This window comes from Eumetopias jubatus, unplaced genomic scaffold (genome assembly GCF_037043125.1).
Source record: "Eumetopias jubatus isolate StellerSeaLion01/CBP00866 unplaced genomic scaffold, mEumJub1_p1.0 scaffold_9, whole genome shotgun sequence".
NCBI lineage: Eukaryota > Metazoa > Chordata > Mammalia > Carnivora > Otariidae > Eumetopias > Eumetopias jubatus.
Genome location: NW_028274815.1, coordinates 31593670 through 31737848, shown reverse-complemented (window position 1 = coordinate 31737848; position 144179 = coordinate 31593670). Strand labels below are relative to the sequence as shown.

Here is a 144179-nt window from a genome sequence, read left to right as displayed (position 1 = left end):
ACTCTGATGGCCAGCTGGGCTGCTCTTTCCACAGTAGCTTTGCAGTTCTTGGAGGAGACACTGTGAGCAATCTCCGCACAGTAAGATTTGTTGCACATCAGCAGCACTTCAAGCTCCTTGACGTTGTGGACTAGGAACTTCTGGAAGCCACTGGGCAACATGTGCTTTGTTTTCTTGTTGCTCCTGTGACCAGTGTTGGGGCATCAAGATCTGGCCCTCGAATCTTCTGTGCACTCTATTATCAATGCCTCTGGGTTTCCGCCAGTTGTGCTAAATTTTGACATATGGGTCTGACTGGTGCTGGATGAACTTCTTGGTCCTCTTTTTTAATGATCTTGGGCTTCACCAGAGGTCTGAGGGCAGCCATGATGCCCAGTAACAGATGGCAGTGCCGAGGAAGAGAGGGGTAAAATTAGCTTTATTGGGATATAAGTGACATACAATAAACTGCACATATTTAAGTATACATTTTGATGAGTTTTGAGATATATATATATTCATGAAACCCATCACCTCAGTTGAGACCTGAATGCCTCCATCACCCCCCAAAAGTTCCCTTTTGCCCTTTTGTATTCCATCTCTCTTCCTTACGCCCCCACATGCCCTGTCCTGGGCTACCACCGGTCTTTGGTGGCAAATAAGCATCTTTTCTAAAAATTAGATTTTCCCTAAAAGGCCGAGAATTTTCTAGCTCTGGGGCTATGGTCATGAAGGGAGGTCCCCAAAAGAAGTCCAAGACAGTTCTCAGCAGGTACAGACCCTGGGAATAACATGTAGCCTCCAAGGAATGTACTATTTGTTTAGATATGTAAATCCTAGGATGGCTTTTGAAGAGTTAACCACATTATTTTACATTTTATCTTGTATCTGATGATATCCTGTAGTTGGAATCTATTCACCCAAACTAATTGGCCAGTTCTACAATTACACGTTCAGGCCATCATCTGGGAAAGTAACAGTCCTTGCTTCTTATGCCAAATGGTGTCATTTGAGGAATTCCAAACAGCCTTCAGGACATAGTTTTTCTTTTCTGGCTCTGTCTTCTATGAGGGAATCACTTCCTTTCCCCCTAAACTTGTTTCTCGTGCCCCGGATACGGCATCCAACCCTGTTTCGTGTCCACGCGGTCCTCGAAAGAGCAGCAAGCCCAGCCCGCCCTTTCGGTGTCTTCTGTCAGCCTCTTAGGGGACCTCCTGCCTTTCTCACCCACATTACTCTGGATCTGTCGGCCCCTTCAGCCTCTTCACTGATTCTCCAGCTTCCAGTCTCTCCCTCTTTCATCCTCTATGTATCAATGGATCTTTATAAAAGGCAAATCCAATCAAATCATTCTTCTGCTTTAAATATTTAACTTTGTGACTTTATAATGTGTCTCCTCTCTACCTGTCCAGAGCCTCCCCACCCACCTCCCCCAACCCAGCCCACTTTTTTGGGGCTGCAACCAGGAAAGATTTTAATAGTGCTCCAGAGAGCAGAGGGGCATCCACATGTGCTCCCATTTCTATCCCCATTTCCCGAGACTCACTTTCCAATCATACCAACCTGGGAACCCCGGCATGTACCATCTGCTCTCCTACCCAAGCCTGTTATTTCCTCTTCTTGAAAGCCCCCTTCCTCCTATTCTGGAAGACTTTTCATGCTTTTTCTCCTCTGCAGCACTCTTACTACCCTGACCATTATGGATAGTGATTTTTTGATTGGTCACTAATTGTGAGGGCAGGGACCATCTGTGTCTTTCATTACAGAATGCCTGCATTTGGCACTTATGCTTGTGAATGGAACAAACCAACGCAACTTGTATTACCCTAAATCAACATCTAATAACCTTTAGGACTGTGCCACCGGTGAGGGGGATTTAACAAGTCCGACGTTGGTACCTGTTGTAAAGTATTTGTAGCCTGATACTTAAAATGCTGTTCACTTGCTATTTTTTTCTCTGCCAGCAACTCCCTCCTCCCAGGGCATGACGTGTCTCACTCCCTTTCCTTCCTTTAGGTCTCTGTATTTTGAATAGCAAGATCCTCCCTGAGGATAAAATAGTAATGACCCACCCCCAGCAATCCCTATTTTCCTCTATCTAGCTTCCCCCGCTTCATACCTATTACGATCTGACATACCATGTACTTACTTGTGTATTCATCTACTGTCTATTTGTTACCATCGGAATACAAGTTTTGTAAGGGTAAGAGTTTTTCCATTTTATTCCCTGCTGCATCCCCAGTATCCCACACAGTGCCTGCCCCTGCCACACAGTAGGTGCTTGTATATATGCGTTGAAAGAACGAATATACACAGAGAACAGCAAGTGTCTTTGGAGGACGGCGCTATGCATTTCAGTGTCAGTGTGCTAGAATGAAGGAAATGCTAGTCTGTATGCCGGAACAGTGGCAAGCTGGGGTCATCGGATGGTGTAGTGAGTTCCAAGAATGAAAACAACCTCTTTCAGCCTCAAGCAATATAAAAAATATATTTAAAAAAATATATTCTCACCCTGTGTCTGGAATACTAATAATATATGTGAAGAAACAAGATCAGAGCAAAGAAAAGTGAGTTCTAATAAATCAGAAAGAGAAAGAGAGAGAGAGAAAAAGTGAGAGGCTCAGCCACACCAACCTTTAGATGCTACCAGCAGATCTTTGGTGTTTGCTCTAAATTCTGTAAATCAGGGGCGCTGACCTATGGGAAAAGACAATGGCAAAGACAAGCTGAGAGCTGGGGTTTTATTTTAAGAAGCAACCCGGAGCGTTATGGGCGACTGCACTGAGATTCAGCTGTATCTCACGGGAGCTCTGAGCTGGCCATTTGTGGGCCTGGGTCTTGGCTTCCCCTCTCCTCGCCCACCGGGCCCAGGGCAAGCCACTCCCTCCTCTGGGCCTGGGCCCCCACCAGCGAGGGAATGAGGGAGCTGGAGAAAACCCATCTCCAAGGTCTCATCCACCTCTAAAGTTCTGCGATCCTGCCTCTTGACAGGGTTTTCAATTTGTCCTCATTAATGCAGAGATTCAATTAACCAGGATAGTAAATTCCCTGAGCAGTCTACTTAATTGGATTTTTACTAAAATAGCTCCAAATTTTGTTTACTGCATTAAAAAAAACAAAATATTTTTTGCATTATTTTATATCTGTGGGGAATGTAAAAGCATTTAACTGTAATAGCTAGAAGTTTGGCTAGAAGTTATTCTGTAAAGCAGAGTTTCTAAACATTTTTGACAGTGATCCGTGGGTAAAAAAAAAAACCCAAAAAACAAAACAAAACAAAAAAAACCCTGCTACATTTTACACACACACACACACACACACACACGGTAATAAAAACTTTGCAAAACAATGCTTCATCTTCCCATATGATGCAGTGTGATATTCTCTATTCCATTCAAAAATGTTAGTTGAGGGGCGTCTGGGTGGCTCAGTCATTAAGCGTCTGCCCTAACCGGCTCAGGTCATGATCCCAGGGTCCTGGGATCGAGCCCTGCATCGGGCTCCCTGCTCTGCAGGAAGCCTGCTTCTCCCTCTCCCACTCCGCTTGCTTGTGTTCCCTCTCTCGCTGTGTCTCTGTCAAATAAATAAATAAAATATTTAAAAAAAAAGAAAGAAATGTTAGTTGACATACTAATTGATTTCACGATCCCCATGAAAAGCTCAGACTCAAAGTTCTACAGGCCTCTACCTGCCTCTCAAAGAGTTGGGTGTCTGGGTAATAAAACATCCGGGATGTCCCAGGGTTGTCCTTTGAAAGCTGTCCCACACACTAACGCTGAGGAAGCTATAGCCACTTGACTGGTTTTACATTTTAATTCACACCATTTGAACTGTCTTTGGCATTTCCTGAGAGGTGATCCAAGGTGGGGGTTTGAAAAACCATTCATAGGGAAGATGGTACAACCGTAGGGGGAAATTGACATCTCCAGTTGCCCCTCTGCTGCAGCTCGGTTGAGATGCGGCAACATGCTTGCTACTGGAGAGACCTTGAAAAAGTTCTTGGGGGCAGCTTGCAATTCCAGCGTGTGGCGGACACTCGTGGAAGGGGATCTGGCTTGAGTTGAAAGGTCTGGCTCAGGAAGATGGTCTATAAGGATAAGGTGGCTCTAGCAGAAGGGGACTCTGTCAGCGTGCCTTTGGAGGAACGAGGAGGAACTGGAGAGTAAATCAAAGAGGAAGTTCTCTGGAGACCCCACACAGCTCTTTCTTTGAGAAAGACCCAGTGTTTGGGCCCTGGCCACACAGAGCTCACCAAGGGCAGATCACAACAGCACAGGCTAAATGAAACCTGTTGGCCCACTTATCTGTACCCCCCCGCCCCGAACCCCCTTACCTCTACCCTGGATGAGCCTGGGATCGCTACCTTGGCCATTATGGTCAGTGGGGGAAGTAGAGGAAGAGGCAGGTGCAGAAAGAACGCAGGGCAACCACAGAATCATTCCTACTGCTGGTCTGCAGTTTGGGGGTCAGGATCGATCTAGAGACCGGGGATGCTTTACACTGGACGTGATAGAGATGTTTGGGTTTAGATTTGACTGTGCTTTTTCAGTATCTGAAAATGATGCAATTAATTAATTGTGAAAGTGGCTGGGAAACGTGTAGACTGGCTTGAGCTGTCATTTGGGGCTGGGGGGAGGGGCCCCCGGAGAGGGGTTAAAAGGCCGTGGTGGGAAAGAATAAAGTTGTTTTCTCCTTGTGCCCTTAGGAGTCTGGCTCACGTAGTAAATCAGTTACCACAGGTATTTGTTATCTTTCCCTCCTAGTCAAATAGCCTGTAAGGCTCATGAGAGGGCCTCCTTGTCCCCAAGGATCCTGAAGTCCCTTAACCTTGTATGGCAAGCAGGCCGGGGCTGGATGACGTAGCGTCCTCTTAGCTACTCTCGCCTGCTTCGTATTCGTGAGACCAGCCTGTCCGCCGTGAAGGTAGCCACCATGCTAACTCGCTCACTGTAAGGGCACCTGTGGGAACAGAACGCTGAGAACCGGTTGGTGAAGACCAGATTCTAGCCCCAGCTCTGCAACTGACCAGGTGGCTTTAGAGAAGTCGCTTAGCCTCTCTGGACCCCCACTTTCTCTTCCCAGAGGTGAGAGGTCACATCAACTCCAGCTCTGAAATTCGATTTTTGATGTTTTCTGAGTTTCTTTCATTTTGTCTAGCTTAAATTTTGAGTACCTAGGGGATAAAAATCAAGACCAAGTCCCACAATATTTATACCTGATGTGTACCAGGTATTTTCACAGATGTCAGTGGGTGAAGCCTCAAGCAGGTATCATTACCCCCAATTAAGATGCAATTTAAGAGCAGACGGAAGGCCATGGAGTATAAGATGTTTGCTCACCGCCATTGATTTAATAAGAGACACAACTGTGGTTTGAATCCAGGCCTTCTGATTCCAAGGCTAGTGCTCTTTCTACTCTCAACTTTTGTTAACTTACAGATTATTTGACTTATTTAATAGTGCTCTCAGTCTGGGCTTGAAGCTGAGAGTGAGGAAATGAGTCTTACTCTTTTTCAACTCCTGCAAAACATGTCCTCTCGGATACACACTCGTCCCTTCTTTCGCTTAAGGGAGGAAGGGAAGGGAGAGAGAAGGAGAAATGAAGATAATGTGGGAGGCTCTCAAGTGGGAGTAGGTAACTAAAACTCCCAGGAGAAGTACAACTTTCTCTTCCAACCTCCATCTTCCAGCTTCAACATCATTCGTCCCCAGCTGAGATGACCAGTCCTGAGCCAAAAAATATCATTCGATGAAAGTGATTCATGCATCGGTGTTAATAGCTAGCACTCCTTGAGCTTGGTACTCTATACCAGGCCCTAGAGCCATGGCACTGCTTGGGGGCTGGGACATAGAGGAGCAGAAAGGAAGAAAGAAAAAAAACAGTAAAGTGGTACACTTTGCTCTCTGTCTCTCAGCACGAGGATTCCCTTCTGTGTGCCCCCTGGAGCACTCAGTCTGTGCCCCACTGTCCTCTTTTGAGTTTTAAGCTGCTCCGAGTGCAGGCAGGGAGCTAGCTATTGGAGGAAAAACTAATGACAAACTCACCAGTAGGTTTGTGGTGCCCTGGATCCCCATCTTCCCCCCCAGTTCACCTGCTACGGTTTACTTTTCGGAGTTCTCAAACACCTGCTCCAGAGTCGTACCAGCCTGAGTCAAGAGAGGGGGCTTTTGTACTCCCCAGCATTTATTGGCTAAGGGCCACAGAGTTGGGGGTTAAATGGCCAGCCACTTTCAGCTCTTCTGGCTGTGAGCAAAGGGGGTTTACACAGCCCAGCAGCAGCCCTGGCAAGAGAGAGAAAACATGGAAGGGAGGGCATGGAAGCCTTCAGAAGAGACGTGAGAGAACCTTGGAGGAGCACCAAGATTATCCACCGCAGGGGCATGCCCACGTTGGGCAGATCCCAGAACAGACTGTGACAAGGTGACCTAAGAACATGTGGGGTGCGTATCTATGGGTGAGGTGGAGGGAGGGGATGCCCTGATCTGTTCTATCCACTCCAGACACCACAACTGTGACTTAATTGTGCTCTGTGTCCACCTTCGGGTTGAACTAAGACAGATGAAATGCCCACAAAGGGCTTTCAATTTCTGTGGTAAAACAGTTTTAAAAGCCCCTCTGGCTTTTAAAGCATTATTTCTGGATCGAATGTTCCTCAGGAGACTCCTGCTATTTCTTACAGCCCTTTGCGTAGAGTTTCTCCATCTCCTTTTATCAGCAGATCCTCAACTGTCCCGGCTGCTATCACACATTCTTCCCAGACCCTCCACATATGTGTGGGTTATATTTGGATGTGGGAAAAGAGCCTTCCTGGTGCTGTCACATGGTACCCTGAATGATGTACCACAGAGGTTGCCCCTGGGAAAGAGGGCCTTGCGTGCCTGGTGTGAGATCAGCGTTGACACACATGTGGTCATGAGCCAAGCAAAACCACCGAGCTGATACCTGAGCGGTGGTGGGAAAGATGTGAATGACACTTTCGGCAGTATGGTAACCTCAGATCTCCCATTTGCTTGGCATTTTTTGTTTGGTTTGGTTTGGGTTTTGGTTTGGTGTTTGTACCAACACAAATCCAAAGGACTGATAACCATTCTTCAAACATATCCATGAAAACAAGCATTGCAGTCCAAAAATTAATCTCAATTCCAGCTTTGTGTCCCTTATGAGGGCTAAAGTATGGAGCATTTATTTTCTTTCCAGACCTGGAAACACAGTTCCGGCCAGCTTGGGCAAAAAGGGAAAAACCAAGAATGAGGCTGAATAACCGCATGGAAAGGGCAAGATGCAGCCAAGCCCAACATGGTGGAACCGGGGACTGAGTGCTACCAGCTCCTCTCTCCTATTCTTGTTCCTACTCATTTTCTCTGTACCTTGAATCAATCCCCTGTCATTGCAGACCTGCTTCCTCCTGAGCTGGTAAAGAGGGTGGCTGACAGCCCGTGGAATGGTGTCGTAGCTTTTGCACTGGAGAGGTAGTGTGACCTCCTTTATTGGCTCCAGGAGGAAAAATGCTGGAAAGGGCTTTGATTCTCCCAGCCTGCATGTCCATGCTTGCCCCTGCCTCCCCCCGACAAATCAACTGGGGAGAGGAGGTTCATGGAAGAACAAAGAAGCTCCTAAGGAAGATGTGCGGGTGGGGAAGGTAAAACCATTCATTCATTCATTCATTCATCCATTCAACAGATTTTTGTTGAACAAAATTTCAAGACTGAGTGAGGGGCCAGTCTGCACCGACTGGGGAGAGGTGACCCTAAGGTCAGGAGATGAAGGTGAAGAAAAAAGGTAAAGGGCACCTCGTGCTCAGCAAAGTCCCAGACGTAAGAAGAAATGAGGTGCTTGTCCCAGAACGTAGCTCAGCTGCTCCTTTGAAGTGCTGCCCTAGGAAAACTGCTGGTCCCACAACACTGTATTTAATAGTGTAGTTGCTTCATGATCTGATGCCAAGTTCCTTCACTCGTCGTAAAGCAGTGCTGGGTTTGGGCACCAGCAGGGAGTGGGGCTGCAGACGACACTCTGAGTCGCTGGGTCCTAGAAAATGCTCGCACGTATGCTATAGGAGACATGTATGAGAATGTTCACAATAGCTGTGTTTATAACTAAAAAGGTAACCCATATGTCTGTAAACAAGAGAATGGAGAAGTGATCGTGGTGTAATCAGACCATGGAATCCTATGTAGTACAGACTATGAATAAACTCCAGCTACATATCGAATTTCAAAAATACTGATCGTGGATCATAAAGAGCAAATAGAGAAGATTATAATTAGTATGGATTCATGAGATGAACTTCAAAACCAGGCACCATTAAGTAATATAATGGTTAGGGATCCCTTATAAATGGATTGAAACCAGGAAGAAAAGCAAGGGACAACTCAGGTGTCAGATCAGTGGCTTGCCCCAGGGGTGGAGAGCCAATTGGAAAGGGGTGCGGGAACAGAGGGAGCTTCCAGGTATCGGCCATATTTTATTCCTTAAGCTGGGTGGTAATGTGTGGGTGCTTGGCTTTGTTAATATTCTTTAAACTGTACATATAGGTCATGCACACTCTTGTAAGTATGATCTATTGCACAGTGAAAATATTAAAAAATATATTTTGTCAAAACCAAAACTCCTCCCACCCCCACACCGATAAAAGTTAGAGGTTAGTGTGGGTGAAGGGTATGAGCCTCAAAGGAACGAGAACTTTTCCAAATATGGTGCCTTGAAGATCTAGAAGGGCATCAGCGACAGAGGAAGAAGGTAAGCCACTCCCTGTCCACTTGCTGTGGGTACCAGCAGCTGGACTGAGGTGTGTCCCACTGTCCCAGGGACCTCCTGCTCCCACGGCCCCGGGGACCTCACCTTACCCACTTTATAACCCTTTCTTCCCGCACCACAATCCTCAGGATTTAGCCTGTTTTGCTTTCCTCTGTAAAGCCACCGCGGAGTACTCCGTTTCCTGTCACTTTCCCCAGCCTCCGGCTGAGTAGAATGCAACAATCCTAACTTTTCCCCTTTTTTTATTCCCACCCCCTCACCACCCCACTCCTGCCCCAAACAAGTGCACAGGTCCATTTGGAGTTAAAAGGGTGAACGCCTGTTGGATGGTGTAGAGATCTGTTCTAATACCACTTCCAAAGTTTGTTCACTCACCATCTAATTACCTTTTTAGGGAAGGTTTGTCATTTGCCGGCTGAAGTTTATTTTAAATTGTATCTGGTTTGCAAACACATTCTTGGTTGGCAGCTCTAGTTCAAAATGTTTGGGCTTACATTGCTCTGGGTAAAACACGTTGTCAAGTCTTTTTAAAACTGCTTCTGTTAGACGTTTTTTTCTGGCCCTGCACTTCGGCATCCAGTAACCTTAGAGACATAAAAGCTTTGAATTAGAAGGGACCCTGGACGTCCCCCATTTGACTTCCCACCCGATGAAAGAATTTTTCCTGAAACATGCCTGATCACCAGCCTCTGAGAGCTTGCTTTTTAAGGGCGTTGCTAGAGGGACAGAGAGTCCCATAGGTTACAAACTCCTTTTATTTTACAAATAAAACTTTGCATCAATTTTCACTTTGTCATCAAGAATCAGCAGTCAGGGGCGCCTGGGTGGCTCAGTTGTTAATCGGCTGCCTTCGGCTCAGGTGATGATCCCAGAGTCCTGGAATCGAGCCCCGCATCAGGCTCCCTCCTGGGGGGGGGGGCTGCTTCTCCCTCTCCCACTCCCCCTGCTTGTGTTCCCTCTCTCGCTGTGTCTCTCTCTGTCAAATAAATAAATAAAATCTTAAAAAAAAAAAGAATCAGCAGTCAGCATGAGCATTTTCCAAGTTTGCTAACTGAATTAAAATGAAGACAGACTCTTGCAAAACGGTTCCTGAGGTGCAGCAGGCCCTACACTGGTCACAGACACCTTTAATCTACTTCATATAATCGTATCCTGGATTAGGAGGGACAGAGGAACAAGAGAGGAATTGGATCTATCCACACGCTTGGAAATAGGGCAGAGAAGCCAGGGGGATTTGGCTAATCGCTTGAGAGTCCTGCAAGTGCACATTTCCCTCTGTCCCTTTGTCTCTCTTTCTTAAAGGTACAGAAACAAATGTAGACGTTGCCTTTCCTCAAAAAAGAAACTCAACACTAGCCCCCCCTGGGGTAGCAGGTCTGTGCTCTGTCAACCCCCCCCCACCCTCTGTCTTCCCCACCTCCCGAGTCTTTGCCTTTTCCCAAAGAAAAATGGCTGCCTTTTCCCATTAAGCTGGGCCCGCCCCAGTTTTTGAGCCCACCTCAGAGGCAGTGTGACGTGTGTTACTAGTTGCCTTTTCCACCTGTTTCCCCACCTTTCGTTCTGCTCGGCTAGAGCTTGAAACCAAGCCCTGACCCCAGCTGCCGTCACTGTTAAGTGCGTTTGGGCCCTGAGCCATGCTGGGACGTTGGTGGCGCAGGTCATTCAGGGTAAGGGAAGGAAGCCAGCCTGGAAAAGGCCAGAATTAACTGATGGAACAGCGAGGTTGTTCCATACCGGAAGCCCAATCTCACGCAAGCCGGTGAGAGTTTCTGGGCTAAAGAGGGGAGCCGAAGACACTCCTTAAAAATGCGGGGGGGTGGGGTGGGCAGGAAGCCCAAGCATGGGTGGGGAGGGGAGAGTTAAGGATGCTGACCCAGTCTGAACACCTAGCAGGCCAGATGCAGCGGGCGCGGGGAGCGCCCGCAAGGTTGAGAAATGCTGTGCGGGCCCTGGCTGGTGGAGCCTTTGTGGCAGGCCGTCCGCGGACCTGGGGAACTGGACCCTTCCCGGCAGGGTATCGCTGGCAGAGCCGGTGCGGGTGGGACTTGCTGGGCTGAGGAGTCAAGGACAGGGTTCAGCCCATGGGGCAGGGGCAGGCCGGAGTCCGGGAGGATGACAGTTAGAGAGGCCAGAGTGCCCCGCACAGGGAACCAGAGGCGGAAGCCTCCCTTGCAGCCTGTGCTCCTGCCTCGCGGTGCCTTCCCGGGCGCCCTGGGCCCCCGACTGGCTTGGCGCCGACGACGACCAGAGCTGCCCGGCCCGTGCGCACCGCACACCGGGCGAACCGAGGGAGGCTGCGGCCGGCTTCCCGAGCTCCTATGTCACGGAGTTGTAGGAGAAGGTGCAGGGGTGGGGGGCTGCCGGGAGCTGGATTAGGAAACACCATGTGTATACCACAGAGCTCATACAGCAGGTTGTAAAACCGAAGCACACCTGTATTCAGGCGTCAATACAGGTCCCGGCGCCGGGGGGGGGGGGGGGGGGGGGAGGGGTGTTGGCGTGGCGGAGGGGGAGGGGAAGGACGAGAGTTCGGGCATCGTCTCCCAGGCCAGGGCGACCGGCAGCAAGCAGGGACCTTAGGAGCCGTTTTCACAGGGTCTCAGGGACACAGAGGCCATAGCTGTGTGCTCTGGGTTTAAAGTTAACTCCCAGGGACACCGAGTGGAGGAGGGGCGTTGTCCTGCCCCTGCGCAGCACGGCATCTCTCTCGCGGGTGAGGATGGCAGAAAGCATAGCTGCATGTTGGTCCCTGCACCTTTGGTGTCACGGAAACAGCGCCTTTGGCAAGAATACAGGTGTATTCCCAGAGGGCAGCCTGAGAACACATGAGTCTCCCTCGAAGACTCCGGAACACCAGCGCGTCTTGGCTGGGGCTAGAGGGCCTGCATCACGTAGGTGGAGGCGGGAGCCACTGACCTTCCGGATGCACCTGTTCCTTCACCCGGTGGGTACCCGCAGCCCAGTGAGACCTAGAAACACTCAGATTTGGGAGCGGAGCTGACTCTACAAAATACTAGATAAAGCCACAGAGCATTTTAATTTTCACCTTAACAGCTTTGACAAATTCCTTCCCTCTTTTAGTTTCATAGAGCTTTTCACAGTCTGTAATCACCTTGTTTTTTTCCCTTTAGTCCAAGGGTCAGCACATTTTTTTCCCTTTTTTTTTGTAAAGAGTCAGACAGTAAATATTTGCAGATTTGTGGGTTGTCCCGTCTCTGTTACAACTGCTCAGTCTGCCATGGGAGCATGGAGGCAGCCTCTGGACACTATGTCAGCTCATGAATGGGACTGTGTTCCAATGAAATTTTATTTGTGGACACTGAAATTGGAATTTTATATAATTTTTTACAAGTTACAAAATATCCTCCTTTTAATTATTTCACTAATTCAAAAATGTAAAAAGTGTTTTTAACTTGCAGCGCCCAAAGTCAGACTGTGGCCATAACACCATTTAATCCCTATGACAGATGGGAGCTGGCTCATGATTGGGTCCCCACTGCCTAGCACAGGGTCTGACCTATAGTAGGTGCTCAATAAATATTTCTTGAGGGGTGAACTTCTCTACTTTACATACAAGGAAATCATGGCTCAGAGAGGTTGACTCAAGTGCGGGGCTAGCACTCAGACTCGTGTGGTGGTTGGCCGGTTGGTTGCAGAGCTGGATGGTTCCTCTACATCCTGTGCTCCTTCTACTAAGTCACAGCTTTAATCCTTGCCATATATATATATATATATATACACACACACACACACATATATATATAGCCACATGGAAGTTCACAGAGTTTGGAAACTTTCCTTGAACAGTAAACTAACGAACATGATAGATCCTATAGTATTGCTTCTCAACATGGTCAAGTTGTGAAAACTTGACTTCAATTCCTCAGCTGTTTTCTCTTTTTCTAAAGTCTGGGGACGACCATGCCCTGGCTAGTCTACCCGGAAGATGGCTGTGAAGAATAATGTTAGAGGCTTTGCACATATTAAAATGTCCCCAGGAGACCTGAGCCATAGATATGTTCTTCAGATTGGGCATTTTCTTAGAATCACCATGAGGTTTTTGGTGGTGGTGTTTTAAACAATGGCTCTGTGTGAGCAGGGGGCTACAAGCCCTAGAAAAGTCCAGTGGAAAAACTGGTTCTGTCTTCAAAGTCAGCCTAAGTCAGTCTTTATCTGCATCTTTATCTCTGTCAACTCCTACACTGTTTCAACTTAAGTCTCTGTCTTAATTACTACACTTTCTTTTTTCTCACTCCCATGACTGGCTCCCACGCTCCAACCTCGCTTGGCCTCAAGCCAGCCCTCCTCGAGCGGTGCGGTTAACCACAAACCACCCAGCATTCCACGCAGGTCACGACACATGCTCCTTCCCTTAGGACCTGTGCCCATGTTTCCTTCTCAGCCAGTGGTTTGGGTGGATTTGGGTGGCTTTGCTGGGGCCTTGGCCAGGGGCTGGGCGCCACTGTGGTGCCTCCTGTGGGTGCTGTCCTGATAAGCAGCAGCAGAAATGGAGATCAGAGTGAAAAGCTCTGACCCCCACGAATCCCTGGTTGCCAGAAGCTCGCCCAACCCAAGGGAGTGGTGTGTCAGGATGGGCAGTTGACAGAAGTCCCTGAGGACTCTCCTTCAGAGGCCTCGTATCTGAACGGTCTTGATTGCCCTCATATGAGGAAGCATAACTTTTGTCAATATAAGCTCCCCTCCCCCGTTTTTGTTTTTGTTTTTAATAAAAGCAATATACACTCAGGGTGGAAAGTTGGAAAATACTGATGAGCACAATGAAAATAAAATCCACCTATAATCACTCCAGTGATAACCACTATTAAATACAATAGAACAGATCCTTCAAGTCATCTGATATTCATAATTTTCTAAAGATATTGCATCATATCACGGTGCTGTTTTGTCACCTGATTTACATTCTGTCACCTGATAATACAAGATGAGCACATTTCCATGTCATTAAGTACCTTTTTACAATATGATTTTTTATTGTTATATTGCATTCCATGATAAATCTGGCACAGTATATTTAATAAACACTGTTCGACATTGAATTTTTTTCTGTTTTTTCATGCTGAAATGAACATCCTTAATTATAAATGCTTTTATGCATCTCTTGCTGCTTCCTTAGGATTTATTTCTATAAGTAGAATTTAATTAGGTCAAAGGCTGTGCACATTTTTAAAGGCCAGATTGCCTTCTAGAGATGATCCAATTTTTGTTTCTACCAGTGGTGCAAAAAAGTCTGTGTTCCCCCATGCCTGCCAACATATTTTGGATGTTTAATAACTTTTAATTTGATTGGCAGAAAACAGTATTTCATGATTGTTTTAATTTCTTAGACAACTGAATTCGTCATTGTGTTTTTTAGCTATTTGAACACAAGTAGGATTCCTCTTGGAAAGTGGAAATGTGCTCTGGTACCCAGCAGCAGGGATTATTTGAATAAAGTAACATTGAGTGGATGCACAGCATACAAATGAGAAGCAAAGGGAGAAAGAGGGAGAGGGTGGTGACCTTCTAGAAGAGTCTCTAGTTATTTAAAGAAAACTCTCTCTTACCATGTGGGTGAGGGTAGTGAGTTTAAGGTAGGGATGGTCCCACTTTTTTTTTTTTTTCAATCTCAAGTTTGTTTCTGAGTAGGTAATATACTCACATAGACAGAAATTCAAAAGATACAAAAGGGTGCACAGTGAGAACAACTTCCACCCGCGCCCTCAGCCAACAAGGTCCCCCCTCCCTGGAGGCAATCATATTAACAGTTTTTATGTATCTCACAACAGCCTTGGTCCCTGGACAAGCAGCAAAATAATCACCGGGAACTTGTTAGAAATGCAAATTCTCAGACCCCACCCCAAACTTACCGAAGAAGAAGGTTTGTGGGGTGGGGGGGAGGTCCAGAAATCTGTGTTTTAACAAACCCTCTTGGTGATTCTGGTGCATGCTGAAGTCTGTGAACTGCTGCTGAAGATATACTCTCTCTCTCTCTCTCTCTATATATATATATAGATGTATATTTGTATACATCAATTTCCTCCTCTTTTTTAACATGTGTTTTGCATTAATATTTTTGGAGATCACAGGCCCCTTTAAAATATTTGTAATGCCATATATAATGTTTAAAGTTTTGCAAATATTTTTAGGGAGTTCACAGCCCTCTTTGGGTGTTCATGGACTTCATATTAAGGATTTCTATCGAGTAGGGAAAGGTGGCAGATGAAATGGGGGATAAGACCTATCAGGAGATACGGTGCATTCTTTCAAGGGAGGGCCAAATTTGATGAAGGCTAGTAGCAAGAGAATGGAGTGAGGGGGCGCCTGGGTGGCTCAGTCATTAAGCGTCTGCCTTCGGCTCAGGTCATGATCCCAGCACCCTGGGATCGAGCCCTGCATCGGGCTCCCTGCTCCGCGGGAAGCCTGCCTCTTCCTCTCCCACTCCCCCTGCTTGTGTTCCCTCTCTCGCTGTGTCTCTGTCAAATAAGAAAAAAAAATCTTAAAAAAAAAAAGAGAATAGGGTGAGCAAAACAAGTTTAGAATGAAGGGATTTGGTTTTTTGAGGTGAAATTCACACAAATTCGACGAACTATTTTAAGGCACACAATTCAGTGTGCTTTATTTATTGCATCTACAATGTTGTGCAACTGCCGCCTCCCTCTAAGTGTGAGGGAAACTTTGCTCACTTGGACGTCAAGGTTCCTAGAGAAGAGGACTTGGTAGAGCCAAGGGTAGAGTATGAGGCCAGGCACCAGAGAAGTGGAACCCAGCAGGTGAGAGCAGGGCGGGTACCTCGCGGCAGGGGGTGCTAAGGTGGTCAGGGAATCAGAGGTGATGGAAGACCAAAGGAGAAGCACACGAGAGGTTGGAGAGGTGAGGCCTGAGAGGAATTGCTGCCGGAACTCGTGGATGGGTGGGGAGAAGGATCAGGTTAACTGAGAGTCGACCGTATAGGTGGGCACTGGAGCATTCAGGAACGTGCACACACACTGTGCCGAGTTGGAGCGGCTTTACTCCACCATTCCCAGTGGGGCAGTTAGTGTGGCGGCCGTCCTGTCCTTCCAGAATCAGTTACAAGCTGGAAGAAAGGGAGCAGAAAGGTACTATTCTCTTCCACGGCTCTCTATTATCCGGGAGCCCCGGAAGCTCCTTGACAGGTTACTCCTTACATCTCGTTGGCCAGAACTGGGTCACATGCTCACCTTTAGACCAATCACCCTTCACTCCGGAGGCCCCGCCCAGTGTCTCTTGGACAAAGCCCACCTTCTGTCAGCAAGGGAAGGAGGTGAATGGCTGTTGGATGGGGTAACCACCAGCGTCTGCTGCAGACCTCTGGGGACCCTCCTAGCTTTAGTCAGTGGGTTGAGGGGAGAAGGAAAGAAGAATAGGAATCTATCAAGTAACAGGGGAGATGGGACCAAAAGGAAACATACACGAGGACATAGATAATAAAGAATAGAAAAGCAGAGGCAACCGATACACGAAGGCAGTGAAGTGCAGCCGAGTCAGTGTGGTGTGGGAGTTTGAATATTTAATCTGAGTTTACCGAGCCGTGTGACCTTGGATGAGTCTCTGAACCTAAGTCCATCTTCTCATGTGAAAAGGGGGCTGTAAGATTTCACTCTTAGAAATTAATGTTGCAGTAAGCAACTAGTAACTAGTAAGTGCTAGTGAGAGGGCATTTGGCCAGGAGAACCAAGTATATCAACGAAGTAGACATTTGTCGTACTTTTTTGATCACTTCATCATTTGAGGAATGTGATCCCATCTTCTTCCTACAGGAGAAGATCAGATACGTGCTTTCCCAGGCTCCCTTGCTGCCAAGGAGCCAGCGTTGGAGGCAGGTTTCGCCAGTAGGACACCCTCCCTGCACCCTCTGAAGTTGATTATGTAAGGAGCAAGTGCTGTGTAAACCCATTTAAGTGAGAGTGGCAGCAGCCTGGTCCACTTTCTCAGGTAGTGTGGATGAGATGCCCAGTGCAGCATCTGTGCCCCTACTGGGGATGTTGATGGGGGGGGGGGGCAGGGTGAGCTGGAGTGTCTGAACACAGGAGTGGCAAAAATGGGGGTATCTCTGGGACCACTTTTATGGTGTGATTTAGGGTGTTGTTCTAGCTGCTTTAGGCTTGTTTCTCGAGCCCTCCCAGAGAGTCTGCGAACTGCCTAACATTCTTCGATAAATATCTTTTCTACTTAAATTAGCCAGTTTGGATTTCTGTTGTTTAACTAAGAACCATGACTTCTTGAGCCACCTCTCCCAGTGAAAGCAAGAAAGTGGGGTGCCAACCATTTTCCAGGGAGATCAAGCTTCAGGCCAAGACTGACTCCTTGACAGAATCAAGTCTAACTGAGAGAAAGAGGAGAGCAGGATCTGGCTTTTTTTTTTTTTTTTTTTTTTTTTACCAATTTGGACTTAAGATTAACAGAAGAAAACAGCACTTATTCTGAGACTTTTAATCAGAGTGACTCTTCCCACTAACACAGTGGCCGTTGAAACACCCTCTGGGAGAGACCAACATTCACTGGTAGGGTTGGCTTGGGGGCTGTAATCAACGCAAAGCACTTGGCCATCAGTAGGCCTCGATTCAAACAAATATGTTTATGGAGTGTCTGCTCTGTGCTACCCACTGTTCTAGGTACTGGGAATCCAGTGAACAAGGGAGACAAAAATCCTGCCTTCTGGGAGCTTACAACCTAGTGGGAGAGACAGTAAACACATAAATAAAAAATAATGTCAAAAGGTAATAAGCTCAGTGGAGAAAAATAAAGCAGGGACAGGGGCTAGGGGGTGCTGGGGGGAGGGGCTGGGAAAATTGTATATTTAATTAGCATGTCCAAGAAGGCTTCACTAAGAGGGGGGCCTGAAGGGAGTGAGAAACTTGGTAAGGGGATCAGTTATTACTACCAGGGGTGTTTCCCGTGGCTGTACTCTCCCACCCTCCCCTCCTCCCCTCTGAGAACACCTGTCAGAAACAAGCTTAATTGTGAGGACTGTGGGCCGAACATCTGAAGGGAAACTCCGGGCCGTGTGGGTGCCTCATGCTCTGGTGTGTGGAAGTTAGGAGCTTCCTAGGGTGCCCTGGGCTGCCAAGCTGAATGGGCTCAGCTGGGCAGGGCTCCCCGGAGGAAATGACTTCTGAAAATGGGACCGGCAACCACCCATCCTGCTCACTTGGCAGGCAAAACCTTGTTTATAGGCTTTGGGGCTCTACCGAAGGCAGCTCCCCTTCCTGACGAGAGAGGAAGTCCCATCTTTGTATCAGAGTCTTTCCTCCCCAAGCAGTAGATCTACACGTGGCACAGAGAAACTGTGCCCTGTCTTACTGCTCTAGTAAAACAAATATAAACAAACCAAACCCTACTACTCTGGATTCCCTAACTGGAATTCTGATTCCCTCAGAGTTCTTACAAGCCAGGCTGAACCTTTTGCCTCCTTTCTGACCAGACCAGACTCCTCTTTTTAATACAACCACCCTGGGCTATAATAACCTGCTCATTTTCATCCACCCTCCATCCACCCGCCCCCACCTTCCCCAAGCATTCATTATCACCGTGATTCCTAAGAGATTGGAAGGAAGAAGCACAGTAGATTTCCCTGGAATGCTGATAAAAGGAGATAAAGAGAACTGTTAGATTATTGGGTCTTACAGCTTTTTATTACTAAGGGACTCTGTGCCTTAGAAACTCTATATTGCAGGTTTTTGTTGTTATCAGGAATGATGCTTTTTACACACCGCTGTGCATGGGAACGCAATCTGACCTACAGTATAACAAATCCAAAGTACCAAGCAGCGATTTGTAACAAGATTTTAATGTATTTTCTCTCATTATCCGAGAGGAACCTTCCCCATGAGTGCTTGCTCTGCTCAGAGTCTGTGGCAGGGGCCAGAAAGAAGTCCAGGGAAAGAATACACCCCTGGCTATGTCTTTTACTACATTACTACTCCAGAGACTAATTTAATGTCTTTCCAGCCCAAGTTCTTAATTTCTTTGCCTTGCACATGATTATTGCTGGGGGACTATGAGGTTTTTGAGAGCCTTTTGAAAGGAAAAGATATTGAGATGCAAATCAGTGTGATGTATCTTTTTTGCTATGCAAAATTCCTATATGCAATCTAATCCAGTCATGCAAAGCAGCAAGATTTTGGATTTAATACCTTTAAAAGCAATTGGCAGCGGGTATGGGAAATCAGTAAATATTAAACCCATGTCTCTCCTATCTTAGACTCTATTTCCTGGGAACTGATACCCAGCAGAAGTCATATTCAACTAGTCAGTTGAAAAAGATATCCATGTATCCATGCACAAATATTTATTAACCATCTAAAAATGTAGACTCCGCTGACCACTGGGGCATAATCTGTGTCCTCAAAGAGCTTTGACATTTTGGTGGGAGCAGCAGGTAGACAATCAAGAGAGAGTGAAGGGCTAAATCGAGGAGGAAGAGGTGTGAGAATATTAACAAGCAAAATTGTTCCGTTCTCGATCGTCCTGGTCAACAGATAGAGGGATATTGTGCCCCTCCTACGCCAGACCAACAGTGCATTCGTGGGCCGTTTGTCAAGTAATGGTTCTGTGCCACCCATGGGCGACACTCTTTACATATGCTCTCTCATTCAATTGTCACATCGGTTATATGAGGTAAGTACTATTAACTTCATTCTACAGATGAGAAAACTGAGACTTGGAGAAATTAAGTAACTTGCCCAGGATCACATTGCTCGTAGTAGCAGAATTGATATTTACAACTGGGTCCGACACCAAGTTCTGAGGATTAGCACTTGCTGGCCTAATTCTTCATTACTGCAGACCCAGTCACAATCAAGAGCAGTGGATAAAGATCTGTAGTTCAAACACTACTGATGAATGGCTATTGTTGGTGTCTGGAACTGCCCTGAATAGGTGTCCGAAGCCAGGGCGTGAGGACCCGAGGACTAGAACCAAATTAAGGCACAGGAGTAAAATGCCTGTTTGTTACACTCACTCAGAATACAATGACCCTTCAGACTTTGAGGTTTGCTGCAGCGTTTTTGTGTTTCATGGGCGAAAGCGAAGGTGAGACGTTTTGTAGTCATTCCTCTAAGTCTTCAGACTCTGGCAGCACAAGAAAAATAGTAGGAAGAAGAGACCACACCTTCTGCAAGATGAGCTCATAAAAGATGAGCTCAGCTGCCTGCATCCATTCTCTTAAAGGCACAGCTGCAGGATGGCTGGAACTGCATTGGTTTGGAATCCCTCAGCAGTGGACCAAGCCCTTCAGTCTGGTTTTGGAACAGTGGTTATTCCTAACCCTCTCTGCGGGGAGAGGGCAGGTCATGAAGACTGCAGTTTCAGGCTTCGGACGGATGAATGAACCAAGATGGTGGCACTGCCAGTTACACGCAGAATGCATGGAGGCATTCCTCTTACACACCTGCTCTCCCAGGCTCAAAGATGTGTCCGTGCTAAGAAGAAATTGCAACACATTTTGGCTTAGTTGTCACTGGGGCCACACCTACAAGGCTGACTGCAGTGGAGGCAGCAAGTGAGGCCCAGAAAAATCTGATGATGTGTATTAATTTGAGAGCTTCCAGTTAATCCTGTCTCACAGGGTCAATGTCAGACTCCTTGGTCAGTCCTCTACTCTCGGCAGGGAACAGGACCTTCTGGCTTGCCATCTCCTCTCTCGAGTAGTCTTACTCTTCGTGCATTCCCAGGGCCTGCCCAAGCGCCTGGCACAAAATGGGACTTTAGTTAATGTCTGCCAGGTCACTCCAGAAGGAAGCACTAGGGGAAGGCTTCAAGGCCATTTGGAAAATGGCCTTTCTGTTGGATGGACCGAGAGAAGGGAAGAACTGCTGGATGGGACCTTAGATCCGTCCTCAGTCCTCCCGTGGTGGCAGGCTACAGGCCAGGCTTTATGTAGACTCAGAATGTTTTAGGGCTGGAGTCTGCCAGGACTTCATGTGGAGGCTGGGAAATTCTACAGCTAGCTCTGGAGAGACAGGGGTAAGAAAGTCCTTCCAAAATCAGAGTGGAAGAAGTACAGTCTGAAGGGATGGCTGATGTTTTTCGCAGGAAATTAAAATGGTATCTATGGAGGACCCAACCCAGTCATGCTGGAGGGTGAACTTAAGGTCTGGGACAGAAAGAAGCTGGCCTTAAAGAATACTATCAGGTCGGGCAGCCTGAAGGAAAACAAATGCTGGAGGCTTCCAAGCATTCTCCTCAAGAACATGTCTACCCATCCGAGCAACAGGTACTATAAGAGACACCCCGGATGTGGGCATCGCACTCTGCACTCAGAATACCTTCTTTTAAACCTACCCTTGGGATGATTTCACCGCATGCCTTCTTGGCAGTGGCTTTCAGGGGGTCAAGCCAGGCCTCCACCCCACAATCCCTCTGGGTCATTTAAAGCCCATGGTCTCCAGCGGCTTTCCCCCAGACCTCATTGCCAAGCAGATGGCAATCCTGAAGCTGGGCCCTCCAGTCTGAACCTGCCGGGGAGTGATGAAGGGCTGGGCCAGCCCCACCTGCCTGCCCTTGCCCAGCCTGTCTGTCTTCTCCTGCAGGATCTGCATCTTCTGGAGAACAGAAAGGAGCTTCCTGCAGAGCCAAAGCCTCAGGGGGACTTTTGCCATGGGGTCACGTGCTCCCAGGTTCCCAGGGGGGAATGTGGCTGGTTTGGAAGGGGTTCCTTGTCCAGGTATCAGCAGATCCCCCCGTAAATCTCCCACTGACACGTAGGTGTCCGGGAGGGGCTCTTCCCTTCCCTCCTCTTTCTCATGATTCTCCTTGCTTCCTCCTCTTTCCCCTGCTGCCCCAGGATACTTCACCTTAACCTGCGCATCACGGCTGCCACAGGGCAACAAGCATTTCAGAGAGAATGCCCCAGAGAGAAGTATTCCTCTTAGTTTCAGCAATGCTGCCCTCAAGCAGAGTTCTGATGGCTGTGCTGATTCAAGCTCTCTTTCTCAAGGTGCTGGCTCAGACTCAAAATCTGGACTTCCTTGCCTGGACGCATTACTCAAGGGCAGCTGGAACAACTCTCAAATATCCTAGTTCCTTCATGGCGGGGAGCAGGAGGACCCTGCTGAGGGCTACATGTTTTCCCTTCAAGTTGCTCCAGCACCTGAAACGCTTATGAATCTTCCAGTACTTTAAAAGGTAACCTGTGGGAGGATTAAGCGAGCAACTACTGGTGCATATGAGTGTATCAGTTCGTCAGATGTTCCTTCATTAACACCCAGCTAAGAGAGATTCCTGGAGGGAGAGGTGCTTCTGGAAGATACTAGTTACTTGAGGAGGCGGGGAGCGGGCCTCGCCCTAGGGAGAGTTGCCCAGATGACAGGATAGGCCTCACTTTTCCTGGGTAGGGCAGTCTTGTCTCTACCTTCCCCTCCCTGCCATGGCTAAAGGCTCCTCTGAGGGAATACCCTGGAAGCATTTCTCAAAGCGCAGCTCCCAGCCCTTGCAGTGGCCTTAGGAAGTCTTCCAAGTGGTCTGCAGACCAGTTCAAAATGCATGGCTGTACTCCCTCAGTACAGCCCTCCACCCTGGGTGTCACCCGATGCTGGAGAGTTAAACCTGAGGCGCCCTGTTCTTAGGGGGGATTCCAGCATCCCATCATCATCATCATCATCATCATCATCATCATCATCATCGCACGTTTCCCTAGATTCATGAGTTCGGGCTTGACACCCATTCTATTCAAGAAACTTTTATCAAATACCTTTTTTCTGTGTGCTGGGCTAGGATAGGAGACAGAATCAGAGGACAAGGCCCCTGTCTTTCAAACGAGCCTATTTACCCTAGGAGGGGAGACAGTAATTACTGACACTGCGAAGCAATTCTCTACATACTGACAGAGGAATACAAAAGTGCTATGGGGCACAACCCATGTCTGTAAATGCCAAAGACATCTTCCCAGAACAGGTGACTTGGGCAGAGTTGTGAAGGATGGTAGCTTACCACACAGACGAGAAGGAAGGCCTCTCAGGAGGCACGATGTGAAGACCTGTTTCTGAGAACACGTAGAATAAAGTTACTGAACTTTTTACTCTTTCCTTCCTTCCTTCATTCAAAACCCAGATTTTTGAAGGAAGCAGCATCAATTTGAGACCTAAAGGATATATCCTCTTTGGACATTTGGACGTGGAGGAGGGATAGGCATCCCAGGCTGAGGGGCCAGTGAGCTCAAAGGCAGAGGGGAGGGGGCCATTCAGTTCCCAGTATATGAAGAGGAATAGGGAGGAGTTGGGTTGGAATCGGTCCTCCTGGCTCCTTGGCCAATCAACCACCTCATCCTATCAATTCCATTTCTAAAAGCACTGACTCAGGGCAGAGGTTCGCATCGGGGCCTATCTGTCCTCTGGTCTCAGTGCTTGTTGCCACTCCCTAGACCCTCATCATCTCTCTGCCTTCCCTGTCCACTGGTCATCCTGCCTCTGGCACCTTTCCCTTCCCATTCACCATCCACAGCACCGTTTGGGTTCGTTTCCTAAAATGCAAGTTGTACTTTATTGTCCTTCTGCATGACCTAGCTCAGCGGTTCACCCTCATTTCAGGATAATCCCCAACCCTCAGAATGGCTTGTATCATGAGGCCCTTTGGGATCCAGCCCTGCCTGCCTCCCTAGCTCTTTATCTGCTGCTCCCACCTTGCACCCTGCTTTGCATACACCAAGCTATGAATGTGCCATGTCACTTCATGCCTTCAGGACTTTGTACCTGCTCTTCCCTCCCCCTGGAAAACCCTTCTGCCTCTTGTCCTCTCAGCAAACTCCTATCCATCCTCTACCGTGGACTCAAACACTGCCTCCCTTGACCTTCCCAGACAGAGTTAATCACTGCTATCACTTATTTCTATTTCTATTGTCACTCTTCTCAACTCTGCTGCTGGAAGAGCACCTTACAGTAGGCTCTTCTGCCAGATGCTGGGCAGCTTTAGGGCAAGAACCGAGTCTGCTGCATTTTCCCGGCTCGGGCCCCAAGCACAGGGCTGGGCTCAACCTGGAGCAAATCGCAACAGACGGCTGAGTCAAGTTACACCAGCGTGAAGGGGCCCTCTCTCTTGGGCATACTGCCCGTCACCTGGGAACTATAAAATGCCTACGTCCAGGCCCCACCCCATCCCACAACCAGGATTTCTGGGGGTAAGGTTGGTCATTTTTTTTTCTTTAAAGCTCCCCAGGTAATTCTCCCGTGGAGCCAAGCTTGAGATCTCCTGGTGAGGCCAAGAGGAGGAACCTGAGAATCAGGAGACCTGAAGCCAAAACCACCACTGAGTCATCCTGTGATCTTGGGCAAGTCAGTGATTTCTCTGGCCTCGTTTTCTTATCTGCAAATTGGGAGTTCAGAAGTGGCGGGCTCATTCCTAAGACCTATTCCACAGGACTGACCCTGTTTGAAACATCACTAGGCATTCCCGGGTTCGGGTGGGTAGTGGGCACCTGGCTTGGGTCTGCTCTTTTCCTGGCAGGTTGTTGAGGGGGAGAGCCACTGGTCGCTCAGGTTTTCCTGTTCTTCCCGCCGCCACATGTCCTTCTGCCCTCCCTTGCACACCGTCACCAGCCTCAGGAGGCAGCTAGGAGCAGTTGGGGCAGCGGGCGGGCTCCCTGCCCATTTCAGACTGCTGAGCTGGAGAGGGATCTCGGGAGCCACGGGCTGGGGCTGCTTTCAAGTCTCTGGAGATGATCTCTTTCAGGAACGAAGGTGCTATGCCCTTTGCATTTTCTTGTCAAAATCTCATGCTGCACTTTTGAGAGCACATGTAGGAATATATAATTAATGGTGAAAAATAAACATAAATGCTGTTTCCCTGGTACTTAGCTGAGTGCTCTGGAGGAGCGGGACTCTGGGCGGGGAAGTTCACTGCTGTGAAATTCGGGCTTCTCTGCTGGGAGATGTGGAGATTCTCCAACAGTTAGTCCCTGAGAATAGGAGCAGCCTCTTGTGGTCCCTGTGTACAGTTTCTACCATCAGCAATCCAGTGTGTCCTGGTCACAGATGAGACTCTGTCTTATGATAATGAGCAAAGACAGAGCCCACGATGCCTCCATTTTCTTAGAAATAAATCATGTCAGCCTGTCCCCGCAGTTGAAATGAATTTGATGTCTTGCAAAGAAAAGCAGCTCTAACTTGAGCAGACACAATCCATTTTCCAGCCATCTGTTGTGTCTCGGTTTCCATATAGGGATAACGGAAAGATAGGGTTTTCTTGAAAGCGTGGCACTTTGGGTGCAGAGGAAAACACACTGCCTTTCAAGGATATTAAACTGGATCTCTTGGGTTACATACCATGAAATCAGCCTTGGGTCCATTGTCCCCAAATGGCTAAGTTTTCCCATTTTGACTATTTTGTATTCTCCACGATGCTTAGGGAGAAGGAAAAAAACCACTTTTCCTTTCTCAGTTGTCTGCCACTTTTAAGGATGATCAATTCCTAACCCTGCTTGTGCATTAAAATCCTCTGGGGAGGGCGCCTGGGTGGCTCAGTTGGTTAAGCGACTGCCTTCGGCTCAGGTCATGATCCTGGAGTCCCGGGATCGAGTCCCACATCGGGCTCCCTGCTCGGCGGGGAGTCTGCTTCCCCCTCTGACCCTCTTCCCTCTCGTGCTCTCTATCTCTCATTCTCTCTCTCTCAAATAAATAAATAAAATCTTAAAAAAAAATCCTTTGGGGAGCTTTGGAAATGTACCAATGCCAGGACTGCCCCTGTCCTTCCAAGATTCGGATGTGATTGGTCTAGGGGTGAGCTCCAGGTTCCTAGAACTTTGAAAAGTTCCCCAGGTGACTCTAACGTGCAGTCAAGGTGAGAACCACTGGACTAAGTATCGTGGAGCTTGGCCTGCCTTTATTCTACGAAAATAATTCACAGAGGTTGAGTAAGCTCTTATGAACTCCCCCCCCAAATTCAATATTTATTTCACCGTGGAGGGTAGCCACGGTGTGTCATATGGTTCTTCCTTATACTTTGGAGTTGATCTCTCTTCATCCCTTCAGTCTTCTGTCCTATTTATTTGTTTATCTGTCCCAGACTTACTGTGCACCCCCTTTGTGTGACAGGGTCTTTGCTTGCATGTTTCTTCACTAGTCTCCTTTTTGGTACAGGCCCTGTCTTGTCTTGCCCAGGCAAAGCTTGTAGACTGTTGCGTGCCCCCCAAAATACCAGGGAAATATAAAAATGCAGATTCCTCGGTGTCTCCATTGAATTCAAATTTAGCTCTAGAGCACAGCTAAAATGATGCTTATTTGTTTTAAATAAGTTCTGAGACAGGCAGGGCATTTACTACCCCCAACAGAGGCTGCTCTGGTTTGTCTTCTGTAGGGCTGCTGGAGTGATCTTTCTAAAATATAATTCTATCTCACTCCCTAGCTTAAGATACCACCATGTTTTCCCAGGGGCTACAAAATGGAGCCATATTCCTCAGCTAACAGGAAAGGCCTGTCATGATCGGCTCTGCCCCACTTTTTGGGTTGTGCTCCTGCCTCTTCACTTCTCCAGGAACTCATGTTTCTGTTCTGCTGAATACTCACTGTTCCCTAAACACCCACCTCTGTGCCCGGAAACTTGTCTGTTCTAGTCCTTCACTTTTAAACCAGACCAACCCACCAAGTGGCTGCAGGAGCCTGGGTCTCTGCTCCCTCTCTGCTCTCCCTCTGTTCTATCAGCTTCTGACCCTCTGACTCTGTTGTCAGCTGACCTGGGCTTGGTCGGCGATGGCCTCCCGGCTCTCTATAGGTCTTGGCCCACACTCCTCTCTGGCTCTCCCCTCTCCTTGTTGAGCTTGACTGTGAAGGTTATGGCCAGTTTGTCTGGCCCAGGCCCTAGAGGGGCCCATTTTGGCTCCCGGTGAGCAGGGATTCAACACATCCGCTTTTCTCTTTCACTGGGAATTCCCTCTCCTCACTTCTTGGCCAGAAGAGCTTCTCAAGACTTCCGCTTCAAAGCCACATCCTCATAGATATCCTTTCTAGTGTTCCCAGAAAGAATGAGCTGCTTCTTTCTCTGGGCTCTCCTGGGACTCCGTGCACACTTGAAACTACCCTTATCGTGTTGTTGCCCATCTACGACTCCTTAAGGCCAGGAACTTATCTTAACAGACCTGCTGCTGAGCCAGGTGTTCAGTGAGTGTTGCTTCAATGTCTGTGCAACAAACAAAGGCTTTCTGACTTCTCCTCTGCCTCAGGTTCATGTCCTGGGTTCCATGTGCCGGTTACCCAGGAGCTGCTGACCACACACTGCACATCAGTAACAGCAAAGGGTAGAAATGTACACATCCTGGTCAGGCTGTGGGTCCCCCTTCCTGGGCTGGGTCATTCAGATCTCTTAGGTGAATTTATGGCCTTATTGCTCATGGTTACCTTATTAATTACTTTATATACTGCACACTTTGACATTCTTGCTCCACGTCACCTGACCTAAGAAATTAGTTCACCTTCTGAGAGTTGGACCCTGAGTGGTATTCCCAGATGATAATTACCATGAGTCCCACTGCAAACTTGTTAATAATTATAAGCAGGGAGAAGTTTAGCAGTGCTTCATATATGTATTGTTAAAATCCAATACATAGGGCGCCTGGGTGGCTCAGATGGTTAAGCGTCTGCCTTTGGCTCGGGTCATGATCCCAGGGTCCTGGGATCGAGTTCCGCATCGGGCTCCCTGCTCCTTGGGAGCCTGCTTCTCCCTCTGCTTCTCTCTCTCTCCCCCTCTGTCTCTCATGAATAAATAAATAAAATCTTTAAAAAAAAATAAAACTCAATACATAATCCTTACACATGAATAATGCAACCCTTATTCCCACAGTTAATTTCAGCTTTTTTTGTTTTATTACTCATCTCACTAGAGGCTGACCGATGAAAGCGTAGAAATCTGTGTTAGGACAGATTATATCTTATCTGAGGTTTGTTTTTTTGCTGGCTGTGCTGGAAAGAGCTCATTATAGGAGTTTTTCTGTGACCTGGTCCCACAGCATGGCCTCTATGGACGGTGCCGCACTATAGTCAGGCTCCAGTGAATTCTGTAACACCTGAAAGTCATGAGGGGTGTAAAATGTATGCCCCAGTCTCCACTTGAGATGCAATACAAACATGAGAAAAACACAGATGATGATTAGCATTTTCTGGTACCAATGACTTGATATTTAGGGGACAAGGACTAACTGTGGCTTAGAAATTGGGATATTCTCCATTTTCTGAAAGTAACCATAACAATTCCATACAGAAAGAATTTTAATGGTACCTTTTACTTTTATAGGCATTGTCTCATTTATTCTCTACAGCTAGGTTTTATAAACTCTGTTTGTAGGCAAGGAAAACAAATTTGAGCGTTTTGGCCAAACTCACAAGAAAGGGGGACTTTGTAAGTAGGTTTCCACCTTTAAAATCTGATATACACAATGCTGGGTTCTCTTTCTGGTGGAGTAGCTGAAGTAACAATTGAATTGTTGTGACCAAGGTCATAGGTTATATGCCCAACTGGTTGACTTAGTCACATGGAGGAAAGGACTATGTGTTTCATCATCCCTTCCAGTACACATAGTTTCAAAAATAAGTCATTGGCATTTCAGGCAATCAAACTTTATTGAATGTCTCATTCATGCCAAGCTCTGTGCTTGGTGCCAGAAATGCACTCTTGCCCTCAAGAAACTCAGAATTTAATAGCAAAGACAAACAAGTAAATACAGTGTGATAAGGACTTGAATAGAGCCAGGTGAAGCTTATCTAATACAGAATGGGGGGTGGGGTTGGCAAGAGTCTCCAGGAATATCCTGATCATACAAATCTTGGAAACTAGTTAGCTAGGCTAGTTGGAGGTAGCCAGGGGAAAGGTGTGGCAGGCAGAGGGGACAGCTTGTGCAGACATGCATTGTAGTGAAAGAGCATGGCATATCCGGGCAATAGGAAATGTTCTAGCATGGTGAGAGCTTGGCATAGACAAGTTGAGATGGGAGAGGTAGGCGGGGTCCAAACAGAGAGTGGGCTTGGGGGCCCATGATAAAGAGTTCAACTTTGTCTTGACTATTTTAATGAGCCATGAAGGATTTTAAATTCATATGGGGTGTATATTTCATAAAGTTCCCTTGGGAAATCATATGGAGGAGGAACAGTAAGGGAGCAAGCCTGGTTACAGAGCCCTGGATGCCCCAGGTGTAGGCAGCAGTGGGGAATGGGAAGACATTACAAAGGGACATCACTGAAGACCAAGTCTATCCAGCATCATGAAAAGCCTTCTGTGTTCCATGCTAGGGGCTCTTCATGCATTATCTCCAAGCATCGTCATACCAACACCAGGAGGTTGTTATCAACTATCTATCTTCATTTATAGATGGTGAAACTGAGGCTGCATGTCACATGGCTATCAATGTTGGAGCAGGCGTTTGAATTCAGCCCTTAATTAACTCCAGAAACTATGAGCTTAACTTCTCCATCATATTGCCTTTTGTTGAGGATCGGCCTCATTGAGAATACAGAACAAGGTCTTTGTCTAAGACACAGGATCTCTGCGGCCTGGGAAGCTCATTTTTTCCCCCCATTATACAGTGATAGAAAAGGGATCCTCTGTATTACAAGGCAATAATTGGTAAGGATTCCGCAAGTGGCTTATCTAAGACATACTGTAGCCTTTGTCCTTTGACATAGCTGGGATGCAACAGGAGAATTCTTGTTTTGCTAAACGGGTTTGGGGTTGGTAGGGCTCAGGAACAAGACAGGGTGATAACCCCTACTTAGTGTGATCAATTGTAGGAGTTCCCTTCTTTGGGGGCTGCCATGTCTTGCCATGCCATTCCGTGCCCTCACCTGCATCAGAGGGCGGCAGGGGAGGCAGCCACATTACAAAATGGATCAATGAGCTCCTTCTGAAGATTTAGGATGGCAGACTAGAAGGGAGGGGGTGGAAGGCCTCCTTCCAGTGGATGAAGCTGCAAAATGAAAGTCAGTGTAGGCAGCCACACATGAGGGCACAAACAGGTGCATGTGGTCTCCCTTAGCAAGAGCACATGTTTATACTGTGTCTGCAGCTGCTTTTCAGTGGATCTACCTTAGTGTGGCTTCTTAGTCTATGAAGCCTGACTGGTAAAATGGGTTGGCTACTTCTGGTTCTCTGTGTTATAGTTGGATATCTGAACAAGATGGGATTCTAGGAAAGGTCCAGTAAGTGCTCTTTCTGTAGTCACAGCTGACTCATCTTCCATTGTTGTCCAACCCTCCATGTGGGAAACTAGAATCTGCTCTGCGGAGGGGCTCACCTGTGCTCACCTGCTGGGGTGTGGTCGCAGGGGAGCTTCGAGGTTAGTGCATGCCCAGTGCTTACAGTCAAAAAGCAAGGAAAAAATTAGATCATGTTCTCCAGGGGCCCAAGAACAAGGCACAAAGCCTGAAGTGTCTTTGGCCTTTGGCCAGATACCAAAATTGAGCAAGAGGTCAGAGCCAGATAGAAAACAAAGGCAGGCAATCTAAGCAGGTGGCTAGCAATGAGACCAGTGTGCCCGACTCCCTTTTATGGGTCTCTGACTTGTGTGTGTAAGGCTATTTAGATTAAAACACTGGTTATGGACAGACAATTCTAACAACCACTCAAGGATTAGGTGACCTGATATACAGTGAACCATGGTCTTAGGGGAGGACCTGGTGTGTCTGCACAGAGGAGGCAGATTAAGCAGGATCCTTAGCCCCAGGAAACCCTCTCCTTCCCTTTCTTTGGCCTTGGAAGCCACCCAGCCATGAAATGGAACACAACAGAATAGTGTTCCATTCTATGTCAATTTGTCTTAAAGTGAGAGGGAATTTCATACAACATCTTTATTTACCCAAACATTTGGCTAGTGTGGGTGAAGATAACAAGCATTATCTGGGCTCTCTGCAGAGGCTCACCATGACATAAATAGACACAGTTGCCTAAAAGCATGATTTTTGTTCTAATAGCTGTCTGGCACTCACTAATCAAGCCAATTGAATAAATAATGCCTCTCTCTGACACTTTATCAAGCATGATGTCTGGTGTCTGTGTCTTCTCGCAGTCAAAGAGTTGTTTGTGTTTTGTTTTTTCTTGATCTGAGCAAATAAAGTACAGAAATGGTTGTTGAACCAACAAACCCAGGGGGTCTGTGCTGCTTTCTTGTGGGGAAGGAGGCAGCAGGTTGACTCAAATAGTGATGGGAATCACCTGGGGGTCTAGAGAAATGGGGTTGACCATCAAGGGAAGGTCAAAGTGAGCTAGTGGGAGGTGGGTGAGGCTCTCTCTCACTGAGCCCTCACTTCCTCTGTGGGAAGCAGACCCCTGAAATTCAAAGCCCAGCTCCTTTTGTTTTACCCTTGACTATCAAGATAGTTTTTTTAATAACTCGAATCAGAGAGAAGGAAGGCAAGGTTTTTGCAATGCCTGGAAATTGAAAGACACACTTTGTTTTATGGTTGGGAGCAGTGGAGAATGCAACAAAGACGATGGCCAATTCCTCTGACAGCCATAGAGACACAGTGGCTCTTCAATGATTCAACAGAAACCCACTCTCTTTCCTCCAAAAGCCAGATGTGGCACAGGTAGCAAGGAACATCGCTAGATCTCCTCAAAGTCTTTCCCCTAATTGGCAAGAGTGCCACCCGGCTCCTGGGCCCATCTCTCCACCCATCAGATGACACCATGAGCTTGATTAGAATTATTTGGGGATCCTCATCCACTACAAGACAAAGTCCACACTTTTAAGCTGGTGTATGCTTAGCTTACATCCTGATTTAGCCCTTACCTGCCTCTTAGCTTCAGGTCTCTGGTCCCAACCCTAGATGGTACCCAGATCACAGAAGGCTCTTGCCCCATACACCTGTGTGCATGCTGCCCCCTATCTGGATTGCTTCTCAGTCCAGTTGGCTGAAGTCCACTCATCCATCATGACCCAACTCAGAGGGCGGGGCTCTTGGGTGGTGAAGTCAGTTAAGCCTCTGACTCTTTGTTTCAGCTCAGGTTGTAATCTCTGGGTCGTGGGATCAAGCGCCGAGTCTGGCTCCGCACTCAGCATGGAGTCTGCTTGGGATTCTCTCTCCCTTCTCTCTCTGCCCCTCCCCCCACTCTCTTTCTCAAATAAATAGATAAATCTTAAAAAAAAAACAAAAAACAAAAAACCAACTCAGAGGGTGGCACTGAGAGGCTTTCCCTGATTTTCCTGATCCTTTGCCCAGGGAAACCACTCTCCTCTAGGTTTCACCTTGCCCATACACAGTCCTTTATTATCTCACGTGTCACTTGAGTGTCCCCAACTAATCTTCACACTTCACACTAGGTTGTATGTACAAATGAGGTCACATTAAGACTGAAAGTCAAATCCGACTGGCTGTTCATCTCCATCAGGATGGTGGCAGGCCCTCAAGTCCCCTTTCTGGGGGGCCCTCCCATCTAGTCTCTGTCAGTGGATCTTTGGGTGAGGTCTCAGGCATGGGACTTCGTCGCTCTGGGCCACTGCTCATTGGGCAGTGACTCCCTCTGCAGTTCTGGGGGATGCTGCATCTACCCTAGCCCCAGGAGATGCTGGTGTCTGGGTACCATGCCAGCCCAAAGGCTGGTCACAGACCTGTCCTGGATCCTACCCCACTGAAGGCTCTGGGAAAATAGAGAACCCTCTGCCTGGCATCTAGACACCTCTATTTTCCCAGAGCATAGCAGGCAGTGTTTTCATAAAACGCAACATGAATGGTGCCTCCCAGACTGGCCAATAAGCTAGCCATGAATATACCTACTTCCCAGGCTTCTTGGGATACAGGCTCTGGAGGGCAAGGCCAGGAAGGCTACAGAGTTCCTGCCTCTCCCCTGTTCAAGGGCCTCCTTCCAAGATCTCACTGAATATTTTAGCTTTTGCCTCTTCCCTACATGCTTGGCAATGGGATGAACCTACCCCTTACCCACAGACTGGGGTGCCCTCCAGGGCCTAGTAATTGAGTACATAGACAGTCCATGTGCAACTTCTGCTACACAATTTATGTGTCTGTCTCTGCTATTAGACTGGGTGCTCCCTGAGGGTAGCACCTGGGTCTTAAACATCTTGATACCCTTGGCACCCAGCCACTGTTGGTAATGGGCGAGCAAATGGTTGAGTGAAAAGAATGAGCTCTAGAAGGCATCAGTAGGTGATTTCTGAAAACTTGCTAGCTCTCTATGTCTTGTTCTTCCACCTCCCCATGACTCCCCTGAGACCTTTGCCATGACCCCCTCCAATCCATCCCACCACCTCCTCACCTGAACCAAAGCACAGCTTAGTCCCGTGCTTCTCACTGTTGGTTACACGTCAGAATCACCTGGGGAGACTGAGAACAATACTGATACCCAGACCCCACTCCAGACCAGTCAAATCCAGCATGCCGCTGGGGTCAAGAACATCCACTACCAGACTACCAGAAAGTTCCTTGGCAATGTTTTAAGAGGTGGTGGTATGTTCCAAAGCATCACGTGGTGTTCAGGGCACTCAGCATCCACAGTCCACGTGGACAGTCCAGAAGAGAGTCAAAAAAAAAAAAAAAGGCAGAAAGAGAATAAAAAACTCTGCTCTGGATAAGAGCCCTGTTGTAATACACTGGGCGGCTGTCCTGGGAAGCTCCTGTGAGGTACCAGATGGACTTCTGCCCTGGGACTTTGGACCTGAAATCCACGTTTGCCCAGTGTTCCGTGGGCCTTTCAATCACTGAGCTCTAGCGTGTGACTGGTGAACTCAGTCCCCAGTGGCTACTGCATAGCAGCATCTATGGGCACTTCGCCCTCAGTGAAGCCCAGGCCGGCCACCATCCTTGTCAGACCCTGGTGACCTCTGCTTTAATTGGCATTGGTGTTCCGCCGGGAGGCGGAGCTGAGGTTGCCCGCTGATGAGTACGGCCTTGCACCCACTTTCGGGGCAGCCGGGTCATTGCATAATCATTAGGGCAACGTGGCCAGCTCTGGGGCTGGGCCCACTGGCTTCTGAGCACGTGAAGCCACTTAATTGTGACTTTTCAGCTGCCACTGTGGCTGTGAGCCCCCTGGAGCTGTTTCTATTTGGAAATGCACTCGCTCACCCTGTTATCATGATTGTGTTTCCCTCAGCTTCCTTCTGTCAGGAGCCAGAGACTTCATTAGAAAAGCTTAACCTTTTTTTTTTTTTCCAAAACTTGTGGTCATTTTAATGGGAACTCCTGAATTGGTTCTTTCCAGGGAAGCAAGTCAAAAAACAGATACCTATTATTTCTCAGGATCATAGAATGCCACCTGTCACAGAGGTTCTCAAGCGGGGCCACACGTCTGAACCGCCTGGAGGTTTTAAAAGGCACTCGTGGCTGAGCCTGACTAGTTAGTACCTCCAGGGCGGGGCTCAGGCACCTGTGTTTTTAAAGCCCCCTTGTGATGCTCATATTCAGTCAGGGTTGAGAACCATTCGCTAATTAAAATTCCTTTATTTTTCATTTGAGAACATTAGGACTGAGGTGTTCTGAGCTGTTAGCCCTGTGTGCATGTCCAGTGTGTCCAGTGAGCCAGAGTTATAAACAGCCCTCGGGAAAGTTCTGCTTTTTTCTGCCAAGCAGATCTCTCTGGACCATTCGCCGGCTCTCCCATTTCTTTCTCCTCACTGGCTTTATATTTCTAAGTCAGAAGCCTCAGAAGTTCCAGAATCTCTTTTCTTTCGAAACCCCAGACTCCTCAGGTACAGGTTCCATAGGTGAGCTAGAGCAGAGGGTGCCTGGCCCAGGACTGCCCAGCAAGTGGCTGTGTCCCGGGTCCCATTTGCTGTCCCCACGTGGTGGCTGCTGAATGGGAGACCACACCAGCGGGCTGCCCCGGGAGGACTGTTCCTATTTATTTAGTCCTCTTGCAAAGCTGGAGGTTGGGACATTGAAAACTGTATCAGTTGTAACGAGGAAGGCTCGAAATGTGGGAGGTTTGTCGGCCCCGTTTACTCTGTAGGTGCTAAATCATCTTGGTGACACCACAGGGGGTGGAGTGGTGGATGGGGAGGCGGTAACTGGGCTGTGGCTGGGGTGAAGCAAAGCAAAGGGCCCCCAGGGACAAAACTGAGGGCCGTGTTCATTCTCAAGGTAGTGCAAGGGCCTCCTTCAATTGTGCGCCCTAAGCACCTGTCTTGCCTCACCCTAGACTTGGCTCTTGAGGCAGGAACAGGGAGGGCAGGGGAAGAGGAAAATTCTATCCTAGCTGAAGAGCTAAATCTAGAATCTATTGCACGTTAAATATAGTTGGAATGCTAATATGTCGGTCCTAGCCTGCCTTAGGCACTGAGTCCAGCTCAAAAGATCAGTGCTTTCCAAGTAGAGAAGGCCAGAGCTGGGAGGGCCCTGAGGGTGCCAGCACCGGCTCACCAGCCCCATGCAACCTCTGGGCCACAAGGGCCCCTGGAGAGGCAAAGAAAAGAGACACCTCAGAAGCAGCAAGTCTGAATATTTAATTTGTTACTTTCGTTCCTTTGACTTGAGAAATGACTTCAGAAATAAACCCGGATCTGGAGGCTTTGCACGCCTGCCAGAGCGCAGCGCACGCAGCGTGGCTTCAGGGCATGGGAAAGTCTCTCCTCTCAGGCACAGAAACGCTCGACCTCACGGTCCTCTCTGGTCCCAGAGTCCGTGGTTGGAGCCTTCTACCCTGTGTCCGATGTGAGCTGCAAACTCCTCAGGCAGTTAGCACACTGAGCCCTGTCTGACATTTCTGAGAGCTGGAATGCCTGTTCTACCCCTGTCTGCCGTGGAACAAGGACACATCCCTCCAGGCACGTCGGGGACCCCACCGGTTCTGAGATACATGCCGAGACCTCTCTGAGCTAGAGAGGATGCTCTTTTTACGGTCTGCATTTGATAACTAATTATCCCGTGACATTTCCTGTATCGTATTGAATGTATTAGTGCTCAACGTGGGATCCTGGAACAGACAAAAGGACATTCGTGGAGAAACTGGTGAAATCTGAATAAAGTCCATAGTTATCATGATAAGGTAGCAATGTCGATGTCTTAGTTTGGACAGAGGCACTCTGGCTAGGTAAGATGTTAACATTTGGGGAAGTTGGGCAAGGGTTGTACAGGAATTCTTTGTGCTAGCTCTGCAAATTCTCTATAGATCTAAAATTATTCTGAAATCCAAGAATTATTTTAAAAACTGCATTTGATGTTTTATCCTGTAGTACAGTAGAAAGGCTGAGGCTTTAGAATGAGAATCTTGACCCAACCACTCAGGAGCTGAGAGCTTTTGGCCAAGTAAATTACTTTGCATCTGTTTGGCCATGAAAGGGAGCTATTACCTATGTGTCAGGATGGGACTTGTCCACTAAAACTGGTCCTCCTTCTCTTGCACAGTTATAGAACCTGGCTGCCCACCTTTGCAGTTCATTATGGTCGGGTAGCTGTTCTGCCTGTAGCCAAATACCTGATCAGATTCTGGAAGCCAGTGATGGAGCTGACTAATGCTGGTCACGCAACCTGAACTAGGGGATCACACAGCAGTGGGGCTGCAGGGCCGTTTGAGTAAGAGGGGCAGTGGCTATGGCATTCCATAGTCAATCACCTGGGAGCTATAAAGAGGAAACCCAGATGCCTAAGCCACACCCCAGACCAGTAAAATCAGAAGCTCTGAGGGTAGGACCTGGGCATTCATATTTTTTCAAGCTCTCCAGGTGACCCCAACACACACCAGAATTGAGAACTAGTGAACTAAGATGGTCTCTAAAATTCTTTCCACTCTTGAGCTTCTGGATGGTGCACAAACCATGTTTTTGGACTTTAGAATGTGTTTCCATGTCGATCAATAATGGGTGTGTTTGGGATGCAGAACACTCTGAATGAAGTCTGGAAACTCACACCGAAGGGCTGACCTAAGAGGATTTGGGAAGTTGTTAAATTTCCTCATTCAGACCCCCTTCCAACACTGCTCTCCCCTCTTCTCAATGTCTAGAACCAGTATGACTTTTCCAATGGATAGAATTGTCTGAACCCTTGCTTTTCTGGGTCAGAAAAGTAAGCGGGCTTTGGGGAGGCTATAGAGAGAAAGGAGAATTTGTGGAGTCAAGAAAGAACTTTTACCAGGACAAATGTTTAGAAAAAGTACTCATATGAGTCGTATGTGTCCATACTAGCTAGAAAATACAGAAAAGAGCAAAGAATAACATTTAAATCATACCAATTTCAGAGATACAGACCATTAACATTTTGGTATATTTAATTCCCCTTTTTTATTTACATAAAAGTCGGGTAATGGTGACTATAAAATTTTGTATCCTACCTTGCCACTTAATGATTTGTGCTAAATATTATTGAAATCCTGATTCGAGTGGCTACATAATATTTTATCAAGTGGTTGTTTCTTATTTTATTTAACTGTTTTTTATAAGTACCATTAAATATTTTTCCTTTTTAAATTTCCTTTTACAAATTTATTTTTTTAAATGGATATCTTTGGCTCAAATGCTTGTAAGATCTCCTGTGGGATGTGTGTGTATGTGTGTGTGGTTGAAATTTCTTCAGAGAACTGAGGGCTGCTTTCCTTGCACAGCAAAAATCTGCTCGTGCGTATTGTTTGGGAAAGTCTTATTTGTTTTTTTAGAGAGGTCTGGAGGCCCTAACAAATACTTAACGGCTTCCTTCTATTCATCTCCTATATTTTGGTCCGAAGATTTCATAACTCCATCCCCACCCTAGCTGTTTCCTGGGGCATAAGGGAAAAAGAAAAAAATATTTTTTAAAGGGCAGGGATTATAGCCTGTTGGCATGTTCCCTAACAAAGCCCTGTGTACACTTAAGGCTCTGTATAAATAAATGACACAAATATAGATCTTGTGGGGGACAGCTCTTGCCTGCTGTTTTTCTGGGGCCCGATGAAACTATTTTGTTCAAGTGTTTATGAATTGAGGCTGGTTTGTGCTTGGAGTTAGGACCTCAAGTAGAGATATGGTTGAGTGTTTGAATTAGACCAAGTTGAGACAAGTAGATATTGATTTTCACACACGTCCTGGTTTTGGAATTTGAGGAAGAAGTGATGAAAGATGAAAGGGAGAGGAAGGAGAACAAAGGAAAGGAGGAGTTGAGGTTGCAAGGGCCCTAAAAACAAAAACAAAAACAAACCAGGGCTTGGTTTCCTGGGCATCCCATTCCCCAGGGATCCTGTTGAAGTGCAGGCTCTGACTCAGTAGATCTGGGGTGGGGCCTGGGCCTCTGCATTTCTTCTTTATGAAGGAATGTTCACCACAATATATGGGGTCCAGCAAGTCTGGAGGAAGCCGGATGTTTTCCCTAGAACGCAGTAACTGTGTCACTGTGGTAAATAGGAAGAGTCAGGCTTGCAGTCAGTGAAGGTCTTCAAAACCCTCTTTGGATGAGACTAATCCCAAAGGCTGCTTAACCTCCCTATAAATAAGAATTTTACGAGGCTTATTGCCCAAATGTTTGATTCTTCTGCCTGAAAACAATGATTTGGGTGTGAGTCACTGACCACACATCGTAATGCCTGACACCATCCCTCTAAACCCACTCAGGACCAGTAAACCGTGAGTAAGCGGACAGAGCTGAAACAGTCCTTTCCAGCCCTAACTATGCATTTAACTCACGAAAACTCAAAGCTGTTTTGGCAGTAACCTCATTAGACTGTTTCATGGTGTGTCCATTAAAAAAAAAAAGAAAAACAACAAACCACATTATTCAAAGTTTGGCTTATATACCATTCAATCAAATGGAACTTTGTATTAACTGGTATTTGCACAAAGTTATGGTGTAAGGGTAAATGATGTTTATAATGTGCCCAAAAGTGCACAAAAAAAAATGTTTATAAAGTGCCCAAAGCACTTACTGAAATGCCTTCTGAATCATCAAAGAAAGATGTGAGTTTTGCTTAATACTTTCTGGTGTTAAATATATTTGACGTTTATTCCTGGGGAATCGGTCAGGTATACCTAATGATACCTTATATTGGCAGGTCAATTCACAGTTTATCCAGTATTTTATTTTTTATTTATTTTTAAAAAAGATTTTATTTACTTGAGAGAGAGAGAGAGAGCACAAGCAGGAGGAGTGGCAGAGGGGGTGGGGGAGAAGCAGACTCCTTGCTGAGCAGGGAACCTGATGCGGGGCTCGATACCAGCACCCTGGGATCATGACCTGAGCCAAAGGCAGACGCTTAACCGACTGAGCCACCCAGGTGCCCTTATCCAATACTTTAAACAAGAAAACTTTAGAATCCACTTTCTGAAGCTGAAGGAATTAAGGTGAAGTGACTTGCCCAGAGTCAATAGAAGGCAGTAAGTGGAAAAGCCAAGACCCAGGATCCAGGTGTCCTGTTTTCTTTTATGATGGTTCTTTATTTGATTAATCAGAACACCCACTTCTCTTACAACCACTAATGAATAAAGTTAACTGAATGTTATCCTGGCTCTAAAGTGTGACCGTAAACTAAGGAGACAAATTTAGTTTTACCTGCATGTACACTTTGACAGAATTTGCAAATCCAAAATTCACATAGAAGTTGTTCTTTAAAGTAATTTATTTGGAGATGATATGCACATATGACTTCATTTTTCTTCTCACACTGTTTGTGAGTTGAACAAGAAAAAGAAAATGGCTTGTTATTTCAGAGTCATACTCAATTTCAATTCAATTTGATTCAACAATCATTGGTGAGGTAACTAGCATGTGTCATGCACCATGCTGGGCACTGGAGGTATGGAGGGTGATAAGACACGGTCACCTCCGTCTGCCTGTAGGGATTTACGTGCTCACAAAATCAGTGAGTCTAATAAAGTGGTACAGAGGCTACTGTCATGGCCCAAGGAGCGAATGGTCAGTGGGCGGAGGCAGGTTGCTGGGGGTGGGGGGGGCTGATTCTTAAGGATAAAGAGGAAATTCCCAGGCATAGAAAGGGCAGGAATTATTGCAGGGTGAGGAAAGCTGACCCATGGTCAAATAGTTGCTAGATCAACCCAGTTGCTAGGAATCTGGATGCCCGAAGTTGAATGTCTGGAGGTCATGTCAAGAGATAGGGCTGACTTTCTGCCCATGGACGCCGCAGAGTAAGCATTGTTAAAGTTTCCCCTCCCACCGCCGTCATGTCTAAGTCAGAGTCTCCCAAAAAGCCTGAACAGCTGTGGAAGCTCTTCATCGGAGGTTTGAGCTTTGAAACAACCGATGAGAATCTGAGGAGCCATTTTGAGCAATGGGGAACGCTTACGGACTGTGTGGTAATGAGAGATCCAAACACCAAGTGCCCCAGAGGCTTTGGGTTTGTCACATATGCCACTGTGGAGGAGGTGGATGCAGCCATGAACGCAAGGCCACACAAGGTGGATAGAAGAGTTGTGGAACCAAAGAGGGCTGTCTCAAGAGAAGATTCTCAAAGACCTGGTGCCCAAGATTTTTGTTGGTGGCATTAAAGAAGACACTGAAGAACATCATCTAAGAGATTATTTTGAACAGTATGGGAAAATTGATGTGATCGAGATCATGACTGACCGAGGCAGTGGCAAAAAGAGAGGTTTTTGCTTTTGTAACATTTGATGACTATGACTCTGTAGACAAGATTCTAATTCAAAAATACTGTACTGTGAATGGCCACAACTGTGAGGTAAGGAAAGCCCTATCTAAGCAAGAGATGGCTAGTGCTTCATCCAGCCAAAGAGGTTGATGTGGTTCTGGAAACTTTGGTGGTGGTCGTGGAGGTGGTTTTGGTGGGAATGACAACTTTGGTCGTGGAGGGAACTTCAGTGGTCGAGGTGGCTTTGGTGGCAGTCGAGGTGGTGGTGGCTATGGTGGCCATGGGGTTGGCTATAACGGACTTGGCAATGATGGAAGCAGCTTCGGAGGTGGCGGAAGCTATAATGGTTTTGGCAATTACAACAATCAATCCTCAAATTTTGGACCCATGAAAGGAGGAAATTTTGGAGGCAGAAGCTCTGGCCCCTATGGTGGTGGAGGCCAATACTTTGCCAAACCACGAAACCAAGGTGGCTATGGCGGTTCCAGCAGCAGCAGTAGCTATGGCAGTGGCAGAGGGTTGTTTAATTACTGCCAGGAAACAAAGCTTAGCAGGAGAGGAGAGCCAGAGAAGTGACAGGGAAGCTACAGGTTACAACAGCTTTGTGAACTCAGCCAAGCACAGTGGTGGTAGGGCCGAGCTGCTACAAAGAAGACATGTTTTAGACAATACTCATGTGTATGGGCAAAAAACTCGAGGACTGTATCTGTGACTAATTGTATAACAGGTTATTTTAGTTAATGTAAAGCATTCCAACAAAGGGTTTCAATGTAGATTTTTTTTTTTTTTTGCACCCATGCTCTTGATTGCTAAATGTAATAGTCTGATCATGACGCTGAATAAATGTGTCTTTAAAAAAAAAAAAAAAGAGATCGGGCTGAGCCAGGTCCTGTATGTCACCCTAATGGACAATGGTGATCGGAGTTCACCCTTTGACAAGGGGAAGCCAAAGAAAGATTTTAAGTAGAAGAGTAACCATGAGCACAATAGTTGGCAATTCTAGCTTTTGACCCTCACGAGGGTCCTTCCTCTTCTCTCATTCATTACCTTTGCCCTCTACTGAAATACACTTTCTGCTGTCTAGGTTAATAACCGGCCAGTTCCAGCAAAGGCCCTAGGAGCCACCTTACTCAGAGACCCCATATGCTCACACTGTGATTTTGGGTCCCAAATTGTATTTGCCTGCTTTGTTTACCAGACTTGACCTAAATGATCAACCACATTACCTGATAGTCAAGATCAAAGAAGTAGAGACTTCCCACTAAACAAAACAAAGTATGAATTCCTGTTCCACATGCTTAGATATTCCAAGTTTGAGGCTGTGCCCATCCTTGGTGCTGCAAGATTGGTGAATTTTAGAGGTGAGTAGATTGAGTAGTGACTAAGCAACAGGTGAACTAGCATCAAAACCACAAATGTCTTCAGTGTTTCTCTGCCCCTAGGGACTTACCCTTCTCCCACAGGCTCCTGGAGGAAGAGAAGCATCCAGACCCAACGGACACCTAAATGGCTCCCTCCTTGGCCATCCCAAGGCTACAGAAGCTTTATCAAAAGCTGCTCCAACCCCTCTCCCAAGTAGACAATTTCCTGTCTCTGCTTCCACCTCTGTCTTCCCATTTCGTCTCCCACCAACCCAAGCCCCTAAAGCCACTTCTCACCAACTGCCACTTGGTTTACAATCAGCCTGGTTTGGCACCAGGGGTCTCAAGATGAAGCCTCTAGGAGCACTAGCCTCTGCTCCAGGGACAACACTTTGGGGGACATGCCACTCTTACTCAGCTGCCTGTAGTCCATTCCTGCCTGGCCCAGCAGAAGAACAATAATCTCATGTCATATGTGCAAACTGTTAGATGAGTAACAAAAGCAACCTCATTCTGTTTGGCCTGTTAGCTTAACATCTTTTTCCCCTTGTTTGAGGATTACCCAGAACATCGGCAAAGTTTATACAATATAAAATCATCAGTGGTGTGTCCAGGACCTACAAAGTGTATTTATTCCACAGGCAATCAGGGTTCTACAAACTTCATCACTTCAATTACCTAAATTGTTTAAATAAAAAAAAAAATTTTTTTAAAGAGCAGCACACTGATTTTTTTCCTTTTTTTTTTTTTAAGATTTTATTTATTTATTTATTTGACAGAGAGAGTGACAGCAAGTGACGGAACACAAGCAGGGAGAGTGGGAGAGGGAGAAGCAGGCTTCCCTCTGAGCAAGAAGCCCAATGCGGGGCTTGATCCCAGGACCCTGACATCATGACCTGAGCCGAAGGCAGACGCTTAAAGACTGAGCCACCCAGGCGCCCCAGCACACTAATTTATAATTTAAAGAATACGCAAATATAACTCTTATCTCCCTGTGCTTCCTTCACTAATATTTTAATTATCTTTGATTCTTCCTTTGAAGGATGAAAATTTTAGAAGTACATGCTCCTTATTTCTTTTGAGCCTTTTATCTTGCTGAAATTTTTAGAGAAAGATATTAAAAACTGTCATTATTATGTACTGTGGGCTCCCAGTGGGGAGGAGGGAGACTGTTGCAGCTGATGTTGATTTAGGGGTAAAGGGGGAAATAGCTGGGATGGAGGGAATGACAGAAGACTCCTCCTCCCCCAGGAGTAGAACCCATGGTTCAAACCACTAAGCTTGGGGAGTGCTGCTGAGTGTGATCCAGACTGAGCTGGTCCATGGGGGATTCTATTTGAGTTGAGCAGGTAGAGTGGAGGGTAAGATTTCTGAGAATTTGGGTGCTCTGTGTATATCCAACATGTTTATCCAACATGTCCATCTGTCCTGGGGAAGAGACTGGAAGGAACAGGGCCCCAGCCAATTGGATCAGAGCTTAGGGATGGGCCCTAGTCCCAAAGGGAGCTGGAGAGGGAATTGCAATCAAAAGTCATGGCAGAGAACAGTCTGACAGATGGACCATATGTGGTTGCCTTTGATAGGAAGACTAGACTGCAGCTCCCACTTCTGTGGACACCCAAAGGCAGATTCATTCTTGCCAAGATCACTGGACACTGGACATGGAGCTCTTTCCAGCTCTCCCTCAATAGCAGGGAAGGCTGTGCATGCATTGCAAGCCTGGTCTTGCATCGGCTCAGAGACCAGGCTGGATGAGCCTACAGATCTTGGAACTCCTTTCTTCCTATTCCAGAAAGCTTTCTTTTCTCTCTGGCTTCTCACCTATCCACAGATATTATTGTCTTACATGTACAGTTGTCACTTTCCAGGTTACAAAGCAATTTCATACATAGTGTCTTAAACAGAATCTGATACCAGCCTGAAAGTAAGGAGGAATGAGTAAGGAGGAATTACTACAGATGAGGAAATGGAAGACGAGTAAGTTGGCCAAGGTCACAGAGTTAATCCTGTTATTTTGCTCCCCACTCAATATAGTACTGCCCACATTCTGAGACAAGTTCCAAGGATGTCTATAGGAAGCTGCTGGACCAGAAAAGCCAGGATTCTGATGAGTTCCATGTTGGGCACTGGGAGCCTTACCTGGGTGAGTTCCCTGGGCCCTTGCTTCTTGGGTCTGTGGTCCCCTAACTGGGCTTTTCCAACCTGTGATAGCTGTTTCTGGAATGTACCTGCCTAAGCTCATCAGGCCCACCTGCTCCTCTCTCTGTTGAATGATGCTCCTGGATTTGGACCTAGATCCTCACAATTTGTCTGCAAAGCCTATACCTGTCTCTCTTGTGTAATGAAGTGGTAGACTATTTATCTCTAGATCCTTTAGGGCTAAGGGCCTGGAGGAGCAAGCACTTGGGTAATAAATATTTCCTGCTTCACATTTTATTCCCTTTCGTGAGGAATTTCTCGTGTGTCCGTTTTGGTGATTTAAAGATTATGTCTCTTTTATAGATGGTGGTCTTGCTGTTATGATGATCTTTCTCCAAAAGTCTTTGCTCTTTGTAGGGTGTGGAAGTAAATGTCCATGCCACACACGCGAGTGCTAATGGGTGACAATTAATTCATTTAAAGTTGCAAACAAGTCAGAGATGAGACAGAAAGAGGCTCTAAATCTCTTTCCTCCCAAACTCTGTCTTTCCTTAAAATGACAGGCAACACTGGAGAGCCTGGATTCCTCTTCTGTTCAGTGGGGACAAAGGGCTAGTTATAAATCTCCTGAGTAAAAAAATGCCGAGAAAATGATCAAAAGAGACATGATGCTACCAGTCATTTGTTTCTCATCGTTTGGTCTCCTTCCTAACATCTAAAGCAAATGCTCAGAGAAGACACTAAAGGTGGGGCGGTCACAGTTTAGAGTTTTACCAAATGCTCAGCATCACCGCCTTTACCCTCCCACCACCAAGTTCCAAAGGTACTTAGAACTCTGGCTCTCTGGACTTAGCTAGAGGTCCAGGATGGGCCTCAGATAGGGATGCTAGTCATGAAATAAGTAAACAAATCTGTGCAGTAGGCCGAGCACTGGCTGCAGTGGGTCTCAGGGGCTTGTGGCTTTTTGGCTGTGTTTGAAAGTGGACCAGACAGGCTTTGACATGGGAAAAGATGATGCTCTCCTTATCACTTTATGTCTTAGGTTGGGTACCCTAGAAGCTGGGCCCCAGGTGAGGATTCAGATATATATAACTTGGTAGGGCAAGGCTCTAGGAGAAAGGGAATGAGGGAAGCAGAATGAGACGGAGGAAGGAGCTAAGCCAGGATGTCAGCCCAGCTACAGTCTAGCTTTGATCTGATCCCAAAGGAGCATGGATTATATCACAGAGCTGGTCTCACCTTGAGACAGGGCTGTAGCTGTTTGATCACATCAAGCAGACATTTGTCGACTGCCCTGAACAGAGGTGATGGTGTAATCTCCAGGACAAGGGGCTCCGATGCAGTGGAAGTCAATTCTCCAGAGACAGGGCCAGCTGTGAGCCGTTCACAGCTATCCAGGAGGGGCACCGGCGAAGTCCACCTAGTACACGGGTCTGAATGGTGATCATCAGGGGCCATTTGGCATAGCTGAGGCCAAAGAAATACCGGTCATATTTTGGCTTCCTGGTATTAGATTAAGTAGGTTATATTGGGAGACTGATCTAGGTTTGGTGAGTCCTGAAGCTTATTACAATTTAGAGAGTCTTCTCTAAGAAAAAGGACACAAAATGACTTCAAAATTAGGTTCACAGCCTGTGCAGGTGGTAGTAATGAAGGATAGTTGGAAGAAAGACAGGCAGGGACAAGGGGTCCCTGCCCTAAGAAGAAACCACCCCTAAAAGGATTTTACACCCACCCGGGAAGGACCCTCCACCCTTTCCCATGTGATAGGTAGATGACAAAAACCTAATTGGATGACAGGCACATGGAGGGTTAAATCGGATTAAAAGAGCCCGCCAACAAGCCCATAAACATCCCCCTGCCCCCAGACTTAGAAACTCCGTGGCAACCCTCTCAGGTCCCCTTCCTCTTCGGGAGCTTTGTACTATCGTTCAATAAACTTTGCTCTGCTGCCCCCCACTATTCATCTGGTCTACCTCTTCATTCTTCAAAGCGGTGTGACCAAGAACCACAGGCACCGAAAGAAAAGAAATCCTGCAACAGTAGGGCCTGAAACTAAAGCTTTGTTAGTCCCATCCATCTCTGAGTGTTTTGGCTCCTTTATGCGGAAGAGAAGGCAGAGGATCACAGTTGAAGTGAAATTGCCCAAGGACATCAATCAAGGAAGTGGCTGGAGCTGGAGCCCTCTCCTTTGGGCTCATAGTCCAGAGCCTGCTCTGTGATAACACCAGTCAAGCCCACAGCAGAGGGCTACGGGCAGGGTCAGGAGATAACAAATGAGAACATGCTTTGTAAGCTTTCCCTGAAGGGTCATGTGGCTATAAGGCATTATGATTCAATGGGCAATTGATCTGGGAGATGGGATGTTGTCAACTTGAATAATTTGTTCAAAGGATATATATTCTCTCCTGGGTTTTCCACACTGGCTTGCTAGGTTTGTACAATAGCAAATATCTCTGGCTTGATTCAAAGTTGCAAGCTCCCCAAATTGGCATGAGTAATAAATTGATAAATCTCCCAGGCTTGTGGCTACTTGCCTAAGCATGAAAACAGAACACAGAAGCTTTATCGTAGAAAACAAGAGAATTCCTCCTTATCACTGTACCAGAATGAATAGTTGATAAACACTCAACTGGTTCTTAAGAGACCAGGTTGAGGAGATAAGAGAAGTAAAGAGTGGTCTCCTGAATTTATGGTGCAGAGCAATAACAGAGTAGGTTCCTAAAAACGTTTTCTCTGTCCAAAAACTATTGCCAATGGTCACAGCTAACTCTAGATCCTGGATGTACCAGTTTCTGCCCAGTGAGTTTTTCTTCACCCAAGTTTCATCAGCAATGGGTCAGAAGGGCCCACCAATCCCCTGAAAATAACTGGGGGTCAATAAACTGGGATTATGTTGAGCCCAACCTAGCTCATTTGCATTATAAGGTCTATGGAGAATAAAGGCATGAGGGCTTGAGAGTTACCCCTCTTCTATTTATATCACTGGCCTGCCCACCTTGCACGAGTAGAAATTACTAGTAGCATGCTCTTTCTCCATCATCTCCTAACCTTTCTCAGTTTTCATACAGCAAGGTCATTTTGTGTTTCAACTCCTAGGGCACTGGTGCTGGGGGTGGGCCATGTGGGTATTCCCTCTCACCACTTTGTTTATAGAGCTACTCTCTGCTTGGCCTTGGAGAGGGTTCTTTAGGGCCATGAAGGGTGGGTAGGGGTGGAGGAATGGGTGTGGGTGGGGGCTGATGGGTAGGATGAAGCACAGAAGGTGAGGAAACTGGGTTGTCAAAATCCTGGGATTTTAGGATCTTGTGGCTTTGAGATGTAACTTTCATTGCTTCAGTACACTGAAGATAAACTCCTTGAAATAGAAGTGAGCCATGTGCTGAGGCTGGTATGCGAAGCCAGAGAGGGAACCACATCTTTGGAACTTCCCTAACTTTTTTGCATCCCAGAATTTTAGGTCAAGGGCTGCAAACAACCGTTACTTGGGTGTTACATTTAGTGAGGTATTGGACGATTTACTTAGAGAAGCAATAACCCAATAAAGCCAATTGTAAGGAACTCCTAAATTAGAATGTGTGTTGTTTAGACCTTTGTCTGTGGCATGTGACACTGCTTGCTACAGCCAAAAAGTAACAAAGAAGAAAATCAAATTGATTTCCGCTTTCCCTCAGAACAGGAAATGCACAAACATGGGATATGAGTTAGAAGGTCTGGACTTCTGTGCTAACTTTCTAACGTTGACCAAGATAATAAAATGGAAACCACTCTCATCAGTAAAATGGAAGGGACAATGGGAGTTACCATATCTGAAAAGAGAGGGTATGAGGGTTGTGATTAGAAATTTTTTGAAGTGTAAGAGAAAAAATAGTTTCTGTTGGAAATAATAGGACTTCAGGTGACACCATGGGCATGACCCTTCCATTGTCCCCACATTTCCATTTCTAACACCAATCCCACTGAAACAGGTCATGTGGCCACAATGCCCATCCCACGAGCCCTTCGCCTCTCAGCACTCTTTGGATAGTAGTGAAAGAAGTTGCAGCCAGTGTTTATTGAGCACGTGCAAGGAGCTTTATCAATATGTGTTAAGAGCTTTATCTCATTTATTTCTCACTATAAGCCTTTGTGGTATCATCATTTTTTAGATGTGGGAACTCAGGGATTAAGTCACTTGCCCAAGATTACACAGCTGACAGAAGTATAGTTCTTTCACTTTCTCTAAGTGTTCTTCTCATTCAGTCCAACTCAGATCACCCTTTTGCTGTTGCTGTTAATTTGGTCTTCTGGTCTTTTTCTGAGGTTTCCACCTTAGCTGCCTGTTAATTTCATTGGCATATCTACAAACTCAAATGGATCTAGTGAGGTAAATCCTATTAAGTTGCATACTCTATGAGAAGAAGGAATTGCCTGTCATGTTCATGGCTGTATCCTCTGACACATGGTAGGTGCTCTATCCATATTTGTCATTTGAATTATTTGTTATTAAAAAAGAATGGTATGTCCATAGGGATTTGCTTTCGGGCTGAGGTCAGGCTATTTGAAGCTCTGGGTCTGGGATGATGGTTCCTGGGAGGTATTCTCTGGGGTTTGAGGGTCTGGGCAGGCAGATCCTCCCAGGGCAGCCCCGGTAGAACTACAGATGTAGGATCCATCCAGAATATATGTCTGCGTTCTGAAGACTGTTTGCCAGAATGCACACAAATATCATAAGGTGGTATAAATGTTCAAGAGATGGATGTATGTCTGTGGTCTTAAGGCCAGAATGAAATTTCTCCTGAGAATCCTCATAAGGAGAGTCTTGCATGATGGTTATACCATGTTTTCAATGACATCCATGCAAGAGACACCATGGAGATATCCTATGGCTAAGCTCAGTAGAGGTGGATGGTAGTTTCCAGAAGTGCAATCAGAAGTCATCAGACCCAACCCTTGGATGCCACAGAAGAGGCAGCCCTCCCCCTGTTTTACTCATCTGATCTCCCTAGCTGATTCCATGTGGGGAGTTTGCCCTCTGGGAGCAGTTGGACACCCTGGGGAGACTTCACTCTTGGATTTTTCTAAAGGCAGCACTAGAAATTTAAACACACACTTTCATACACCCTGTGCCTTCTCTTTGACCCATTACTAATCCTGAAATGTGCTGGATCTAAAAGACCATTTCACTTGAAGGGAGCCAAAATAAGGAATAATAATACTTGCTTTCTAAATAAGACGATGGAAAAAATACAAAACAACCCAGCAACCCAGCCACCCAGTTTGCGGCTGGTGCTCTTTGTTTTGATGCAAATTTAAGACAAACCCTGCCCAGTAAAGAGAAAGGGGCAGGGCAGGACCTGGTCCCACAGAAAGGCAAGTTTGCATTCTCTCCCACGTGTTTGGCTAATGCCAGGGGTTTTGGAAAAGCCACTTATTCAAAATTAACACAAAGTTTTCCAGCCCTTGGGGAGTCTTACAATTTCCTTTGGAGCAGCAAAATAAATTTCAGACCTTATCATTTTGTCATTTAAAGTCCCTAAATCTAGAGCCAGTGTGATTAGGGACACTGGCAGAGTTGCAGGGAAAAAGCTCTCTCCCAAGACCTCGCCAGTGTTCCAGCGAGCTTGCCAGTTCTGCCTGTCTGTCCGGCTAGAGATTGTGTAATGCCAACACTCCTGGGAGCCTGGGGAAGCTGAAAGGGCCTGCCTGGTACTTTAACCTACCCCGGCAGGTCCCCCAAACAAAGAACTTCTTCATTGTCCCTCCATAGAACCAGCTTGGACCACATCCTGCTGGATTTAAAGATATAAATCACCCACGTACTGGCTCAGAGGTAGCTCTTTTCTCATTTGAGCAAGTCAGGACTTCTGAGCTGACTAGCGTTGTACATCCCCCATGACCGTAGCCCCCAAGGGTGTGGCCTCCGAGTACACAGCGTGGCAAACAGAGGTTCCACCGAAGGCAGAGCCGCTGGCTGGGGCAGGTGACGGACACCAGGATGGGATTACTGCTCGCTGAAGGAGGCGGTGGGGGAGTTAGCTCCGATTCCCCTCGGAGCAGCAGGATTACCGCTAAATTATAATCTCAGGGAGGTCCAGAAGTCCCTGGCTCAAAAAATTTATCTTTTAAATATGTCCACTGATAGGACCCTGTTTCTTGGTGAAAGCTGCTGGGCTTTAAGAGTGCCCTATTAAAATGTAATGACCTTATGGCGGGTTCTGCCTTAAACATGACCAGTTTTCTAGGAGAGACAATCAAGGGCAGGGAGGAAAAGGCTGGGGCAGGGATGGGGGGTGGGGCAGGGCAGAGCCCCGGGTGGGCAAGGCTTAGACTGGAAGAGAGGTAGAGGAGGTTGAGAGAGAAACGTTTCGTTTCCAGACTGCACTGCCTCCCATTGCCACCTGTAAGACAAAACAAGGCGTCGGGGTCCCTGTATCATCAGTGGGTTGAGGACAGAGCCAGGTTGGGAAGGAAAAGGGGAGAAAGAAGAAAGGAGGAGAAAGGGAGAAAGGAAGTGTGCTTGGGTGGCTCAGATGGTTAAGCATCTGCCTTTGGGTCACGATTCCAGGGTCCTGGGGTCGAGTCCCAAGGCTGGTTGCCCACTCAGTGGGGAGTCTACTTGTCCCTCTGTGCCCCCCCCCAGCTTGTGTGTGTGTGTGTGTGTGTGTGTGTGTGTGTGTGTGTGTGTGTTTAAAAAGAAAGTAGAAGCCTTGGGGGGGCGCGCCTAGCCTCCTCCAGTGTGGAGGGGTCATGCCCAGTTGTCCTCTCTAGCCATCGGCTGCTGACCCAAGGTCCATGGATGTGTCTGAAGGTGCAGGCAGTGGGGGAGAGCGGAAGGGGCGCTGGCCTGGATGGCAGGAGTTCTGGTCCCTGTCCTGCAGGACCTGGCTGGGTCACCTCTGGGGTTTCTTAAACACAACAGGAGGGGTTGGTAGAATGGAACAGTTCTTGAGTGGTGAGTTGGTGATGATGGGACAGCCCTGCGATTCTACCACCAGTAGGGAGCAACACCCTGCCCAGAAGATGTCTTGATGAACCCAAGGGAGCAGCTTACTGTAGAGGCCTTGGTCGCCCCAGTTCCCACCCAGGGGCCTCACTGTTGGCAGAAAGTTTATAGGAGAAGTGCTTGGAGACGCTGCTACTCTTAATTCTTTTCTATAACCTTGAGATAACAGCTCCTTTGAGTCTCAAGCAAGTCTCAAGTTATGTAACTCACTTTTAATAAAACTCTCCCTGACTGCTTTATATTCAGCCTTTTAGCTGCCCTGGTTTGAGGCTTTAATTGAATAGGTAGCCTTGTATTTATGCTAAGTGTTTTGTTTTTGTCTTTCAGATCTTGACAGGATAAGAACATTGGTTTGTTTAGTAAACACTGAGGCCACTCTACCACCACCCAGCTGCTTGGCGCATGGCCTGGGGCAGCCCTGGGAAAGCTTCACTCTGAGCACAGGGCTTCAGGGGAATGAGCCCCAACCAAGGCAGATCTGCCTCCTTCCCAAACCCATAGCCCCTCAGAGAACCGGACAGTTTTGTTCTTGTCTGTAGAGCCAATCCCAGGGACAAGCTGCAGTCATCGGCTACTCCTTAGAGTGGGTCCCTTCCTCCAGCTGTAGTCCTTTTAATGAGCTATTTACTAAGTTTTGTTTAGCGTAAGTGCCGTGCTCCACCTTGCCCTGGAGAGGGAGCTCTCCGCAGGAGCAGGGTGCCCACAGGTGCGCTTTGTATGGGGTAGGTGCGTAACCATGCAGCCAGCAACCACATACTAGGTTGTGTTTACTAGGCCCTGGGCATGCTGGGATAGATGTGTACATAAATTAAAAAAAAAAAAAAGCTTAGAGCTATGTTGGCAAAACTAGAAGTTTCCTCAAACCCTCATGTTCTCTCCTGCTAAGCATTTGGGAGGTTGCCACCCCCTGATTCACTACTTAATGTGCTAGATCCCTGGGATGGAGCAAGGGAATGCAGGAGATGAATAAGACCTGTTCTCAAGGAATCCACTAGGCCAGTTTGTCGGGGCGGGGGGGTGGTAAGAACAGATGTGGAAATGAGTAACTCTGATTACAGTGAGGTTGGGGTCTTCAGGGAGTGATGCATTCAGGGTCATGGGAGCAGTAATTGGAGGAGGAGGACAAGAGGGCTCCAATTTTATAGAGTATGAGTGCAGCAAGGGTTTGACAGGAGAAGGGGGGAAAAGCATTCAGGCACGAGGAACAGCATGTGTAAAAATATGGAGTCAAGAGAGGATTTGCTGGTTTCCAGAACAGGAACGAGTTGCTGCAACTTTATTACAGGTGTGGGGAAGGTAGGGGAGGCAGAAGAAGGAGAAGGCTTGGAGAAACCATGGGGGGTGAGGCTGGGAAGGTTAGCTATGGCCAGATTGTAGAAAGCCTGGCCCCAAGGCCTAGTAAGGCAAAGAGAAATAAGTAAGGCAGCCCATAGAAATGCTGGTCTCAGCTTCCTGTGCTGGTTGAGAAGGACCCTGAGTAGTCAAAGGAGGCATATTTACAAACCTCTGGGTCCTGACTTGTTGCTGAAGCTCTGATTCTAGAAATTTGCAATAGCATTTGGACACATTCAGGGGTTGGGGCCTGTCTGGGGAGACCTTTTAAAGAAAAAGAATACCAAATTGGATTACAAGAATGCTGGAGTGCCTCCCAGGGTCTTGGAAGAGTCTTGTACAAGTGGGGCACTGCAAAATTTACCCTTCACCAGCCTCAAAGTGAATCCATCTCTGGAACCTGAGTGGTGTTTATCTGAAATACTGCAAGTCAGAAATAAGGCAAGATTTTATGATTTCACAGCTAGTTCCCTGGGAGAAAAGTCTTTTGCTGCCAGGTCTTCCTCTGCTATACACGAGTCTTGGTCCTGTGCCCTCTTTTCTACCTGCACCCTTTCCCTAAGTGACCAGCTTCTAGCACAATCCATGATGTCTTCTGGGCTCGGGCCCCCAACTACCTTTCAGGCCACCTCTCCTCTCTTTCCCTGCTCTAGCCACAGGGGCTCTCTGTCTCTTCTCACACATGTGAAGCTCCCTCCCATCTCAGCACCCTTGCCTTGGCCCATCTGGGTCCCCTCTGCCCCCAGAGCCTCCTCTTCACTTTCGGGACACAGCTTCATTGGCCCCCTTTCAGGGAGGCTGTCCCTGGTCGTCCAACCTAATGAAACCTCCTAGTCACTCTCTATTGCACTGCTTTGCTTTCTTTTCTTCATAGCACTTTTTAACCAACCAAACTCACTTATTTACTTACTATTGGTTTCAGGTGTGCAACATAGTGATTCCACAATACATTACTATATGTGTACTATACATCACTCAATGCTCACCATGGTAAGTGTAGTCGCCATCTGTCACCGTACCACATTAGGACAATATTATTGACCGTCAAAGTCATCTTATTTTTCATTTGGCCTTTTACTATCTATAAAAATGTCTCCTTACCACATAAGCTGCTTGAGCGCTGGGGCCTCGTTTGTCTCGCTCACTGTGCTCTATCCTCAGCCCCTGGACATTTGACTTTAAAACAACAGAGTTTACTGACAGCACTCTTACACAATTATCATCCTTTGCATTTGGGTAGCACTTTCTAGTTTCCAACAAACTTTTACATACGTTGTCTCACTTTTACCTCAAAGCAACCTGATGACGTAAGTAGGAGAGGGATTGTTATCTCATCTTAAACACGAGGTAATTGAAATTTAGAGGGGTGGAATGACTTGTTAGAATTTTCCAGCTAATAAGTGACAGCCCCAGGTCCCCTTCCACCCAGACCAACTCTCTTTTCATTTTGGCTCATATTTTGCTAAGACTTGTTTCTTCTCCTGTTCCTCAGAGCAAGGGAATCCATCCACATAAGGATTGAGAAAGCACCTGTTCCCGTCCCTCTGAGAGCTTGGCTTCCACATAAAGATTTATGGCAGACAGTCTAAGCTTCACCTGTGGGCTGAGCAGAGAATGAGAATGATAATGATTTCCTTTGGACAATAACAACCCATTCCCTATGTGCAGCAGAATTTTGTTACCTATCATGAAAATTGAAAGGGACTTGAATTTTCATTTTGATTTAATGTCGAAAGCATCAACTACTGGGCAATTACACATATTTTACCCTTAAAGGCAAACCCATTAGCTGGTGATTGAAGAATGAAAGCCAAACTTGCTATTTTTAAAAAGAGAGGTATGACAAGTAATGTTTTTCTAAAATTGTCTAGAGAATCAGTAACAGAACAGGGAGTTCAGAAACTTGAAATTCCTGGTCCCAGTCAGACTGCTGGAAGTCAATTTCTAAAACTCTTCTGGGCTTCAATTCTCCATTAGTAGAGATCTTTAGAAAATGTTTATGCGTTTAAAATACTCGATGTGACCCTTGTATGGGTTTTTTTATTGACAAACTATGTAGAAATGTGTGCAAATCACAGAGCTCAGTGAATTTGCACAAAGTGAACACTCATGTGATCACCTCCCAGATCAAGAAATAAATCATGATCAGCCCCCCAGAGTCCTCCTTTTGCCTGGCTTCCAATAACCACCCTTCCTGAACAAAGGAAACCACTATCTTGAGTTCTACCACAATAGATTAGTTTTATCTGCTTTTGAACTTTATACAAATAGAATCCTATTGTATGTAGTTGTCCTTTTGTTTTGTTTTGTTTTGTTTTTTTTGGTCTGGCTTTTTCTGCTCCACATTGTGTTGGTAAGACTCATCCATATTGTTGGGTATAGTTATGGTTTGTTTATTCCCATGGCTCTTTAGTAGCTTATTGCCTGAGTATGCTACATATCTATTCTGCTACTGATGGCCATTTGGGTTGTTTCCAGTTTGGGGAATATTATGAATAGTGCAGCTATGACCATTTTTATATATGTCTTTTGGTGAAAATATATGTGGATTTCAGTTGGGTGTAAATCCAGGAGTAAAATTTCTGGATCATAGGATATACTATATTTACAGATATTGCCAAAGAATTTTCCAAAGTGGTTTTAGCAATTTCTTCTTCCATCATTGATGTATGACAGGCCCAGTCGCTTTACATTCTTTTCAACACTTGACATTATCTATCTCCTGGTTTTAGCTGTGCTGGAGTGCGACCAATGATGGATTTTAATTTATTAAATTATACCAAATTAAATTAGTTATAATTTAACAAATGTATTTGTGGAATGGTACCTAAGAAACCCGAGATTAGGTAAAGATTAGATCAATTTTGATGCTCAGTTATATTCTCATGTTGCTCTCTAATTCCTTCGTACGTATAGCTTCAGCCTACCCAACAAGATGGCAAGCTTCTTGAAGTCAAGGGCTTTGTCATAAACTTCTTTCACATTTGTTGTAGCCCTTAGCACAGTGCTGGGCACAGAGTAGTTCTGATTGAATTTGGCTGAACTGAATAATGGAGGCAAACCCACCAAAGTCTATGCAGTATCTCTCTGTTCCCAGTTCCTTGCCTAATTACTATTTTCAGGCACTTCCTAGGGTGATGAAAGGATCAGAGAGGAGTTCTAGAAAATGTCCAATTCCTTGATGTTCTACCAGAGCTTACATTCCAGGTGTTTTTAAAACTCTTTAGGTAGAATGAGCCCTTCTGTTTACAACAGGATTTTCCTGAGGCAGGTACCTTAGGCCACCAGAAAGTAGAACAGACAGAAGACTGTCTTACCCTGCGTTTTCAGGAGGAAGCATTGTTTGTGTCCTTCCGTGCTTGAAGGGGTGCTTTGGACTCAAAATGTCTGGTCTTATTACACTAGCCTAATTTCCCTGTAGCTGCAACCAGTTTGATAGAAATTTCTCCAAAGGCCACAGTAATCTCTATGATACTTAGTTCCCTGTTTTGCTGATTTTTTTTTATCTGTCCTAATTTTTAAGAACTATTTCTGTCATCTCATCAGCTAAAGAATCTGTACTCAATTGTCCATTTCAACATGCAGCCTTGTATCATGCTATGCACATTTTTGTTCATACTGAATGTTGGCTATTTCTGGACTGAGATCCTGAGACGTTAAGTTAGTACATTTTTACCGTTCTGATTTAGTTTGGAATTAGGCACTTACTGAAAATGATTGGTAGAACTATCCCTCCATTCCCATCCCTGGCCCTCCAGTTTTGGACTCTGACATTTAGCAAGGAAGATAGGTTGTAACGGATGTGGTCATTAAGTGGGGATTAAAGAAGGAAGAAAATAGACCTTGAGAAACATGTATAGAATGCTGACAAAACAAAGCCAGTTTTCAGAGTCCCTTTGGGCCACCTGCTATCAGATCTATCAAGGTAAGCACGTGTGTGTGTGTGTGTATGTGTGTGTGTGCACGCATACCTGTGTATGCGTCTGTGTGTCTGTGTGTAGGGGATGGTGGAAGAAATGAGAAATCCCTGAAAAGAATATTGTGGTAAGATCCCAAAAGCATATCAGTTAGTAATTGTATACAGTCACTAATGGGAACAGGCTTGTTCTACAAGCTGAAATCATGATCAGTAGGTAATCAGATCTAGTGCTCTGGGGCCTCCCCCGACACGGTGATTGCTGTAGACTAGACCAGAACACAATAGTATGTTTGATTCTTTCCTCTTTCTCTCCTATCAGGACTGGCCAGCTTCCCAAGATTTGTGGGGAGAGGCAGGAGGGCTGTGAGTTTCAGAATGTTTCTCCGTGGGGGATGGGCCTCATGGCTCAGCCCTTCTCAGAGATCATATGTCTCCTATTGTGTGTGTAATACATGTATGTCTCTTCCTTCATATATGCATTTGCTTTTCCATCTCAGATTGAACTGGCTATGACTTATCAAATTCAGGCACATTAGGCAAGTCCATGTGTAGTTTTGATTAGGTAGCCAGGGGCCATAAACTTGGGATGGATCAAACAGGCAGATGAATATGAAATGGGGTCTGTAGCAAGCTGGAGAATCTACTTCCCTTCCAAAGAGGGATCACAATTCAGCTTCAGACAATAGTCACCGTGTGACCCCATGGTCAGATCTGATTTTTTTGAGAAAAATCCAGAAATCCAGATTTTTAAAGATGTGATTTCTTGATTGTTAAATGTTTGTAATTAATTTAGAAATTTTAAAAACCACTTTATAGGCTAACTATGTGAGGATAAAATAGAACAAATCTGTAGGTCCTCATTTGGCTCCCAACCCTGGGCCTCCAGGTTAAAGTGACTTTCTGCAGAGAAAAATCCAACTTATTAAAGTTACTTTAACTTATGGGAGACTATGTTATAAGGATATGTGTGACAATAAGATAAACAGGATTTTCAACTATGCAGTAAGCCCTCATAGAAACCCAGGACCTCTATTAAACAACCCAGGTCAAGGGATGAACAGGAACAACATCTAACTGGTACTTACTGATTATTGGAAGGTCCTTTATCACCGTCAGTGGTACAACTTATGCTTCTCAATTGGTGTTATGTTTCAACATAAGCTGCCTATGACTCACATTAATTTTTTTGGTACTTGTAGAATTCTTGACTGGGTCTCAGGGCTTCCAGGCTTGCTCCTAGCCTGTTTGTGAAGGGCCTTCATTACTTCAGTTATGCCCAAATTTGGGGGTGGAGGGTGGAAGAGTCATTATCCTTGTGTCAAGCGGATTGTTGGAACAGGAGCAGCAGCTGGTAGGTCAGGGTATGTTTGGAAATCATGTTCCTCTCTAAGACAAACAATATGGCGGCCTCTCCATCAGCCATTCCTCCCTTCTTCCTGACTAACAATATCTCAATTTGTTCTGATATCAGGCAACTTATGTCCTTCAGGGAAAGCTGATTTCAACCCAAAGCAGGGTGGATCTTGATTACATCGAACCAATCACAGCAAGGCCATTTTCCTTGTCAAAGTTTAGTTTAGGAATTGGCATGAGTAGCAATTTTGAGCAGTGAGATTGCAAGAAAGTTTAAAGAAAGCTTAAAATTAAATTAAAATTTAAAAAACTAAATTAAAACGTAAAATTCCCTCTGAATAAAAGAGATTCAAGGCAAGAAATAGACGCTCTTTTGTTCACGCTGTTGCATCTCTATGGAGCACTTACAACTTTGGCAGCCAGTTTGCAACTGTAGAGGATAAATGTGAGGACAAGGGTCAAGGTTTTGGTTGGAGGAAGGAAGAGCAGAGGAAGGAAAAGTAGAAAGTTGGAAAACACATTGCAACCAGATGTCTTAATGATGTCATTGAACAGTGAGCTTATCAACCCTGAAATGATTTTACCTTTGAACTTACTGTTACATGAGATACTACATTCTCCTTTTTGTTTCTGATGTTCCTGGTTGGGGTTTCTGTTATTTTCAGCTTAAAGCATCCTAATGTATTATCTGTTATTATTCCACTTGGAGTAATGAAATAGCCTAGCTTTCCCTTAAAGATTAGATTGTGTCCTCAAAAAAAAGAGTTTACTAGAGGCTGCCTATGAGTTTATTGCCCTTTGGGACACCTGGGTGGCTCTGTCGGTTAAGCGTCTGCCTTTGGCTCAGTTCATGATCCCAGGGTCCTGGGATCAAGTCCCACATCGGGCTCTTTGCTCAGCAGGGAGCCTGCTTCTCCCTCTACCTACCGTTCCCCCTGCTTGTTCTCTCTCTGTCTCTCTGTCTCTGACAAATAAACACATTACTTAAAATCTTTAAAAAAAATAAAAAATAAAAAATAAATGTTGCCCTTTATGCTCCAGTCTATGTTGGAGGAACCTGCTAAAGACTTGCAGATGTGATCAGAGCTCTCACTGGCAGGAGAGAAGAGCTATCTTGGAAACCTCTGGTGGATTGGTAGCTTGTGCCCAATACCATATCCTAATACTGTATATACCCCAGGTATGCTACCTGGGGAGCCAGGCACAGTCTTAGATTTAAAATACTCATATTCATTGAACTACAAATGATCTAATTTTCAAAGGATCTATTGAGCCTAGAAAGTTGCCGTTGGGTTGTGATCACTATCTACAAGCCTAGTGTAGACCCCCTGAGACACAGTCTACTAGATCCCTGCCTCTGTCACTACAGAGCCCACACTCCTCTCAGGGTGTTTCCCCAGCAGCACTCCCAAGTCTCTCCTCTACAGAAATACTTGATGCTACTGTCCTTTATATTTCCCTCCCACCTTTGTTGTCTGTATGCTTCTCCCCTTCCCTGCCACCCAAGAGGGAATAGCTGGCCAGATTGCTTTAGCAGATGCTGGGGAAAATAGAATAGAAACCAAGGTCATCCTATTCTTCATTTTCTGGCTGTGGGATTTGGGAGCACCATCTTTTGGTGAGCAGATGCAGATTCCCCGGAATCACATGTGATCCTAATACATTCATTTATTCTCTTTTTTGGGGTTCCTGAATTTTTGTTGCTGAATTTCTCTTTCCTCCTTTCTGACCCACAAAGGGCACTTCTTTGCTTGTTAGCCTTTTCTTACCTTCCTAAATTGAACTTCCTCTTAGCTTCTTCTGCCCTTTCTCGACTGCTCACAACTAGCTCTTTTACCCCCAAATATCTCTTTTCCTTTTTTCTTTTTTTTGTCCCCCACCAGAGACCTGTTATTTTCCTTCCAGCCGTCCTGGAGCATCTATGTGTACACCTGGAATTTCAGCGGTTTCCTAGAGCTCTCCTGTCCTAATTTTGGGAAGCTGCCATGTCTTAATCTGTGCATAATGTTTAGCCTCAACCCCAGAATGGCCACTAGTGCCTCGGTTCTCACATAAGCATGATGAAAGATGTTAAAATTGCTCTGAAAATAGTTTTCCTTGTTAAGGTATTAGACTGAAAGATTTTGTGTCCTTCTATACAACTACAACATTTATGGTGAGACATAACCCGCTTATCTTGTCAAGAACAAGTCCCCTACCTACCCTCATGATGAACTTCCCCTAGTGTTTCTTCATTGCATTTGACAAATCCTGTCACTCACCATCATTCAGGAAAAGAAAACATGAATGTGGGGCACCTGGGTGGCTCAGTCGTTAAGCGTCTGCCTTTGGCTCAGGTCATGATCCCAGCATCCGGGAATCGAGCCCTACATTGGGCTCCCTGCTCTGCAGGAAGCTTGCTTCTCCCTCTCCCAGTCCCCCTGCTTGTGTTCCCTCTCTGGCTGTGTCCTCTCTGTGTCAAATAAATAAATAAATAAAGTCTTAAAAAAAAAAAGAAAACATGAATGTATGTGAGGACAGAGTTCCAATTTGGAATGTAGGGTGTTGCTGGTCTTGACCTTCAGATTTAAATATACCCATGACTAAAATATAAAAATGCTGTTTTCCAGATGGATATGCACATTTTTGGTTTTACATACTTAAAATAAGAACAGGAGGAAAATATTTAACCCATGCTGAAATTCCTAAGTATTTTTTAACAACTGTTATAGGGCAATTTTGTCTTCCTGAGTGAGGCCAAAATACAGCTAGTGAAGACAATATTTTTCCTTCAAGTCCCTTTTGGCTTTGCACCCATTTTTATCACCAATGTGCATTGTTTTGTGCTGGGTTGGTCAAATATCCACTGCCCTTGCAGGGAGGACAAGTAAGATTAGTGAGGAGTTGGGCCTGAGAAGTGAGTGGCAGAGCAGAGGCACAACATCTAGAAGGTGCTGCAGACCATTGGTTAGAGAGGAGAGACCAGAAACAGAGGAAATGACTTCATGAGACTTTGAGGCATTCCCAGCAAGAGGTGAGAGGAAGAAACTGCAACATCTTTGAGAATCTTCAGGTACGAGCAGAACTGCTTGGAACAAAGCATGGCAGGGCTGGTCGGAGGTTGATCTCACCACCTCTGTATGGGATCTTCTCAGCTGCGGTGCCCACTGGACCAGAGGCTCCAGGAGCATCAGCAGTCTGCATGCTTGGCACGGATCCTAGCTCTCTCCATGGGCACTGCCAGCACCAGCAAGGAGATGGCTTTGTCCTCAAAAACTCGGAGGAAAGTAGATGCTGATGGGAGGGGTGCTGGAGGAGATGGCGCAGCTGGGCAGAGAAGTACAATTGAGCATGAATACTTGCGCAAGAGGAAGCCAACCAACCAGCCTAGAAGTGATAGTAGTATGTTGCACCCCCTTCCGTTTTATGGAAATGTGGTGCATGATGGATAAATACATTTTCAAGCGATCCTGTCACAGACTCAGAATTGCAATCTGGAGCCCACAGTTCTCCAGTTTCTGGATTATCTGTAGCAAGTGTGATTACTTCTAAGGATGAATTTCCATGGATCAAAATATGTTGTGCTGGGAGTGAGCATACCTTTAAGATGCTCCAGAGGCTTCTGGGAGGGAGCAGAGAACATGGGCATGAGCATGGGTATGAGATCAGAGCATACTTGGTCTCTGCGAGGGTGGCCTAGTGTAGTAATGGCTGACGCGGCGCTTCTCCAGCAACAGGTGACTCTCCCCTGAAGCATTTGAGAAGCGAACCACACTACATATACTGGAGCAGCAATCACTTTATCTTCTGAGATCTGCCACTGATGTCACGCAGTGACAAGGAAGGGACTCATGGTGGGGGATAGTCAGGCCAACCCCAAGGAGCTTTTAGTATTATACACCTAGAGTCCTCAAGCTGCTACAGGTAAGCAGAACTCAGCAGTTCCAAGTGTGCACTCCCGAATTCTACCTGTGAGTTCAAAGCCCTGCTCCACTATCTTATAAACTGGGTAGCTTTGGGCAAATTAAAAGTTTAATTTCTCTTGGCTTCAGGCTTCTTAGTGTAAAATGGGTATAGTAGTAGTACCTCTGTTTTAGAGATATTGTGAAGCTTAACTGAAAAAAAGTGATATAAATATATTATTATGGCAACATGAATTACCAGACATATATAAGAACCTGATAGATATTGTTAATAAGTCTTGGTGGAGGATTCCAGGGATCTTCCCCTGTGATTTGAAAATCTGACTCTGGTATCTTAGGTTCCATTGTTTCTACTCCCTCCTAGAACAATAGCTAAAGGAACAGGGTGGCAGACAGAGTGGAAAGCTTACTCAGGTGGCCATCTGGCAAGGGCAGGGGGCCTGGGATACATGTCTGTGTCCTAGTGCTCTTGTGTGGGGTGTTGCTGGGCTCTGCTGTGAGTCCATTTGGCTAGTCTGGTCCCGGGGGCATCTTGCACTTGACTCTGCCATTGGAGTTGACCTGCCTGGACTTTGTTCTTGGTGCGTCCAGGACCCAGTGCTCTTTTTTGCTGATTCAGGTCACCTTGGTGTGACATACCTGTCTGAGTTGCACCTACAACCTTCATCTGATTCCTGGTTTAGGCTGAACACTGTACTCACAGGCATGCCCTCTGGTTCCCAACTCAGCTGCCTTCCCAGTCCTTCACGGAATATATGGCGACAACCAGGTCTCAGCCAAGGGAAGCTCAGAGGGATAACCAAGGCCCATAGCCACCTAACCCCCATGCACCACTATTTTTAATCTACAGCAGTATTTCTTAAAGAAGCAAGCCACTCTGCAGCTGTTCCCTCCCCAAGTTCCAAACAGGGGAGGGGCCAAAACCTCCGTGGCTTCCTGTAATCCCTTCAGTCTCTTAAACTTCAGTTTCCTGAATTCAGGCCCTAAAGGAGCAAACCGGAACATAGTACCCTTTGTCTCTCTGGTCCTTGTTCTTAGACTCAAAGGTGATATGTTAAAAAAAAAAAAAAAGCTCCAACAGTAGGAGAGTCGAAGGAAAATAATGTTTGGGAAGTATGGAAAAAATGTAGTCCAGGGGAAATCCTTCCAATCACTAGATGGGTACAATTGCAAAAAGAAGATTTTGACCCCATCAGTAATGATTAGAAATGGAATTTCTCTTGGGGCACCTGGCTAGCTTAGTCGGTTGGGCGTCTGACTCTTGGTTTCTGCTCAGGTCATGACCTCAGGGTTGTGAGCTGGAGCCCCGCATTGGGCTCCGCACTGGGCATGGAGCCTGCTTGAGATTCTCTCTCCCTCTGCCACTCCCCCACCAAAAAGAAAAAAAAGGAAAGAAACAGAAGTTCTCTCCCGTCAAGAATCTACTGCAGGGGCGCCTGGGTGGCTCAGTCGTTGGGCGTCTGCCTTCCCCTCAGGTCATGATTCCAGGTCCTGGGATTGAGGCCCGCATAGGGCTCCCTGCTCGGCGGGAAGCCTGCTTCTCCCTCTCCCACTCCCACTGCTTGTATTCCCTCTCTCGCTGTGTCTCTCTCTGTCAAATAAATAAATAAAATCTTAAAAAAAAAGAATCTACTGCAAAATGCAGCATATGCAATTATAAATGCTGCATGCATTTCAAGTCAGAGTATTTGAGATCAGTCACTGAAAAGATAACTTGATATGCCCTGAAATCTGACACTCCTGCCCAAAAGACCTGCTAGGGATCTCCCCAAATTTGACAGTAATCCTCAAAATTCACATGACATCAATAAGAAAATGTTAAAAGCTGACAGAGACCTTTAAAAACTCAATAAATAAGAACTTTATTAACTATGCTAGAAGAAAAACTAATTTGTCTTTCCATTTTCTTTTCAGAAAATGATATCCCCAGATTGGTATACTGTGAAGAGCCAATCGAAGACTGAACAGCCAAAACTTCAGAAAAATAGTTTTAGAAAGATATGTCATAGGGGCACCTGGGTGGCTCAGTCGTTAAGCGTCTGCCTTTGGCTCAGGTCATGATCCCAGCGTCCTGGGATCGAGCCCCGCAGGGGGCTCCCTGCTCTGCGGGAAGCCTGCTTCTCCCTCTCCCGCTCCCCCTGCTTGTGTTCCCTCTCTCGCTATGTCTCTCTGTGTCAAATAAATAAATAAAATCTTAAAAAAAAAAGAAAGGTATGTCATAAAGTGAATTAATAAAAACATTATTTTTCTGTATGTTTGTGGTATGTGTTAGCTTTATAAAATTTGTGATTTCTCATTCTAAATAAGTATTTACTTTTGCATCTAATTTTGGTTCAGAATTTTTTTTTTTCTGAAAGAGGTTCCCCAAATTTGTGGATGCTTTAGGCCCCACAAATCCTGGATCTGCTCCTGATGGGTGCTGCATTACCAACAGTCTAATTTACAATGACCACAGTGGATATTTGGGCACGCCTGTGGGAACATGTCCTGCAAGTGAGTGCCATTTAACATTCATATCACTGTTAAATAAAACAAGATGACAACAACAAAAAATTAAGATCCACTGTTCTACAGTAGAGGCAAACAAGTGACTTTACTGGAGTGATTACCACCATCCTGAATTCAGTGTTTATTGTTGCTACGTACTTGTTTATTGTTTTGGCACATAGATATTTTTGTGCGTTGGTATCATACCATACGTAGGCATTCTGGTTATCTATTGCTGTATAACAAATTGCCCCCAAACATAATGCCTTACAACAACAATCATTTCATTATGTTTTATGATAGCTCACCTTCTGGGAGGGTGATCAGGACAAGCTTGAAAGAATATTTGCTGGGCGGATCAGATGGTGGTGGCATTACCTGCTGACATCTCAGCTCGAGCAAAGAACGGTTATGGGAAATAGAAAGAGGGAGTTCACTTTCTGAGCACTTGTACTTGAAGACAGACCCTGAGAATATGAGGGAGGGGAGAAGTGGCGTGGGGCTTGGGGAGGTGTTTGAGGTAAGGTGCAGATCTAACTGTCAAAATATAACGATGAAACTACTCTAGAAGGATTAAATAGGTTACAACAAGGACAATCAATTCTAAGGGCATTGTCAAGGTGGAGTGTTCTGCCTGCCAACTAGCCAGTCAGATTTGGGAGCTTGGAATTAAGCTTGGGTGTGAGTTAGAAAAGATCTGGCTGCTTTCCAGTTACAAATAAAATATGTTGATTGTAATAGGTCGCTGTAGATATTGTCCTCATCTTAAAAGCAGCTAAAATATGCAATCCTTCTGAGATGCCTGGATTTCGCACTGACTTCAAAGGCATTCCTGAAATCTGGGAGTGATGGGGAGGATATTAGGTGTACCCGGACAGGCTCCTTAGAGACGATATCATTGTCTGCCCTGTTCTCAAAGGAACAGAAAGCACACAGTAGTGTTTCTTTCAAGCCACAAGCCCATTTTCTGTGTCGTGATGGCTACATCCACTTCCTTGTTACTATTTTTGAAAAAATGTGGTAGAATATGATAATCATTCCTAAAGAGTTCCGGACAGTGTTCTTTCCTTTTGTACGCTGATCTTCACTTAAAAACTGGGCTCTGTCTACTTTTCCAAGTAGTCTCAAGCAAGTCCAGTTCACAGATTTGGATTTTTGTTGCTCCTACTGCTGACTTACTTTAGTGACAGCAAGACACCTATGAATTCTATAAAAGTCAGTCACTCAAGTAGATGCTCTTGTTGCATTTAGGAGAGTGCTTGTCAGAATGCTCATGGGCACCCTTGTCCTGGACTTTGAGGGGTGTCTACCTCTACTCCAGCTACCTGAAACAGTCTCCTGGACATCCAGAAGCTGCTTCTAGCTACTTAGTGGTCTATAGAAATGGCTTATGATGACAGAGTTTTCAGTGCCTAGCCTTAAGACCAGTGTGTAATCTGGAGATACATGGTTAAGAACACAGGCTCTGGAAGCAAACAGAGCTGCATTTAAACCTTCAGCTCTTCAACTTACTCGTCATGTGGCTTTGAACAAATTATGTGACCTTTTAAAACCCGGGTTTCTTCTGTCAAAGGCTGATGATGCCAATAATACTTGTCTCATTGAGGTATTTTGTAGATTAAATGAAATTATGAATAGATATTATTATTAATTATATTTTTGCTTTTCAGTCTATTCCTGGATTCAAAGGAGCTACTTCAGTGGAGCAATAATCATGATGGCTATCACTTAGTACCATGTGCCAGCCACTGGGCTAAATACTTGATCTACATTATCCATAATCATCATGACGAACACGCTAGGAAGAGACCTTTATGTTACAGCAGAGGAAACTGAGGGTCAGAGAGGTGAATTAACTTCCTCAAGGTTACAACACCAAGCCGCAGAGCTGGGGTCTGAACTCCAAAGTTGGCGTTCTTTTTCACTAAGCCACACTGATGCTAACGTATTCCAGTTCAAGTCGTTCTCTCTCAGGTTCAATGTGGGTTGGAAGGGTCGTCATTTCCCTCTTGCTCTAGAGAAAAATAGACACCTACGATTAAGCAGCAAGCCCAGGGGGAAACTCATCTGTCCACAGTGTTCCATATAGAGCAACTGCTTTTCTAGATGCCAACAATTCTCAGGACGAGACAAACATGGTTGTGCTGGAGAAGCATGCACTCATGTCCAGGCCCCTGCAAGTACCAGCCTCAAGGAACCTTGATGTTTTGGGTTTGATCTCCCTTAGAGAATATAACGAAACCACTCTGGCTCATCAGCTTTGGATATAAGTAAGGTCTCCCTGCCATTCAGTAACCCAGAATCTCTATTCTTGTTCACATCTACTCTGGTTTCTCTCTTTTCCTGCAAAAAAAAACTCCTCTCTGGCCTCTCCCTCAGGATGTTTAATCTCAAAGAAAGCCCCCTGGGTGGCAAAGCAGTTTGCCAGCCACAGTCACCGTGCAACTTCTGGGATTAATCAGTGGCACTAACTACCACCGAGCCTGCAGAGTCCACCAAGGGATGCCAGCAATTGGGTCAAGCTCACTGGTTCCCAATGCTCCTGATGCTGCCAGACCCCACGCCAGTTCTCCAGCCTTGTTCTTCTTTTTGTCAACTGGGCCCTGAAGCACCTCTGCCGGTACGCAGAATTCTACGTGATCTCAGGGAAATGGTGCGTTCATCTTCTGTCAACGACTCTTGCACAAGAAAGCGCACATCTTCGCATGAAGGAGCAGGAGTTTGTAAGCATGGGGTAGCTTAAACTATACTTCTAGAAAACACAACACTGAAAATGCAACAAGGTCTCCAGTTTGCTCCTAACACAGACAACTTTTTTATTCTCAGAGAATAAATCATCTCATTTTAGCCTCAGCCATATCCAACACCTTTTCTAGTGTAGTCACTACTTTATATTTGTTAACCAGGTCCCCTACCCTAACCCTGCCCCATCCATCTGGTGTCCCCTAAACCAAGGGAAGAGTTTCCCATAGTGAATATCCAAATCTCTACTTCTTACTGGGAGGCCATTCTTTCCATTTTAGACCATTTCCATGAAGGTTAAAAAGATCGTAGGGTCCGTCCTCAGTCAGTTCGCATACTCTTGGTACCTTGTACTTTCCTTTCATGGAAAACTCAGCAAGAATCCCTGAGATAGGAGAGTGGAAGGTTTTCTCTAGGAATCACTGCCTTTTCTCTCCGAGAAGGCTTTTTTCTTTCTTTCTTTCTTTCTTTCTTTCTTTCTTTCTTTCTTTCTTTCTTTCTTTCTTTCTTTCTTTCTTTCTTTCTTTCTTTCTTTCTAAGGATTTGGCCCATCTTGTTTCAGGTATAGGAACCACAGACTGGAGGGAGTATGGAGGAAGGGGGCAACATGCACAGAACACCAAAAAGAGAGACGTCTGTTGAAAGAAAGGGAAGGAAAAGACATGGGAAACCAGACTGACAGATAGAATTGGATTCCTTAGAATTGAAGTGAGGGAAAACCATAAGGGCTCTATTACATTATATTTTGAATCTTCTGAAAGAATACCTACATTAACCAGTAGAGAGTGAAATGACTTCTCAGGTAAACTTACAGGTCAGTTAGTACTTCAGTAGCTTTTTGGTTGACTATATGAACTTCAGTTTAGCAAATGGTCTATGCTGTCCTGTGTATAAACTGTTTATTTCCATGTGTCTTGGCAATTTTTTAGTGAGTAAATGACAATGTTTAAATCTTTGTGGAATAATCCTTTTAGAGCTTTTTTCTTTTTCCTTTCTTTTCATCTTCTTTTTTAAATATTACATTCTTCAGGCCAATAATAAAATAGACAATGTCCTGACAAAGCGGACTTTCAAACTGCATGTCTCTCAGACATAAGGAGGATTCAGCTGACAAGTTGATAAAGATCCTGCCATTAATATGAAATGGGGGAAAGGTTTATCATTCTTTGGATTGCGGTGGCGGTTCAGGTCCTAGAACCGGAATTAGAACCTTTGGACAACCTCAGTTACTCAAAGAATATCGCCAAGAACACGGAAATGGTTATTCCCTTAGTTTTGTGTGACAATTGGAACAAACTCTTGATTCAGGTTAAATATTTGGATTGAGTCTGTGGCTTTTCTGTAAATCAGCTTTATTCTTCCTTTCTGACTTTTCAGGGAAGTCAAGCAACTTCTAGAGGTTCTGTGCGAAGAAAGGAAAAGGGAGCAAGTAATTATTTTTTTTTAAAGATTTATTTATTCATTCATTTGAAAGAGAGAGAATGAGAGAGAGAGAGAGAGGCCACATGAGAGAGGGGAGGGTCAGAGGGAGAAGCGGGCTCCAGACCTGATCCAGGGACTCCAGGATCATGACCTGAGCTGAAGGCAGTCGCTTAAGCAACTGAGCCACCCAGGTGCCCAGGAGCAAGTAATTATTAAGAGGGGTAGAGGAAATGGGGAAGAAAGTTCTTCAATTCCCCTAAAAGGATAGTGATGGCATATTCACAACTAAACATCTGAATGCACGATTTCATACAGAATAGGTGATTATGTATGAAAGCAGAATCAGCTGGGAAATCCAGACTGTGTGTTTGGAGAATATGCTGAGAGTTTTTCTTCTGTTCTAGAGATATAGAATAAACTGTGAAGAATATCACAAGGTATTTTAGCAGTATTCTATATAAAAGGAACAAACTCTATATCAGAAATGGACTTTGAGAAACTTCGGGTCATTAGTTATTCTGTTTAAAATTTTTCTATTATTGCTGACTTGTGCCAATATTTTCTAAAATTTCTTCCAGGAAGGAAGTCATAGATATTAGAATGTCCAACTTAAATCCTTCCTCCTGAAATTAAGGTCTCTTCTATCCTCCACCACAGAAATTTGTTAGAAGCCCAAATGAGCCACTTGCAAAGTAATTTTTAAAAATATTATGGGCAATTTTGTAGGACTACTAAAAATTTGTAAAATAGAGAATAGATATAATCCCCATATCATCCTACCAGTTTTTAACATACCTCCTTCCAGTTTTTTCTATGTCCACACATATCTTTACATAGTTGTAATCTAATTTTTTTTTCCAGCTTGACATAAAAATGTCCTCCTACTGTTGAGTTGTCAGTGGCGATTATTTTTAATAATTGCACAGTGATACACGAAGTGTAAGTTTCTTTAAAATTTTTAAAAAAGATTTTATTTATTTATTTGTCAGAAAGAGAGAGAGAGAGCACAAACAGGAAGAGCGGCAGGTGGAGGGAAAAGTAGTCTCCCTGCTGAGCAAGGAGCCCCATGCAGGGCTTGATCCCAGGATCTTGGGATCATGACCTGAGCTGAAGGCAGATGCTCAACCGACTGAGCCACCCAGGCGCCCCGTGAAGTGTAAGTTCTGATCAATGTTTGATCCAATCAAAGAGAGATGATGTTTTTTCTTTAAAAGGAACGATTTAAATTTTTATTTTACATATTTTACAATTATAAAACCCAAACAATCCATTTTGGTAATAATTTCAAAATTACAGAAAGGTTTCAAGAATAAGAATAAACATTGACCACCTGTATGTTCTATATCCAGACTCACTATTGTTGATATTTTGCCCCATCTGCTTTATTGTTGCTTTTTTCTTTTCTGCCTTCTTCTTCTCTAATAGTTTCTAAACCATTTAAGAGTAAGTTTTATACACACTGGCCCTTTACTCTAAGATACTCCTGTATGTATTTTGTATAAATACGAATATGCTTTTACAAATTTAATACTGATGTGATACTTCTATCTACCATCCACATTCCCATTTTGCCAATTGACTCAGTAGTGTCCTTTATAGCATTTCCCCCTCCAGTACAGGATCCAGTCTAGGATCAGATCAGTATCCGATCTAGTTAGTTGTCATGTCTCTTTAGCCTCCTTTAATCTAGAACAGTTTTACAGTCATTCTTTGTCTTTCGTGACACGGATGCTTTTGAAGAATATATCCCCTCTTTTGTTTGTTTGTTTTTTTAATACAATGTTTTTTTTGTTTTAGCTTTGTCTTAGGTTCCCTCATGGTGAGGCTCATTGCAGACTGGCATACTGCATAAGTGACAATATCACTTTTCTCTCCGGGCATCAGCTCTAAAGGCACATGATGTCCATCTGCTTCCTCTTTGGTGATGTTAATTTTTTTTTTTTTTTAAAGTAAGCTCTATACCCGATATGGGACTTGAACAACCCCGGGGATCAAGAGCCACATGCTCTACCAACTGAGCCAGTCAAGCACCCTTGGTGATGCTAATTTTAATCACCTACTCAAAGTGTTGTCTAATTTTGGTTTTTATTTTTCTCTTGCAATTAATAAGCAAATGTGAAGAGAAACTTTAAGACATGCAAATATTTGACTCCTCATCAAATCTTTGCCCCTAGATTTAGCATCCATTGATGATTCTTGTCTGACCCACTCTCTGCTATCATGGTTGCATTGCAAATTGGTGACTCTTCCACTCTAGCGCTGTCTCTACATTTACCAGTCGACCCGCAGCATTCTACTGTTAACAAGAGTCCTCCGTTCATCTATCTATTGCCCCCCATCATCTACCTATTTACCTATCTAATCTATCATTTGTTATAGACTCATAGATTCTTATTTTCTATAATTCATTGTTGTCCTTAATTGTTTTAGTGCTTAAATCGTTTCAAATCAGGCCAGTGGGAACCCCTTATGTGTCTTTTTGACATGCCCCGTCTTTTTTTTTTTTTTTTTTGAGTATTTCCCTTGTTCTGACACAAAAATGATGCTCATGGCTCATCTTGTACTCCTCCCCTGCTCCAGCTCTGAAACCAGTGGTTTCTCCATGCACTTCTGCTTCCTTTTAGTAGGGAATGGTATTAGAGGCCAAGACTGGGCACTAGGTATGATCGTTGCAACCTGGGTGTCTTTGCTTATAGGTCTTTTTCGTGGATAGGAAAAGGAAATATATGCATGTATATACATATATACATTGTACATATGCATAGGCATGCATATTTACACTTGCAAACACACATATATGTATGCATGTTTTATAAATCTTCAGTCCATATCAATAACTCTAATTTAGTGCATCCCATAGGATCCACCTTGCTTTTCCCCTTTCATTATTTGTATATCCATTCTTCCCCATTGAGAATCCTACCTCTCAACAATATCAACACATTTACTCATCTAAAATATATTTATATATTTACTCATATCTAATATAGGCATATGTATTATGTCAATATATTTATATAGATTGATCATATATAATATATATCAATATTATATATATCATATAAATATATATACATTTGCTGATCTATAATACATCTAAAATAGATTCAAAATTGCTTTGCCCATACCTCTACAAAAACAAGCCTACTAGAAAAGGTTCAGGATTTGTTTGCTGTTTTCACCCTATCCCAACCAAGACTGAGAAATATTTATAGTCCAATTCTATGTTTGTAAATTACTTGGATTAGTTGGCTCTTTTTTTCCTTCTTCAGTGGGGCTCTGCTATTCATTTTGATACTGTTATAATCATTTATTTGGTTTACTTTCAGTTTTAGTAACCCCTTCCTGTTCTTGCTGATTTAATTTTATGTTTTGATCATGTAGACCATGTTTTCAAAAGTCAACACTATGTAAAACAGAACACTCAGAAAAGTGTCACTCCATTCTGCATTCCTTCTTATGCCCTCCATCTCCCCCTCTTAGAGGGAACTAACTGTTGTTTTCTGTTTAACCTTTCTGAGTTTCTTTTTGGATAAGTAAGTGGATATATGCATGCTTTCTTATTTCTCCCTCTTACACAAAAGGTAGCATACTACATATACTATTCTGCAGTTTGCTTTTTCCACTTAAGAATATCTCTTGGGAATTATTCCATACCAGTTCATAGGGATCTTTCTCTTCTCTCTTTTCAGATACAAATTGCCCCATCATGAGTATTTATCATAGTTTATTTAACTGATCACCTATGCTTGGATATCTTGTTTCTGATATTTTGCAACCACAAATAATGCTGCAGTGAATAACCTGTGCAAATGTATTTTTTTGTATTACTGGAGTTGTACCTTCAGAGTTAATGCCCAGAAGTGTGATAGGCAGGTCAAAGTGCAAATGCAGATGAAGTTTGTTGGACAATGCCAAGTTCCTTTCCATAGGGGTTGTACCATTTTGCATTCTCAGTGAGAAAGCAATGTGTGAGTGCCCATGTCTTTGCCAGTACAGTGTCATCATAAACTTTTGAATTTTTGCCAAACTGATGCATGAGAAATGGTGTCTCAATGTTATTTTAATTTGCGTTTATTTTATTCTGAGTGAAACTGAATATTTTCTCATATGTTTAAGGTCCATTTTTATAACATATTTTTTTACGAATTGTCTGTGGACATCTTTTGCCCATTTATTAATAGGATTTAAACATGTTTAAAGTTGTTTATTTGGAAGAAATAGTTTTTAATACAATTTACACTAACTGAAGGCAGAATCCCAAAGTATCTGCTGTAGGGATAAGCTATGGCTTCTGCCCTCCAGGAATTCACAGTGTATAAACTGAACACTGTCACAGTGGATCCAAACATAAACTCTGGAACCAGAGTGCCTGCCTTCAAATGCCAGTCCTGCCACTTAGGCACGTTTTAAACCTCTTGGCGCTTTAGTTGTTCTAACTGTAAGATGAGAATATTAACAGCATTTACCTCTTAGGATTGTTTTAAGGATTAAATGACTTAACATATGTAAAGTACATTTCATAAATGTTAACTATTTAGCAATCAAGAAAAGGCTCTGAAATACACTGATTTGATCCCATAAGAATTTTGTTATATATAGTTAGTTATTAAAAATGAGACCTGGACGTTTAGAAACATTAGGTGCATCAGCGGTAGAACCAGGATTTTTTTAAAGTAATCTCCACACTCCACATGGGGCTTAAACTCAAGACCCCAAGGTCAAGAGTCACATACTCTACCACTGAGCCAGTTAGTTACCCCTGAGTAAGATAGATCTTTGAGCCCTTGAAGCTCACTTTCTTGTGCTGGAGGGGTCTGTGTGGGCTGTAGAAAGAAAAAACAAACAACTAAGTAAACCAGTTTTGTCTGTCATGTTCATTATTTGTTGTTCGGCACGCACGACAGTGTCAAAATTCATTTGTTAAATGAAAAAAAATGAGGAATGAGTGACAGAGTAGTGAAAAATGAAGCTCAATACATAGGTAGGACCCAAATCATGAAAGGCCTTGTCAACTATTCTGAAGAGTTTGGATTTTATCCTGAGCAGAGAGATCACATCAACAGATCTGCATTGAAGAAAACTTAAGCCAGTGGCTGGGTGGAGGACGCACAGGAGAAGGGCCCACAGCAAAGTTACCTCAGGGTAGTGGGAAATGATGGTGCTGAATCAAGAGGGAGGTTGAGGGGATGGAGAGGAGGTGACTTGGACAAAGATTTAGAAGTCAGAACCAACTTCACACAGACTTGTTTGGTGCAGAGGGGAGGAGAGAGGAGAGAGAAGTCTGAAGTGACACTGAGGTTTCACTGGGATTAAAACTGAAGAGGGGTAGCTGACTGGGGAAAATGAAGAAAGGACTTTCCAACACACACAGATTTGGGGCAACTGTGGGACAATGCTCAATCTCTTGACTACACTTTCATTTGGCTTCTCTACACTCCTTAAAGTCAGGAGCTGTGTGGACCTGTTCAGGGCACTGTAGTAGCAGCCTAGGAGATAGTGTCTAATAGTGGAAAGGAAAGCAGTTAGGTCAATAGACTAGGAAGGGTGTAGCCTTAGGTCCCTGGGGGTCCGTGATGGGGTGCACTGAGTACTAAGTTAACTGTTAACTCTAAGGTTATTCTTTGACTGCAAACATACTCATTTTTGCATCTTCTTTCATGCCCAAGATGATACCTTGCATAAAGCAGATTGCGGGCAACATTAAATAGATGCCACATAGGGAGATTATGAAAGGAAATCCATCATCAAGCCAGGCTCATGGCTGTAAGCTTAGGGGCACTGAACCAGGATGCAGGGAGTAGGAAGTAGGAAGTCCAGGAGGAGCTCCAAATCCCCTTCCATAAAGACAGAAAACAGATGAATAAATCGACAGCCCAATGAAAACCCAGATAGAATGGCACTGTGCAAGTTTCCAGGACACCAGTGCTTTTCTAGAGATTATGCAGGATGAAAGGCCGTGATTTTTAGACTTGTGAGAAGACCTGGACAATACAGCAATCTGGACACCTGGACACCTATCTCTACCAAGAAAAGGAGTTTTTAATGCTTTGGTGATATGGTAAAAAATCCAAAAGAAAAGAGACCGTGTTTCACAGAAGTTTCCACAGGCTGGTATTTATTTTTAAAAAGTGACCTGAACTTTCTACAGGATATCACTGGATTCTCACAAGAAGGTTCATCATAGTTAGTAAAGGACCTGCTACAATTCATTTTCTGATGACAGTGCTTTCTGGCTTGTCCCTGCAGGTACTAGGAGCAGGAAAGGGTGTGCACGGACAGGAAGATAGGCGGAGGGTCTCATAAGCAGATGGGATCTATTGCAAATAAACCACAGGATGGTCTCCGGAGGGGAAGCAACATTAGGGACTTGGACGAGGAAAGATCAAAAGGAAAAGCTTAGGAGGGGGGCAGACAGGGAGGAGGAAAATAGCTGTGGTGGAGAAGGTGGGGGATAAAAAAGAGAAAGGCGTGTGAAAGCAACCTCAAGTGCAGGGCACGAGTTAACGATGATGAAGAAGAGCAGTAAAAAGAATTGGGTTACTGAACTGGGAAGGAGGGACTTGGTTCTCTGGAGATCCCTTCTGCGTTTACACGGACCGGCTCAGCGCTAAGGGGGTGTGGTACTGAGCTCAGAGCGGTGCGGTGCGAGGCGATAGCGGTGGGGGCGCCGCCCAATCCCTTCCAGAAGTGGAAGGCCGGGAAAACCTAGCGACTGGCGGGCAGGCGGGCAGGCGGGCAGCCGGGCAGGGAGGCTGGCAGAGCGGAGGCGGAGCGAGGGCGCCGATGGGCGGGACGGGGGAGGGCGTGGGGAGGACAAGGAGGAGCTGGCTACTGGCGGCGCTAGGACCCACGGGCGCCCCGCCGGCTCCCGGGAGGTTGATAAAGCGGCGGCGGCGTTTGACGTCAGTGGGGAGTTAATTTTAAATCGGTACAAGATGGCGGAGGGGGACGAGGCAGCGCGGAGGCAGGAGCCGCAGCTGCGGCGCCCGCGGCGGACCAGCGACCCAAGCACCGGGGTTAACCACGTCTCGTCCACGACCTTCCTAGGTACGCGCCGGGGGAGCGGAGGCCGCAGGGCCCGGGTGGGGAGAGGGCGCGGGCCGCTTGTACCCGCGGGCACCGGCCGCGGGCGGCGGGGTCGTCGTCCGCTGCTGGTTCAGCTCTCCTCCTGCCGCCGCGTCTGACGGCCGCCGGGCCTAGCCCCCGCAGCGTGCCGAGCTTCCGCGGCGCGCGGCCTGAAAGGGCGGCCCTGGGGCCGCGGCTCCTGCTGCTGTCGGGTGAACGGGCGGCGAGCGCGTCCGCGCCCGGCCCCCTGCCCGCCCGCCCGCCGCGTGGCTGCCTCCGCGTGGCTGCCGCCGCGTCCGCCCCGACCTGAGGGGGCGGCCTTGAGTTGGGGCCGCAGACCTGGGGCGCGGGGAGGTCGGTGGCGCCGCAGCTGGGTGCAGGAGCGCTCCGGACGCGGCAGGGCGATCTGTCTCCTGGCGGGCACTGTGCTCTCTGTTCCTCTGTCAGAAAGGGAGGTAGGGGTGGCCAGAGCTTTATGGGCCCCCGCGGAGGAGGAGGACGCGGAGCGCGCGGGGGGAGCGGACACCTCGCTGCCAGGTCGGAAAGCTCTCCAGACACCCTTCCAGGAGGGAACCGCAGTCCGCAGGCCAGGGCTGTGCCCCGGGGCTCGCGTTCTGGGGCTCCTCGACCCCCGAACCCATTGGCGCGGGTTGCGCGTGGCTAGGATGCAAGTCCGGATTTAGTTGTTAAACTAGGGTTGTGAGCAGTTACTAGTCACTCACGGTATAGTAAGGCCCGATCAGACTGAAGTGTCTGCGGTGTGAAGTCACCTGATCCTTCGCTCCCCGGTTTTGTTGAATGTGAGCTGCTACTGTACGTGTACAAGGAGCGCCCCTGCCCCCTCCAAGACATGTTTGCTTTGGCAGCGGAGTGTTGTGTGTCCCTCTCATAACACCCCTATTTTTAGGAGTTCAGCATTTGATCTTTCGCTCTGGTGTGAATTGAACGCATGAAATCCTGATTGAGAATTTTGATGGTACTTAAAGGCATAAAGTTTTTCAAAGGCTTATAAATAGTAAAAGCTTACGGTTAGGTAAGTACGGCCATGGCATACATAAGAGTTTATAAACTACACTAAATGTGAACTTGTGTCCTTCAGATTCCTCTCTTTCCACAATCTGATAAAGGTTTTGTAAGATGAAATGTAAAACACTTTGATAAGGTGTTATCCGTGAAGACTAAGTTCAATAGAAGAGTTTACGTGAAATATATTTCATCATTCATAGTAACCTTTGGATGTGCTGAACATATGTCAGAGGTGATGACAAACTAGAGTTTTGATACGGGAGAAAGAATAGGAAATAAAGCTTATTTTATTGCTTGCCAACAAAAGCACTTGACAGAACTGTTTACATAGAACCCCCCCCCCCCCCACCCCAGAGGTTTTGCCTTAGATATCTTCTGGTTGGAATTCTCAAGTAATTAGTTTTGGAATGCCGATGGATTGATTTAGATCTTTGGGGCCCTACGGGTGTGTGTGTGTTGTGTGTTCGCTCTTGCACTTATTTATTTATATATATTTTAAGGTAGCTGTTTTAGATGTATTTTCAAGGTGATTTATGTACTTGCCTTACTAGGAGAAGCATAACTTTATGACTTAGTCATGGTTATGAACACCGTTTTTATTTTGTGGTACATTGAGATGTGATTCTTGAGTTGATATATAGGGCTCACCATTTATTAAACATTCTGCTACTCACAGGTTTTTGTGTGTTTTTAAACATTCTGCTACTCACAGGTTTTTGTGTTTTCCCCCCCACTCTTGGAGGTATCCCTTCCCTTGATAACCATACCTATCAGATGACTGCCTGAAACCTTTTCATTTGCTCTCTAGTCACTCAATACGACATTAAAATCCAAATAAAACTTCTTAAGATTTGTGTTTAAAGTCAGAGCCAACAGGCCGTGAATGAGTAGGGACTCGGCTATTTTTGACAGTGTATAAGGAACTCTTTGTCTCCCTCTGCTTTCTGGATAAGTAAACTTGAGTTGGGGTGAGTCAGGTGCCACGCTAGTAGTTTAGTCTAAGGAAGGTGCTTTGTGTCTCTTAAGAGAAATGCTTACGCTCTTTAGGAATGTAGGATCTTTGTAAAGCACTTACGTACTCTTGTATTTTAATGGCTTTGTAGGATGATTAAATCTCTTGGAAATTCTTTTTTTGGGGAACAAAGAGCTGTCTTTATCATACAGTAAAGAGGTATTTATTACAGGGAAAATAAACCGTGAGTTAAAATGAGATCCTGGCTTTAAGTTGGGTGCACCTATTTTGGGATCCAATTTTAGTTTGCCAGTGTGTTTTAACTTTAGGGTAAAGTTTTTAAATATTCACAGATGAGGGGCACCTGGGTGGCTCATTCGTTAAGCGTCTGCCTTCAGCTCAGGTCGTGATCCCAGGGTCCAGGGATCGAGCCCTGCATCGGGCTCCCTGCGCGCTGGGAAGCCTCCTTCTCCCTCTCCTACTCCCCCCGCCCCCCCTCGCTTGTGTTCCCTCTCTCTCTGTGTCTCTCTCTGTCAAATAAATAAAATCTTAAAAAATATATATATATTCACAGATGAAAGTAACTTTCTTGAAATTGTTAGACCTTTTCCAGAATTGTGCTTTTTCCATCTGTCTGATACTAAGCAGTTGTTAAAGAGTACCTGGAAGACTGTCACCTCGTTCCATGCTGTAGTTCAAGGCATATTTTTACAATTTCGAGACTCTCTAGCAAGATGCATTTTTTTTGTGGTTTCCATCACTTCTTTTATTGATACTCATTAGAGAATAAAATTGTATTGGTTTTCTTGATGCATGACAACACACTCTGTTGGTAGTGGTTGCACAAGGTTCATCATGAGCTATACTAAATACTGCAACCTCTGAATTGCTGATTTTTACACTGGTATTTCCTTTGTGGTGATGAGTGGCTCCTCTCTGAATACATAAAGTGGTCCGTTTAGTTCGTGGTTGCATTTTAAAAATTTGTTTATGCTCTATTGGAAGACCTATTTGACACACAATTGTAAGCAGAGCCTCTTGGCAGGCTCTCACGGTTAAGAGACAAATGTAAGGAATGGGATTGGAAGTTAAAACTTTTTTGTAATGGTGATTTACTGCTTTATAGAGGGAGGTTTTTTTTTCCTGGGGTGGCTGCAGGGAAATAACCTTTTTTTTTTTTAAAGTATAATGGTATTCTGATTGTATGACCATTTTAGTGTTTTAAAATCCAGGTGTGTTACTTTTTTGGGCATTATTTAACTTAAGGACGATAGATGTAGGTGAATATTGAGTCACTGAACTATCCCCCAGTGAATTCATTACTCATGTAAGTTTCTTTCTCTCCTTTACTGTTCCTGACTGATGTGGGAAACAGCGAAAGAAGAGAAATTAAATTTCCTTACTACCTACAGCTCGTTGACAAGTCCTTGAAACAGGCAGAGTGATATTCCTCTAGGGACTCAACTGCCTCAATGTTAATACTTTGCTAAGGGCAAAAGGCAATCTTAGCCTGACCCTCAGGATCCTGTAAGTCCACTTTAACATGTAAAAATTCCTTTAGAAATTTCCTTTATCTCTAAACCCCCAAGATACTTGTTGACAATCATCCCCCAAGCATATGGACCACCAATATACATCTGAAGGGTCTCATGACTCAGGTTTTATTAGACAGTAATAAATGATCTTTTCCTAACAATAGCTAGCCCCCTCAGGGTCCTGGAAACCTTGCTTCCAAAATTCCTTAGAGACTTAGGCTATCTCTAACCCCCTCCCAACTTGAACGTATGTAATGGGCTACTCCTCCTGACCCCAGTGCAGCTCTTTCTGCCCACGGGTCCTGACCCTGTGCTTTAATAAAATCACCTTTTTGCACCAAAGATGTCTCAAGAATTCTTTCTTGGCCATATGGCTTCAAACCCTAACATTCTTTCCTTCATCACTCACCACCCCTCCTATAGAAACAATGGTTGAGTGCTTTTTCTATAGCTTTAAAAATGAATAGCCAAAAAACCCCCACTATCCTGAAAATAATGATGGCAATAGCATAATCCTTGATATTTTATAAAGCGCTTTAAACATCTTGCTTTTTTTTTTTTTTTGCCCCCCTTAAAATCTGCCTTTAAGGGAATCCCATTGGAGGGAGTGATTTTAACTTGTCTACAGTCAAACTACTCAGAGGCACTCAGAGCTATGGACTTGGAGGAGAGTAGGAGCCTTTCTTCATTGAAAATTATCACATACACAATTAGAAATGTCTCGGTAAAACTGTTGAATGAATGATATCTGAAGTCATACTAATGAGAAATTGGGGCGGTTAATAAGTAAAGATAGAGCAAGTCACTAAGTGGAGTGGGAAATTTTAAAGTAAGGGAGAAGGTAGATGTAGAAAGAAGTAGAATTCATGAAGTAGTACAGTTTTGCTTGTTAAGGACATTAAGAAGTATGAAATAAGTGCAAAGCCAAGATAACTATTTTACAAATCATTTTTCAAGTTATTGGTAATCATATGGCCATGTGTTTAGGTGTACACATATTTGCTAAACTTAGGTAGATTTTTGTAAAATGTGTACTTAAGTAACCACCCTATCTACTGTGGGACAGATAGCTGTAGGTGGTTGGTTTTATGGGCAGGTGATATCTATTAGAAGCAACTGTTAAGTCATGAAAGACTAACGTATATGTACTTTGTTTTCCCAAGGAGATAGTATGCACTTTTGACTGATTTGGGGTTTAGTTTTCTGGCCAGTACAAGTAGGATCTGGGGATTCCTTGGTAATGTACCAGCTTAATGAAAATTATTCATACAAATTATATTTCTATGACGAGTCAAAATAACCAGTAACTAATAACTTGTGAGCTATGTAATTTATGAAGGATGCTTATCAAGGGTCTTTAGTACATTTCCTCTTTTTATTGCATAAGACTCTGATTGTGGGGGCAATGTTTTTTTTTTTAAGATTTATTTATTTATTTTGAGAGAGAATGAGAGAATACCTGAGAGGGGGGAGGGTTAGAGGGAGATGCTGAGCAGGGGCCCGATGCGGGACTCGATGCCGGGACTCCAGGATCAAGACCTGAGCCCAAGGCAGTCGCTTAACCAACTGAGCCACCCAGGCGCCAAGGGGCAATGTTTTTTTAATTATAGAGAAGTAAGATAATGCAGTGGAAAAGAATGAGGAAAGGAATCAAAAGCTGACTTAACTCTCTGAGCCTTGAAACCCCTCACACACAGCAGAGATAGTAATCCCATAATAGGACTGTTGTGGGAGACAAACAACAGTAGGAATGATAGGTCCAAATATTTTATAAATTGTAAAGCTGCCTGTGTAAGAGACTATAATGCTTATGTAAGAATGTGCCTATTTGGCTACTTATGCTATATATACATGTGTATATTTGCAATCACTTTCTTCTAATTTTTTTTTCCTGCAGTGTGGACAAAGGTTTAGTTTGGGCAAAGGTGGTAGGTAAATTTTTAACTTTACCTGTAAAATACTGATAATGTGTTCATGATTAGGGATATTCCAAGTATTAAATGTGAAAAAAGTGCTTAACCCAGTGGCAGACATTCTGTTGATGTAATATTGCTATAATGTGTAGTTATTTTGAACAAAAAGTTTTAAGTTTCAAAATACGTGACTTGAAAAACCTTTGTTCAGTTTTTATAAGATAAAAATATACATTCATACTTTTCACCTATCTTCATTTTAATAAACTTGCGCTTTAGAGAATCAATCATAGTAAAATAATCTTCTGAAATTGTTTATTTTCAATATAGGATTCAATATGAAGTAATTTCTTAAGGTCATGGCAGTTTTCAAGTAGAGTGCATTTACTTTTCAGATAGTAAATGTGCAGAATCTGACTGGGGTCTGTTTTGCTCAAAAATGCCTAAAGAATGATTGACTTGAAAGTACACAAATTGTGAATCCCATTAAAAGCTTTTTTCCCCCACAAATTGTGAATCCCATTAAAAATTATTTTCCCCCTACATGTAATCATTTAGAGTCATGAATAGTGATTAGGATATATTTTAACTTTTTGAATTCTATAAACTTACTATGATCTTCAGAATGGAATTAGAATGGAGGCTTGGATTTTAATACTAGCTCTGTAATAACATTTTTTCCTTCCTGGTAGGTAATATCTGCCTTAGCAAACTTAAAGCGTTTTTTTTTTTTTTTTTTATTAAATAGGTAATCTTTGAAGGCACTTTAGAAACCTTAAAGCCTTTCTATAACGAAACTTTTTTTTTAAAAAAGATTTTATTTATTTGACAGAGAGAGACACAGTCAGAGAGGGAACACAAGCAGGGGGAGTGGGAGAGGGAGAAGCAGGCCTCCCGCGGAGCAGGGACTCGATCCCAGGACTGGATCCCAGGACTCCGGGATCATGACCTGAGCCGAAGGCAGACACTTAACGACTGAGCCAGCCAGGCACCCTAACGAAACTCTTTTAAAAGGGGGATGGAATTGGCATGCTAAATGAGCTCATTTCATATTTGAATGAATGGGTTTATGAGATATTAAAACTTGGATTAAGTTTACTTTTATCAGAAAGGGGGGTTGAGGGCGCCTGGGTGGCTCAGTTGGTTAAGCGACTGCCTTCGGCTTAGGTCATGATCCTGGAGTCCCTGGATCGAGTCCCTGTATTGAGTCCCGCATCGGCCTCCCTGCTCGGCAGGGAGTCTGCTTCTCCCTCTGACCCTCCCCCCATCTCATGTGCTTTCTCTCTCTCTCTCATTCTCTCTCTCTCAAATAAATAAATAAAATCTTTCAAAAAAAAGGGGGGGTGAGTTGTTTTTGAAATAAATTGTAGAGAAACTGACGAATTACCCTTGTTCTTAGATTTTTTTGAAGGTAGTTATTAATCACATCTTCAGAAATGGCTCTTTTCATCAGCACTTTAATTTTTTCCCCCAAGATTTATTTATTTATTTATTTGACACAGAGAGAGATAGCGAGAGAGGGAACACAAGTAGGGGGAGCGGGAGAGGGAGAAGCAGGCTCCTGGCTGAGCAGGGAGCCTGATGCGGGGCTCCCAGGACGCTGGGACCATGACCTGAGCCCAAGGCAGACGCTTAATGACTGAGCCACCCAGGCGCCCCAGCACTTTAATTTTAAAATAGATACTACAATATGATCTGTGGAGTTTTTGTTTAGAGTTCAGAGGCTTTTTATTGCAGGAGAATGGCAGTGGCCTTGGGTATTGTTTAGCAAATTCTGAAGTGTAGGCTAGAAGTTCTCGGAAAGGTTGAACAATGTTATTGATGCCAAAAGTCTTAGAATTAGATATTAAGATAGAAATTTACTGCCTTTAAATTACATCTAAACATGGGCGCCTGGGTGGCTCAGTTGGTTAAGTGACTGCCTTCGGCTCAGGTCATGATCCTGGAGTCCCGGGATCGAGTCCCACATCAGGCTCCCTGCTCAGCAGGGAGTCTGCTTCTCCCTCTGACCCTCTTCCCTCTCGTGCTCTCTATCTCTCCTTCTCTCTCTCTCAAATAAATAAAGCCTTCTAAAAAAATAAATTACAACTAAACTTGTGATTGATTAGAGCTTGTGATCATGGCTCTTAATCTAATATAAGTCATGGGTAATTTATACCTTGTAAAAGTTTTAATTTTTCTTTTTTAAATTTCAAAAGCAGTAAATCTTTGTAGACACTTTGGAAAATACAAATAAAAAAGAAAGTAAAAATCATATCAACTAGTGGTAAGCACTGTTAGCGTTCTGGTATACATCTTTTAGTATATACCCTTTTTTAATGCATAATTTAATTTTTTCTAAATTGGGATCTTTCTGTAATTTTGTAACTTTCATTCATATTATATTTCCCTGTGTGATTAAATAATGTCTACAACATGATTTTTTAAAATGGCATTGTAGTACTAAACTAATCCTTCTAGATACGGGGTTATTTCTTGTGAATAATGCTGGCTAAACATCTTTGTAGATAAATCTTGACCTCTAGGATAAGGCCTTAAAAGTATATTTCTGGGTTGAACCACCTATACTTTTCAATATTGAAGACACATCTGCAAATCCATTCAGAAAGTTCTGATTTATTCTGTGTTCGTTTGGGTTAGGTTTGTACTTGTTTGCGAATACTTTTGTTCACAAGTCGGTGTTCTTTAAAAATGAATGCCAACACATAGGTAAAGGATCTTACTGTTGTATTTCTTTCATTATAGTTGATGTTTAAATTTTAATATGGTAACTGAATGTGAATTCTTTTTATTAATTGCATTTTCATATTCTTGGACCATCTCTGTTTTTCTTACTTTGTAAGAGTCCTTTTGTACATAAGGAATTCTTTTTCATATTTGCTTTTTAATTTTGTGGGATTTTGGGGGGACTATTGTGTTTTTGGGAAAAAACATTTAAAAATGTTGCGTATGAGTGTTTTTCTTAAATTGGTAACTTTTCAACTTATTGGTGCTAGTCTCTTCTGAATTTTTAGGTATGCTGCCATAGGGTTTTGTTTTGTTTTGTTTTGTTTTTAACTGTTTTGAATTCTTCCTGAAAAAGTTTTTATTCCTGACTCTTTAATGGCAGGGTATGGGTATCTGCTTTGGTGCCCCGTAGTGTGATAGAAGCTTCTAGCTTAGGTGCTTGGTTTGGATTGTCAACACCACCAAGCTTCAGCTTCCTTAACTAAGAAAAAAACCTACTTTGGAAGTTTAAGATTAAAAGGTAATGTCTTAAAAGCACTTGGCTTGTATTGAGTGTACAAAGTTACCACCCCTTCAGGGTAAAGAAGTTAGTTTTCTTTGCGAGTAAAGAGGTGGAGGAGGGCAGGCTGATAAAAGATCATTTTTAGACAAAGAACTAGCTTTTTTCCCTTGATGTTATCAGTTGACATATTGAGCACCTACCTTAGGAAAGGGCTTCTCAGTTGCTTGTAATGAGTACCTGTGTAGAAAAGTGTAGAACAGATCCCTGTTCTAAATTTTCATGTAGTTGGGAGATCAGATAGACCTTACGCATATTTGTCAGTAAAGTGTATCATTAAGTTTATAGTTTCAGAAGTAGGAATTACTGTGTGCTAGTGTTACTGAGGAAGACTTAATGGAGGAGGGTGGGCTTTGTCAGGCCTTGAAGAATGGTTGGGTCTTAGGAGGAGAGTGTAGGCTATACCACTTGTTTCAAGATAAAAAGGCAGTGTTTGGTAAGGTTTCTTCAAAATAGTTTAAGCACTTGTCTCTCCTTTCTAAGAATTTGTTTAAAAAGTATTTAAAAGCAATGAGATAGAGGTAACTGAAGGATCAAATGGTGGTAGAGCGTGTGTAATAAAAAGAGAATATGGGCAGTTTTTGTAGCCAAGTCAAGCAAAGAATTGATTTAAATAACTGGATGATTCCTGGAAAAACTGTCAGAATACCCGTAAATGTGACTTCTTAAAAACTATGGAGATGTGTTTCCCCACCCCTGTTTTTTGAGCATCTGCATTTATCTACCACAAGGAATCCTGATGTGTACTCTAAAAGTTGCCAAACTAGAGAAAGGATAAAAAGAGAGTATAGTGAGAACCTCTGACTTTTTTATCCCTTTTGTTTTTCACATTAGTCACATATATCTACTTGGAAGGATGTTTGTTTGTTTTGCACTGTTCCTTCTTCTTACAGCTGTTCTCTTAGTAGGAATTTTGCCTGTATTGAGCCGAGTTTGGGATTTGAGTGTATACCTCTCTTTGTTTTGTTGTTGTTGTTTTTTTTAATGTTGCTGTAGGGGTATCTGGGTGGCTCAGTTGGTTAGGCATCTGACTTCAGCTCATGTCATGATATCAGGGTCCTGGGATCGAGCCCCGTGTTGTCAGCCTCCACGCTCAGTGGGCAATCTGCTTGTCCCTCTCTCCCTGCGGGGGTGGGGGTGTGCACACGCTCTCAAATAAATAATTTTCTTTCTTTTCTTTTTTTTTAAGAAATAAAGTGCTGCTATAATGAGCCATCTGAGGTAGAGAGTTGTGGCAAAATGGAATGTAGCAACTTATTTCCAGAGTCTTGGCAGATACCTATTTGAGATTTGTCATAAAAACCTTTTCTAAATTTAAGCTTGGGTCTGTGTGTGTATTAATGACTCCTTTGCTCACTGGTTATCCCAAATTTCAGCAGCTTTTTCTATGTATTTAATATCTTTAACTCACTACTGAGTTAATGTTGGGGCCAAAAGGGAATGATTCAATGGTTTGCCTGATTCAAGGAAACCTACTCTGGGTTTGATGGATTCCTGATCTCTGTGTCAGAAAAAATTAGAGTAACTGCCAAAATTACTTTTGGAAATGGAAATTTAGTGCGTTTTTGTTTCATAAAGGCTTATAAGAAAAGTATATGTTCCTTATAGAAATATGGAATGATTTAGCGTTTTCTGTTGCCTAGTTCAAAGAAGGATGTTGAAGAACTGGCTAGCTCTCACATGCAGTGCTTCCCATTTTTACTGTCACGTTCTGACTTTGGGCTTCTCACCTTATACCTAGGCTCTCCTAGTTACTTAATAACTGATTTCCCTGTTTTTAGATTCTCATTATACTTCTTACTCATCACTTTTGGTTTATCTCTGTAGCACAGCTTTGATCCTGTCACTCCTCTGCCTCAAAATTTTCCTTGGCTCTCAGGATAATGCCCAGTATTCTTAGCCTAAACTTTTAAGGTTAGCCTTAATCTGATTTTCAGGGCTCAGAGATGCAACCTTCTCCAGGATGTCTTCATTGATAACACTAGCTAAATAATATAACATAGCACTTTCTTTACTGTTCTCTTATACTTGTTTGTGTTGAAGCCTTGAGAGTAAGAACCATTATCATCAGCAAATTGTATTTCTCTGGTATCCCCTATAATGCCTTGCTCTCTAATTACTACTAGCTTGAAGTAGGTGGGGTGGGGGCCCTTCCTCAGTTATTCACGACACATTGTATAGGTGTACTGTATGAAACAATTACACATTTATTTACATGTAAATTATATATGCATATCTTATCAAAGATGGGCAAATATAATTTTATTGTATCTCATTTTAAATGCCTGCAATTTAAAATTTGCCCTTCTAGAAAGCTTATGAAGAGAAAAAAGATTGTTTCCCACCTGTTGGGGGATGGTATAAACGCTTTGCTGACTGCATAAATAAATTTTGACAAAGAAATTTTTGGAAAGAGGGAAAAATAGCCGTATGCCAAGATTTGTTTTAAAGATGAGAAATAAACCCCTCTTTATTTTTTTAAACAAATTGTGGTTTTGGTACTTCTTTCCAGCCTTCTAGAAATCTTGAGCACGTAACAATTCAGCTCTGAGTTTATTCAACAAACATGCTCATTTGGCATAGTTGGAAGATGATGGATTTGACTAGGACCTGAGTGTGCATACAGATTTGATTACTTAGGAAATGTATGTCCTTGCAAATTGCTTAATCTGAACCTCATTGTCCTCCTTTATATATAAACAGGGAAACTCATAGTTTACCCAACAAAATGATTTTGAGGATTAAAGAGATGTATTATGTAGTTATTAACCCAGAAGAGACGCTGTTTTCCCCTCTTCTATAGTAGATGGTATGCCTAAAATTATTTCATGCATTAAATTATTTCGAGGAGTGAGAAAGTTATTAATAATGTTTTCACCCCTTCTCCCAGATAACCACTTCTTTCAGTTCTCTGCTCAAATGTTTCCTTATTAGAGAAGCTTTGCCTGATCATTCTTTTATGAAATAGCAAACCCCTGTTTTCATTTCCTTTAACCGGCTTTATTTTTCTTTGTAGTACTTAATACTAGCCTATGTCATATATTTGTTTTCTGTTTCCTCATCTTTAGGATGTAATAAACTCCTAAGGGTAGGATTTTTTTTTTTTTTAATTTGTTCACTAGTGAATCTTGCAATTCTTAGAACCATGTTGTAGGTGTTCAGTGAATGTTTGTTGAAGGAATAAAGACTTACGCACTCCCACTTTTAGTCCTTTAACCCCCTTGCATCGGAATGGCCTTGGTGGTTGTTAGTGGGGTGCTTGTTACAAATGTAGATTTCTGGACTCCACTCCTGATCAGCTGAATCAACTCTGGAGTTGAGAAGTCAAGAGTCTGTATTCCAAACAAACCATCCTGCTGGTTCTTAAGCTTTAGTGTACATGGGACTCACTGTTTTATGGTGTGGTTTTGGCTGATTAAATATTGTCAGTATAACTCAGATCCATAATTAAATTAAATTACATATGGACTGACTGTGCTATAGCAAACATTTTTTTTTTCCTGTTGATCTGTCAGGGAAGACTTACGTATCTGTAGTTTTGATTATTTTGATTACTCAATTTTTTTGTCCAGAACTCCAGTTTAATCCAGGACTTTAAGGATCTAAAAATCTCAAATATTAGGGCGCCTGGGTGGCTCAGTTGGTTAAGCGACTGCCTTCGGCTCAGGTCATGATCCTGGAGTCCCGGGATGGAGTCCCGCATTGGGTTCCCTGCTCAGCAGGGAGTCTGCTTCTCCCTCTGACCCTCTTCCCTCTCGTGCTCTCTATCTCTCATTCTCTCTCTCTCAAATAAATAAATAAAATCTTTAAAAAAAAATAAAAAATCTCAAATATTAGTTGTTTATCAGTTCACCTCTCCCAACTAAACAAAATTAAATTCGTTAAGCCCATACATAACTGTACATGTCATTTTTTACTTGTAAGAATAGATGAACTGATATCAGGGATTTGTTTTAAGTGATAAACATCTTTTCAAAAATATGAACTGATTTGTGTCTCCTTTCCTATGGCTATACCACTGGGGAACAGTGATTTTTGTAAGAATTACCCTGTAACATTGAAAGTTTGGTATAGAGGAAACAGCATGGACTTAATATAAAAACCCAGATAGAAATCTTGATGCATATACTCCATTTTCTTTTTAAAAAATTTTGTCCGTATTTCTTCTCTCTGAAATGGGGATAATTGCTAAGTTTCAGGGTTGTTGAGAGGGTTCCTGTCACAGTGCCTATCCTAAAGTCAGAGTCATTCAATAAATAGAAGTTACTTTTTCTGTGGAAGTAAATTCTGAAGTAATTTAAAAGTTTTCATTAAAAATGATTGTAACATACTTCAAACTTATAAAAATGATAGAAAAATATTATAGATGTCCAAGTGCCCATTGCCTAGATCTAATGCATAGTATTTGCCCTAATTGTTTTGAATCATTTTTAAAGAGAAACAGAATGTCACTGTACAAGTTGAAGGGTTCTCCCAAAATCTTTTTCTTCCTTTCTTCCCTCCCTACACATAACACACACACACACACACACACACACACACACACACACACACACACACACACACACACACACACACTCTTGAAGTTGGCATTTGTGTTTCCTGGTTTTTTGATAGTCTTATAAAATATATGTATCCTTTTCTTTAAGTAGGCTCCACACCCAGTGTGGAGCCCCAGCGTGGGGCTTGAACTCACAGCCCTGAGATCAAGACCTGAGCTGAGATCAAGAGTTGGATGCTTAACCAACTGAGCCATCCAGGTGCCCCCTTACATGTATTTTTAAAATAAATGACATACAGTATTGTGCTGTATTTAAAAATTTTTAGTAAGTGGCCCAGAGCATGTACTTGTGATTTGATTTGTTTTTTTATTTGACATTGGTTTTGAAGTTTATCCATGTATACACACTTACATCTTATTCATTAATTTTGGCTTTCTATTTCATGGTTTATTTATCCATGAATATTTAGATTGTTTCGACTTTTTTTTTTTGCAGTTTCAAATAGTACTTCAGTGGACAAGGAACCTTTTTTTTTCCCCTGTGCGCAAGTGTAAGAATTCTTGTAGCATATAAATAACTTCCCCCAAAATTTTTTCAGTATTGTGTACTCTGATTCTTCAAAAACTGGGACCACAGAACAAAAGTATATCTTCCTCACCCCCCCTCAAAAAAAGTACTTAAGAGCAGATGCAAGACCCCTGGGGTAACTTGGGTGAGATTTTCCACAAGACTTAACTTTAGAAGAAAATCGAGAAAAACCTTTGTTGCTGAACCTAAGTAGAATTTTTCTGAATTTCTGTGTTGTTGCTAAGAGTCCCTTGAGCCATTATTCCAGCATCTCTTAACTAGCTAACAAAATTGACTTCATAAACTGCATCCTCATTTAAACTAATTTAAATTAACTTTAGTTGAAAATTTTTTCCCTCAAAGTACACTTATATTTAAGTATATGCTTTAAGAACTGCTTAATATTTGGTGATAAGCTTTGGGGAAATACCTTGTGCTTATACATTTGTAATCTATTTTACATTTTTTTAAATCTATTAAGGTAAATTCATAACATTTTTATGCCTCAGTGTTCTTTAAATGGGAACAGCAAAAATTCTGTGACATCAGTGCTGGAAACTACTGGAAACAGTAGTTTTCAAGTGGAAAATAATATGTGAATGTTCCAAGAAAACAACTTTTGTGTATCTCTTGATTTGACAGTAATGAAGGAAGGAGATGAATTACATTAGATACTCTTTAAAAGCATTTTTTAGCAAAATGATTAGCAAAGGGGGCAAAGCTAATGTAGGAAAGTACCTGATATCTGACATTGTTAGTATGTCTTCTGGAATCTTTGAAGTTTTTATTTTTGCAGTTTGCATTGTAGTTTCCGTTTTATGTGAGAGAAGTTTAACCTTATGAGTTTATAATAACACTGTTTTATAGGAGCAAATAGTTAAAAATTTTCTTGAAGTTCCTGATTCTGCTTCTCTTTAAAAAAAAACACAAAAAAACAGGTTATGGAAGTCCAAGGTTGTGTCTGTCAGTATTCTTCTGGGCTGCATCTGTCTGGGGGGAGCCGTGAGGGAAGCCCAGCACTGTTAGAAAGCTCACTCAGGTGGCCGCTGATGACTGCAGACCAATAGACCAATAATTTTCAACTCCATCTATATATCATGTCACCATATTAAAACATTTTCTACACTTACATTTTTAAAGTAGGGATGTCTATGTTTACTGCCTTTTTTCGCTTTTTCCAGAGTCCTCAGTGGCTAGGCTGGAGTGGTTAGAGTATTAGCAGTCTCTCAGGAAGAATACAGGATTATAGTTTAGCTTGAAAACTTTTTTCCTTCTGTAAAAACTTTACATCAGAAGAAACTACAAAATAAAGTTAGTTTACATACTAAACACCTGTAAAATACGGTGATCCTTGGTTCTCCATTAGGTTCTGAGACTAACAGTGTTGGAATCATTTTGGAGTTAGAAATGTGCAGTTTCAGGCTTCCCTCCAGATTTATTGAATCAGAATATGCATTTTTACAAGATCCCCAGATGATTCATATGTATGTTAAAAGTTTGAGAAGCACTGCTGTAGAGGAAAAACACAAAATTAATAAGAACACCTAGCCCAGTTCTCCCTGCAAACAGAAGTCTAGTTCTTTGTTTTCCTTTTCTGTACAATTAGTGAATTTGTCTGCCTAATCTCTAAAGCCCCTGTGTGAGTGATATATGATATAATTTTAAGTATTGAGACTAATTTTTAAGCATATATACTAGAACTTGAATGTCCTCATGTGTCTTGACATATGTATTATAGGAAGCATATGTGTAATCTGTTGATGCTTAAACAGATATGGAATTTATAGGAATAATAAAAAAAAGCCCTCGCTCCTCAACATAAAAAGCTATTTTGAGTTGAAAATAAGTATTAGTAACTTCCTAATACTTTTTATTTTCTAAGCAAAATATTTTGGCACAATGAGATAGTGGATTCACAGGAATTCATTCACAAAGGAGTACATTTGTCAGCATTGGAGACACTCAAAATTGTATTTTCCAGTTCCTGAATTCAGGTCAAGAGAAAACATTTTAAATTTAATTTGAGCAGTGTCAGAATTGATGGACAGCTCTAGTTTTTCATCACATTGGGGTATAACCTTCATGGGCAATACTCCTTGAAGTAGATGATACTAATTAGAATATTTTTATTCTGGAAAATGACTAATAAATTGGTTGTATTGCTTTATTCTCTCATTAAATGGAAGTGCTAAGGGGGGCGGTGGCACCTGGGTGGCTCAGTCAGTTAAGCATCTGCCTTGGGCTCAGGTCATGTTCTTAGGGTTGCCACTCCCTCTCCCCTACCCCTCCCCCCACTCGGGCTTTCTCATGAATGAATAAAAGCTTAAAAAAAAAGTGCTAAGGGGAATAGGCTGCGTTGATTTTTTTTCAAAATCTGCCTTACTGAAATACATAAAATTCACTGATTTTTGAGTACAATTTGATGAGTTTTGATGAATTCGATGAGTTTTGTAGCCACCACCACCACCACAACCATAATACAGAATTATTTCCATCATCTCAAAAAGCTGCTTGTATCCCTTTATAATTGTCTTGGCTTGGGCTGCTATAATAAATTACCATAGACTGGATGGCTTAAACAGACGTATGTTTTTCAGTTATGGAGACTGGGAAGCCCAGGATCAAGGTGACAGCAGATTTGGTTTTAGTCCTCTTTCTGGTTTGCAGGTGGCTGTCTTGCTGTGTCCTCAGAGGGCGGAGAAAGAGATCATCTCTCTGAAGTCCCTTACTAATTCATGACAGCTCTATCCCCATGACCTTATATTATCACCCCGCAGGCCCCACCTCCAAATACCATCACATCAGGGATTAGGGCTTCAGTATACGAATTTGGGGACACATACACATTAGAGTTTGTAGCAGTAGTCAATTCTCTTCCCCTCCCTTCAGCTCCTGGGAGCCAGTGATCTGCTTTCTGTTACTGTAGTTTTACTTTTTCTAAAATTTCATATACATGGACTCAGACACTATAGCATTTTGTGTGTGGCTCCTCTCACTTAGTATATAGCTTTTTAGATTTATCTGTGTTAGTGTGTATTTTAGTAATTCATTTCATTTCCAAGTAATAGTTCATTGTATGGATTTAACACAATTTATGCATTTTCCGGTAAATGGACATTTGGGTTTTTTCCAGTTTATGTCCATTATGAATAAAGCTGCTGTGAATATTCATTTTCAAGTCTTTTGTTGCCTTTTTTTTTTTTTTTAAGATTTTATTTATTTGACAGAGAGACAGCAAGAGAGGGAACACAAGCAGGGGGAGAGGGAGAAGAAGGCTTCCCGCTGAGCAGAGAGCCCGATAAGGGGCTAGATCCCAGGACCCTGGGATCATGACCTGAGCTGAAGGCAGATGCCCAATGACAGAGCCACCCAGGCACCCTTGTTGTCATATATTTTAATTTCTCTTTTAAGTACGTAGGTGTGTGATTGCAGTTTGTATGGTAAATATATGTTTAACTGGGGCTCCTGTCAGGCTCAGTCGGTAGATCATGCGACTCTAGGTCTTAGGGTTGTGAGTTCAACCTCATTTTTTTTAAATATTTAAAAAATTTTTTTAAAATATTAAAATATTTTTAACTTTCTGTAAGGTAAATTATAATTTATTTATACCAAAAAGTTTTTCAAAGTGGTTGTATAATTTTGTAATCTTAACAAATATATGTGCAAGCCAGTTGCTCCCCGCCATCTATTTTGTCAGTCTTGTAACTTTTAGCTATTAGAGTGTGTAATGGTATCTGATTGTGGTATTAATTTTTATTTCTCTAACATTTAATGGTGTTGAGTATATTTTCATGTGCTTAATGACCATTCATATATCTTCTTTGAAGTGTTTTTTAAAATCTTTGCCCATTTTAAGATGGAATTGTTCTAGGGGGTGCCTGGATGGCTCAGCCCGTTAAGCATCTGACTTGGGCTCAGGTCATGATCCTAGGGTCCTGGGATCCAGGCCCTGTGTCAGGGGGCCTTCTCAGTGGGGAGTTTGTCCCCCCTGCCCTCTCAAATAGTCTTTTAAAAAAATGGAATTGTTCTTATCGAACAATTGTAAGAATTTTTCATGTATTCCGAATACTCGATTTTGATTAAGGATTTTTATGTCTGTTCATGAGGGCTATGGGGGTACAATGTATGAAAAACATTCGTACAATGTTTTTGTCTAGTTTGGTATTAGGATAATCTGGCTTCATAAAATGACTTGGGAAATGTTCCTTTTCTTTTTTTCTATAAGAGTATTTGTAGAATTGGTATAATTTCTTCCTTAAATGTTTGTTTGTTTGTTTTTTCTTTTTTTCCCTTCCTTAAATGTTTGGTAGAACTCACCAGTGTAGCCATCTAGTCCTAAAATTGTCTTTTGTTTTAATGGATTTGATTTTAAACCTCATTTTTTTTTTCAGTTTTCCCTAGTAAAGAGTACCTACTTTTTAGTTAGCCAACTGATAATGAGTTTCTTAGGGTTTTTGCTTTCACATTTTAGGAGGCAAGGATTGATGTGTTCAGATGAACTGTTTTTATGGGGAGGTAGGTTGAGAGGAATGGTAAGATAGACATAGAACTTTACAATTGCTTGACGTTGTGTATTTTGAAAACTTTGTTTTTTTAATCCTCCATGCCACTCCTTTATCTCTCCCAATCCCTAAAGGACTGTGAAAGTAGAAGAAAGGTTGAGAAAGCTGTGTTATAGAATCTTTGAGACTTTTCTTTTACTTCTAATAGCACTGACCTGTATCTCTGTTTTTAGTATTTGGATCTGACCTTTATTAGCCTCACTACTATTTTTTTTTTTAAAGATTTATTTACTTAGAGAGAGAGTGCTCACAAATGGGGGGAGGGGCAGAGAGGGAGAGAGAGAATCTCAAGCAGACTCCTCGCTGAACTTGGAGCCCTACACAGGCCTCAGTCTCATGACCCTGAGATCATGACCTGAGCCAAAGTCAGGAGTTGGATGCTTAACCACCTGAGCCACGCAGGCACCCCTAGCCTTACTACTTTTTAAAAGAAACTTTCGGGGTGCTGGGTGGCTCAGTTGGTTAAGCGACTGCCTTCGGCTCAGGTCATGATCCTGGAGTCCCGGAATCGAGTCCCGCATCGGGCTCCAGTCCCGCATCGGGCTCCCTGCTCAGCAGGAAGTCTGCTTCTCCCTCTGACCCTCCCCCCCATGCTGTCTCTCTCAAATAAATAAATAAAATCTTAAAAAAAAAAAAACTTTCTATTATGGAAGTTTTCAAATATGTAGGGAAGTGAAGGACATAAAGGAACGTGTGTATATACATCTCCCTAGATTCAGTGATTATCAACATAATGGCCATTTTATTTTATCTATTCTTCCATAGCCAGCCTCCCCATCAGATTATTATGCCTTTGTGGTGTCTGAGATGTTGGTAAGATCTTTCCACCACAGCTGGGTCAGAATGCCAAAGTATTCCGATACTGTTACATTTCTGGTGTCTCTGTTCCTCCTTTCAACCCTGTAGTAGCAGCTTTCTGGTAAGCTTTGCATAGTGTTGTATTCCTCTGCACCTGTGAAGCTTCTGGGCTGCACCTCTGCACAGCTTCTTTTTCTTTCTGTCCTGTGTAGCAGGTTCCAACTGCTTTAGCAGCCCTAAACTCAGATCTTGTGCTTTGGTTCCCCATGCCGTGTTTAGGAAATTGTTTCTAGGCGGTGGGGAGGTAAGTGAGAGGTGGCCGGTGGTGATCATGGGGCTCACCTTGTGAGTTTCCTTCTATCAAGGATTATTCTCCTATGACTGTTCATCCTTGAAAAGCGATGCCTCATATATTTTGCCTAGTTTTACAGTTTGTGGCAAAGGGCCGGCAGTTACTCTAATGACTGGAAGAGGAAGTCCCAAGTGTTATTTTGTTCTTGTTTTTTTCTGTTAAGTGTACCTATGTTTTTAAAAAACAAAGCAAAACAGAATCGGGGATGAGTTGTAATAGTTTGTGATCTGCCTTTTTCCCACTTATTTTATACTGATGTCTTAAATATCCCTAATATCTTAAATGTGTGGATGTGTTTTTAAGCCGTGTAATATGTCCATGTGGTTAAAAGAACTATTGGGTCCCTTTCCAGCGGAGTTCCACACTCAACATCAGTTTTCACTGCCATAAAAAACACTGCTCAACAAACTTGTTCGTCTTTGTTAGCATCTTTATTTTCTTATAAAATGCCTACAAATAGGTTTGCTATTGTATAACCTCTTAAAGGCTTTTAAAAATATGTGCTAGAATAAACTTCTGAATACTTAGATGCTGTTTTCATTTGGTTATACAGTATAAATGTTGAGGGCCAAGTACCAGACACACAAATACTGCTTTTGTCAAACTGCTAATTTTTGTAAATACACTGAGTAGACTGAATCCAGGCTACTTTCCATACAGATTGTTTTACATTTTTAGTTGGAATGTGAATAATAACTTAAAATATACTTTCATTGCTTTTGAAAAGTGAATTACTCTTTACTTGGTTCTCTTTCTACAAGTTTGGGGTTGAAATAATCTAACATTAGTAACATTTTATTGTAATGCAGATTTGTAGCATCTTTTTATTGCCTTAGCTTATAATTATGCTGGAAGCTGGCAGACGGATCTAGGTCAGTCCTGAAGTGTAAATTTTGCCATTGGAATATATACTGAATGTATGAATTTGGCAGATTTAAGATAAGGTATGTTTAAAGAGCAATAAAAAAGACAAGTGTCTTTTTTTGTAGATTTCCTTTTTTAGAGGAATTTTAGGTTCACCACAAAATTGAGTGGAAAATACAGAGTACACATGTACCCCAGTCCCCACACATCAACAGCCTCCCTGCTCCAGACCAAAGTGGTACAGTTGTTACAGTCTTCATTGACTTCTCATTATTACTCAAAGCCCACAGATTACATTAGGCTTCACTTTCGGGGTTGCATATTCTGTGCGTTTTGACAAATGTGTAATACCATATGTCTGCCTTAAGAGAGAATAGTTCAGCTGCCCTAAAAATCCTCATGCTCCACGTGGTCATGTGTCCTGCCCCCTCAACCAGTGGCAACTACTGATTGTTTTTACTAAGACAAATGTCTTTTTGTAGGCCTTGTGACAAATAGGTTGAGTATACTTAGCCTTAAGGCATGGGGAAATATTTGAGGAACAGTTGGTCTTATCTAGGTAGGTATCTTTCAGCTTTGACCTTGAAGGATCCATTTGGGAGTTGGAGTGGGGGAAGAACTGGCTTGGAACAGTGAATCAGGAAAATTTATTGGGGGTCTGAAGTCACCTTCAGTCATTTTTTGACACTGAGAAATGGAAATAGAATTAAAATCACTATTCTTTGCAAGCATTTAACTTCAGTTTAAAATCTCAAAGTAATGCTAAATTTAAAAAGATTTCCAATCTAGGTAATCACTGTATGTTAATGTTTACAAGTAGTCTAATGAAATGTACATTATAATTACTCAGTTGCTTATATCAGTATTTGATGAATGAAGTACTTTATCTGTAGTTCCTACAAATTTGGTAGAGAAGTCATGATGGGGGAGTAAACTTAGTGAACCATGTCATTGTGCTCCATTATACCTTTGAAACATGTTTGTTGCACTTCACTTTAGAAGTCTGTAGACTAGAAATGGTGACAGTATGTAGACATCTGCTGCCTGTATATCTGAGGTTCCTATCTTTATCCATGCTAATCAAAGAAAACTGGCTTAGTGGTAACTGTAGTCAACTGATCTAGGTGAAATTTCAAGCTAATAAAAATTTCCTGCCAAGTGGTTTGTCTGTTTTATTTATTTATTTATTTATTTATTATTATTATTTTTAAGATTATACTCATTTGACAGAGAGACACAGCGAGAGAGGGAACACAAGCAGGGGGAGTGGGAGAGGGAGAAGCAGGCTTCCCGCTGAGCAGGGAGTCTGATGTGGGGCTCAGTCCCAGGACCCTGGGATCATGACTTGAGCGGTAGGCAGATACTTAACGACCAAGCCACCCAAGCACCCCTATTATTATTATTTTTTTAAAGATTTTATTTATTTGAGAGAGAGGGAGGGAAGGAGCACAAGCAGGGGGAGTGGCAGGCAGAGGGAGAAGCAGACTGCCCGCTGAGCAGGAAGCCCACCTGGGATCATGACCTGAGCCAAACAAAGACAGACACTTAACCAATTGAGCCACCCAGGTGCCCCCTGTTTTATTTTTCAGAAATTGTTGCTTTCTTTACAGTAGGAACATGACTATTTGTTGATTTTAACAAAATCAGCAATCCAAATTTGGTCATTGTGATATTTTAGCATACTTTATTCATTTTGGATTCTTATTAATTAGTGTATTACTTGGTAGAACTTCATACTTTAAAAAAAAATACACACACACACACACACATTACTCTTGAGTTGCTGGAAGTATTTTCCCAAACTGATTATGTGATTGTCAAATTTGCTCATAAAATACATAGGGGCAGGTATAAAACTCCTGAGTAGTATGTGTAAATTTCATCCAATCAAGAAGTATTTATTAAGCACCTGCTAGGTGCCAAGCACTGTTCTGGGTGCTGGGAGACAAGAGTGGTCAACAGGGTGATTGGGATCCTTATTTTATTTTTTTTTAAAGATTTTATTTATTTATTTGTCAGAGAGAGACAGGGAGCACACAAGCAGGGGGAGTGGCAGGCAGAGGGAGAAGCGGGCTGTGGGACTCGATCCCAGGACCCTGATATCATGACCTGGGTGGAAGGCAGTGGGATCCTTATTTTGTGGTACGTATATTCTATGGAGGGAGAGGTTTAAGGTAGACATGTAAACAAATAAAGCATTATTTTAGATACTGAAAAGGACTGTGGGGAAAAAAAAACCTGTTTTGTTCAAGTGATGCGGAGGGGTCTGTAATTTAGACTGAGTGGTCAAGGAAGTCCACACTTAAGAGAGAATATTTCAGCTGAGATCTAGATGATGGAGAATTAAGCCACATGAATTTTTAGGGACAGAGCATTCCAGACGGGAAAACAGGACAAAGATTCTAAGGTGGGAAACAGGTTTGGCCTGTTCAAGGAACAGCTAGAGGACTAGACTGTAGAAGCCAGAATACACAGGACTGTGGAGGTCATGGTAAAGAACTTAGAGTTTGTTTTGTTTTTTCTATTTTCTGGTTACAGTGGAAAGCTAATTGAGGGTTTTATTTTATTATTTTTTTAAAAGATTTTATTTATTTATTTGACAGAGAGAGAGTGAGAGCAGGAGCACAAGCAGGGGTAGTGGGAGAGGGAGAAGCAGGCTTCCCACCAAGCAGGGAGCCCGATGTGGGGCTCCATCCCAGGACCCTGGGATCATGACCTGAGCCGAAGGCAGACGCTTAATGACTGAGCCACCCAGGTGCCCCTAATTGAGGGTTTTAAACAGGATTGATAGTCTAGAGGGGGAGACATATAATAAATAACTACTTACATAAATATTCAAATGATGGGTGGATTCAGATTGGGGGAGTATAGGAGGACTAAACTTGGTTAGGAGCCTCAGCAAAGATACTCCTGAGGAAATGATGTTTAAACTGAGACCTAAGGAATAAGCATGAATTGATTAGGGCAATGACGTGGAAAAGAATATTCCAGACAAAGGAATATCATGAGTGAAATATGTGTTTAGAAAGAGCTTTAATAACATAAGGATCTGAAAAAAGGCTAGCTTGTCTGTTTGTAGTTTACCTAGGCGAGAGTAGCACCAAATAAGGCAGGAGAGATTTGGCAATGAGTACAGGATTTTATGACGTGTAGGATTTTAGTTGTTAATCCTCCATGACTGATTTTAAGGAGAGTAATTTAATCACACTCATATTTACCTATATTATTTAGTTGCTACTTTGTGGAATTTAGATTGGATTAGAGGAGGGGGCAAAAAGGGAGACCAGTTAGGTACCACTCTATATTTGTGTACCATTGAAACTGGAAGTGATAATATCCCCTTTAATTAAATATTGATTGCTTTTGCTTTCACAGATTCTCCTTTGAAATTGCTTGCTCTTTATAGTGTCACTGCAGCACATTTTGAAATAGTGTTGCTGTTTTTGTTGTGTACAGTTAAAGGTGCCTTGGGATGTGGAAGTAAAGGCTCTTAGCTTTTGTAAATCAAATAAGCTAGATATTTCTTTATGTAAGGAGAAAAAAAGTCCATTAATGTAGATAGAGAGTCTTTAAGAATAGTGGTTAATTGGATAAGGTGTTCTTGCAGTGTTGGCTAATAATGGGCCACTCCTCAGTAGACTGTCTCCTGGGAGAGAAGGGACACAATAGATACAGTATGTATGTCTCCATAGATTGGAAAGGGGCATTTAGTAGACAGGTTCAAGGGGAGAGTCTTTTAAAAATGTTGATGTGGGAAAGGATAATAAATAAGGTCCCCAGGAGTAAGTTGTTACTAACTACCTGGAATCAGGCAGTTGATAGGGAAGAAAGCCAGACAAGGGATATAGACTCTGAAACTAGCTATTAGGTGTTTTTGTTTGTTTTGTTTTTAAAAAGAACAGAAGCCTACACTTTAGAAACTTGTCTCTGCTGTTTCATGTTTTATAGTTATTCATTACTGTTGAGTAAAGTTCTTCAGCAAAGGTTATACCTTCATTTAGTGTGTTGGGTAAACAAAGGAGGAGTTTATATAGCTGTTTTGGGGGAGTTATGTGATTTTTGAAGTGGTGGCTGTGGTCTTTGAAAAAGAGCCCGGAGGCCAGTGTAACTATAGGATATAACTCTGCACCTCACTGACTCTTCTTGTGTTTTCCACTAAAATATTGATCCTGTGCTTTGCTTTAATAAGGGAAGAGTACTCTTAGGTTACTCTTACTAAATTAGGGGGCTCGTTAGCTTTACCATAAGTGTCAGTTTTAGAAACTTCTTAGGACGTTAGCTTAGCTGTTTAAGTTTCACAGTGAACAATGTTTACAGTGTTTACAATTCCTGTTTTAACCGTTGTAACTTAGAGTAATTTCTAGGTGATGCCCACAGGGAAAAATTGGATTCTGAGTTATTGGGCAAAATTGACTCCCCCAAGCCCCTTTTGCACAGATCCAGTTTCTGTGTGCATACAGTAGCAGAAGTTGTTTATAGAATGATGCAGTGCTCAAGAAACAGCTACTGTTCACATTTAGCTGTTACGACTTAATAGTAGTAGAGGCTGTACTCGTATTGCTGCTTATCTGTATATATAGTGGGAAATCTTAGCAATACTCTTGGTCCAGTTATAGAGGGAGTGAGAAATCCAATATGTGCTTGAACATCACTTTTTGTAACTATTTTCAGATGATCTGGAATAAGGGGGAAGTTACTTGGAATTTTGTTTTATTTGTGGTCCTTTAGGAGAAGTTTGTAATGCAGGTATTCAAGTAACCTCTTTCTCTTGTTTTACTTCTAGGTGAGAATTATGAAGATGATGACCTAGTAAACTCTGATGAGGTTATGAAGAAACCATGTCCAGTACAGATTGTTCTTGCTCATGAAGATGACCATAACTTTGAGCTCGATGAAGAAGCTTTGGAGCAGATATTGCTACAGGAGCACATACGAGATCTTAACATAGTAGTGGTATCCGTGGCAGGAGCTTTTCGTAAAGGGAAATCATTTCTACTGGACTTCATGCTTAGATATATGTATAACAAGGTGAATAGTGTCTTTTAAATTGAACCCAGTTAAAAACAACCAACCATCCAACCTTGTTTAAAAATAATAGACAAAAAACAGTGAGAGCTGTGTCTTTAATTTTACAAAAACGCAGTTCTTGCTGAGACTTCTCAGTTAAGACAGTAATCTAAGTTTGAGTTCTTGATTCTTCCTCCTCTCCATAATTGCTTTTTGCATATAGTACATAAGGGTGCATATGACTGAGCATCTATGTTAGAGGCATTGTAGCTCTAACCTGCGATGTCCTAAGTATACTCTGAAGTCTTTGTTGTACTGTTCATCTCTCCCGTTATTTCTTCACACCTCCCCCTTCTTGATCACCTTTCCAACAATGCATGAAGTAGGCTGATAGAGACTTTTGTAAAAGTGCACCTATGCTCTTCAAATAAGTCAGCTTCAGTCACTATTGCATCTTGAAATAAAGTCCAGTTCCTTAGAGTGGCTTCCAAGGCCTTCAGTTGATGTCTGAGCTTCATATCTTGCTTCTCTGTGTCAGGTATACTAGAGTTTTTGCAGTTCCTCAAGTGTTTCATGTTATTTCTCATATGTTCCTGTATCCTTGGCTAATCTTGGCATAGCAGGCCTTCCCTGATTTTTTTTTTTTTTTTTAAGTAGGCTCTATGCCCAATATTGGGGCTTGAACTCACAACCCTGAGATCAAGAGTCACATGCTCTATGACTGAGCCAGCCAGATGCCTTCTCTGATTTTTAAGACTATGTTATATCCAACTCTCATGGCACAAATAATTTGTTTCATTGATACTGCTTTAGTTATTTTTCCTGGCCAGTTTAATCTCTGCCAGGAGTGGGTCTTGTCTTAATTACCCTATCTCCCTCACCGAACACATTAATTGGCCTATAGTGAGCACTTATTTTCTGTTTTGACCAATGAATCTCCCTTTCTCCACAGATTGTCACTTTTTAATGGTGCCAGACAATTGTTATTTCCCTCTTCCTCCCTGATTTTGGCTTTCTCCCCTGAAAAAAAGCAAGAAATAATTTCACTTGAATCAGAATGTTTTTCTAACAGTTGAAAGTTGGTTTGAGGGAGTGAGAATTTGATAGGGACGAAGAAGGAGGAATTGGAAATTTGGAGTGGAGCACTTAGGAGGAAGAACTTTCTTTACAGGGGGCGTTTGACATTCAGAAACTACATGAAGATGCTAGAAATAACACTTTGACAGAATTATGTAATTGCCTAAACACATGTCAGGGTGCTCAACCTTTACGAGTTCTGTATCAGTCTGTAACTGGGTGTGCATCTGCCTTAAGGTAAGTAACAAGGTAAACATTCCTAGTTGATTTTCCAGGAAGCTTTTCAGTAAATTCTTTTCACAGGGATCTCCTCAGGCATGGTCGGGTATGCCTCAGTAACAAGAATGTAGTTCATATTAAACAACACTATTTTGCATGTTTAGCAAATTGAGAAAGATACAGTATTTCATCCATTTAGATTTGATTATTTCTCGCTTTTACATCTGAAATAGAGAAATGAATAAAGAGTGGCATATTCTTTTAAAAAAAGAATGTACATTTAAATATAATAATTGAGGTTCTAACTCCTTAAGTTAGCTTATGTATATTGTGTGTGTGTGTATTATGTATATTATGTATGTGTGTCTGAGCTGTTCAGTGCAAACGTATTTGTGGGTCACAGACCGAATGTTCAAAGGGAAAGGAAGTATAGATCACTTGCCTAGGAATAACAGATAAATTTCACCTCCAGGTGCCATTTCTGAATCCATCTCTGATCAGTTAGTAGTGGTTGTTCAGAGGGGGAGTAGCAGCCCACGCATGTGTCATGTATTTGCAGTCTCTGAAGTAATAACAATTTCCTTTTTCCTGGGGGAGACCCTGAAGCCACAGGAAGGTTATGAGGGCCTGAGTGAGGTTATACACCTAGTTAATGGCCTCTAAGCTGAAATATCATTACTAATACAGAATTTCTGGTATAAGTAATCTTACTCTGTTAATTAAAAATGACATTAAATGTCTGATTTTTGGGATAGCATGCCTCTACTTACACTGATTTAGTGGTGGGTCATGCTTTTCCTAGGAGAATGAAAGTAAACAAGGAGAAGTCACAATGGGGTAGTTTTGAATTTATTTCATTAACCATATCTGTCTGCAAATGTGGAATGCTAGCTGAAGAAGGTAGGAGATGAGTAGTGGCTTATACTGACTTTGTATGTCCTCTTTATTGACCTGAGTCAATTTATGTAAGGGTGAAGTTCACTAAAGGAGCTAAATATAAATATTTTACTTCATGATTTAGAAATAGATGACTGTTCTCATTTTGAGTAGTTAGTAAAGTAATAATACAAGGTTAAATGTGAGCTTGTTTCTGTTGGACAAAAATGAAAACTTCAGTATTTAATTTCTTAAAACTAAGAATATTCTGAGGTGTTTACCAAACATTTCCAAATTATAGGGGAAATTCTGATTTTTAGGTCTCATATTGTGAAGTAAATAGCTTCTTATACAGGTGTTGTTTTGAGCGGCTACTTGTATTTTGAAAATAGATTTTCAGAGTACAGGAGGAAAGAAGTTAGTTTTCTTTTGTAAACTTAAGAGGTGAACTAAACATTTTTCTAGAATAAAATTCCCTTGTGTGTTGGAATTGATCATTTACTATAGTTTATATGAGAGGGTCACTAAAATTGCTAATTCTTGAATTCATAATGTAGGAAACATTTTGAACTTACAAGGATATCACTTATGACATTCACTATGAATGCCATATATGAGGAATACTGCAGAAATTCAAGTATTGTTGGTGAACTTAATAATTTGTAAGTGGAATATTTATTACTTGTAAAAGTCATTCTCAAAAAGCTATAAATGAAATCATAAAAATTTATGTGAGAAAAGGTCTGTTATGTCAGTATTTAAAAAAAATCATTATTTCATTTGTAAAAGTAGGGAGTTATACAAGAGGAGATGAAAATCTGTAATGAGAGACAGAGTAGGTGGTAATGGTGGGAGAGAGGATGACTTTTCCCTGCAGAATATATGTGTATACTTTTAAGTATTTTATACTTTTCCCTTTCTAATGCTGATTTGGTTAAGGGTATAGTTCAGATAAATATATTTTTTCTTTTTTTGACTTTTTTTTTCCTGACGTATAATTTATATACAGGAAAGTACCCAAATCTTAAGTGTATAGGTTACTGAAATTTTACATATATACACACACACACACACACACACATATATTCACATACCCATATTATCACTACCCAGATGAAGATATAGAACCTCACCCCCCACCATGTTATATCCCTTCCAGTTAATAGATACCCCCCCAGTTAATATCTACCCCAAAAGGTAACTGCTATACTGAACTCTTGTACCACAGACTGGTTTTCCAATTTTTGAGCTTCACATGAATGAAAACATGCCATGAGAGTTTGTGTTTGGTTTATTTCTTTAAAGTATCTATGAAATGTGCCCATGTTTTTGCATGTAGTGATCATTATTTTTGTTACTTTGGTATCTGCTATATGATTATACCATATTTTATTTATTCATTAACTGTCAGGGGATATTTGCTTTGATCTTACAAGTTTTAGTAAGCTGGTTTTTGTGAATCCCATGCTTCCAAAGTAGATTACTCCTATGATAATAGGAATTATTACAAAAATGCTGATCAAAAATTATCATGTAAAAGTAATTTCAGTTTCAGGAATCGGTTTAGGAAGGTCAAAACTTAATTTAGAATTAAATTATGTAAAACTTAGTACTTGGGACATATTGAACACTAAACAATGGTGAGAGCTGTTACTTAACTCTTCTAGATAGACTCTTAATTCTGTATGGAGTTGGTTGCCATTTTATGTCATTCCCTATTTTTTAAAAAACTTTATTAAGAATTTTTAACACATGTAAAAGTAGATAACACTATAATGTGTCCTCATGTATTTACAGTTATCAACTCAATCTCATTTCATCTATACCCCAGCTCATTCCATACCTTATGTGTTGTTTTGAAGTATATCCAGATACATGATTTCATTTGTCAATATTTCAGTATATATCTCTTTAAAGATAAGGGGTCTTTTGGACATTACAGTAATATCATACATAAATAATTCCTTAAGTAATATAGGGAATCAACTTTCCAGTTGACTCAGATATTTTAATTTTTAAATTTTTAACTGTTTTGAGTCAAGATCGAACCAAATGAGGTCCACATTGTGATTGGTGGCCTTTAAAGTGTTTAAACTCTTTTCAGGCTTCCCTCCATCTCTTTTTCTTGGCAGTTTATTTGTTGAAGAAACTGGTTGTTGGTCTTACAGAGTTTCCTCAGTCCGGATCTGCTGATTTTTATTCCGTTTGTATAGTTTTACATGTTCCTTTGTCCTGTGAATGTTAGTCAATGCTAAGGACTTAATCAGACTCAGGTTCGACTTTTTGGCAAAAGCATCTTCCATGAGGAAGTATAGATTATCTTTTAAGATAACAGTTTTTGAATCTTTACTGAATTCTAGGTATGCTGATTACTGAGTAATAGATACTATCTCACTCAGTATTCACATTAACCCTATGCAGTCTTATTAGAATTTCAGCTTGATAGTTGAGGCTCAAAGGACATGGCAAGGGTGAGATCCAGACCAGGGAATTTGATTCCAAAGTCTTCTTAAAATCACTATATAAAATGATGTTTGGTCCTTTTCCATACTTAAAAGTGAACTATTCTTTTGTAAACGGTCTCTTTTCCATGTTTACTTCAGTAGTTGAGGTAGACAGACAGGAGTGCATGCCTGCTAACTTTTTCCTGCCCCATGGTATCTATGCTTAATGAGCAGAGTTTTGACTCCATTTATAACATAATTGATAAAGGCATTTCAAGGGAAACTATATATAGTTTTTATTTTTTACTTTTTAAAGAGTTGCTCCCCGAATGGCTTCCAGAGATCAGGAGTAAGAATTATCTTTAAGGATCATATGTGCTGCTACATACAGTTTGCCAAAAGCACAAATATCTCTGAATTGGCCATATGGGATGTTGAACTTGATTTCACCTTTTTTCCTAAGGTTAACAATGTCTTTGATGTGAGACTTGGGGGAAATGTGTGAATACATGAAGAAAAATTTGGTTTGTTTCATGTTCTTTTCTAAGAAAGAAATGTCTTTAGAGGAAGAACGATATTTTTAAAAGTTTCTTCCTAGGGTCATTTTATTATTTATTTTTTGGTGGTATAACTTACATACAATAAAGTGCATAAACCTTAGCATAGCCAGTGAATTTTTATGTACCTATATTTTTCTAACCACTGCCATTCAGATCAAGAAAGAGAACACCTCCAGTATTCTAGAAGGCTCTCTCATTTCCCCTGCCAGGTATTACTATCTTTTTTTTTTTTTTTTTGACAGAGAAAGAGAGAGACCACAAGCAGGGGGAGGGGCAGAGGGAGAGGGAGAAGCAGACTCCCCGCTGAGCGGGTAGGCCAGTGCATGCTCGATCCCAGGACCCTGGGATCATGACCTGAGCCGAAGGCAGACACTCAAACCGACTGAGCCACCCAGGTGCCCCTGGGTATTACTGTCTTTAACACTGAGAGTCCACCACCATCTTGACTTAAATCACAGTAGATTAGTTTTGTCTACTCTTGAACTTTACGTAAATGTAATCATAAAGTATGCATTCTTGTGTCTAGTTTCGTTCGCTCAACATTGAGTCTAAGAGATTTCTCCATGTTATTAATGCATCAGTAATTGTTATTGCTGAGTGGTATTTCATTGGATGAAGACATCACAATTTTTCTATTCCTTCTTTTTTGATAGACATGGGTTATTTGTAATTTTTATCTATTATGAATAAAGCTACCATGAACATTCTTTTACAAGTCTTGGCAACATAAGTACTTATTTCTGTTGGGTATATTCCCAGGAGTAGAAATGTTAGGTCCATAATGCCCATTTAACTGTAGTAGGGACTGCCAAAATTTTTTCCAAAGTGGCTTTACCAGTTTGTACTTCCATGAGCAATGTAAGAGACTTAAAGTCTTTATACATCTGATGAACAGTATTGTCAGTCTTTTTAATTTTAGCTGTTCTGATAGGTAGGCACTTTGTAAGTTTTAAGCCATCATCTTACTCTATACAGGTTCATGCTTATAAAACTGTTACCACATTTAATGTAGAAATTCAGCTTATTCATTTATTACTTTAACTGAATTAGCTTTTGTGTATTTCACTTATTACAAATGAAACGCTGTGTAATTATGTAATAAGCTGCTGAAATTTTAAATTTTATATTGTTACTATTTTTGCACATGCAAGAAGCCAGCAAAATTTGATCAGAATTCCAAAAAGGAAAATAAGAATTGGTGGGGTTATTTTTGTCCCTGAAGGGGTTGGGTATAGAGGTTATGTGAACTCTGAACTACCTTTTTTCCATTAGCACACTGACTTTTTTTCCTCCTAGATTTTGATTGCTGGGTTGAAACTAATCTTCTGTTCTCTCATATGCAGGTTTAAAATTAGTGTAATTTCAGTTAGAAAAACTTCACCAAATGTTGCCAAAGCTAGAGGAATCAGAAGCAGATGAGATGGAGGAGTCTACAATATATTGTTCCAAGTCCTTACAGCAGTGTTTTGGGAGAGACTTTCTCGGTTGTATTCCTGAATCTATTCCCTGAAAAATGTGCTGTCATTTGTAGTCTTTGAAAGCAGCCCTCTAGCTTTAAGCCCCGAATGTATGTACTGCCTGTTAAGTATTATCATCAAAATTATGGTACCTACATCAGCATATATTTGGACTTGAGAGAACATAAATTATTTGTTCCAACAGATCTTTTTCCATTCTGAAGTCTGTGTTCCTTTTAAGTTAAAATTTACTATTTCTAAAGTACTTGATTTCATTTAGGTTATTTATTGAAGGATATCCTAAGTAATAGATTGTTAATGTAAATACTGATGACTCAAACACAGCTTTAAGACATTAGGGGGTTAAACAGTCTTGTATAATTTAAGTTCCTTTTATATTAATAGTAACTCTTTTTGAAGAATACTTTTTAAAAGTCATTAACTCCCTGCCTCTTTGCCTCATTCTCCCAGACAACTTTGCTGTTTTAACTTACAAGCTTTAGTTCAGCAGTGCTTGTTCTCACTGAAACATTTTCTTACACATATTTTTAAATAACTAATAGGATGCATTTCCTATAGATACTTGGTGATGTTCACCATAACCCTTTCATCAGAAAGCAAGTTGAGGGGCGCCTGGGTGGCTCAGTTGGTTAAACGGCAGACTCTTGATGTCAGCTGGGGTCACGGTCTCAGAGTCCTGGGATTGAGCCCAGTGGTGTGCTCCGCGCTCAGCAGGGCATCTGCTTGAGTCTCTCTCTCTTTCTCTGCCCCTCCCATGCTTGTGTACACTCACACACTCTCTCTCTCAAATAAATAAATCAATAAATTTTTTTTTTTAAAAGCAGGTTTAGGGGTGCCTGGCTGGCTATTCAGTAGAGCATGAGACTCTTGATCTTGAGGTTGTAATTTCGAGCCCCGTGTTGGGTGTAGAGATTACTTAAAAATAAAAAAAATCTTAAAAATGTTCAAGCCATAGGATTTATGACATATTGCACTAGTGCATGGACGTATAGCAGAACCTCCAGTGGACAATGCCTTTTCCTCCTAGACTTCTGTAGTATTATGGGATGGATTTTGTATGACTGGGAGTCTTTGTTAAGCTTGCATACTAAGTGTATCTGATTTTTAGTTTTTCTTTTAACAGCTTTTTTTCCCCCCAAAGATTTTATTTATTTATTTGACAGAGAGACAGCAAGAGGGGGAACACAAGCAGGGGGAGTGAAGAGGGAGAAGCAGGGTTCAATCCCAGGACCCTGGGATCATGACCCGAGCCAAAGGCAGATGCTTAACGACTGAACCACCCAGGCACCCCTCTTTTAACAGCTTTATTGAGATATAATTTACATACCATATAATCAATCCAGTTTCATGGATTTTAATATATTCGCAGAGTTGTACAACTATCACCACAATTTTAGAACATTTTTACCACCTCAAAATGAGAAAAATGAAACTCTGTACACGTTACCACTTCTCCTTCCCCAGCCCCAAACCTCTGGCCCTAAGGAACTATCCATTTGTTTTCTGTCTATACATTTGCCTATTCTGGACATACACATAAATGAAATAATATAGGGTCTTTTGGTGACTGGCTTCTTTCACTTAGCATAATGTTTTTTTTTTTTTTTTAAGATTTATTTAAGAGAGAGCACGATTGGGGGTTGAGGGGCAGAAAGAGAGGTAGAAGCAGACTCTCCACTGAGCAGGGGGCCCGACGCTGGGCTTGATCCCAGGATCCTGAGATCATGACCTGAACTAAAGGCAGACTGTGCCACCCAGGTGCCCCAGCATAATATTGAAACGTTCATTTATGTTGGAGCATTATCAGAGCTTCATTCCTTTTTAAGACTGAATAATTGTCGATTGTATAGATATACCACATTTTATTTATCCATTTTACCAGTTAATGGATGGGTTTCCACCTTTTGGCTTATGAATAATGCTATAATTATATGAATATATATTAATACATAATATTTCACTAATTATAATACAAGGGTATATAATAATGAATAATAATGGAAATAGGTAAGGGTCTAGCTTCAGTTCTTTTGTATGTGCCTATCCAGTTGTCCTAGCACTATTTGTTGGAAAGGCTATTCTTTGTCCATTGAATGGTCTTGGCACTTTTTTTGTTGAAAATTGATCATAGACATAGGAATTTATTTTTGGACTCTCAATTTTATTTCATTGGTCAATATGTCTTTTAATGCCAGGACCAGAGTGTCCTGATTACTGTTGCTCTTTGGTAAGTTTTCAGATCAAGAAGTGAGAGTCCTCTTATTTTGTTCATCTTTTAAGATTGTTCTAAAAAAATGAAAATAATAATAATAAAGAAAGATGATTATTCTAGGTCCCATGCAATTCTGTATGAATTTTAGACTTAGCCTGTCAGTTTCTATGGGAGGTTAGCTGGAATTCTGTTGGTAATTGGGTTGATTATGAAAGATCAGCTTGAGGAGTATTGCCATCTTAATATAAAGTGTTCCAGTTCATGAACATGGGATGTTTTTCCATTTATGTAGATCTTTAATTTCTTTCAAAAATGTTTTACGGTTTGCAGAGTATGTTTTACTTTTGTTAATTTATTCCTTTTTTAATGCTATTATGGTACGTATTGGAATTGTTTTCTTAATTTCATTTTCAGATTGTTCATTGCAAGCTTACAGAAGTACAGTTGATTTTTGTGTATTGATCTTGTATCCTGCAACCTTGCTCAATTCCTTCATTAGTTCCAGTAGTTTTTTAGTGTACTCTTTAAAGTTTTCTATATACCAGATCATGTCATCTGTAAGTAGAGATACTTTTACTTCCTTTCCAGTCTAAGTACCTCTTACCTCTCTTTCTTGGTAACTGTCCTGGCTAGAATCTCTAGTACAATGTTGAGTACAAGTGGTAAGAGTGGATATCCTTACTGTTTTCGAAATCTTTAAGGAGGAACCATCGAGGTTCTCACCATTATGTATGATTTTAGCTGTAGGATTTTTTGCACTTTTTTTTTTAAATCAAGTTCAGGAAGTTCCTCTCTATTCCTAGTCTGTTGGGAGGTTTTGTTTTGTTTTTTAATCATGAATGGATGTTGGATTTTGTCAAGTGCTCTTTCTGTCTATCTGTTGATATGATCATGTGGTTGATATGATTAGCTTGTTGATATGATTATGTTATTAATATTTTTAAAATATTGAGTCAGTTCTTGCATCCCTGGAATAAATCCCATTTTGCTGTGGTGTATAATGTTTTAATATACGTTGTTGGGTTTAATTTGCTAACATTTTGTTGAATGTTTTTGCATCTATGTGCATGAGGTATATGGGTCCATAGCTTTCCTTTTTTTTAATGTCTCCAGAACTTTTTCACCTTCCCAAACCGAAACTGTACCCATAAAACTCCCGTTTTCCCCCTCCCCCTCAGTGCCTGGTAACCACCATTCTCCTCTATGAGTTTAAGTACTCTAGGTACTTTGTATAAGTAGAATCATAAGGTATTATTATTTTGTGGCTGGCTTATTTCACTTAGCATAATGTCTTCAAAGTCAAGGACATCTTTATAACAAGATTTTTTATTTTAATTCTTGTTGAGTGTGTACCTAAGTTGGTAAGAGTTGTCCTTTGTCTGAGCTTGTGACTTGGGTCAGTCATAATGTTATCTGTCTGGCCCCAAAAGAGAGGAGTTGGACATGGGGTTAGTTAGGTAAGATGTTAGACAATTTTAAACTGTTTTAAGATTCTAATGTTTCTTCATTTGTTCTAGGACTTGCAGGGTATTCTTACATATTCAAATGAAAACACTAAATGATGCTTGGTGGTCAGAATGTGTATATTGTTCTGTCTACAATTTGAGTGTTGATTGTTTATAACCTACCTCCTAAATTAGGTAGATTTACAAGATTAAGATTTTTATCCATGGTGCTTTTGTGGGGAATGTCTCTCAACTAAGAAGGATCTCCTCTTTTATTGTAGTGTTACTTAAACCTTTAATTTTATCCCCTTTGTCATTTTTCTTCACAGCTCTGGTAAGTTACTATGGCCTTTATTCTTCCAGCCTGCCCAATTGGAGTGTGTAGGCCTGCAAACAGGAAGTTGTGTGTATTCTGACACATACAGATCTGGCTGGATCACCAGCTCTGTGTTTTAAAGTTTACCTGGCTGTTGTTTCAGTTTGTTGCTAGGGAATGTTATCTTTCCTATGGTGAAATAAGAATTTGTTTCTTATTATTTAGAGTAGGTAGGGTTTCTCTATTTTTGATAATTATATTACACTGGTAAGTCTTTTTGGCAAGGGCTCATGTTTATTCACTATAGTATTTGACTATATTTAAACTTTGGGTGTTTTCAGATTACCTTTTAGCATTAAGATTAATTCTAAAAGATCTTTTTATTTTACTGGAGGATGAAAATTATTTTTGGAATTTTGAGTTTTAAGGCTTTTTTTTTTTTTTTTGTCTCCACAGTAGTAAATGGTACTAGTTTACTGTTTTTCAAGTTATCTTAAGATTTGTTTTTAGGGGCGCCTGGGTGGCTCAGTTGGTTAAGCGACTGCCTTCAGCTCAGGTCATGATCCCAGGGTCCTGGTATCGAGCCCCGCATCAGGCTCCCTGCTCGGCGGGAAGCCTGCTTCTCCCTCTCCTACTCCCCCTGCTTGTGTTCCTCCCCCCCGCCCCGTCAATTAAATAAATAAAATCTTAGAAAAAAAAATTTGTTTTTAGTAACTTATGACAAATAGTACCTGTTTTCAGTGAGGCTGCTTCTAGAATTCACTAGAATGCTCCTTGGAGGGCAGGAATGTATGTTCTTGTGTACTGCTGTAGCCCTAGAACCTAGAACAGTAGCTGGCACGTGGTAAGGGTTCAGTGAATACTTGAGTGAATGTATAAGTGTATTTTATGGAACTTACCAGTATTCTTTATGATACAGTAATAAACTTCTTCAAGTTTTACCTGTTATCCTTTTTTTCTTTAAAAAATTTATTTATTTTTTTAAGATTGATTTATTTTAGAAAGAGAGAATGCACACGAGTAGGGGAGGGGCAGAGGGAGAGAATCTTATGCAGGCTCCCTGCAGGAGCCTGACTTGGGGCTGGATCTCATGATGCATGAGATCATGACCTGAGCCAAACCAAGAGTCAGACCCCCTCAGACACCTGAGCCACCCAGGTGCTCCTCTTTCATCCTTTTGTTGACTAATCAGTTTAGTGGTTTTTAAACATTCTGTTAACAGGGTAAACCAAGAAAAGATGATACATAGTCAATAGATTTTTTTTTTGGTATGGTAGAAACAGGAAGAGTGTGTGTATGTGGTGTGTTAGGGGGACTATATGGTATAAAAGGAGCAGAGGTAGGAAAAGTAAATTGAAGGTGGGTTGTAATGCAACAGATCTCTAGATGGTTCTGTAGGTAAATGGAGAACTGCAGGTGACTTTTTTTTAAGGTTTTATTTATTTGAGAGAGAGAGTGGGGTGGAGTGGCGGAGGGAGAGAATCTTAAAGAAGACTACCTGCTGAGCGCGGAGCCTGACTCAGGGCTCAATCTCACCACCCATGAGATCATGACCTGAGTTGAAACCAAGAGTCTGGTGCTTAACTGACTGAGCCATCTAGGCGCCCCCACAGATGACTTTTAGGACAGTAGCATGATTCCATTTCTTGTTGAGAAAATTAAGTGACTATGGGAGGATGGGTTGGAGAGTATAGCATGGAGGTGCAGGAAGACCTTTTTAGAGCATCCAAAATATAGTCCGGGGCAAGACCACTGTTGTGCTTGTTTAGGGGGTACCATTATTCCTCTAATCACTGTGAAGGGTCCCTCCTGAAGCACAATCCTTAGTATATAGTGTGAATGGAGTCATGCCATGAGGCAGCTTTGCCACCAATAGAGAGATGAGGGGGCCTTAAGTTGAAGATACTGAAAGGTGAAGAAGAGTGCAAGAGAATTTTGTAATTGATAACACTGGTAACCTACTGGGGATGGGAGTTTTGTGGAATAATCATCATTATAGATGGTTTGAAGTTTAAGGCTGATCTTCACATTAGGTGTCCACTTTTTTCCCCACCTTAAATCTGCTTTTCACAAATTGCTTCACTCCCTCATTGAGCCTACCTTAAACATCTTTACTCATAATGTGAGCTTTGTTATCTGTTTTGGACTATGTGTCTAAGCTTATTAGTATTTCTGAAACAAAGGAATTTTTCCTGTGGGCTACTTTGAGTAAAGGGTATGTGGGCTAAAGTATAGGGGTCTTGATATCTGTCAAACTACTCATTATGTTCCAGATAAACTATCTTATGGTATATTAATTTTATATTATTTCACAATATTTAATTACAACTATTTGGCCCTGTGGTTTTATTTATTTTATTAACATGTATTACTTGTTTCAGAGTACGTGTCTGTGATTCATCAGTCTTACACAATTCACAGCGCTCACCATAGCACATACCCTCCCCAATGTCCATCACCCAGCCACCCCATCCCTCCCACCCCCCTCCACTCCAGCAGCCCTCAGTTTGTTTCCTGAGATGAAGAGTCTCTTACGGTTTGTCTCCCCCTTCAGTTTCATCTTGTTTCATTTTTCCCTCTCTTCCCGTATGATCTTCTGTCCTGTTTCTCAAATTCCTCTACCAGTGAGATCCAGTGATAATTGTCTTTCTCTGATTGACTTATTTCGCTTAGCATAATACCCTCTAGTTCCATCCACGTCGTTGCAAATGGCATGGTTTCATTTTTTTGATGGCTGCATAATGTTCTATTATAGATGTATACACATCTTTATCCATTCATCTGTTGTTGGACATCTAGGTTCTTTCCATAGTTTGGCTATTGTAGACATTGCTGCTATAAACATTGGGGTGCACATGCTCCTTTGGTTCACTATGTTTGTATCTTTGGGGTAAATACCCAGTAGTGTAATTGCTGGGTCGTAGGGTAGCTCTATTTTCAACTTTTTGAGGAACCCCCATACTGTTTTCCAGAGTGGCTGCACCAGCTTGCATTCCCACTGGCCCTGTGGTTTTAGTTAGAACATTTTATTACGGAAATTTTAACTTACCCAAAGATAGGATAGTATGATGAACCCCAATATATGTATCAACATTTTGTTGGTTTTGTTTCATCTGTATACCTCCCTGCCCTTTTATTTTTTGCTGGAATATTTTAAAGCATATGCCAGGTATATTTTTTCACCGTAAATACTTGAGTATTTAACAGTTAAGAACTCTGTTATTGTTAGTATTACCCACAATACTGTTATCACACCAAGCAATCATTTTTACTGTGATTTAGTACGGCCTAGTAAAATACCATGTCTGGGTTCAGATTTCCCTTTTGATTTTGAAAAAAAGCCTTTTTTTTTTTTTTAACCAATTGGATTGTTTGAATCAGGTTCCAAGCAAGTGTTGTGGTTATTTTTAAACTTGATATTTTTTAAAGAGAAAATTAAGGCAGTGTGAAAACATTTTAGTATAAGCTATTCTAAGAGAGCAGTGCTCTTCTGACAGCCATTCTTTCTGGAACTTTGTTTTGCTTATCTGTACGAGGAGATGTCACAATAGCTGGTATCTACTTTTTAGGATTTTTAAACATAGGAAATCTTCAAAATGGGAAAATGGGTATGACCTCACCTATCTAGAAGCCGAAAGAGTGAAGATGTGAGATTTGAGAAGGTTCGGTTTGTAAGGGACTACAACTCTAAGACAAAGCACCTCAGATGGGACTTGGGATTGCTTTTTTAACTATTTGTGTAATGTTACCATGTATTTTATCTTGCTGGACTTAACCTGCCTCACCTGTAAAATAAAGAATGGGTGATTTCTTACACTTCTCCTTAGTTCTTAATTTTTGTGTTTTATTTTACATTTATGCTTGACTTTGACAGGATTCCCAAAGTTGGATTGGTGGAAACAATGAACCGTTGACTGGCTTTACATGGCGAGGTGGTTGTGAAAGAGAAACAACAGGCATACAAGTCTGGAATGAAGTATTTGTGATTGACAGACCTAATGGAACAAAAGTAAAATTCTGTTTATACTTTCTTATTGTTTTTTTTCTTCCATATTCTTTTTTGAGCTGTTTCCTGGTATTAAAGAGCAAAACAGCACAGAACTATTAATGTCTGATAACTTCAACATATATGGATTATTATGTCAAAATGTGTGAGATATTTAGCTTAGAGTACTTTTCTTAATTACTGATTTTGACATTTATCATTTTAAATTTGGTTTTAATAGTCACTATTGGTGAATATTTTACTTAGTATTTTAAACTTTTAAACTCCTAGGTGGCTGTGCTGCTAATGGATACCCAGGGTGCCTTCGATAGCCAGTCAACTATCAAAGACTGTGCAACGGTGTTTGCTCTGAGCACCATGACTAGCTCTGTCCAGGTGAGACATGAAATGCTGTGGTATGATCAGTTCAGATAATCCTAATACCTTTGCTCTTTCTTAAAATGCTTTTTGAAAACAAAACAGGTAACATAGGGTAAAGGGAGGGGAGGGAAGCAAACTGAACTGTAAGACTCAACCATAGAAAACAAACTGAGGGTTGCTGGAGGGGAGGGGGTGGGGGATGGGCTAAATAGGTGATGGAGATTAAGGAGGGCTCTTGTTGAGCGCTGGGTGTTACGTATAAATGATGAATCACTAAATTCTCTTGAAATCAATATTATGCTATATGTTAACTAATTAGAATTTAAATAAAAATTTGAAAAAGAAAAAAGGTGCCTGGGTGGCTCAGTCGTTAAGCGTCTGCCTTCAGCTCCGGTCATGATCCCAGGGTCCTGGGATCCAGCCCCGCATCCGACTCCCTGCTCAGCGGGAAGCCTGCTTCTCCCTCTCCCACTCCCCCTGCTTGTGCTCCCTCTCTCGCTGTGTCTCTCTCTGTCAAATAAATAAAATCTTTAAAAAAAAAAAAAAAGATCCACATTGAAAACAAAAGTCTTTTGATTCTTATTGGTCATTTATATTTCCATGCTTTTCTGATTCACAATATGAAATTTCATACTTTAGTAATAAATCAATAGCCATCCCTTTGGTTCTTCATCATAGCACCTATACTTTTTTTTTTTTTTAAGGTTTGTTCATTTATTTGAGAGTGAGAGAGAGAGCATATGAAAGCGGGGAGGGGCAGAGGGAGAGACAATCTCAAGCAGACTGCGCTGAGCACAGAGCCTAACATGGGGCTTGATCTCATAACCCCAAGATCCATGACCCGAGCTGACGTGAAGAGTTGGAGGCTTAACTCACTGAACCACCTAAGCACCCCTGTGCTTTTTTTTTTTTTAAAGATATTCCATGTCATCTTTAATTGAATTCAGTCATATGGTTCCCAGATACATTAAGGTGTGAGTAGGTCTTTTATGTTTTGGTTAAACCAATAAAGAAAAATTAAACTTAGTTTTTAAAGTAATTAAACTTAGTTTTCTACTTGATATGTATGACAACTAGTACTTGATTATTGGAACTAATGGTGGTAGAGATGGAAGAATTAATTCATATTTAACTTAGGAAATGTATGTGCTATTTCTGTAATACACTAAGGACTTAAAGGAAGTGTTTAATTTAGTAAAATCCCTTCTGTTTTTCACTTAACTTTGTACTCTAATTGTGTTTGGTATTATATCAAGTTCTAGTCATTTCAAGCTAGTTCATCTCTTTTCTGTATAATTTAGGCTGATAGACTGAATTAAACCACCACATGTCATTTTGTATCCCTTTCTTTTTCCTGAGATCATCTGTGGTTGATACTTTTCTGGCTGAAGAATTTATTATGTTGGTTAGCGCTAGCTGATGGTGATGTACCCAGAAGTATATATGTGAATAGTAGAAGTATGTGCTCCTCCTGAGATGATGTTTCTTATTGATAGTAGATCATAGGTGATAACTGTCACAGTGTCTTGGAGTTTTTGTATAGCTTTCTGGTAATACCTGGAACATACGTCCAGTCTCGATATAAGTTCCATTTCCTTCCTTCCTCAATTTGAAGTATCTAGCTGTCAGAATGGAAAGGAACTTGGGATATTATTATGAGATAAAAAAGGAGTATTTTTCAGCTTGGCTTTTGTTTTTTGTAGGGCTGGGGAGCTCTGGTACTACCAATTAAGTGATGCTTTGGGGACCCTTCCAGTATCTTCTCTCCATTTCGTTCTACCTTTTTCCTCTGATCTTGCAAGGTGGCACTACTGCCATTCCCTTGAGGCAAGCAGAAGCCAGTCATTGTGTGCTTCAGATAAGCTGCCTCTGTGCCTTGCCTTAAATTATAATGAGCGAATTCTCTGTCCTGAAATTTGTACCTTGGTGTTCTCTTGTTTATTTATTCAGCTTTATGATAGTATGGGAGACCTGGTTTTGGACAACCACTTAAAGCCACTCTGCCACTTTCTTAATCTGTAAAATGAGGATTTTACCCATCTTACATGTGGTTGTGGGGAGGCAGAAATAAGATCTAAATGAGATAATGCATAAGAAAATACTTTGTAAACTATAAATAATGAAGGTGAAAATTATTTTCATTATTTTTTTCCTTATCTTTGAGGCTAGATTTCTCTTCCTTACATACATTATCTGGTTGACAGATCAATGACAAGTCCCCTTGTCATTTATTCTTTCAACAAATAATTGTTGAACATCTATTAAGTAAAATGCAGTATGCTAAATACTAATGATCTAAGATAAACAAATCTTGTCTTTGCCATTTGCAACCTGGCCCTGACAGTGAAAGTATCTCGACCTGTTTTCTAAAAGCCAAGGCCCCTATGGGTAAGAATAGGTTGGTCATGCTTTCAGATTTTAAGTTTAGCTCTAGTATAATTTACCTCAGTCATTAATTACTTCTTAAGTACCATGTTTAGAAATAGTCAGCTGAGAATGTCATTTTAGGTTTGCTGTCCTATTTTGGCTGTTTATATTCTTGACCTCCAAGTGATTCAGCTAGATTATCACTTATTTGCCATTAGAACAAATTGTTCTGTCTTTGGAATAACCCTGTTTTCTTAGACATAAGTTATTTCTCAGCAGAGGTGACATCTGTGCACACCCACTTAGCCATGAGGCCGCCTATGTCACTTTTTAACCTGACTCGGAAGGATTGGGCCTCTTTTGCAATTCCAGTCTTCTCCGGTTTCCCTTCCTTGACAGCACCTAGACCATCAGCTCTGGGCTCTGTGCCCTGGAAAGCCTCCAGAAACATTCTAGAAAGGGCAAGAGTGCCACCTACTGTTACTTTTTTCAGCTATCATAGGCTGGTAAAATTTTCATTTGAAGTTATTAAGACAGATGGTTTATTTAAAGTAGAAAAAAGCCATGTAGACTTGATGGTACTCAAGGCAGCCACCAAATAACTATAAACTATACCTTTCTATCCATCTACACACACACACACACACACACACACACACACACACACACACACACACTACTCAAGGCAACCACCAAATAACTATAAACTATACCTTTCTATCCATCTACACACACACACACACACACACACACACACACACACACACACACACACACACACACTACTCAAGGCAACCACCAAATAACTATAAACTATACCTTTCTATCCATCCAAACACACACAGACACACAAAGACACACACACAACACAGACTACTCAAGGCAACCACCAAGTAACTATAAACTATACCTTTCTATCCATCCAAACACACACACACTCTGTACCAGGGAGGAATATTATCTTTGCAGAACTATGCCCCTCACATTTATTGACTTAGAAAAATAATTGTGGAAACAGTCTTCACTCTGTTAAAAATAAATGATCATGTCATAACATTAAAAAAACTTTGAAAAGGAGAAAAAAAACCTTTTTACATAATATACTTTTTAAAAATGTCTGCTACTTTCTAGACCGCTTATGTATGTATTCATGATTTTTACGTAATTTACCACCACTTTTTCCCCCTTAATGTTTTATCCTGTTAGGAAGAAAGAAAATCCTTTTCATGTGCCACTGGTTAAGCTAATGACTAAGTGATTCATTTGTGCTGACATATAAAATAATCTTCATTTCTACAAGTAAAGTTATATACAGGTGGGTATTAAAAAAATGAATAAAAACATAATTTTGTTTTAACAGGTATATAATCTGTCTCAGAATATTCAAGAAGATGATCTTCAACACTTGCAAGTATGTATTTCTCAAAGAATATGTGTCAAAGAATGGAAAATATAATTCTAACTTAATTGTGACTTTCCATCTAGAAGCCTATTACAGTGTAAGAAAATTCAGTATTATACAGTTTTAAACTGATACATAACTTCTTAACGAGAAGAAGTTTTAAGGTATACCCAGTCTGTTAGAAAATTAAATGCTTGACTTTCAAATGAGTTTAAAGGCTCTGATGTCTATCTCATCTGACATAGAATGGCTTTACAGTGTCATCTTTGAATCTCTTTGGGGGCATTAATTTAAATAACTTGCTTTAATAGTTATTTACAGAGTACGGCAGACTTGCAATGGAAGAAATCTACCAGAAACCATTTCAGGTAAATAAGTATTTTGTCATTTTTAAAAACTCATGTATAAAAAGCCATCAAGCCACCTTAATCTTTTAAGTTTGAAGGTAAGAGGATATTACAACAAACTCATTTTTAGCAACAGATTCAGTGGAGTTGAAACTTAGGTCATTACCACCTTAATAGTAGGCTAACAGTAGGAAAGAGAACAGATGATGCAGTTAGATTGCTAATACTTAGATTGAGAGGTTAATATTTCTCTTAATTAGATGTTATTTCCTAGACTTGAGACAGTCATGTAAATTTCTTTTGTACATAGGAAACTATTACAAAATATTAGGTTTTTTTTTTTTTGTGGTATATTACAAATTGAGGTTAGTCCTGTTATTCTTTGTTTGGTTTCATACAGAAAAGTTTCACAATTTATTACATCTCTCCTCTCCTTCTACCCCCTCAATCCCCATATGTTTTTTATTCCTTTTAAATGCCAGGTACAGAATATTAAGTCAGAAATAAACCTGGGTGGAGTTATGTGAGAAGCATATGCTCTGCTTGCTTCTGTGGAGTCCTGTTGTGACAGAGATTTAAATTAAAAAAAAAAAAAGCTAATTTCAGATAGTTTCTTTTTTAAAGTAAGGGTAATTTATAAGTTGGCATTATAAGTTGACCATTTAGTCAGATGTGTTACAGTAGGTGAGAATGACTCCACCCTGTTCGCTCATCAATATGTCCAGTCCTTTCTTTCTGTGTGACAGCATTGCTAGTGATTCTTAGTATGGGTGGGTTTACATTGATTGTCTCAGACTTATGTGGCTCAAGTGATCACTTTTATGCGATATCAGGCAGGTTATGGCTTTATTTTGTATATATGGTTGAAATATACTCTGTTTGGCCTACATCAGTTTTTCTGAACTGGGTTAATTTTGTCACTTGGGACATTTGCAAGTGTCTGGAGACATTTTTGTTGTCACAGTTTTGGAGGGAGGTTAATGCTGCTGGTGTAGTGCATGGAGGCCAGAAATGCTGTTCATCCAGCCACGCACAACTAAGAATTGTCTGGTTCAAAATATCAGTAAGGCTGAGATTGAGAAACCTAAGCATATATAATTAAAAATTCAGTGAAGAGAATCAGTTGGTATAGAATTAGATTAGTTGGTCTTTTAGCTATACAACCTTGACTTAAAATTATGATCTATATGCCCTGATATGCCTTTTGTTCATTTTTTTAAGACCCTGTATTATTGCCTGTGGTGACTCTTTCTTCATATACCGTGAAGTTCTCAAACGGAAGCAATTGCTTGGTGTAGGGGCTGGGAGTGTTGTAGCCTTAAGTAGGATCTTGCTAAAACTATGAGCAGTATTGACCATTTGTTACTATAACTTTTGATAAGGATTGTTTAAGGGAGTGCATGATTGTTAAATTGTTAAAGTAGTGATTTTTTTTTTTAAATAAAACTGTAAGAAATGATTTCTACTTTTTTCTGTCTGTAGACATTAATGTTTTTAATTCGGGATTGGAGTTATCCTTATGAACATTCATATGGTTTGGAAGGTGGAAAACAATTCCTTGAAAAGAGATTGCAGGTAAGCCCCATTTCCTAGTGAGGAGAGCATAAGCACCAAGCCAGATGAAGGAGCGGGCTGTCTGGACTGCTGCTTACTTTTCCAGTCTCTTAAGTGTCGCCACCATAAATTGCACATCCCAAGTTAGCCCAGGTTCTCCATACAGAATTGATGAAAAGTAAATTGGTTGTATTCTTGCCAAAGAGGCCAGTGCCCTTGAATAGAAATTAAGGAACAAGTATTTCTCTTTAGAAGCAACTATAAATCAAATTCAAAGGATGAAAGTTCGAAGGAGACTAACTTTTTTGATCTACTTGCATGTGTGTCTCTTTCTGGCCAACTGACCTTTCGAACATTTGGGACAGACTGGATAATATAATGTACATACATTGAACACAGATGATGTGAGACCCTCTCTCCAAAGAATACTGTCTCCTAGAGTGACAGCATACAGAGATAGAAAAGGGATCTTAAACATCATCTAACTCAGCTTTCTTTTTAAAATATATAATGTAACTGAACCCAGAAAAGTGACTTGCCTTTGGTCTCTTAACTGTTGGTAACTGGGACTAGGCCCCAAATATCCAGATTCCTGGCCCATGCAACATGCGACGCTAAAGCATTCCTAGAAAATAACCTCACCATGATCCTTTGTTCCTAAACGTACCCTCCCATGGAAGTACTTGGGGAAACCCTCAGGTCAGATACACCCATCTACTCTCATACATAAAAGTTATGTGAAAATCCCTTAATTCGTAAGTAGTAGGGTCCTCTCTTTTGGTTAATAAAATTTTGCCTATAGGATGATACATGTAGTTTTTCAACCACATTCAAAAACTTGGGGTATAATTTTCCTATTACTAAAAGAAGATTAAAACCAATTCCTCATTCTTGGATATTTGAAAGGCATTTCCAGACCCTATTGTCAGAGATAATTGCAGTCATCAGAGTTTTCTCTGTTTTTTTTCAGAAAAAATGAACACAAAGCATATCAGGCATACTAACTAAACTCAGAATTATGTACTTCAAAGACAAGATTTTTATCTTACTAAAGTGATACAGGAAAGTGCTCAAGTCATTAAGTGTGCAGCTTGATGAATTTATACAAATGAACATAGCCATGTAATAGCACCCAGAAGCACCCAACCTCCATCCGCTACCCCCTAAACCCTCCACTACTCTCCTGATGTCTAACAGGCCTTGTGTGTACTTTTTATGAAAGGAATCACATACAACATGTGTTCTTTTGTGTCTAGCTTCTTGCTCAGTATTACGTTTCTGAGATACTGTTACATGTAGTTTAATTCATTTATTCTCATTGCTATGCAGTATTCCATTGTATGAATAGACAACAGTTTCTTCATTCTATTCTTGATGGAGATTTAGGTAGTTTCCAGGTTTTGTTGATTATAAATGGTGCATGTTTTTTTAAAAATGGTGTTTGAGAAGAGTCTTTGAGAGCGTATGTAAGTTATACTGGGATAAGTAGTTATTAAAAAAAATCTAAGTTTAAGATTTTCTTCCAGAAAATAGTCTCTCTCCCCAAAACACTGATAACTAGCATAAATCATAAATAATTATTTGGGGTAAGTACTGAAATCGCAACAAGTTTCAAAAGTCCTTTGGACTGCACTGGCGATTTTTCAGTTTAGCTGTTATTTTGCTCAGGGGCTGACCTTTTTATTTGTAAGCAAATTAGTACTTTGTTTTTCTCTTTGCCGTTATAAGTACTTGAAAGGCAATTTCTTTATTTACTGGTTTGTAAACCACAGCCACTACTTGTTAGTCTGGTGTGGGATATTATGAGTAATTATTATTTGTATTTTTTCATTTGTTGGCAGCTAACATGGGAAAAAACATCTTTTCTAGTTCTAACACAAAGTGGGGTCTTACCAAAGTGGTCAGAAATGGGTCTTTAGTAAAATTTGTTGTTGTCAGAAACCCATCTGGAGTAGCATCTGAGTTAAGTGTGCACACTTGTGAGTATGGGTGTATATTTTCTTTAAAACTTTTTTTTTCCTGTTTGCACCTTCACCCTGTCTCCTTCTACCCTCAGGTAAAACAAAATCAACATGAAGAGCTACAGAATGTAAGGAAGCACATTCACAATTGTTTCTCAAATCTTGGTTGCTTCCTTTTGCCACATCCTGGTCTTAAAGTTGCAACTAATCCTAGTTTTGATGGGAGATTGAAAGGTGGGAATTCCCATTCTTGCTAAAATCAGAACTTACTTTTTAGAGGCTGAGAGTTTAAAAAAAAATACATGGTTCCTTAAATTTTCTGTCTTATACTGGAAGACATTTTGATGCATTGGTTAATGAGGTGATTTTAATGCTCTGTGTGGTCTGTCTAGCTTTCCATTGGTTTGTCCTTGACTATCTAGTGTATGGATTAGCATATTTTATTATGTGGTCTATTGCTCAGCTCCGGTGTCCTATAAATTCCGAAGGCTGAGAACATTTCAGTATTTCATCTGTTTGCAGTCTTTAAAATGTTTTACCAATATATCATATTCATGTAATCAGATTTAAGTTTCTGTTTTAGGGATGATAAAAATTTTTGAGTATATTTTAGGATTGGATTGGAGCATGATGGCAAAAGGCTGGAGGAATAATGAAAGTTTTACAGTATAGCTCGAAAAATAAAATCTAGTATTAAAATTTAGTACAATTTCATGAATTGTTTGCCTTTTGAAAAGGATATGGAATTTATTTCGGTAGTCCACAACTTACTTATTATTTGAGCTTAAAGAATTATTGGGGGATGAGGGAAATGGAGTAGCAGAGTAAGGGGAGTGTATTTTTTTCTAGGAGATACGATGTGTTTGGATCAGTTCTTTTAAATTAATCTACTTAAGTAATAGACACTGTATATTGTTGTTTCATGAAACAGAATTTTATGAACGCGGACCTGTGGGGACTCCTTTAATCTTTCTTTTTTTGACTAAGATGTTGCCTTTTATCTCATTGGTCCATTAGATATTGATGAAGACTTTAAACGAGAGCTTCGAAACCTGGTTCCTTTGCTGCTTGCACCTGAGAATTTGGTAGAAAAAGAGATAAGTGGATCTAAAGTCACTTGTAGAGATCTTGTAGAATACTTTAAGGTAGGAAAACTGCCACATTAAATGACTTTTGTCTCAGAAATATAGCTGACTTAAAACTCATATGTATGTTCATATGTATGTTTATAAAGCAGAAAAGTGAAATTTATAGTTTTTGTTTTGAATTGGCTAGATCAATTTTTAAGGATATTTAAAATAATAGTAGACAACTCGTATCTCTTAGACAGTGATTTTGCTTGTTTATGGAGTTAACCTACTTTTTCTCCAGCTCTGATACAGAGAGGAGACCATTCAACATAATTGTCATACCACTCTCACTTGTGAATGATGATAGATATTGGGAGTGCAGTTCTGCATCTTGAGTTCTCATAAAAGCCTTCTCTCTGAGTTCTTGAGGACTTGATAAGAGCTTGATGGTCATTTTCATATTTTTGTTTAGTTACGAATTTAGAGGCAGTAAAAAGTTGAGATGAACAGTTCCTATATGAACTAATTAATCCTTCTTACTCTTAAAGCATAAATTAGGTAATTTTTTTTCTTGAACTGAAATATAATTTAACTTGGTCAAAGTGAAATACTGAGTAAAAATGTTTTCTAACATTTAAAACAATGGCAGGAGGGGAGAATTAGGGATTTCTTTTCATTGTATATAACTTTTAAATATGAGATAACTTGTATGTAAGTTATAATTAGAAACATTAGGGTATAATTTAGCAAGTTTTTTTTTGCAACGTGTGTTTTTAATAAAGTTGAGAATAGGGTTAACTTTTTGGATATGAGAGTGTATGATTTTTAAGCCTTCATTTTCCTTTTATTTATTTTTTTCAATTTTTTTATTTAGAATTTTTTTTGAGACTTTTAAAAGTATGAATTATTTTTATATTTAATGGTTTTTCTTCTGTAGAGCCAAGTTGTTTAACCTGCCAGTATAATGTCTTTTTATTTTTAGGCTTACATTAAAATTTATCAAGGAGAGGAACTTCCACATCCAAAGTCCATGCTTCAGGTAGTGTGTGTGTTATACATATATTTATTTATGAAGGAGAAAAGTCTTTGGTTTAGAGATAAATGCTAGAAATGGAATCATACTTCTTTGCATGCAAATAAATTTCAAATACTTAAGGCAGTACACGTCTTGGGCCCTGAAGTTTTTATATGATTGCAGACCTTGCACACACATAGGCCATCAGAAATTAGAGTTTTCAGTACCTTCTCTTTAGTTGCTGGAAAAGTGTAGAAAAATTTCTTTTGCAGGAGATGGCTTAAAATGGGCCTGTCTAAACCAAATTTCTTCTGTACTCTGAGTCTTTGACAGTGAATGTTTGAAATAAGGCTTATTTTTCCTCTTGATATTAAGGATTTAGAGCTGCTTCTAGTGCATATAGGTTTTTTCCTTTTTTTTTTTTTTTTCAAAAGGTGTCTTTTGGGGGCTCCTGGGTGTCTCAGTAGGTTAAGCCTCTGCCTTTGGCTCAGGTTGTGATCCTTGGGTCCTGGGATCGAGCCCCACGTGGGCTCCCTGCTTAGTGGGGAGCCTGCTTCTCCCTCTACTGCTCCCCCTGCTTGTTTGCTCGCTCTTTCTCTCTCTCTGTCAAATAAATAAATAAAATCTTGGGGGGGAAAAAGTGTTCTTTTGGGACAGTGTTATTTTAACCTAGTTCATTTTTTTTTTTTTAAGATTGTATTTATTGATAGAGGGAGATCATGACCTGAGCCAAAGGCAGACATTTAACTGACTGAGCCACCCAGGTGCCCCAACCTAGTTCATTTTTTTAAAAAAAGATAAAACAGTTTAATTAAGAAATGACGAATAATTAATGTTACATTCATGTCAATCTGTTCTTAGTAAATTTTATGTCATTGCGTTCATACTGTCAATTTTTCACTCAAATTTGTTTAATTTTTTTCAGATACATATCTAGTTCATATTTTTAAAGATTTGCTATTTTGGGCAGTTTCTCAGTTTCATAGTAGATTAAACAGTATTTTCTTCTAAAACTCCTGCAGTAAGCAGTTCTGTGGATTTAAAGTCTCTTGTGTAATACTGATGTGAGAGATCAAGCATATCTGTAATTCTTGGTTCTGTACATCTGGAGGCTTGACAAGTTTAGGGTTGTGTCTTATTTCTCTGTTATTTACTGAGCATGTGTGGTGTTTTGTACAAACTCTTTTTTTTTTTTTAAAGACTTATTCTAGAGAGAGAGAGAGAGAGAGCACAAGCGGGAGGGGCAGGGAGGGAGAGGGAGAGAGAATATCAGACACTGCGCTGAGCACAGAGCCTAACACGGGGCTCGATCTCATGACCCTGACTGAGATCATGATCTGAGCCGAAACCAAGAGTCAGACACCTAACCGACTGAGCCACCCAGACACCCCTACGCCCATTTTAATAAACCTACGCGAAACAAAATTAGGCAGTCTTATTAGAAGCAATTATTTTATCTTTTACAGTGGTGTTTCCTTCCATTGGAAAGGAAAACTGGAAGTTGATAATGTTTTCTCTGGTTCATTTTCAGGCTGTTCACTGTATATAATTCATTGTGTTAATCAGAATTTATAGAGCCACTGAGTATCTTTTGCATAAAATTGGCACATTTTATTTTTTTAGGCAACAGCTGAAGCTAATAATCTTGCTGCAGTAGCAGGAGCAAGAGAGATCTATTGCAAAAGTATGGAGCAGGTTTGTAACCAACATTTAAATTTGACGCTAGTTAGAGTGAGAGAGAGGATTTTTACATTTAAAATAATTGAACTAATTTTGCGCTCCTTATGCATTGTCAGGTTACATCATTCCCTGATTCCCTTTTATCATCTCTGCTGGGAATAAACTAAGAAAATAATTCACATGGTTAGAGTGCAGGATACAGGTGGCAGGTTATTACACAAATCGTATTAAAATAGTTTGACCCGTGATTCAGAGTGCTCTTATTAGTAGCTTCTGATGTAATACTAGTTTAAGGCCAATAGCAACTTACGTGCTAACCTTGCTAACTCGAACATTAAAGTACCTTTTTTCTGTGTTCTCTTTTACCCACTTTCTGCCAGCAGTCTTTTTGTATTCTAATGGTGTGTTGGTGGGTCAAGTGAAGTCAGGTACAGATTGCAGTGTAATTGTTCTTGTCTTTACTGGTATTAGTCATACTTGGAAGATTTATTTTGCCTGAGTCAGTTAAACATAGAAGAAATAAGTTATGATTATGTGTGAGGTATTATGAACAAGTTTAAAACTCAACTGTGTAGGTGGCTTGGCTTTTTGAGATTAAAAACTGTGAGCAGGGAGCTGCTTCTTTCTAGTGTGAATTATTTCTAGCCTGTAATGTGTCCTTCTATAATCCTGTCTGGACAGGTATGTGGTGGGGACAAGCCTTACATTGCACCTTCAGATCTGGAGCGAAAACACCTGGATCTCAAGGAAGTGGCGATTAAACAGTTTCGTTCAGTAAAAAAAATGGGTGGAGATGAATTCTGCCATCGTTATCAGGACCAGCTTGAAGCTGAAATTGAAGAAACCTATGCAAATTTTATAAAGCACAATGATGGCAAAAATATCTTCTATGCTGCTCGTACTCCTGCCACACTGTTTGCAGTCATGTTTGCTATGTATATAATCTCAGGACTGACTGGCTTCATTGGCCTAAACTCTATAGCCGTCTTGTGTAACCTTATCATGGGGTTAGCACTGACATCTCTTTGTACTTGGGCATATGTAAAATACTCTGGGGAGTTCAGAGAAATTGGAACAATGATTGATCAGATTGCTGAAACACTATGGGAACAGGTTGGTATCTATCTTTTGGTTTTTCAGTGACTAATTTCATCCCTGTGACACTTCCCTACCCTTCTCCTGCAGTATTTGCAGACACCTACTTTTCCTTTATATGAGGAATGTCAAAGGATGTTTTCTGTTTTGTTTGGTTGTATAATCTGAATATCAATTATGAACCAGAGAATTTTTTTTCTTAATTATGAACCAGAGCATTTTTTTCTTAAAGTCGTAATTATAGTGTGCTTTGATGGGCTGAAATCTGTAATATCCTTTCGATAGATTCTTAGTCATAGGCCTGATGATGCCAGACCATGGGCAGGGCCAGAGTCTCTAAGGATTTTTTTCTTAGGGGAAAGAAAATATAGTCAGTGTAAGGAAAAGAAATTTGGAAGTGCAGTGCTTTAGGAAAGCAAAAGAAGTTGCGTAGTAATACTGGCAAAAAGCAATGCGTGCTTAATATTTGAGGAAAAATATTGGATGGCATTCAGGTCTTTGTTGCCTTCCGTGAAGATAGTGGTGATTTACTGATGCACAACAAGGAACGACCCTGTAGGGATTTCTTGCACCAAAGGAATTTTGTTTGACCTCTGTACTATGGAAACACTAATGAACAAAGCAAAGTGCTACAAAGAGAACCAGCTTCACTTAATCATAATCATTTACCTCAACCAGAATTCAAATCATAATCTTTTACCTCAAACCAGAATTCAAGAGTCGGGCCTGACAATCTTCTAAGGAAAACCATGTTGTATATTGGCCAACTGTGTGCTGGAATTGCCTGTGTTCAGAAAATTCCATTTAAGGATGCTGTCATTAAAATGATCATCGTGAAATACTTGAGCATCATGTCGAGGATCAGAATGAAAGCGGCAGATATTGATGGACAGTATAATAGGCATTTTCAGATATCTTTTCTGGGCTGATGGAAGTGTTGGGCTTATTTGAAGATCTAGGATATGCAGGTTCATGTTGATTCTGGCTTTAAATTTAAAGACTGAAGAAGTGAATCGTTTTTTGAGGAAGGTTGATTGGGTATTGACTTTTCTTGTAATAATGTCATTATTATTTTATAAAGTGACCGACTATATTAATTTGGATTTTGTATTTATTCTTCAGAGAAATGCTCGATTTATTTGGATCTGATTTGGAAGCTTGTGTTTGGATATTTGTTAAATTTAACTCTTTATCTCAAAAAAATCTCTCTCTTCATATTCCTTTGATATCTTCTAATAGAGGATGGACAAAAAGCTATCAACAATCTCACTTTTAAAAAAAATTATCTACTTTAAAATTTTGGACCATTACTAATTTTCTGCAGCATGAATTTTAATCATTGTACAGTGTCTTACTTTGAAAACCAGTCATTCTCCTATATAGTATTGATTCTAGGACTTTAGAAGTATCATTATTATAAAACAATTAAATGGAAGAATCTAAAGTGTGTAAAATTATTTTCATTGTAGTTAAGGTAAGTTGATCACTAGTCAGAGAAGATCTGTGCTGTGTCAACAAACCTTGCCTAAATTGTCTTGCATTTCTCTTTTCTTTTGCTTCAGAGGAGTCCCAGGAAGGTGAGAAACCCACAAAGTCCCAGATTCTTGTAGTCTTAAACTCTTTAACTTCAAGGCACTCTGAGTCATTGTCCTAACGAATCACTCCATGTTTTAGGTGTTTTCCAAACTGTTTGAAGTTACTAGACGTCGAATGGTCCATCGTGCTCTTTCATCAGCACAGCAACAGAGACTGTCATCCAACAATAACAAGAAGAAAAATTAGACAGTATTTTTAACTTTTTTCTCTATCTGAAGTGTTCCCACTTATACATGTAGGACAATAAGCAGGACCGTCTGGGCCGGTCTGCATAAATGCTGTATACTTAACCAGATTTGATGCTGCATATAGGGTATGGAATTGCACATCCGTCTCCTAGGAATTGTTAATGGTTTGAATAGGACGAAAGTAGTTTATGTTGCATTATCAAGTGTCTAACTGCGTTATTTGTAGCATCATAACTTTCTTTGGGAGAAGCATCTTTTTATTTCCCACATTCCTGGTTATTTTCTTCATTGCTTTGAATTGAATTTTTATATCTATTTTTATATGTAACTCTTTTTTTACCTCATGTTTTTATTTGTTTTGCACATTTCTCATACCACAGGTATTGAAGCCTCTGGGTGATAATTTGATGGAGGAAAACATAAGGCAGTCTGTAACAAACTCTATCAAAGCAGGCCTGACTGACCAGGTGTCTCATCATGCCAGATTAAAGACAGACTGACAGTTCATCTCCTCATGGACTCCACTCTCCATTTTTTTCATGCTTGCTGTACAATGAGAACTCAAATAAAAATAAACCAAAGTTTACAATCAACTGTAGAAGTAGTTTAGTATAACTGGCTTCACAGATGGCTGCCACAGAGTGTGAAAATTGTTTGTTGGTTTTAAACATTCTGTTCTTGGCTCCTAAGACATGGAGATTGGCTGAGGAGCATTAGTTTATCATGCACATTTGTGCCATATTTCTTTTATTTTTTTTTCCTTTTAATCTAATGTTGGTGAAATTTGTCTTGTGTACAAGGATATTTCAGGGAAATATTTTAAGAAGTCTATTTAGAGTCTCTTTAACACCAGTGTCCCATTGAAATTTTAATTTTTAGTGAAGTTATGAATCACTGTATCAAGAATCAGATCAGAATGACAATGAAGCCTTTATTGAGCCACTACATTAAAAGTATATATTGCTTTACTGCCTTCAATACCAGTATTACATAAGTGCATGTATCAGAAATTTCCCAGAAATTACACAACAACTCTTGTAGCTAAGAAAGTGATTCTGAGGTGTACATTTGTCTTGCCTTTTTAAATTTATAAACCTGCCCTAAAAGGAGATGCATATCTGGGAAACTGAACTGTCTTTATGCAGTTTAGCCTTCATGTACATAAAATATGCCATTAATTTTATTGGGGGAGAAATTCCATCCAAAAATGTTGCCTACAGCTATGAGTTAAGAGTGTCTGTACAGTGTGTAGCTTTTATTTTCTAAAATCACAGATAGGGCATGTATATGAATTATAAATATATAAATACGATTTTGTATTAAAAGTTTTGTAGTTTATGGCAAAATCTGGTTCTGTGGTAGGCTAAGTACAGTCCCTGTGAAGGAATGTTTGTGGCTCATGTCAGTGTGTGAATGCATAGACAATTTGAAGTTTTTGATATATTTGTGATATTTATCTTCTTTGAGCACTGCAATCTCACCTCCCCCCCCCCAAGGGAATTCAATGGGAATGTTTATCGTGACTTTGTCCTCTGTTGCATTTTAAAGTTATTTCCTGTAATTTATTTTCAGTACATAATTAAAAATTTGTTGTATATATAAAATGAAACTTGTGATTCTTTTTTAAGGAATCCCTCAAGTATGTATTCCATTACATAAACCATGTTTGTTTATACTGAAAAGAGCATGAGCAGGAAAACACCCAAGTGAGAGCTCTAAGGTATTGTACCCAAAGCTAAGCTTGTAAAAATTATTTTTCTTTGTCTGTCTCTGTTAGGGAAAACTTGTGATTAGCCTAGGTGTAGCTGGGGATTTGTTAATTTTTCTCCCTCTTTCTCTCACCTTTTTTTTTTTTTGTGGTATATGTAAGGCTAACATTTTTGCAGTATTTTTGTAGCCTTCTTTATAAACACCTATTATTAAAGCACCTAGTTTGGTTTTTAAGTGAAGAAAATTCAGATGTTGAGTTGCATGCCTGAAAGCTCTAAATTTACTTTGGTTGATATAATCTCCTCCCCTCCTCCTTTCAAATCCTGTTTTTATATGGATTATATTGTTTCCATCTGTATTAAATTGCTACCAACTCATCTGTTCTTAAAACATAAAGAAACCACTTGAAAAGTCTTTTTATTTCTTCTACCACCCTGTTTTATGAATGCTGTGGACTGTTTTTATGAATGAAAAAATAAAAAGTTTGTTGTATAATAGCAATTCTTCTGCATTTAAAGACACAGAGCTTACCTTTTAAAACAAAACAAAACAAAAGAGTTGTGAAATCTAGACCATGGATTTGGTAGTATTTCTTGTTGGAGAATGTGTTTTCCACAAAGAAGTAAAATTCTATAAAGAATTCCAAGAAAAAAACAATTTGGTTTCAGCTGGAAGACTGTGAAAGTAACAGTTAAGTAAGAAGGAATATTCAAAACTGTTGACTGATCAAACTTTGGTGTTAGTATATTTTCTGTGGTACAATTTTATAGTAACCCATATAATATGGAAGGTTTTTTAAAAGAAATATTAGTGATTTATCTTCCTAATTAAGACACAAATAATTTACTTTTGTGGAAGGGACAATGACGACCCTGCTGAGTCATATATTATATATATATAATTTTTTTTGAGAGTGAGCGAGTGTAGGGGTGGGGTGGGGGTAGAGGTGGAAGGGGAGAGAGAGAGAATCCCAAGCAGGCTTCATGCTCAGTGAGAACAATGTGGAGCTTGATCTCACGACCCCAAGATCATGACCTCAGCCAAAATCAAGAGTGGGATGCTTGGGCGCCTGGGTGGCTCAGTCAGTTAAGCATCTGCCTTTGGCTCAGGTCATGATCTCGGGGTCCTGGGATTGAGGCCTGCATCAGGCTCCCCGCAGGGAGCCCACTTCTCCCTCTCCTCCCTGCTCATGCTCTATCTCTGTCTTGCTAATATTTTTTTAAAGATTTTTTTAAATCTTTAAAAAAAAGGGGAAAAAAAAGTGGGATGCTTAACTGAGCCATCCAGGCGCCCCTGTCTTAATATATTTCTCATGAAGATAGCTAGTCCTCCTCACTTCTTGAACTTACTCTACTTCTAGTATTGAAGAGCAGTATTTTACTTGTGAGGGTTATATTTTCAGAGAACTCTGACCTGGACTTGGCTTTAGTTATTTCCAGAATTAGACAGACTAGGACCTTCATCCTTGCTGAAGGTGTGAGTGCTGTTGGTGTTAGTTAACGTTGTTTCATTATTTGGGATTTAAAAAGTGTGGTCTTGTCTCGGCTAAGAACCTATTAAATACACCACAAAATTTCAGTAACTAATGTGACTGCTGTTAGTGGTGCACTATATAAATACTCAAAGTGGCCTTTCACAAAGTCTTTGTAAGCACTTGCTTAGCCTTTTAACTAGGGAATTGGGTTTTTGATTAGCTGCTCTATGCTTGTGGAGGTTGCTTGGGTCTGTTCTCCACACTGTTAGTATTTATTCGTGGTTGAATTCCCAAACTTGGATCAGAATCAACCTGTGCACCTGTTTTCCCTTTGCTGTCATAGTTGTGGGATGATGATAAAAAGCCAGCCTGGAGAGCGGTCGGCTGTGCTTCTGGCAGCTATCTCCTCATGGCCAGTGTTTACTAACCTTACAGGGTTTACTAACCAAATGACTTTCTTGGATTCCGTTAGGAGCCTCTGTCATGGAACTTAACTTTAGGGAATCTTCCAGGAGGCCTCCTGGGCAAACAGCTGAATTAGGGCTTTTCCAAGGAGAACAGAGACTTGTTACTTTATCTACCCAAGTCTTAGATCCTAGGGATTTTTTCTTCAGATTTGGGGTTTGCTGGAGTTTAGGTTGAGGAATTGATCTACCCTCAACATCCTTCAGTGCAATACAACTCCTGTATGTTCTTTTAGATTTGTGACTTTCTGGGCTCTTCGGAGCCAAACCTAGCAGTTGACCAGGTCAAAAGTGCCTCAAGTATGTACAAAAAGGTTGAGAAGAGGGAATCACAGCCTTGTATAGCCCAGGAAAGCACTTCCACATATATCGGCACTTTTCATAACAATAGTCCTGGGAAGTTGGTAGGAAAAGCACGTTATCAAAGAAAGCATCCAGGGTACCTCAGGCTTGCAAACGAGGATGCTACTGCACACCTCCGGGGGTTTCAATCAGTATGAAGTTTCAGACACAGACAAGTAATGTTCCTACTCACTATGAAAGCTCTGTCTTGGCATTCTGTAAAGCACCAAAAGGCGGAGGAAACACGATTTTATTAATACTGAAACAAGGTGAAAATCACCCATAATATTACTCACACTAAACAAGAAGTGAAACTCTCCTGTTGTCTTGATTGTGCATCTCACAGGTAACTATTATTTGGTGTGCTGTTGAAATTGCTCCTATGCTTATTGACATGTCTGTGTATGCATAAAACACTCCTAATTTTTATTTTACCCAAAAACAATTATCCTGTATGTGATTTCCCCACCCCACCCCCATGTAACAGACACTTTCCTAGGCCACTGAGTAATTCTTCATGCTCATGTGATGGCTTTGATTCTTCTGAGGGTAAATGGGGTTTTGGGGAGAGAACAATTAGACCTTGGATTGCTGCTTAATAGTTTTCTTCTTTTTTGAGTTTTTCATTACCACAGGATTGGTGAGAGAGTCAGATAATAAAATGTGAAGGGTGTTTGGGAAGCAGGAATAGAAAATTTGCACTCTTTCTTGTTTTAATGCTCCGTGCACTGCCTTTATTTGGCCAGTACTCTGATAGATGGCTTCCTGAAGCATGTCCATCGCTAACTTGTTTGGGGGGGTGGGGTGGGGATCATTTGAGCATTAGTTTAGACTTCCCAGTCACAAAATGTAAAGACTACCTAAAAACTTGGAAGCATACTTACATTTTAATTTCAGGAAAAGGAGATGGACCTTGGAGATAAAACTGAGCTTTGGTCCCAGCGCCACCCCTTCATGCTTTGTGAACTTGGGTAAACACTATGTGACAGCTTAGCCTCTGCTGCTTCATCTGTAAAATGGAGAGAATACCTCTATACCTCTCTCTCGGAAAAAAGGCATTATTTTACATGTTTGCAAATAGAACACTTAACTGGCTTAGCAGACAGCTGGATTCTCATTATCAGCTTCCACATTCATATGTTGCAATATGTTGTTTTGGTTGAAGTATATGAAGAAAATCTGGCCTCACACAGTTATGTAATTGGAAAAGGAGGATCTTCCCAGAATCCCCAAAATCTGGGGACTCTTAGGGGTCCTTGGATTACGTTTTGAAAACCACTGTCCTAGAGTAAGAAATCCTGCTGGCAGGCATGTTAAACAGTGCCCCTGTATGAATTTGAAAGGACAGGGTGTACTCAAGTTTGGGATGATTTTTCTTAATACTTCAAAGCCTGTGTTATGTTCCTGTCACCAGAAACAGATTGGGCCAGACAGACCAAATTCTCCTTGGAAATAGTAGGAATTCGGACTGATTATAAACCCATTTCTTTAAACAATCCGCCACCACCAACCCCCTGACCAAAACAAAAGTCTTTTTTTCTATCAATGTAAACTGTGTGCAAGAAATTTTCAAAAAAAAAAAAAAAAAAAAAAATCACCCTTTAGTACTTTGAACTTGTCAGAGATGAACGCTGATACCTTTCTTAAAGGTCTTCCAGTCTGTTATCTGTGTTGGTGTGTAAAAGTCAGGGTCTGTCGATTTGATACCCTGCTATATACATAGTGGTTTTTTTTGAAACTGCATTTTCTATTTAATATATCCTGAATCTTTTTTCATGACAGTAAATCATATTCTAAGTTTTGTAAATGGCTGCATTTTATTTTGTTAATCTTTACTTTGACACTTTGACATTTTGTAACATTGCATCTTTGATATTTTCATATTTGCTGTGTTAATAATACAGCAATGGATGACTGTGCGCCTCTATTAATAACCAGGAGATTGGAACAAACTCCTGGAGGTAAAATCACTGCCCTCTAGGAGTCTAGTACCAAATTCTGTCTTCTCTAGCAGTACTTGAGAATACCGTCCCGCCACCAGTGCTTCTAGGACCAACCACATCATGCCTCACTGCTCGTCACCCCCATTCAGCGTCAGAAAATGAAGCCATTTATCTCCACAGTGCTTCACATATCACCTGAGCCAGTGGTTCTCAACTCTGTGTCAGGATCACAGCACCCCTGGAGATTGTGATCCAGGTGTTTTGGGCCCCCGCCTTAGTATCCTAAACATTCCCCAGATGGTTCTGTTGTGCAGAACCTCAGGCAGGACTGAGAACCACTACCTACTCTTACTCCAACCTTAACCTTTCCCTGCCTTCCCGCCCCTTTCTTTGTACTCTCATAATCCACTGTTTGTTATTAGCAAATTTGCCCAAAAATCTGTGTGTTTTCATTTCTCTCCTGAACTGAAATCTGGTTTCCTTTTCCACTTTTCCACTTTCCCAGCTGAATGTCTCCTGTGCAGCCCACTCAAGGCTGGTTTTCCCCACACCCTGTATTCTTCAGGTACTAAAGGAGGGTTAGATGTCCTTGCGCTCCATTGCTTATTTCATTTTTTTTTTCTTTTAGCAAACAAAACAGCTTTTTCAGAGTAGTCAGAATTTTCCACTCGTCAGCCCCAATGTACTGTGGGCAATCTACTGACTTCCCCACCACTGCCCCCTCCTGCATTTGTAACTATAGCATGACACTTACAGTCTTTTTGCTCCTAGTATGGTCATTCTTGGCAACCTTCCGTCCAGTAAGTGTCCCATCCCACACCATGATCTTTTTTAGCTCTGAAGATCTCTCCTTCCACTCCATCTCCATGCATTCATAAGTCAGCCTTCTGCTGTAGAACTCATTGCCCCCAAAGTCTTGATTTTTGACAGCAATCTCTCCTCATCCTTTCAGCTCCTTTACTCCCGTATTCCCTTTCAAGACATTCTCTACTCCTTTCAAATCTATCTCCTCCTTTGGGCCCACTGCTTCTTTGTGCATGTCACCCCATCTTCTTACTCTCCTTAGATGCAGCGGTCCAGCACTACACTTACTATATTATACACATCCTTGGCCCCATTGTGGCACTTGTACCTCTTCTCTAGCAGCTGAATATTATTGCAGAATATGAGGGAAGTCTGCTGGCTAAAGTTCCTTAAATTGCTTGACTGCAGATCTGAAATGGGTACTCAGCCCTACCAAATAACCTGACCACGCTTTTCTGGTAAATTGAGGGGCTATTTTTTACCTTCTTGCTCTTCATATTATTGAAATCCTTTCCCTGCTCTAATTCTGCACTAATGACTTCACCTTTTATCTCATAAAGAAAAATGCGTGCAAGAAGACAGTTATTTTATCTTGCCACAATTGATCTATGAGTGTGACTCTAAATGTGCCCACATCATTCTGTATTTCTCTGTTACACAATGGCTGGTGTCCCTGTTCTGTCGAACGTCTACACTTCAATATGTGCTCTGGAATCCATTTTCATGAGGACTTTGATCCTGCAAATAGCCTTTTTCTTTGCATTTCTCCACATCATCAAATCCTCTGCTACTGCATCATTTCTTTTGGCTTTCAGACGTTCCTTAATTTTACTCAACTTCAAAAAAACACACCCCAAACCCCCTTCCCTTAGCCTGTCCTGTCCTAGCTACAGTTCTATTTTTTTCACTTTTCGCAGCAAATTTTTTCTGAAAGATTTATATACATACACTGCCTCTGTTTTCTTAACTGACTCCAAGCTCGCTTGCCTCCACCAGTTTACGGAAACACTTTGGATTAAGGTTACAAGACATCTTCAAAGTTAACAATCAATCTTAAAGCACGGTCTCAGCAGCATTTGATATAGTTGACTATACCTTCATTCAAATGAGTTTGTGATTATTTCTCTCACCTCACTGGTCTCTTCTACTCACTGTCCTTTGTTGGATCCCATAATCCCCATCTTTACACTGGTGATTTTACTATTAAATCTGTATCTCCCACCCAGACTCTGTATTGAACTACACCAAATCTCCATTTGTATGTCCTTTTCAATTTATGCCCAGACCAGAACTACTGATTCTCTCCCAGCCCCACCTGAGTCTGTTCCAAAGCATTTTGCCTCAGTGAATAGTCTTAAGAGCTCTCTTCTATTCTGTTCTTTCTCTCATATCCACATTCAACCCACCCTGGGTTCCTTGGTTCTGTTTCAGAACATACCCTGAATCTGATTTCTTCTCTCCAGTTCCCCTGCTACAACTCCGGTCATACATGGTCATCTCTCATCAGCCCAAACTGGTCTGCTCACCCTCTTAGATCCTGATCTCCCCAAAGTGGCCAGAACCACTCTTGCTCTAAAGAGTGAATCAGATCATACTTTGCTGTTTCATTCTCCAGTAATTTCCCCTTGCTGCCAAAATAAAACTCCAGCTCCCTACCTTGGCTGAGAAGCTGGCCGTTGCATATCTCTCTGAGCTCATTTTTCCTCTCTCTGCCCTTAAATACACGAAGACTATCTCAGGGCTTTGATGCTTGTTTATTCCACTAGGAACATTCTTTCGTCCGCTCTCCCTTCTCATCATTCAGATCTCAACCCAAACGTTAGTTAACCTCCTCAGAGATGTCTCCTAACCACTGTTATTCTGGTAGCTCTATTGCTTTACTGTCTTTTCGCGTTTTCTTCTCAGTACCTGATAATGTATTTGTTTGCCTATTACATGTCTTTCTATATTAGTATGTTAGCTTCGAAAGGATAGGGGTTCTCTTTGTTCAGCTGTCAACTGTCAACTTTAGAAGTGTGCCTGGTAGAGTCAGAACACAATATTATTAACTACTTAAATTGTCAGAACTGGTAAACACTCCTTTTAAATATGTAATGAGGCTGTTTAACAGAGCTCTTGGATGAAACAATTGCAGGTCTCTCTGCCACAGCAAATGGTCATGTCAACACCCTCATATCACAAACTTGGAGGGGTCTTGAGAAGTAAATGGATAAACAGTATTGAAAAGAACAGTCTTGGGGCACCTGGGTGGCTCAGTCGTTAAGCATCTGCCTTCGGCTCAGGTCATGGTCCCAGGGTCCTGGGATCGAGCCCCGCATCGGGCTCCCTGCTCAGCAGGAAGCCTGCTTCTCCCTCTCCCACTCCCCCTGCTTGTGTTCCCTCTCTCACTGTGTCTCTCTCTGTCAAATAAATAAAATCTTTAAAAAAAAAAAGTCTTACATCAACTATACTTAACAAAGTATTTGGCAGACACCTTCAATGCTTAAAAAGATGCTATACATACATTAAGCAAAACTCCTAAATCTTTCAAGAACAGTGTAAGTAGAGTAGTGGAGAAGCAGCTCCAGGGAGGAGAAGGGAATTGAGGTAATTCAGGTAAGCTTCACACTGGTTTGCCTTCAGTAAGATTTCCCAGAGAAGTTGACGCCTTGGCTGTTGGCAAACAGCTGTTGAGTAAATGTCAGGATGTTATTTCTGGGCTGTTTGTGGTGTCAATGTGTGTACCTATGGACTTAACGTTTTTCCTGACTGAGGAGGTGTGGTGCCAGGGAGAGGCGATCAAATGAGTTAATGTAAAAGTCCATAAAGAGATGTTTAAAGATATTATTACGAAGATTTTCAAACATAAAGGAAGTAGAACAGTATACTGAACTGCCATGTACCCATCACCCAGGTTAGTTACCAGCACATAGCCAGTCTGATACCATCTCTGCACTCCCACTCCCCCATCCCCAGACTCAGTTATTTTGAGGGACATCTCAGATATTATATTACTTGAATCATAAATACCTCAGTATCTCTAAAACATTAGGACTTTCATTTTTAGCAACCACAGTACTCTTATTTTTTCTAAAAGAAGAACATACTATTCCATATCAAATATCCAGTCAGCATTCAAATTTTCCCGGTTACCTTATAACTATCTTCATAAAGCCAAAGCCCCTGACCATCCGCTACAGGGTGAACTAACTTTTCATGGGCATTGCCCTCGTTGTGTGGCACAGGCTCTAGAGACCTCACAGATTCCTCAAAAATGAAGGATCCATTTACCTTACCTCTTAATCCTTTAAGAATTGTGCATCTCTGCTGAGTCTCTGGGTTTCGTTGATCAGGGTGTTTTTAATATGAACAAGTGAAAGGACCCTCCTTACAACCCTCCCTTTCTCCCATTCCCCCTCCTCCCCCAATGAAATTACATTTGAGAATTAATAGCTTTGTATTCTTGATAAGGAAACATTATGCTGTTGGTTTAGTAACTTTCCTGCTCTGAATCTCACTTCTTGCCCAGGTAGAATTTTGCAAGGTGAATACAGACAGGGAACTTGGAAGGGCAAGAAAGAGGTAGTAGTAGAGCAGCTGTAGAAGCAATATTCATTCATTCACTTGATAACCCATTTACTCATTTTATAATTCAATTTATTCACTCCACAAATTTTCATTGGGTACCAAATGTCAGGCCGAGGTAAAGGCATGAGGGAACATCAATGAACAAAAGAGACAAACACATCAGCCTTTGTAGGGAAGTCAGACAATAACAAGTGTAGTAAAGTGAGTTATCAGGTTTGTTAGAATGTGGTAACTGCTGTGGAAAACATGAATCTCCAGTCTACTTCACACGAGGCAGCTATCTCTTTTACAGAATATGCTACTCATTCCTCAAAAGGGGAAGCCCTAAACTTTAGTTTATTGCATCCAGCTCTAAATTCAGGATTTTGGTTTGATGTTCATTCTTCTAATTTAAACACAATCCCATCTTAATACCCTGTCGCCTGTGGATATAATGTAAAATGAATCAACAGAGACTATATAGAAGGGTTGGGGAGAGAGAGAAGAAAGAATTAGTATACACGCTTATGCACACAGCTCATCAAGGATGGAGAAAAATGGCCATAGTTGATATTTGTCCAATCTATGTTTCTTTTGCCCTCAGCCACTATTTAGTCTGGCTTTTCCTGGTAGAGCAGGGCAAACCTTTATTCCTGAGGGATCTGCACCCTTGGTGGCCTTCTACTTCTCTAAAATTGCTCTAGGCCTCTGTTAACTTTCACCCCTAAACAAGGTAGGACAAGGAGGATCTCGTAGTTTCCAAACATTCATTGCTGTCTCATGTAGCACCAATCCTATTTTCCCTTAGTAGCCAGGATCAATGACCTCAGCTAAAATGGTAAACACTCACCCCACCCTCCACCTAGCCCCTATTTTATTTGCTTGTTTAGTGGTATGGTATAAGGAACCCGAATTGGTTAAGTGCCTGTCTCAACTGGTAGAAATAATTCCTTGGTGGAAGCATTTCTTTCTTGGCCATTTTCTATATTACCTCCATTGGCACTTACTTATATTCCCTGTAGAACTGTTCTGCATATAGTTACTTGTTGACTTCTCTGTGAAACCTAAGCTTCTCCAGGGTAGGTACGTAAGTATATCAAATGTCAAAATCTTACCGCTAACATGACTTCTTTCATATTCAATAAATCTTCCTCCAACTAAAGATGATGCCTATCTGTCCCATCCTTGCCTTTACTCCTGGAGAGATATACGGGTATATCATTGGAGGGCTCGTAGAAACGGGTTTTTGGAGAAAAGGATGAAAGATAACAGAACTTAATGATCTCTCAACTTGTTCTGCCATCTTGGAGAAAATCACACACACATACATATTTTAACCTCATGGCTTTTATTTTTTTATTTTTTATTTTTATTTTTTAAAGATTTATTTATTTGACAGAGACATAGCAAGACAGGGAACACAAGCAGGGGGAGTGGGAGAGGGAGAAGCAGACTTCCTGTTGAGCAGGGAGCCCGAAGCAGGGCTTGATCCCAGGACCCTGGGATCATGACCTGAGTTGAAGGCAGATGTTTAACGACTGAGCCACCCAGGCACCCCTTAACCTTGTGGCTTTTAGCTCCTAAGCAATCAAAGATTTATTTCTTGGCAGTAACACTTAGAAAATCTACCTTTATCCTTAAAGTCTGAATATTCCAATTTTATTGTTTTGTTTAGTCCGGTGGAATTTTTAGAGAACACCAAGCATGCTGATTGTTACCAATTTATTTCAAACACTTATGAAGAAAGAATCACAAAACATTTGCACTATATTTTTCCTCAGGCCAATATGCTCTTGGTATGATGCCTATGCAGAGTATGTCAGCCCATCTTCCTCACCTGTATGTTTACTCATTCAGCACATATCTACTGAGTGCTTGCTCTCAACCCTGCTACGTGCTGGGAGCATAATGGTGAAACCCAGGCACAGGCCCTTTTGCCACAGCCTTTTGCCATAGTTTACAGGGAGTGCCAGGACCTGCCTAATTTGGCCCCATCTCCTGCTGCTCAATTAGGAAGTCCTGTCATTTACCTAGAGTACAGCAGGGGGCAGAAGAAGTCCGTCTTTCAGAATCATTTGTGGTGGTCTAGCATTTTAGGGGTTAGCAGAGTAGAATCGTTACTTAGTTCTGCTTTGGAAACCGGAATCTGGTTTTGCATTTTGCTCGTTACTTATCTGACTTGGGGTACCGCTGGTAACAAACTTGGGAAAAAGCCAAACATTTTACCTTTCAGAGCAAATATTTTCCCGGAAGAGCTGAGAGAGAAGCTTGCTAAGTGAAGGAATTCTACTCTGAATGCTTTAAAAAATAAAGACTATTCAATGGATTTAATATTAATTTAATGTTTTCCATGAATTTTCATTTAGGTGTTTGCTCAAATTGAATCGTAGTTGCATTTGTATTGTTACTGAGAGTGGGTAAAGAAACCATGATTCCCATCAGCTAATCTTGTTCTTAGTTCAGCAACATTAAGTCTACATCCTCAGATTCTGAGAATGAATAAGAGGAAATTTTAGAAATGTAGAGAAAGCAAATGTGTTGTGTGTGTGTATGAGTGTGTGTGCATGTTTTATATACTGTTATGGCCACACGAATGGTATCAGAGGGGCAGAAACAAAGAAAGTATTAGGGATGTGGGGTATTAAATTTTGAGCAAAGACCTCAAGAGAATATTCTAATTTTGGACTTTTAAATGCTATGTCATATTTGCTAGGTGCTTTAAAGCAATCAGTATTCATTTGAGGTATGAAGATAGATATTAGAATTTCCTTTGAAAAGGAAAATCTGAGTCAGAGCAGAATCACCTGAGCAAACAGCTTTTTTTTTCAACCAGTACCTTATTGGATCTTTTATTAACCTATGGTTTCCCTGGCCCTCCAGTTACTCTCTATGGGACAAACACAAGAAAATTGCACCAACTCTCTCTGGGTATGGCTCCCTCGAGAGCTAGTGGTTTACGAGTAGATGTGAAAGGGCAGGGAAGTAAATCAATTTCTAGGGAATTTGAGAGCCAGTCACATCTCATATTCTGTGGAATTATTTATCTTCACCACTAGATAGTAAGTTCTGTGGGACAGGGTCGTGTTTATCTTGCTCACCATTGACTTTCCTGTGCCCATGACATTTTTCATATGCCAGTGCTTTAGAAGCATAAATAACAGTCCTCCCACTGACCTCATTAAAGAAAGACTAAAGAGATTAAGAAACGTGGATAATCCCAGCCACGAGTTCTTTCAAAATTTGTGTGTGTGTGTGTGTGTGTGTGTGTGTGTGTGTGTGTGTGTAATTTCCAATCATCTGTCTCTGGCCCACCTATGAATATGATGGGAAAGGCAGAGGTAATAAGTAGGAGTACCTATGTAAACTCTGAAATGCCTTCAGACTTAGCCATCTAATATTCTATTCTTCGAATTAGAAGGGCCCTACCCTGCCCTACCCCTCCAATTTAGGATTCCACTGTGTCCCTAAAGGGAAGTCACTCATATTTTTTGGAACATTCACCGTATTTTGATGTAGCTATTCCATTACTAGACACTTCTTGCTCCTTTTTCTTTTTTTGAAGGGTGGAGCAGGTGTTTATAGAAATATAGAAAAAGGCAAGAAATAATGTAATGATATTCATATGCCCACTGCCTAAGAATTAACAAGCACCAAGGTGTTGTCCATTTTGCCCCAGTATCCATCATTGGGAAATAACTTTCCATGGGTCTCTCACCCTTTTGAACATCTGTGAATAAACTACTGACTGTTCCTTGTTCTGGACTATTTTCTCAAAGATGTTTGTATTGTAAACAACTATGAAAGATAGAATGATTCCCCTCAGAGTAAAGGGCAGGTTTCTTATAACCCTGGAAGACAGAGAGTGTGTCTCGCTCTGGAACAAAGAGCAGGTATGCTTCATGCCCGTTATAAAATAATCAGTTTCCTTGAACTCAGCGTTCTGCCTTTGTAATCCAACCACTTCATATGCAGGTGTCATCTGGTCCTCTTCATATTGCCCTGCGAGAATCAGGGCTTAAGAGATTGGCACAAACACTCTGATCTCTCAGTGCTGCTTTAAACTGTCTTTTGTCTCTGATCCAGGAGTTTTGTGTCAGCATCTGTGAGACTGGTGGGTTATTTTTAAACTATCCTAGGCCATGAAAAAAGGTAGAAAAATTCCCAAGTAATATTAATATTAAAACTTGAAATAGTAAAGCCATTTTAAAATCAGGAACAAACAGCACTGATAGCTTTTATCATTACTTAGTATTATTTTGAAACTTTTAACCAATGCAATAGAGCAATAAAATATGTAAAATGTTGGAGAAAAATCAAATGATCACTTTTTTGCAGAAATATAAATGTATATTCAGAATTTAGTGACGTTAAT

At 41.7% G+C, this 144179-nt stretch overlaps 1 protein-coding gene across 3 annotated transcripts; it reads left to right on the top strand.

The window, feature by feature from the left end:
* Positions 1–74750: 74750 nt before the first annotated feature.
* On the top strand, positions 74751–131680 carry ATL2 (atlastin GTPase 2). Of its 3 annotated transcripts, XM_028117221.2 has the most exons (14): positions 74751–74874; positions 100033–100277; positions 114758–114892; positions 115160–115264; positions 118977–119027; positions 119330–119386; positions 120848–120940; positions 122976–123114; positions 123898–124025; positions 124933–124989; positions 126589–126660; positions 127327–127758; positions 129303–129317; positions 129415–129997. In XM_028117221.2, the coding sequence occupies exons 1-14, from the start codon at positions 74763–74765 to the stop codon at positions 129520–129522; spliced, it is 1749 nt and encodes a 582-aa protein (XP_027973022.1). In that variant the 5' UTR covers positions 74751–74762; the 3' UTR covers positions 129523–129997. The 3 variants fall into 3 exon arrangements, with proteins under 3 accessions (XP_027973022.1, XP_027973020.1, XP_027973021.1); XM_028117219.2 differs by lacking the exon at positions 129303–129317 and having other exon boundaries at positions 129905–131680; XM_028117220.2 differs by lacking the exons at positions 100033–100277; positions 129303–129317 and having other exon boundaries at positions 74800–74874; positions 129905–131679.
* Positions 131681–144179: the final 12499 nt, after the last annotated feature.

What these genes read in the sequence shown, in the direction of transcription:
- ATL2 (XM_028117221.2), top strand. Translation starts at nt 74,763, where the DNA reads ATGGCGGAGGGGGACGAGGCAGCGCGGAGGCAGGAGCCGCAGCTGCGG. An exon ending in TTAGATATATGTATAACAAG is followed by an intron (nt 100,278 to 114,757) that starts GTGAATAGTGTC and finishes TGACTTTGACAG; the next exon opens with GATTCCCAAAGTTGGATTGG. An exon ending in ATGATCTTCAACACTTGCAA is followed by an intron (nt 119,028 to 119,329) that starts GTATGTATTTCT and finishes TTGCTTTAATAG; the next exon opens with TTATTTACAGAGTACGGCAG.